The sequence below is a fragment of the Lycorma delicatula genome, chromosome 7 (assembly GCF_047948215.1).
Source record: "Lycorma delicatula isolate Av1 chromosome 7, ASM4794821v1, whole genome shotgun sequence".
Taxonomy (NCBI): Eukaryota; Metazoa; Arthropoda; class Insecta; order Hemiptera; family Fulgoridae; genus Lycorma; species Lycorma delicatula.
Window position 1 is genome coordinate 136,580,032 of NC_134461.1, and position 132,291 is coordinate 136,712,322.

The 132,291-nt window shown below is 32.0% G+C and overlaps 1 protein-coding gene across 2 annotated transcripts; it reads right to left on the reverse strand.

The window, feature by feature from the left end:
* Positions 1–63,535: 63,535 nt before the first annotated feature.
* On the reverse strand, positions 63,536–120,991 carry LOC142327950 (alpha-tocopherol transfer protein-like). Of its 2 annotated transcripts, XR_012757130.1 has the most exons (8): positions 120,858–120,991; positions 96,454–96,595; positions 90,062–90,221; positions 85,259–85,508; positions 76,976–77,086; positions 72,070–72,175; positions 67,641–67,859; positions 63,536–63,742 (listed from the first exon to the last, which is right to left on the reverse strand). XR_012757130.1 is itself a non-coding variant. In XM_075371370.1 (7 exons), the coding sequence occupies exons 1-7, from the start codon at positions 120,876–120,878 to the stop codon at positions 67,717–67,719; spliced, it is 933 nt and encodes a 310-aa protein (XP_075227485.1). In that variant the 5' UTR covers positions 120,879–120,991; the 3' UTR covers positions 67,524–67,716. The 2 variants fall into 2 exon arrangements, 1 of the variants encoding a protein (XP_075227485.1); XM_075371370.1 differs by lacking the exon at positions 63,536–63,742 and having other exon boundaries at positions 67,524–67,859.
* Positions 120,992–132,291: the final 11,300 nt, after the last annotated feature.

Here is a 132,291-nt window from a genome sequence, read left to right on the forward strand (position 1 = left end):
GGACAATAATGGAAGTCGTTTTGACAAAATTTGCGAAGCCGATAACCACAGAAATGTTGGAAAAATTTGACAAAGCTTAGAAGAACGATACAAAATAAACGACTAAGGTTTCTAACGAAGGAGGTCGTTTTCTTTCTTTGCATGATAATGCAATGTCCTACACCGTCATTAGCATTAAATTTGTAGTAAACAAGTTTAAGTAGCAGGTTTTTACCAAACACTTGGTCCATTTTACAGCCCTGTAACCGACACTTGTTGATTAAAACTTCTCAAAACTTCAAAAAGAATGCCAAACTGGATGGGTTTTTTGGCTCCGACGTTCTTTGAATATTGAATAGAAAAGATTGAGTCACGATACGACAAGTACGTGAGGTTTAGCGGGAATATGTCTGGAAGTAATGTTAAGTATATATGAAACTTACCAATGTAGTAAATTTTTATAAATTTATTTTTATTACTCGACCATAAATAATCTATAAATAAGTTAACAGTAATATATTATAAGTCTATATAGAATATATTATAAATATTCTATAAATAAGTCAACAGTAACAATATACTATTTCATTGGAAGAATTACTAATAATAATGATATAATAACATATTATCATGTTTTCCCAATAATTAAAACAATAATTATTGTGAGTCATGTTATGTTATTATCTGTCATGGTTAGACTTCACCTTGGTTGAAGGTAGATAGATATTAAATTTAACGTACAAAATGGGTGAGATAGATTTATTACGAACAAGATGCGTGAAATACAATATGACATGTTGGTTTGTTTTGTAGGTGAGAGAAGTGGTTTAATTGAATATGAGGAATTTAATAACATATTAATTGAATTTCTAATTCTGTTGATACATTTATAACATTAATTAAATTGTCTTGTATTCAGATTTTGAGCAAAATTTACTTAAATGAATCGTTATTGTTTATTAATTTTTTATTTTGAATAATATTCATATTAGTTACGGTGTATGTTTGCAAAATATTTAAAAATGTGATTATATAATTGATCTTAGCAAAAGAATTGTAGGATAATATTATTTATCGTGAAGATTCATTGTTAGAATTTTAATTAAACTTTTAATTTTTGTTTAACGCATAAGAAAAGTTTATTTCATTTTAAACTATAAACAGATGATTTAATTTGATACTTGTTACCATTTCGAACGATACACTTTGAAGTGTATTTACGGTACACCTTAAAGCAGATCGATATTTAGTTCTTTAAATGAAAGGTGCGAGTAATTATAAAAATTGTTTAGAATAAATAAATCTAGATCTATAAATTAGAAAAAAAAAAAACATTTGTGTAGGGCGTGGCGTTATGTGACAGCGAAAAGAAGAAAAATAACGATTAGAAAAATGGAACACAGATTTAATGTATTACAGAGTTCTTGAAACTTAGTAGGATGATAAAGTATATAATAAATAGATTTCAGAAAAAAGAAAGAAGAGAGAAATTTACGACAGAATCTTGTAAAGAGAAACTAGATGGTAAGTAATGTATTAATACGTTCAGGTTTAGTTAAGATGCTGATAAAGAAATATGTAGAAAGTTAAACTGCAGAAAAACAAAGAACGAAATATCGGAACTGATTAGATTTATTTGTTCCTGTGGTTGAAGGTATCGACTTCAAATCCCTTTGACGCCCACACTGGATCAGTTCCCGTTCTTATTGACCTATAGCAATGTATTTAGATTAATATCTGATTATAAACTGTCTATTTATAACTAGCCTACATAACTTATCATCGTTAAGAAAGAAAGATATTTCATAAATAAATTCAACAACCGTTTGGGCCAACAGGCCACAAATAATAGGGGGTGATGACATATGGCGATATGTCACTTAAGTTGGAATTCTACCGCTCGAAGTTTTGGGTAGATTATACAAAGTGCCCCGCTAATAAATGGAGGAACTTTCAGGACATGTTCTACTGATGAAAATAATGATAACAGTTCATATCAACATAAGCCTAGAAACGCTTTTTTTTCGTGTTACGGCTAGCGAAAGATTTCGCCCGGATTTCAGTTCTTCTAATAAATAGAAGTACTGTAATTTTTAGAACCCAAGTTAAGCAGTAAACTTTGTTATTTCTTATGTAAATTTTTCTAGGAAATAGGATAAAAAACATCCTAGAACTGTAACTCCAGTGGTTTTTAATATATCTAACGTAAAACACAAAATTCCGTGTGAAAAATAAGTTTTTTTTTAGGTTTGTAGTACAACACCTTTGTTAAATGACAAATAAATGCGGGAAATTTAATAAGAAAACTTGTAGATAATTTAATCTGATAAATTAATCCAAATATAGCCAATAAAAAGTAAATACTTTGTATTTCTTTTTTTTTTTTTGATAAACCAGTGCGACATGAAATTCGCCTTATAATAGTTCGTGAGCAACGCTGAATATGCTAACTCACATGATTTTCATCATTAACGATGATTTTCCTGGAGTTCAACAGAAAATGAACACGTTAGAAATGATCCTTTCATTGCTAAATGTGCTGATACACCGAAGAATGTTTATTAGGTACAAATAGATTAATATGGTTTTAGAAAAATCTTATTATCGTAAATGTATGATTTATAAAAATCTTATTATTTCGGGTGAAATCTTTCGCTAGCCGAAACTTATAAACAATGCGTTTCCAAACCTATGTTTATATATGAACTTTTTTCATTATTTTTACCAGTAAAACATGTCTTGAAAGTTTCTAAGTGAAACATTCTGTAAAAAAAAAAAAAAACCTTACTAAATATATAATATATAGTGCTGTAATAATGGTAGAGATAAAAAATTACCATAGAAGAGAAAGAAGTTAGAATTGTGTCGAATCTGTTAAAAAAAAAGGGGCTTACAAATAAATTAGAGTAAATATAATAATAATCTTTATTCTACTAAATAAACAGATTTAAAAATGAAAATTAAATAATTTACAGTAATAATTCCTAAAACATAAGCTTAGTTACAACCAAACAATATAAAGCAGAAGTCGTATTTGCCTGTCGGAACTGCACCGCTTGCAATGTGAGTTGATTACTGGGCCATTTACGGTGGAGAGGTATCATGGGCCGTATGTTGGCGAATGAGGTACAGTTGAAAGTTTGTGAAGTTTGGATTGCGTTCCGATCCAATGGAGGGTTTATCGGTAGGGATCCGACGGAACGAAGTGCTAATAAGCTTATCTTTCGTGACGCGCTCCATTTCAGCCTAGAGTGGGCTGAAATCGTTTATTTAAGGGGTCGTCCTCTCTTAAAGAAAGGACGCCGAAGGCGATTTTTGGCCTGCATTTTAACATTTAATTTAATTCAATTTGTTTAAAACTAAAGAAAATGAGTTTGGATGGATTGCTCTGAGACGTTACGCCCCAGAGCTATCTTGGTCGGTAGGAGAGTGGATTCGGGATGGTAGTGATGGAACATGATGTATGTTGTCGTGTCTGTTTCTCAAATCTTCTTATTAACCTTGTTATGAGGTACAATTCTGTTCTATATCTAATTTTATCACACGGGTCCTTCAACAGAAAGATAGGGCAGCTGGAGCAACTAGGAGATGAGGGACAGCTCCCTACTGAGCTGCTATTCGTTTGTGCATGAACAGATGGATAGCAATGAAGAGGTATTGCGGCAAATAGATGAAGAAAGAAGCATTTGGAAAAATATAGTTAAAAGAAGAGACAGACTTATAGGCCACATACTAAGGCATCCTGGAATAGTCGCTTTAATATTGGAAGGACAGGTAGAAGGGAAAAATTGTGTAGGCAGGCCACGTTTGGAATATGTAAAACAAATTGTTAGGGATGTAGGATGTAGAGGGTATACTGAAATGAAACGACTAGCACTAGATAGGGAATCTTGGAGAGCTGCATCAAACCAAACAAATGAGTGAAGACGAAAAAAAAAAAGAAAAAAAGATGGATAGCAGTGATGAGGCCCGGGGACTGTCTCGTCCTCTTGTAGAAAAGACCGTAGTTCCGGCGAGAATGCTCTTTTTTGGGTGTTCTCGTTTGAGGAAAACAAGGCATAAAGACCAAAGACCAAGTCCTGGCTACTAGGGTGGGGGAACAGGAACGAAACAGTAGGACCTGGTAACCCTACTCTGGGAGTTAGAGGCAGGCAGTAACAGTTAAGATCTAGCCGGCTTATAAAAGAACACTCCCCCGGATTGTATTAGGCTTCACTGTGGAATCCGATTCGGGGGAGAGGGGGAAAAGTAGAAGTAAAATAATAAAAGTAAACAATTATTATATAGTCTTGTGGGACTAGGTACCCCCTATAGTAATAACTGTATTGGAGGTTTCCATCCAATTATTTTCAGTGACTAAAATAATAAACTAATCATTTATTGAATAATGGTCAAATGTGGAATTCCAAGTTGGATTTCAAAATTAATTACATTATACAAGTCTTGCAGTATTAAAATTTTAGCTACTGACAAGATTATATATACATACAGATGAAATAACTCGGAATCATAAATACAAGAATACAGTGATTAAATTGAAAATGAAATTAATCCTAGATAAAATTGAAATAAAAGAAAGTACAATAAAACAATACTGCTTCTTATTCAGTAGAAAGAATTATAATAAAAACTCAAAATTTCATTAATCAATATTTCTAAAATGGATAATCTATTTTTTTTTTTAAATGGTTTCATAGAAATTTCACTGATCAATTCTTCAAAAATGAAAACCTATTATTTGAATTTATTTTACTGAAAATGATTTATTTCTCAATAATTTTGTGATAAAAAATTTGGTCCAAAACAAAATACGTATTTTAAAATCAGCCCGGATTTTTTTTTTTAAATACAGTTTTGAAAATTATTATTTATAATAAATAATAATTTTTCAGTACTTTATGAAAACCGGCTTTTTTAAATGCGATCTTTTTATAGTTTTTTAATTTTGGTAATCTAAATATAGAATTTAATTCTATTTAAGTTGTTATTTTTTTATTAAATTGAAGAATTTTAATATCGCTGGCACGTTTAGTCTATAGCGATCGGGTTTGAAATTGCTCACATCTATATATTCTTAAAATAAATTTTTTTAAAAATAAAAATTAATTGTAGTACGAGGGTTGTTCAGAAAGTAAGGAACGTTTCCACCTGACGCCGCCAAGCGTACGCCAATCGAGTATATATTTCTGTGCTCGTGTTCGGCATCTCAGTCAGCATCCAGCCGTGACAACGGGAACATCTCCGCACTGCCCGTTTTTTTTTTTTTATATACAATTTTGAAATGTGTGCTGCAATCGAAAATCCCGCCAGTTGTGAGGTGCGGTCTGTGATTCGTTTTTTGTTGGCAAAAAACTTAAAACCAATAGAAATTCATCGGGAACTGTGTGAAGTGTACGGGAACAATGTAATGAGTGAAAGTTCTGTCAGGAAGTGGTGCATTCAGTTTAAAAATGGCCGAAAAACGTTCACGATAAAGAGAAGAGTGGACGTCCGAGCATTGTGACTGACGATCTGGTCTCCGAAGTTGACGAAAAGATTCGTGAAAACCGGCGTTTCACAATAACTGAGCTTTCCCTATGTTTCCCACACGTTTCACGGACTTTATTGTTTGAAATTGTTTCACAGAAGCTAGGTTACCACAAAGTTTGTGCAAGATGGGAGCGTCACTGAGTGGTTGAGATCAGAGGCGGCAGAATTCAAAGCTTGTCCACCGCTATGATAAGTGCCTGAATTTGTATGGTGATTATGTTGAAAAGTAGTATTTTAGTATCTCTCTTTCACATGCATATAATAAAACGTTTTTTCTTGTACTTGGTTTTTTAAAATTCCAAAACGTTTCTTACTTTCTGAATAGGCTCGTACGTCAAGTAACCGTTTTAAGTAACTGTCAGTAATAAAATCATGAATCTTGGACACCGTCTACGTATAATTATTTTAGCGTAAAACCCATACCGTGTAATTAACATAAAACACTAATTAGATGTTGAAGTTTATACATTCGTGCAATTTTAACATTCGTCCAGCGATTTGTATCTTTAATCGTAAAAACCAGATCATTGAGAAAAAGACGTGAAATAATAACATTAGACTTCCATATCAAGAACAGCCTTCAACTTAATAAAACGTCCTAGAGAGAATCGACTTCATATCACGAAGGATTACTATACATTATTGTAAATATTTTATCACACTTGTCTGTTTCCTCACAACCAGTTTTCCAGCTACTGCCGGGTCTGGGTGTGTGTGTGTATAGGCAAACATAATAACGCTACCGGCATGTCAGACCTGACGTATCTGCAATATAAGTGTAAATGTACCTACCAGTAAACATGTAGTCTTGAAAAGACTCAGATCGACCACTCCTGAGACATGTGTTTAATTGAATCTCAACCACCAAAGAACATCAGTATCCACAGTCTAACATTCAAATCCATATAATTCATACACAAGGACTCAAACCTTAGAATTCTCAATTTCAAAAATCAGCTAATTTTGTCATCACAAAATTAGCTGATTTTGTCCTAGTATTTAGATAAATTTATCGTTTTTTTTTAATATTTAAAAAACTTTTACTGATACATTCAACTCCATTATCTGGGATAATAACCGTGAAGAGGATCGAGGATAGTCCAGAATCGTAGCACAAATAATGGTCGAATCAAAAATAATATTTGTTAGAGTAATACGAGTTAAAATGACCTAATATTCTTCTGCAGTACGGTATTTGCATGTATTATTTTATTAAGGTATAACGGTAAATAATAAAATATAATACAGTACTACATTATTACTACCTGGTAAAAGTAATATCCAGAAATTTATTCAAAATACATATACACATATTACAAATTTTCACTGTCACTAATACTGTATATAAATATATTGTACATACAGCAGCGTATGTCTAAGTAATGCATTAACACTTACTAAAACTACAGCAGTTAGGGAGAAAAAAATACACAAACATTTAAAACAAAAATTAATAACTTGTGTAATTTACTCTTTCAGATTTTTTTTTTAAGTAAGAAGCTATTGATTGTTGATTTAGTGTCTGAAAACACTTTCTTTTAATTGAACTTCGTAGTTTGCGTAGGACAATATTATCGTACATTGAACTATCGTCGTATCATAACCATAATGAATTATATGGTATTGTTATTATAATAAAGGCTCCTGGAATAGACGGAATACCTGTAGAATTACTGCGCAGTGCAGGTGAGGAAGCGATTGATAGATTATACAAACTGGTGTGTAATATTTATGAAAATGGGGAATTTCCATCAGATTTCAAAAAAACTGTTATAGTTATGATACCAAAGAAAGCAGGGGCAGATAAATGTGAAGAATACAGAACAATTAGTTTAACTAGTCATGCATCAAAAATCTTAACTAGAATTCTATACAGAAGAATTGAGAGGAGAGTGGAAGAAGTGTTAGGAGAAGACCAATTTGGTTTCAGGAAAAGTATAGGGACAAGGGATGCAATTTTAGGCCTCACATTAATAGTACAAGGAAGATTAAAGAAAAACTAACCGACATACTTGGCGTTTATAGACCTAGAAAAGGCATTCGATAACGTAGACTGGAATAAAATGTTAAAAAAGTTAAAATTAAATGCATTTAAAAAAAATTAGGGTTCAAATACAGAGATAGAAGAACAATTGCTAACATGTACAGGAACCAAACAGCAACAATAACAATTGAAGAACATAAGAAAGAAGCCCTAATAAGAAAGGGAGTCCGACAAGGATGTTCCCTATCTCCGTTACTTTTTAATCTTTACATGGAACTAGCAGTTAATGATGTTAAAGAACAATTTAGATTCGGAGTAACAGTACAAGGTGAAAAGATAAAGATGCTACGATTTGCTGATGATATAGTAATTCTAGCCGAGAGTAAAAAGGATTTAGAAGAAACAATGAACGGCATAGATGAAGTCCTACGGAAAAACTATCGCGTGAAAATAAACAAGAACAAAACAAAAGTAATGAAATGTAGTAGAAATAACAAAGATGGACCACTGAATGTGAAAATAGGAGGAGAAAATATTATGGAGGTAGAAGAATTTTGTTATTTGGGAAGTAAAATTACTAAAGATGGATGAAGCAGGAGCGATATAAAATGCCGAATAGCACAAGCTAAACGAGCCTTCAGTAAGAAATATAATTTGTTTACATCAAAAATTAATTTAAATGTCAGGAAAAGATTTTTGAAAGTGTACGTTTGGAGTGTCGCTTTATATGGAAGTGAAACTTGGACGATCGGAGTATCTGAGAAGAAAAGATTAGAAGCTTTTGAAATGTGGTGCTATAGGAGAATGTTAAAAATCAGATGGGTGGATAAAGTGACAAATGAAAAAGTATTGCGGCAAATAGATGAAGAAAGAAGCATTTGGAAAAATATAGTTAAAAGAAGAGACAGACTTATAGGCCACATACTAAGGCATCCTGGAATAGTCGCTTTAATATTGGAAGGACAGGTAGAAGGGAAAAATTGTGTAGGCAGGCCACGTTTGGAGTATGTAAAACAAATTGTTGGGGATGTAGGATGTAGAGGGTATACTGAAATGAAACGACTAGCACTAGATAGGGAATCTTGGAGAGCTGCATCAAACCAGTCAAATGACTGAAGACAAAAAAAAAATTATAATTATTATATATAATTATTATGGTATTATTATAATACAACATTATCATATTCAAAACAACCACACATTCAAGTAACAAGTAAATGAAGGAGTAAAACCTATCACAAACGATGAAAAAACTCTACAATTTTCAAAATTGTTAGCTTCTATATAAGTTTTAAAAACTTTATTTTTTACCTACAGGCACCGCGGATAATCGGGGAGTTGACTGCATATCACAATTCTGTTGTTTTTAAATTTGTTTCCGAGACTATTTCAAAACGAATAGTTCATGCATACACTGACTCAGAAAATTAAAGCAGCGTATAATAATTTTACATGAAATTTAACAATTTGTCGTTTATTCAGCAATTATTATTAACTGAAGGCTTACATGAGTGTGTGTGTGTCTGTGTGTGTGATGAAAATATATATATGTATGCTTTATTCAACGAAATATGTTTTGACGTAGCAGTTTTGTATCCCTGTCAGACATGGCACTTTTCATACGCTGCCAGTTCCCACCGGACTAATGACCACAGTTAAAAAAACTTATGTGGATACCACATGACTTCCTTTTACGCATATTAAATTACATATATACATTTTTTTTTTTTTTAATGAATAGTACATAAAATTTTATTTCTTTAATAACTTCTGATATTTTTTTAGATTTTTTTAAAATTGTTATTATTGAGTTATTATTTATCGTAAACCTTTTTTACAATTAGAGGTTAATAATTATTAATAAATCAATATATTTAAATAATAAAAAAAAAACTTAAAAAAAAAGAAATGAAGTCGTATTCGAACCGATGTGCCTTCCTCTTCTAAAAACCAAATATTTCATTATTTAAAATTTTATTTGGCTATAACTCTGGAACCAATGAAAATATATACTACTATATATATATGATACATCGCTAAAAAGCTTTCAATGAGAGCTTATTACTTCAATTAAAAAAAAGACCAAAATCCAATTTTTTTTGGATTTTGGGCTTTTTTTGGATACTTTTGGTTCAGTCGATTACAATCAAAAGGAGAGGTGCACAACTAGATGTTACAACAGTTCTAAATCCACAATTTCAACATCCTGTGCCTAATCGTTTTTGAATTGTGCGAGATACGTACGTACAGACGTCATGTCGAAAATAGTCAAAATAGATTCAGGGATTGTCAAAATAGATACTTTCGTTGAAATCTGAAAACCTAAATTTTTTGTGATCAGGATACTTTACTTCGTACAAGGAAAACCGTTTTATTGTATTCTTCTTTATTCTGAATACACAATCACCAAGGCTGGAGATCGCAGTATGTAGGGAGAGTTATGTTATACCCTAAGAAAAATGAAAAATAAATTTAAAAATACTCATTATTTATATTCCCACATGATACCTTCATAAATAAAATTCTATAATACCAGATAAAAATAGAACTTCATTACTGAAATACTGTAGGACATATGAGTTTCGAATGAAATTAAGGTTATATGTACATGAAACAAAACCAATTTAGAAATTGCATTTGTAAACACAAATATCATAAAACCAATATAAACTTTACTGCAATTTTGTGAACCTACATAATTTTAATAACATATATACAGATATATATAATAGTAAAAGGTCGATTAATCTAAATTAGAAACCAGAATAATTTTATATTCAGATTAATTTAACGGATATCTTGATATAAATTATTTTGAATTGACAACTAGTCGAACGACGCATATTTAATCTTATTTATGTACAAGTGACAAATAGATTACACTTTTGTAAATGCAATATAATAGCTTTTGATATTTTTGTCGGTATTTATCAGGAATTATTAACATGGTTAGATAAAATCGCATTCAGAACTTAATAATATAATTCATTTAATTACCACAAATGTATTTAATGCTACTATAAGGATTTTAACTTAATATGCTTTTAGTTTAATGACGATGCTATTCAATACGTCTTTCAGTAAATTGATAAATTGTTTTAACTGAATACTTGTCTTACTCAAATGTTCTATAGCTTTATAGAAAATACGAGTTCTAAGTAAATTTATACGTACCTCACATTCGACATTACTTCTATTTATATCTAAATTTTATTCAAATCACTTATTCTATATTTAACTTTTATATATAATTTAGTTCTATTTAAAATAGTCAGTAATTTAAATAAATATAAAATTTCCTACTGAGTTCTTATAGAGTAAATATATAATACGATAAAAGAAAAAAAATTTACTTGAACCATAAATTTAAAGTAAATTAAAAAAGATTTGAAAGTTCTACGGCTATATAAATACTACACTGCTGTAAAATAAAGAAGAAACTCGTAGAAATAAAGAAACTCGAGGCTACAATTAGACTACAGTTTTACCAAATGTTGTGTCTCCTCCAATTATGGTATTATATCGAGGCTCTACAACTATAATCGGGTTATATCAATTTTCATGTACACGGTTGACTTTGATAATTCAAAACGGTTGATGGTGTTTGCCATCTTCTCCAAATTAAAAGATATGTTTTCACCCCCTCTGGCCGTGTCGAAGGATGCGATAGAAATACTTGCGGGAATCCTTCCGATAGACTTGGTAATCGAAATACGGATAAGATTACGTGAGCTTGGGGCTCTCTCCTCCGCAGTAGGAAGAAGATGGACACGTACACTGACGGAGGAGATGGAGAACAAATGGCAAGAACGGTGGGACGGCAGCACAAAATGCAGATGGACACACCGCTTAGTGAGATATGTAAGGCGCTGGCGAGGGAGAGCTCATGGCTTGCTGGATTACAGCCTTACCCAGTTCATAGCGGGCCGTGGGGGATACAGAGCATACCTTCATAAGTACGGCCTCGACGATGAACAGAACTGCCCGGTATGCGAGGAGGAGGAAACGCCATATCACGTTTTCTTCCACTGTCCGAGATAAGAAGGACCTAGGACGCAGCTACTTGACGTGCTAGGCAGGGAAGTGATGTTATAGCCTGAGGAGCTGATGGACATAATGATAGAAAAGAAGGAAAACTGAAAGGCGATCACTACGTATGTTAAAATCATGATGAGGGACTTCCAAGCATGGGAGGAGTCACGAAACAATAGGTGGCGTCGGAGGATGCGGGGGCGGACAGGTTCGTGAGTGAGCGACTAGGGGGTCCCTCGTACATGTGGGGGTCGCCTTGACGTGAAGAGGCCACGGACATTCCGATCCCGTATCTGTTGGCGTCCACAGATATTGTGTGACTTTCTTCTTTGTGTGTAGTATGTAGTTTCATAATCTGTTTCTGTATCTTGATGTACGGTAATGTTTCTTGTTTGCTGTTGTTTTGCTGTAACTGATGTGTTTATGTTGATATTGCACTATGACTTATGAATGTGTGACTTCCAGAAGGAATGCTTTATTAGCGGCCCCAGGAAGGGTGTAAGCCAGGGGTGGCGGTTTAGTCAGTAGTGCGCAGGTTTACATACGCATATTAATAACATCTTGCGGCATCTGTTAACGAGCCCGACACTGCTTAAGCGTCCGTAAATGGGATTCCGCACCTCTTTAACAAAAAAAAAGATGTTGATTGTTCATCACCTATGAATACGTACATCCTCGCTCTAAAATCTACCGCAACGCTGTTAACCAGGGCGTCCCGTCGACGTCGCAACAAAAACTAATTTTTATTTTTTTTATTTATCTAGTATTGCATTAAAGTGTCTAAAAACTAGCTTATGAAAATAACTAAAAATATTAATCACTAATAAATAAATTAAACAAAAAAATAATAAAACATAGTTAAAAAAACATGCTAAAAATTAAAATTATCTCTTTATATTTCAACTTTTACGATAAGGTATAAATTAATAAGGAACACCAACAAATTATTTACTATTAATTTATCAAAATACTTAAAAGAAATCGAAAATCAAAATCATAACTCTTTAGATCAGTTTTATTTTGATGAGATAGGGTTTATTTTCTTTAAAAAAAAGTTGAATTCTTTTAAATTTTACACAAAACTAGTTATACCTGGCTTTGCTAGGATCTTCTCTCACCTGTATACAAAATATTCAGAAATACTTATTTGTTAATCTGTACCTATATTATTTCTACGCTATATCACATAGCAATTATGTTAAATTTTGGAATATTTTATTTGAATGTATTTTATACGTGAAATTGAATCGACGAGCACAGAATATTTTTTAAATTTTGAATCATCTTTCCCCAACTTTGTGGTTTAGAAGGTTTCATGGATTCGAAATAACAAAAATCGAGATGTTGTACTTTAAATTTATAAAAAAAAAAAGAAGAAGCATCGATCCAATAGTGCTACAATTTTGAGATTTTAAATGGGCAAAAACTCAACTGAGGGTCAAATTAAAACCATCTTGAGAGTTTCATCAAATAAACATTGAGAGTTTCAACCTTGATGCTCTAATAAACATACAAATTTACATTTTTACAGGATATGAGTAATCTTCAAAAAACACTACTTATATGATAAAAGTAGTACTCAAGAAAAATGAAGACAAGAAACCTACGTTTTGGTAAAAATAAGAAAAATAATGCTAACGAACGAGCGCTTATGATCTCTGGAAAGTTGAAAAGTGGAATAAAGTCATTTTAATATTTAAATGATTAATAAATTTTGTTAATTATTAGGTGAAAGTACTTTTTAAATTAGATTTAAGAAACCCTCATTATAAGTGAAAATACATTCTAATAAAAATAAAGTCAAGAATAAAAGTAAAACAGTAAATTTTTCACATTCTTTTAAAACATTGACTTTAGAAGAAATCACATGCTGTATTCACCTGACTATATATATGTATATATATATATATATATATATACATTTTTTAAATTCTTTTACTTATAGCCTCATCAACAATTTGTCATTAGCGACTTATCAGTGTAATGTAACTGTACCGGTAAATATGTAATCTTCAGCAAACTCAGGCCGACCATTCCTGAGACGTGTGGTTAATTGAAACCCAACAACCAAAGATTTGAGGCAGGCAAATAAAGACCGATACCCGGTTAGGGGACCCCTGATTTGAGGCAGGCGATTGAGAGGACCTAGGTCTCGGCTGACCGGGTGGTACCCCATACCGGGGACGGCATAGCCGACTCTCTCTCATTCTCTCTCTTCCTCTCCCTCTCTCTGTGTGTGTGTGTGTGTGTGTGTGTTTCTGTCTGTCTGTTTTTCTCTTTCTCTGTGTGTGTGCCTGTCATTCTTTCTCTCTCTCTCTCTCCATCTCTCTCTCTCTGTGTGTGTGTGTGTGACTGTCTGTTTCTCTCCCTCTCCCTCTGTGTGTGTGTGTGTCTATCTTTCTGTTTCTCTGTCTCTGTGTGTGTGTGTGTGACTGTCTATGTCTAATTCTATCTATCACTCTCTCTCTTTCTCTCCTCTGTGTGCGTGTCTGTCTTCCTTTCTGTTTCTGTCTCATTCTCTCTCTCTCACTCTATGTGTGAATGTCTGTGTGTGGTGTTGTATGGTGTTGTGTGTCTGTCTGTCTCTTTCTATCTCTTTCTCTCTCTCTCTCTCTCTGTGTGTGTGTGTGTTTCCGTCTGTCAGTTTTTCTTTCTCTGTGTGTGTGCCTGTTTCTCTTCCTCTCCCTCTGTGTGTGTGTGTGACTGCCTGTTTCTCTTCCTCTCCCTCTGTGTGTGTGTGTGTGTGTGTGACTGCCTGTTTCTCTTCCTCTCCCTCTGTGTGTGTGTGACTGTCTGTTTCTAAATCTACCTCTCACTCTCTCTCTTTCGGGCGGCATTACTTATTCGGGCGGCATGGTCGCCCGAAAGGTTAGAGGCAATGGTACCTCTAGGACCCAGTATACTTCCGCGGCGGATCCGGGCCTAGGGGGATTGAAAAAAAACCACCAAAGATCACCGGTATCCACGATCTAATACTCAAATCCGAATAAAAGCGACTACCTTAATTAGGATTTGAATCTGAGAAATTTGTTTCTTCATTTTTAAATTCTCAAGAGAAGTTGAGTAGGTTGAGTTGTAGGATAAAATTGTCGTTATTGCAATCAACATTTGTTTTGTTGGTATGAAAAGAGTATTTTTGGTGTTAAAAAATACAGTCAAATAATGATTTGAGTGCATAGTCTAACTGAAGTTAGATATGAGTAGAATTTTGGTGTGAAATCTTCGTTTCTACGAATCGGTTAATTTGATAGTTGAGGGTTGTAAGTGGTCGAGGTTGGAAAAAGCCATACGAAAGCGACAGTAAGTTGTGTAAATACTCTGAAATAAATCTCTGCAGAGGCATTTGTATCGGTGGCATCCTGTCAGAGTCCAGACTGATGACTGTAATGTGTTATCAGGATTAGAGGGTCTAAAAGACGACCTCCGGCAAAGCCCATCAGGGCTTGGAACAAAAAGGTTGTTGTGAAAAATCGAAAAAAGTGTGAGGTAATGTTCGTACATACGTATTTACGGTATTGGTGTGTCTGAAGCTTAATAATTTTTGACTGGATAAAGTGGATTTCTTAATATTTGGCACAGAAACTCGTTTATATAGGGTTATTTATTGGTAAAAGTTTAGCTTTAATATCTCCAGGAGAAGAGATAGTTTATTTGGGGTCAACATTCACAAAACTTTTGTCGACATAACACCGCCCTATATTAATATCAGTACATGCGTACATACTATCTTGCTATTTAAAAAAAAAACTTGCTCCAAAATTTTCCCCAAAAAATATAAAAAGTTATGGTTTTATTTATTGCTTATTTTTAACCAGATTTTTTATGTCTTCCTAGGTATAGTAATAGTAAGAGTTGAGTAGTGACTCGGTCCGATAAGCAGCTAGATTCGGTGTATCCCGTACGGGTGATAATATCAGTGGTTTTTCATAGTTTTCGGTAGTTATTAGTGTTTAGTGATAAAATATAGGTTTAGACGAGTGGATTAAGGCATAAAACGTTCAAATCGGTTAGAAATTACAGTAGATATAAGGTTTTTTAGTTTAAATATGGACCGCATGGCGGTCGTATTAAGTGAAATTTTAAACAGTGCCAATTAGCGTAGAATAGTTTGTAGTTGTTAGGGTTTGACAAGACGATCATTTTAAGACATCAACCGTGGAAATCGGTTCGTGGGAAGGCGTGATATTAACGTTTTTCCCTCACCAAGTGTCCACGTGGCGACACTTCGGCGCCAGCCCTTTAAGTTAATTTATACATTAGTAGTGACTCTTTTTTAAGTGATAGATTATCAACCTTGTTTGTTTTGTTGATGATAATAGTAGTTTAAGACAGTTAGATATAGTTTTAATTAAATAATAAGTGTTTTTAGGAGGTAACCTAAACGGGATTCTCGCCACGTGCTTTGTGGAGGGAAAAATACTAGCATAGCAGGCGGGATACTGTATAGTGGTATCAGCCGCCATTGTCCGCCATTATTAGGACAAGTTAAAGACAAAGAGGTTGCAGCAGTGTTGCCAACCTACTTAGTGAATCAGTTAAGACTCGTTTAAGTGAACTAGACTAATAATTAGTTTTAGGACCGTAATCTTATTTAATTAGTGTGTTATTTTTGAGTGGTGCGAACTCTAGGGCGTAAGTCCTGCATCATTTAGGTTATTTTGTTAATTATTTTATTAACGAGCTACAGTAAGTGTAGTATACAGTAAGTGGAATCTGTGGGGTTTTCCCGTACCAACCGGTGCTGATGGAGCGAGCAGTCGATATGGAGCAAGAGCTGATGATTGCCGGCGATGCGGGGTGTAGTGCAGCAACGACAGAGGAAGAGAGGGCCTTCCGACGGTCAAGGAAGACGTTGCGCTCACCGCGCCCCCCGCTGACTTCCTCCACCGACCAGTCCGAGGAGGAGGCAACGGACGAGACGGTTTTGGGCAAGCTCAGGGCGCGGAAGCGCAGGAAGGAGGTGAGTGAAGACGCGGAAGAGGCCCACCACCCGACCATGAAGTCGCTTCTGGAAGAAATTCAGGTCCTGCTGCTTCTATGTGAGGCGAGCCCAGAAGTGAGCGACATTTTCAAGGAGACGGCCGGCAGAGTCATGGAAAAGGCGCAAAGGGTTGCGACGACGATGCAGGGCACTCAAGGGACTGCGAACCTGGACAATAAGCATACCCAGACGGCAGGGTCGGATCTCGCCGCGATCCAGGCAGCGCTGAAGAAGGGGGAGGTCCAAGACCTGAAGGAGCTTGCTGAAAAAAGGTGGCCCCAACAGGCCTTCGAGCTAGTCGAGGAGGTGCGGGGCTTACCCAAGGCGGATGACGAGCGTGCATGTGTCTATGTGCTGGACCTTGAGGGCGACAAGAAGTCAAAAATAGCTTGCCGGGTCTGCGACCTGGCACCCGGTATAAAGAGGAAGCTGAACAGTGGCGCTATGCTCCCAGGCACTGTGGTGCGACATGTCGCGGCCACAGACGTTATTGGGGAAAAAGAGGAGATCGACCCGTCGGGAAACCTGTACGTGATACCAGTTAAAGGGGAAGACATAACTGCTGTCGACTGGTTGCTATCTGGTCTGGAAACCGTTTCAACGTACGAGGTACACCCGGTGACTGTTGCGGCGCCAGGGGGTAAACTGGGTAGCATAGTTAAAAACACCCTGGAATTCTGGGCAAGAAAGCATAAAAGGAAGGTTACTATGTTTCACTCAGGGGACCCGACCGAGGAACGGCGTGAGAGGCAGACCGAGACCGTGGTCCTACGGCAGACGGGCAAGTCCTATGCAGAGCTACTACGCCAAGTGAAGGTAACAGTGGGAGAGGAACTGGCTCCTAACATACTCTCAGTTCGTAAAGGCAGGGGCGAGGATGTCGAGGTACGGGTGCGGGCGGGGACCAACTCTGCCCAATCCCTACGAGAGAAATTGGCACAGAAGGCGCCAGAGGTGAAGATTGGTGGGAAAGGGCAGTTGGACAGAAAAGAGGTTGTCCACATTAGAGACCTTGACGCTGAAGTGACTAAGGAGGAGGTGATGGCGGCGGTACAACGCGCGCTGGAGGGAAAGACGTCTGCTAGGATCACGTCGGTCCGCCAAGCATATGGACAAACGCAGAACGCCACTGTGGTGCTGCCGTTGGAAGAGGCGAAGAGGCTTACGTCCACCGGGAGGCTCCTTGTAGGGTGGCAATCGTGTCGAGCGGAGATACGAAGACCAGATGTTAACTGCTTTCGCTGTTGGGAGACGGGTCATGTTGCGGCACACTGCACGGGTCCCGATAGGAGAGCCTGTTGTTACAATTGCGGGGCGACGGGGCACAAGAGGGCAGAGTGCCGGGAACCCACCAAATGCGTGGGTTGTGGAGTGATTGGGCATAGACTGGGTAGCAGGGACTGTAAACACGTTCGGAAATGAAGTGTTTACAGCTCAACGTAAACAGAGCCGTGGCTGCCCATGACTTGGCATGGGCGGCAGCGCTGGTTGGAGGATACGACCTACTGCTGGTCGTGGAACCTAATCAGCGACTGGTTAACTCAGGCCACTGGTATGTTGACCAGGATGGCGATGCTGCTATACGGAATGTCACCGGCAGGTTTGCAGTCACGAAGGTAGTTAGAGGTAGAGGGTTCGTGGCTGTAGACATCCATCAACTCACGGTGATCAATGAGTACATCTCTCCCAACAGCGGAATGGATCGACATGAAGAATTCATCGGAAACCTGGAGGAATGCATACGAAGGGCTGGGTTCCCGGTACTTTTGACCGGGGACTTCAACTCCGAATGCACTGAACTCGGAGGGTGCCGGTCCACGCGGAGAGGCTACACCCTAGCTACAATGCTTGGGGCCGCGGGACTGGTGGTCATGAACACGCCTAGGGTGCCTACATACGACGCAAGGGGTGATGGATCGGTGTTGGATCTGACAGCGGCCTCAGATAGGGTGGCAAGAAGGATAGTGGGCTGGCAGGTAGTAGAAGATGATTTTGCCAGCGACCACAAGGCCATAATTTTTGAAATACAAGGAGGCGGAAGGGGTCTAGAGGAACAGGACCCTATCTGGAGGCCGTCGGAACAGCAGGCTGCGACGGTAGCGGATAGGACGGCGGCAGAGGTGGCCCGTAGGCGTGTTCACACCCCCGAGGAATTCATGGCCATCCTACAAGGGGAATGTGTGAAGCAGCGGCCACAGCCTGGAAGACGCGTAAAGAATGTTTACTGGTGGAACAGGGACATTGCGAGACTACGTGGTGAAACCAAAACAGCAAGGCGGAGGATGCAGCGCGCACGACGGAGGGACTCTGAGCGCCTACAGGAGGAAACGGAGGTGTTCCACGCGGCACGAAGAAGCCTTTGTAGAGCCATTAAGGCTGCCAAACAAGAGGCGTGGCAACACCTCGTGGAAGACCTGGAGCAAGATCCGTGGGGCAGGGCCTACCAGATCGTCACCAAGAAGTTTGGTAGGCGCCTGACCCCATTGACAAGGGAACAGTCTCTCACAGCGATAACGGAGCTCTTCCACGTCGAAGAGGAGGAATGGGAACCGATAGCTGGTGATCAACAAAGGCGCTTCACTGTAGAAGAACTACAGTGGGCGTCCAAGAAGATGAGCCTGCGGAAGAGCCCGGGCCCAGATAACATCCCTGGGTCCATCGTGAAGGTGTTGGTGGATAGGCACCCGTGGACGGTGTTAGACATGTTCAGTGGGGCATTGTCCACGGGGAGTTTTCCCAGCTGTTGGAAGGAGGCCAGGTTGGTCCTCCTCCCGAAACCGGGAGCCGAAGAAACCAGGAAATACCGGCCGATCTGCCTCATCAACACGATGGGAAAGCTGTATGAGAGACTGATCGCTGAAAGACTGCGGTCGGAGATTGAGGCGGGCGGAGGTCTTTCCCCAGACCAGTACGGCTTCGTTCGGGGAAGATCGACCGTCGACGCCGTCCGACGGGTGCTAGAGTGGGCCAGAGTTCAGTCGGCAGGCACGTGGCGACGAAGGAAAATCCCATTGATCATTCTCCTAGACATCAGGAATGCATTTAACAGCGTGCCATGGGGAGTGATCATGGGAATACTCCGGGAGAGAGGGATCAGCGGCTACTTGCTCGCCGTAATAAATGACTATCTGCATGAGAGATCTCTGCGGGTACGCACAGAGGAAGGAGAAGATGACTTCAACATGTTTGGAGGCGTTCCGCAGGGGTCGGTGCTTGGGCCTCTTCTTTGGAACATCGCGTACGACGGCCTTCTGCGGGAAGAACTCCCGGAAGGATGCCAGTCGGTCGCGTACGCAGATGACCTCGCGCTGATGGTGTCGGGACGGACGGAGGAGGAGGTAGAAGATAAGGCAAACTTGGCGGTGGCAGTCGTCAGCAGATGGCTGGGGGAGAGAGGACTACGACTGGCACCGCACAAGACGGCAGCTGTCCCGATCACCGGCAGAAGAAGACTGAGAGGAATGTCCTTCATGGTAGACGACGTACGGGTCCACACGTCCGGTTGCGCTAAGTACCTGGGCGTGTGGATTGACAAGAATGGGCTGTCTAACACCCACCTCAGAGAGGTCACTAAGAGGGCCGAGAAGATACAAGACGCTCTACAAAAACTAATGGGCAACAAGAGCGGACCACGGGCGAGCAAGCGACGGCTGATCCTTTCAGTGGTTTCCTCCGTCTTGCTGTACGCGGTCCCGGCCTGGAAGGACGCACTTTCGAGAAAGAAGAACGTACGGATGCTAGCCTCCCTTACCAGAAGAGCGGCGATTCGCATAACATCGGCGTACCGCACCGTATCTGGATGCGCAGTGGCAGTCATCGCAGGGGTGCCTCCCATCGAGCTGCGGGCCACGCAGCTGGTCTCCACATACGAAGGAACGCCGAAGGCGGAAGCCGGGAGGCAGCTGATGGTCAACTGGCAGGAGATGTGGAGAACGGCTACGGCTGGGGCATGGACCAGGAGACTGATCCCGGACTTGGGACCGTGGGTCAGGCGGAGGCATGGGGAGGTAGATTACTTCCTCACGCAGTTCCTGTCTGGACACGGGGAGTTCGGGGTCTACCTACATTGGTTCAAGAGAAGACGGACACCGAGGTGCTTCTACTGCGGTCAGGATGACACGCCGGAGCACACCTTTTACGAGTGCGAAAGGTGGGCTGTGGTCCGGCGTAGGCATGGCACAGATGGCCTCACTCCAGAAACAACTGTAGCTCACATGCTGAAAGGGAAGAGAGAATGGGATGCGGTACAGAGCATGGTGGCTAGCATCCTGAAGACGAAGGAGGTACATGGAAGAGAGTGGGGAGAAGACTTCTAGGCGCGGGTAAGCACCAATGTCCCTAGCAAGTATACTGTGTGTTTCTTCTACTATATATATTATTTTTGTGTTGTATGGTATTGTGAATTCATTGTCTCCATTGTCACTGTGGTTGGTACTCTATGGCCGGCTCGAGATGACAAGCACGATCGCTTCGACCGTGTGCAGGAGGGCCACGGCTAGAGGTGACATCGCCGAAGAGACAACATGAAGTGGGTTTCATTTATTATGTATTTTCCTTGTATTGTATGATTGTGGTATTATTTTATTTTATTGATTGTGTTCCTTCTAACGGTTACGAGGGCACTCACAGCGAACGTGCCCGCGGATTGCGGAAGGAGGAATAAGTTCAGACGCCAACGTGATGGGCTGCAACTGAAGGGAGGAAAAATAAATAAATAAATAAAATACAGGGGGCGAATCGTGGTCGCCGTGCAGGGCCAGGGAGGCAGCCTGGATGCAGAGGACGCTTTGGCTCCTTCATATGCAAGAATGAAGGTCAGTTGGGGTGCTCCGATGATGCATTTGGGACCCTCAGGTGTGAGAGGGGGACGCGGCGGTTTGCCGGCTTCGCGCAATGCGTAGCCGGCAACCTAGTGTAGGGACGGGAAGGGTAGCCTCTAAGTGGAGGGATGTAGTGGTCGTCCAGAAGGGAGGGCTGCTGCATCCTGATGAAACTGAGAGGACCCCGATGGGACGCCAAAGAAAAGGCAAGACAGGGGGGCAGTCGACTGCCACGACACTCCGACATTCCTGCGCATAGCCTAACGGCGGAGGCCGGGGATGTTGGGGGTGTTTAAGAGAAAAAAAAAAAAAAAAAAAAAAAGGTATAGTAATAGTTCGAATGACCTAGAAAATATTTTGGGGGCAATGTGATGGGAAGGGGAACCAATCAAAGTTTAAATATATAGATTTTTTTAAATTAAAAAAAAATTTTCCATAATTTTTAATAATTATATTACAATAACATTTAATAACTTACTTCCTCCCACAAAAAATAAACCTTAGGTAACTCTTTATTGGTTAAAGATTTTTCAGTGGATTTTTTTTAGTATTTTCCTTTTAATATACTTAACGTAGACAAATCAAAAAAATTTTTGGGATGTCATTTTGGGGATGAGGAAGCAGAAAAAGTGAAAAATATAGAATTTTTTTCACATATTTGAGTTTATTTCTCTACTATTTGAGTAAAAGTAACAAATACTTTTTTTACCCTACCTCCCGGAACCAGACCTCCAATTAAGCATGAACACGGTTCCGGGAAGTGCCTTTGCTTCTAGCCGCAGATGAGGGAAACGCCAGGCCCGGCTATGCCGTTCCCGACCACCATCACCCAGCAACCGGGACTCGTTCCTTTGTGCTTCGCCTCTAACGGGGACACCCCCGAAGGGACAGTCCCGCCGGGACTCAGGGGCTCGAGAGTCCCCGCACGTATCACCACCGCCCACCCGTGTAAGCACGGGTGAACGGCAGCACCGTACGGAGGTGTCCCACACCCCCTCGCTTTTCGATAATTTATTTTCAGTATTCCCGACACTAAACCCGTCACAGTGTCGAAGTCCACCGAACTGCGTAACATGTTCCAACGACGATCCCTACCTCGAGATGCCCGGTTACGGCAGTACAGTCGCGGCGTTCCTTGTCCCACCACGGGCACTGAAATATCACCTGTTCCAGCATGTATAACTCCCGACAGTAGGGGCAGAAGGGATCTTCAGCTCTTCTTCGTTCACACAGGTATGAACGAAAGATTCCATGACCGGTCAGGAATTGTGTCAACCAGAATCCCAGTTCGCAAACTTCCTCCCGGCCCACGGTCCAATGTGCGTGATCAAACGATGCGTCCACTCCCTTTCGTGGACGCATCCCACCTGGCTTGCCAATCCCTGTAGACTGTTGCGCTGCATCGTCCTTAGACACAACCTGATAAACGAGCCGCCACCAGCTGCTGAAGTGGCGGCAACCCAGCTATCACCAGAACTGCCTCAGTAGAGATCGAGGCGTATGCCGACGCCATCTTAAGAGCCATACGGCACTGTACTTCCTCCAACGGTCTTCTGTTACGCCCTATCGCCATGGCTTTCTCCCACACTGGGGCGTCATAAAGGAGAGTCGAGGTCGCCACGTGCGCGTACAGCTTCCTCTTCGACGTACGGGGCCCTCCAACTTTCGATAGTAACTTAACCAAGTTCCAGTAATTGGAAAGTATAATAATAACTTTGTTATCAGTATCTTGTAAACTGTAGCAGAACCTTTATTTGTTTTTATTTATAAATATTTTCATCTAACTTTGGTTGGTTCTTAAAGATTTTTTTTATAGGGCTTCATATTTTGGGCTCATCTCTTGTATCAGTACCCTTTTTCCCTTCCTGGCTCGAGATAGCAGAAATTTATAAAATGAGACTAAAGAAAAAAACATTAAATTGATCAAGTTTCTAATCAAAGTTTCTAATCAATCATCAAATCATTTCATATATTTTATTTTATATTTGTTACAATTTTTATTTGAATGTTAATTGAGATACACAATTATATACAGTCTAGTTTATAAGTTAGATAATAATTTATCCTTCAGAACGGTATTATCTATCAGTACTTCTTAGATTTCCAATTCCGTAAAATGTTGATTAAATTTAATTGTTCTTATAAGTATGAAGTTTAATTCAAATTAATTTAATTATTTCCAATGAGTATTAATTTAATTTTTTCCTTTCGGCTGGTTAGCCTTTAAATTTATTCACACAAATCTAATTACAGAATCAGAGAGTGAAAATAAAACTCTATCAAATTTATCTCGTTTAACAAGTTAATTAAGAATTAACTAAATGTTTGTTTTTCCTGTATGTTTTAAAAATACATGTTTAGAATTTAGTTTTCTGAAGGTGTAATTTTTTTATTTTCATTATCGGTGGGAGAGATTAAATAAAGGTACGTCTGCACATATTTTTTACGTACGTAAAATATGTTTTTGTAAATCTACACATATTTCTGGATCATACACGTATCACGTTATATAATATATCGTTGAACCGACGAAAAGATGTGTAGGTATATTTAACAGGAAATAACTGCATATAAAAATCATACAAAGATTTTTGTTTGATTTAACGAAGTTAAAAAAAATGGATTTTGTGTATTTATTAGTTAAATGTAAAATAAATATGTAATATCTTTCCTATTTCAAAAGAAATTCTTGGAAAATTAAAAAAGTACATTAAATCTATGCATTAACATGTGAACGAAAAATAAATATGGTTTGTCCTAAGTAAATATCTACTAAAGTTGAATACTATACTTGAGCTGAATATTATTATTAATATTTCTTTATTTACCGAGGAATAATTCACAACATAAGCTTACAAAGAAGCTTGTACATAGCATTATGAAAATTGAAATTTGTAGCATACGAAAAATGCCATGCCTGACAGGGATTCGAATACGGGACCTTCGGATGAAAGGCCGAGATCCTACTATTTCATTTTTTATAATAATAAATATTTAATTTTATTATATTTATTTATGTAAATGACCAGAAGATTGAAAATGACATAAATAATGAACGTAATAAAATATCATTGAAAAACTACTTGCGTAAGATATTTCAATGAACGTATCCATAGTTAAATGCCACTTAATATGAATAAAACTGTAAGAATAACTAAAAAAACATTTTGATATTTTAGCAGAGTTGTAAATCGGTGGTGTGATTTTCGATGATCCAGAACGCGTTTCGTTTTCGTCGATTTTCAGGTAAGCGGATTTGACCAATGCTATTTTGCATGATTTAATGAGCTGTAATAAATCGCAACAATATAATGAAATAATCAAGTAACAACGTTGAATTTCACTTTAGATTTATACGGTGGGGACAGAAATAAATTACTTTAAACAAATTATTTATTTAAATTATAATTTAAATCTCATTTAAAATTAACTCAATTCTTAAAAAAAAACAAAAACAAAAAAGTGAAGACTATAAAAATTTAAAATTACTTTTTAATTAAAAAAAAAAAGAAGTTAAACATTTATTATGTTTACACCTGTAATAAATATAGAAGGAGTTTAAAATGGTTAATTTATATTTTTTATAATATTTGATCAAATGTATAGTACTAAAAATAATAAGGTATGATTTATTTCTTATTCTCCTTAACTTCCTATTCCTGTTTCAATAATTTATTACTTCCTTGTATAAAGTGAAGGAAGTTTTGCGATTACGAAAAATTTCAGTTTTCAGGTTTCAACGGAAATATCCATTTTGACCATCCCTGAATCCAATTTGACTAGTTACGACATGACGTCTATACGTACTTATGTATCTCGCATAAGTCAAAAACGATTAGCCGTAGGATGTTGAAACTTTGGATTTAGGACTGTTGTAACATCTAGTTGTGCACCTCCCATTTTGATTGCAATCAACTGAACCAAAAGTGTCCAAAAAATCTAAAAATAGTTTGGATTTTAGACTTTTTCTTAATACAGTAATAAACCCTCATTGAGAGCTTTTCAACGATATATAAGTGGTACTTATCTTCATTGGTTCCAGAGTTATAGCCAAATAAAATGTTAATTAATGAAATATTTGTATCAACGGGGAGGAGGCACATCGGTTCGAATCAGACTTCATCTCCATTTTTTGATTTAACTTTTTTTTTTAAATTTAATTATATTGATTTATTAATAATTAATTATTAACCGCTGATTAAGAAAGTTTTTACGATAAGTAATAATTCAATAATAACAATAAAACAAAAAACTGAAAAATATCAGAAGTTATTAATGAAATAAAATTTTATGTACTTTTCATTAAAAAAAAAGTGTATATGTGATTTAATAGGTGTACAAGAAAGTCATGTGGTGCCCGTATCAGTTTTTATTTTGTTTTGGGGGGAAGGGAAGTATTTAAAAAAAATTTGTTTACTGATTTTTGCATCGTGTTAAGGTAAATATTCGTTTTAGTGTTTGTACATTAAACACATTATTAACTGGTATAAATAAAATAAAAATGTGTACCTTCTTAAAGCCACAATTTCACTTCCTTTGCGTGGAAAGTACAAGTTTTATTAAATTGTATATCTATCCTTTTAATTAAAACAAAATATAATTTTAGCATTTTTATTGATAAAGTGTATGATCACTTAACAATGCAATTAATACAGAACAGTTTATCACATTACGTCAGATTCCTTTGCCTATGCCTAAAAACACGACCGGTTAGCTGTTCAAGTTTATTACTTTACCTGGTGTAAAGTAATAAGAGGGTCGCTCCGACTTGGGTCGGAACGACCTAAGTCCTTTTTCGCTCAGGATACTCCACTAGATTGAGTCACTCCTGCCCAAGCCGTTGTTGACGATGTTCTCTAGTTCCACGACTCCAAGACACCGGTCTGTTCACCAGCGTCGCAGATTCGGCGCTTTCCCTAAGAATCTATTGTTTGGCTTGACATTACAAGTCTCCAGATGCCTTCCAAGGGGACAACTCAAAACTTTACAATAAAAAGTTAGGATTGAGACACATTAGTTTTAAAGGGCAACATGAAAAATTAGGACTACGAAAATGGTGGCCATTTAATATTTTTCACAGTCACGTTGCAATCAGTTTAACTAGAGAACAGTAAGCAACCCTTACCCAGTTGGTTCAACGATATGTATGACATGTAAATGAAGTGTAGTTTTGTACAGACTCAAGCCTGCCAATCCTGAGATGTGTGGTTAATTACATCTCAACCACCAAAGTAACAAAATCCGTATAAAAGCAACCAAAGTTTACTAAGATTTGAACCTGAGAACCGTCAACTTCAACAATCAGCTGTTAAACAAGTGATTTGCAACGACTGGACTAGTCCGGTGGACTAATTTACTGTTTTTTTTTGTTTTCAGTCATTTGACTGGTTTGATGCAGCTCTCCAAGATTCCCTATCTAGTGCTAGTCGTTTCATTTCAGTATACCTTCTACATCCTACATCCCCAACAATTTGTTTTACATATTCCAAACGTGGCCTACCTACATAATTTTTTCCTTCTACCTTCCTTCCAATATTAAAGCGACTATTCCAGGATGCCTTAGTATGTGGCCTAAAAGTCTGTCTCTTCTTTTAACTATATTTTTCCAAATGCTTCTTTCTTCATCCATTTGCCGCAATACCTCTTCATTTGTCACTTTATCCACCCATCTGATTTTTAACATTCTCCTATAGCACCGCATTTCAAAAGCTTCTAATCTTTTCTTCTCAGATACTCCGATCGTCCAAGTTTCACTTCCATATAAAGCGACACTCCAAACATATACTTTCAAAAATTTTTTAATGACATTTACACTAATTTTTGATGTAAACAAATTATATTTCTTACTGAAGGCTCGTTTAGCTTGTGCTATTCGGCATTTTATATCGCTCCTGCTTCGTCTATCTTTAGTAATTCTACTTCCCAAATAACAAAATTCTTCTACCTCCTTAATCTTTTCTCCTCCTATTTTCACATTCAGTGGTCCATCTTTGTTATTTCTACTACATTTCATTACTTTTGTTTTGTTCTTGTTTATTTTCATGCGATAGTTCTTGTGCAGGACTTCATCTATGCCGTTCATTGTTTCTCTAAATCCTTTTTACTTTCGGCTAGAATTACTATATCATCAGCAAATGGTAGCATCTTTATCTTTTCACCTTGTACTGTTACTCCGAATTTAAATTGTTCTTTAACATCATTAACTGCTAGTTCCATGTAAAGATTAAAAAGTAACGGAGATAATTTACTGGTATCATTTTTTTATTGTTTAATTAAAATTTATTTAATTTACTGTTAACCATTAACATTTAACTGCTGAAAAGTTATTAATGAATTTAACTGTTTTTTATAAACACTATATATGTTTGTGTGTAGACGAACTCTAAAAAAAATAAGTGAATTAAGTTTTATTATAAACATTAAAATTATATATATTTTTACTTTTTTTTAGATATATTTTTAATATTTATAATAAAACAAGCGTTTATAAAATAGAGAGTGACATTTTACAAAATTGAATAAAGGAATAATAAAAAAAATATTTTTAATTAATTTTTCAAAACTGAAAATATAATTTTCTGACCATCAGGGAAATAAATATATACATTTTCTACTTTGAATTACAAAAAAAAATTAGAAAAGAATAATGGCTAATTTATAACCCTCACATCGTTTTTTTAAACAAAAAAAAAAAAAAAAGAAACAATAAAATAATAAATCACATTTGAATACCGTGACTGGCTTAAGGAAATAATAAATTTGATTTTAATTATTCAAAATTTCATAATTTACATTTTTTAAATATATTTAAATATGATACCAAACCAAATAAATGATAAATAGATTTTTTATCCTGATTGGTATACATAATAATTATACAGAATATAAATCAGGTCGTAAAATATAAAAACATAAATAGTTATAGCATAAAAAATATATATAATTACAGCCAATATTAAATAATAGAAAAATAAGCACGTGGAATAATGTTAAGATAAATAGATTAAGCATAAAAAATAATACAAAATAATTAATAATTCAAAAGACATTATTAAAGATGATTTTCATTACATAATTTAAGTATATGTTAAACAGGATGCAGAAAAATCATTTTTTTTAAAAATATGTTTTATTATTTAATATTCATCGACAGAATATTATTTCTGTAAAAGAAAATCTTTTAATTGTATTCTTAAAAAAATAACGGAAAAATCTTTTTAATGTTTTGATATACCGGGTGATTAAAAAAAGAACTTCACAAATTTAAAAGTATATAAATATTTATCGAGATAACTTACAGATTCGGTTGAGGTCTCGTTTCATAAAAAATCACTCCATATTTGTCACTCAATATTTACTTTGTTCGATATGGCTTCCATTTTTAATGTGACATAAATCCCATTCTTTTTTCTTAGCCTCCGGCATCACCGTTAGTATTGCTTCAAAAGATGAATATGAGATGACAATTTTGTAGCGTGTTAAATTGCTATACCTGACCGGGATTTGAACCCGTGATCTCCAGATGAAAAGACGAGACGCTATCGCTCGCGTCAAAGAGGCCGGCGTCATACATCCTAAAAAAACTATAACTAAGCCTGATCGGAATTTAAACTAGAACCTTTTAAAAGACAGAGATGCTACCGCTTTTCTAAGGAGGAAGCTGGATGATATAACAAATAAAATAAAAGGAAAAAATCAAATTGAGTGTTTTCAACAAAAGAGGTTTATCGATTATCTAACATACAATACAAGTAGATTTGTCTTCTGGTAGTAGTTAATTAAACCAGTATATTTAAAAGTTCATAAAATATAAAATCATTTTAAACAAATTATATCGTAGTTGATTTATAATTATACTATAATGACGATTATCTTATTTTTTTATCCTTGATTTTTCAAACACCTTACAGTCCTTAGAAGAAACATTGATATTTTAAGTGTCTTTATGGTAATAAATAACAAATAATATCTATTATTTTCTCATTAACATATTATGTTAACGAGTTTTTCTTAAATAAATAGTACATTTGAATTTTATGTTTTATATTATTCTTATTTTCTTTGCACGAGTATCTCATATACTGATTTATAAGTTGATTTATATTTTATTATAAGAACATGCATTATTTTTAATATTACATTTCTGTAAGTACACAGAAACCAAATGCGTTCTAATAACACAATGCAGGATTTCCTAACTCTGACTTTTTACATCACACTTGTAAAAGAAAAAAAACAAGATATATATTATTAAGCCGTTATATTCACTATAACGTTGTGCTTGTAAATTATATATGAAGCCATCATATACTGTAAATAAGTATATGCAACCGGGTAAAAGGAAGCAATAAAGAGTTCATTTCTTAAATTTAATTTTCTTTTGAATCATATTTCTCTTTTTTCTTTTATGGTTCGAATATTTTCTTGAATTTCATTTAATTTTATTTCCTGGAAAATTTTCTTTCAAGTATTTATTGTTCTTTTATAGAAAATTAAAAAAAAATCTGAAGCTATATTATAATATTAAATTTTTGTATTTGATTAATTCCATCTCATAATTAATTTTTCATATTTAAACTAAATTAGTAATTTTAGTTTTCCATTTTTTGGTTTCATCTGGATTTTAGAGTAAGGGTTCAACAATATTGTGTAACAGTTCTAATAACATTTATTCGAATATTACTGATAGTACGAGATATCATCGCCTGGAAGAAACATAATACAATATTACAAAAAAAAAAAAAAAAACATTTAAATAATTATTAAATAGTCGAATAGAAATGCACAGCCTACCAAGGCTGTCCATCTAGCCTGCCTAGGTTGCCTTTAGCTTCTAGATTGAAGACAAAATCCCGAGACGTAATTTGCAGTTACACACGACCTCGATCGTGTGTAACTGCTTGTGTTTAGTTAGAGAGGTGCCTCGATCTGGAGAGGACGGTTCGCCAAGGTGGGCCGTTCTTCATGAGGAATCGGGGACCCCTTATGGTAGTTTTTGAATAATGACAACTGGAAGCTGGACAGCCTTATATACGAACACTACTAAAAAAACTACACAGGAAGTGGGGGTACTCTAATGGGTTGCATACTAATATAATATAAAAAAAAGATCTGACCGGCAGCCCGACCTCTGTCATGTTGGTAGGTGGGAAAGGCTGTTAGAGTAGAAAGGACACCCCCTACGCTGTTCTATGCTTAATTACGGGTCCGACGTAAGGGAGTAAGGAAAAAGGAAGAAAAAAAAGATGCACAGTCTTAAGAAACACAAAGAAAGATATTTGATAGTATCATCATATCGCTATCGAATCGCTTGTCACCTTCCTCGAAGAGTGTGTTTAGTAGAAATAATAAAATCGGTAGTACTAATACGAGTGGTGAAAGACGTTTGGCTACATGCTTAAAGACGCATGACGTAAAGAGCAACGGAATTAACATGTTCATTACTTAGGATTCCACTACTGATTCATGCTTTTGGGTAACGTTTGCTTCCTTTCACACTCCTTGTATAGATAGATCGCTCTTTTTTTACTACTTATTCCTGTATATTATCCTTAATCATTCCTGTACGTATACGTTTTAACTTGACACCCGCTACATCGATACAAAGAGTATTGTACGCTGTTTAAATATACAAACTAGAACTTAGAACTAGTAATGTTTCCTAATACTAACATAATGTTTATTGCAACTGAAAAAAAAGGTAATGAATTTTTAAAAACAAGCTTTTGAGCTTGTCTTAAAAATGTCTATTTCTAATACCGTAATCTTGTAATATGATTTTATTAGATTTACTTCTTCTCTTAATGGTATTCTCTTCATCCTTGAGAAAAACTTTCTTTTGGTCAGATAATTTTTAGTTAAAAATTTATTCATCTCTCCTTATCCCCTTTACAATTAACTTTTTGGTAGCTTCAGCGGTGAATTATATTTATATTTTATCCCTATTTCATCACATTATCCTATTCCTATCCCATTATATTTATCTCTATTTTTTCTATAACCAGTACTTTTAAAAAATTTTTTTTATTAAATTTTTATAAATATATAAATATTAATTCAAGAAACTATTATTAGGCTGTCCTAACCAAGCATAAAATTACTTTAAGTGAACTATTAACTAATCAGTTAGGTTATTTTATGAAAAGATCTTTTCCTATTTATTTTTTTCTTATATATGTAGTTCGTAATAGCATAAAATAGAAGCTATTTTATATTTTAATCCTGATAAATTTATAAATTTCGATTGTTAAACAATTGTCTTCAACAACTGATGACAACTGTTTAACAATCGAAATTCTCGGTTTATTTTTTATCTTACTTTCTTGTAATTTAGGTGAAACTAATCGTCTCCTTTTGATTTTTTCTAAGGGTGAATCTAAATTAGTTTCTGGATTTAATTTTGAGTTGAACAGCCTCATATAACAAGCTAGTTCATTACTTACCATCTGAAGTATCATAAATATTTATTTTATAAAACACACACACACACACACATATATATATATATATATATGCACACCCACACACTCACACGCGTGCACACGCAACGTTTTTTTTTAATATAAATTACCTTTCATCGTAATATATATATATATATATTAAAAGATATACGACTAGGAGCTGGTAAAAACCAAATAAAAGTGGATTGTTTGGCCTTTGCAGATGATATAGCAATAATTACAAAAAATATTGAACAGGCTAGAGAATCCATCGAGTTACTAGAGAAAATAGCCATAAGGACAGGACTACAGATATCTTACGAGAAGACGGAATACATGGAATACCGACATCACAAGGAGAAAGAAATAAAAACAAAAAGAGGGAATATCAGGAGAGTCGATCGTTTCAAATATCTTGGAGAAATTATTCAAGCTTAATGGACTCGATGAGGCAGCTAATACGGAAAGGACCAGGAAATTAGAAAAAGTATACGGGATAACAAAGACTATCTACAACAAAAAGAGTATATCATACGGATAAAATTAAGACACTACACTACCGTGCTCAAACCAGAGGCACTCTACGAATCAGAATGTTTGATACTCAGGAAAAAGAATGAACTGAAGGAGATGGAAATACGTGAAAGAAGAATATTGAGGAAAATATTGGGACAAAGAAAACTAGAAGACGCATCTTACAGACTAAGAAGTAACGAAGAACTTTATAAAGGGAACAACGAACCGCTGACGTCGACGATGAGGAAACGAAGGGTGAAGTTCTACGGTCATATACTCAAGATGACGGATGATAGGTTAACGAAGCGTGTCTTTAGTTTTTTAACAAATATGAAAGCGACTACGGATCGGGTCGAAGAAGCTAAGAAGGATCTCGGCGAACTACACAACTGAACGAAGGCGATGAGTGTAACAGAACTGAGTTTAGAGATAAAATTAATAAACACATTTTCAGGAAACTTACAGATAAGACAAGAACTGGGAGGCAGTAGACTGATGAACAAAAACAAGTTAAACGAGACGAAATGAAATTGTACTGGGAAAACAGACGGAAGGCATCTGTTGTGCAAAAAGTTCAACGCGGTCCAAAGAGACCGTAACGAAAAAAATATATATATATATAAATGGCTATTATGTAATTAATTACTTCACGCACTACTTCAACTAATTTTATTCATTATTGTTTTTTTTAAATTAATTAATTAAATAAATTATATGTAAGTTGTAGCTTATATCTGTATACTTATAATAAAACCTATGCTCAAATGATCATACTCGGCGTTACAGGATTGTCAGAAATATGAAACTGTTAAATTAGAAAACATATTCTATCTGAATTTCGTCTAAAATCTTGTAATAACAAAATATTGGAAAAAGACATGAATATCATATTTTTTTTTTTATTTTTCTTTTTTTCTTACATTTTGTTCCTATATTTTTTCGTGCCATTAACAAATTACATAGACTAGAATACTGTAAAATATGTCCTACAAATAGAAAATTTTTAAAGTGCTTTTTGAAATGACTTTTCTACAATTTTTTTTTTTTAATACATTCTAAAAACCTCATTTCTATAAGAGCACAGAAGTAAAATAAGGTGGGAAATAAACTCGCCTATAAATATTGCTTATAATATCCGTCCATAACCTTAATATTTAACCCGTATTTTTAGTAACTTTTCAATAATTTACCAAACTTCAAATACATTTACATATGATACGATTCTCCTCAAGCTTTTATATGTGACATGAAGATATTCTTCCATAAAAATGAACTATAACTACAACTATTTTCCGGTTTTATTCTTTTACGAAACACATATTCCATTTTCATATACTATTGCAACTACTAATATCTTAAAAAACCTTATATTCATTTTATTCTTTCTCATATTAGTTTTTTTTTATTCAGTGAAATTTTTCAGTACTTTCTACGCATAATTTTATTATTCAACGGGGAAAATCCTCATTAATAAAATTAAAATTAAATTAAAATGTGGATTTATTAAATTTATTTATTAAAAATTAAAAGAACCAAATAGAATTCTTTAATACGTTTAAATACATATTTTTATCTAAAAAAACTCTGATGTAGACACCACATAACTTCCTTGCATGCCTATTAAATTACACATACAAATATTTTGGTGCACTTCATTTAAACTTATTTCATTTGAAAGTGAGATATAATCCTCCAATTTTTTAATAAAGTGGACAGTTACAGAATTGCATTGTGGTGGACACCTCATGCATCAATTTTTTTTTGTGATGTCCGTATCACCATTTTATATTAGTTTATATATTAATTTTGTTTCATGCCACTGAAGTATTATGTAGTGTAAGTGAGAATGTGTCGGATCTGTAACCATGCACAAATCAGTTCAAATCCATTTCATATCCATATATCTTTTTACATTTTTTTTTACTGTTATTATTGAATTATTATTTATTGTAAAATTTTTTTCACAATCAGAGGTTAATAATTATTAATAAATCAATATATTTAAATTAAAAAAAAAAGTTTAAAAAATATATATATATGAAATCGGATTCGAACCGGTGTGCCTTCCCCTTGTAAAAACCAAATATTTCATTAATTAAAATTTTATTTGGCTTTAGCTTTGGAACCAATAATAAGTACCACTTATTGTATATAATTGAAAAGCTCTCGATGAGGGATTGATTATTAGTGCAACTAAGAAAACTTTTTTTGACACCTTTGGTCCAGTCGTTTGCACTCAAAATGGGAGGTGCACAACTACATGTTACAACAGTTCTAAATCCAAAATTTCACCATCCTACAGCTAATTGTTTTTGAGTTATGCGAGATACATACGTACGTACAGACGTCAGCCGAAACTAGTCAAGATGGATTCAGGATTATATTGGTCAAAAGGATTGTTTTATATAAGCTGTACTATAATGAAATTTTAAATAATACAGATATATAGTATTATTTAAAATTTCATTTTTATTATAAACATGTTCTTTTTACTTCCTTGTATGAAGTAAAGGAAGTATTGTGATCGCGAAAAATTTCGGTTTCCAGATTTCAACGGAAATATCCATTTTGACCATCCTTGAATCTAATTTGTTTAGTTTCGGCGTGACGTCTGTATTTACGCATGTATTTCGCATAATTCAAAAACGATTAGCGGTAGGATATAGAAATTTTGGATTTATGACTGTTGAAAAATTTAGTTGTACACCTCCCCCTTTTGATTGCCATCGACTGAACCAAAAGTGTCCAAAAAAGCCCAAAATTAAAAAAAATTGGATTTGGGCTTTTTCTTAACTGCAATAATAAGCCCTCATTGAGAGCTTTTCAACGATATCATAAGTAGTACTTATTTTCATTGGTTTCAGAGTTATAGCCAAATAAAACTTTAATTAATGAAATTCGGATCTTAGGGGAAGGCTTTACGGAATAACTTTTTTTTAATTTAATTTAAATATTTTGATTTATTGATAATTATTAACCTATCATTTTAAAAAAAATTACGATGAATAATAAATCAATAAAAATATGAGAAAATATCAGACGTTTTTAATGAAATAAAATTTTATGTACTTTTCATTTTATAAAAAATGTATATGTGTAATGTAATAGGCGTACAAGGAAGTCATGTGTTGCCCACATCAGATTTTTTTTGATTTTTTATTAACATTTTAGTTGTTCTATATTTTAATATTAATAAAGAAATATACTTTTATTATTTTTTAAATAAATTTTATTTGTTTTAATTGATTAATTACTAATAATTTTAATTATGTTTTTTAAACAGACATTTCTCTATTAGATCAATTGCAAGCAATATATATTTTTGCTGTATATTTAATATCCTTTAAATCTAATACTAATAGCTGCTGTCGATGTACTAAAAGGTACTGTAAAGTCGATGTAGTTTTTATCACCTATACAATGCGAATCACGAAGTTCTACCTGCACTTTCATTACCTAGTCTACTCGTGAAAATAATGGAAAAAGTTCATGTAAACATACGACCTAAAATGCTTCGTTTGCCGGTTACGGCTAATGAAAGATTTCCGTCGAATTTCAGCTACCCAATGAGGTCCACTGACCAGCGACCAATGAGGTCATACTGAAATCTTTAGGACGTTATTAAGGGCAGAATTATTGATTTTTCATGGTTACTGACCTGAAAAATCGAGTAAAATAGGTCCTAGAAGCTTACCTGCAGTAGTTTTTGAGAAATCCGGGGTGAAAACGAATATTGGTGTAAAAGTCCGTGTTTTTTGTTTGACGTTCAATAACTTTGTCAGATGTTAAACTTTGTCAAAAAACACATAAAACATTTTTAAAAAACTTGTAGAGAATTAATCATTTATAGAAAAATGACCTTTACTATTATGTGCTTTTTTACTCCTAAAGTTAACTGTAGTAAGGGAATGTGAATCTTTTTTTTTTTAAGTAATTTTCTTGAAGTTTAGTATGAAATAATATAACAACGAGGTAGAATGTTATTAAATAATTTAATAATAAATATTATTTATAATATTTATAATTATATTCATTTCCTGAGTTAAAAATACTATTGAAGTATTTGTTTGGAAAGGGTATGTGGTTAAATAAATAAAAAAATATATTAAATTTAAAATGTATAGTATAAATATAACGTACTAATGATAAAACACTAAAATATTAAATGTCGCGCATATTGACGATAACGTCTGCAGTACGTTCCGATATGACGTAGTTTCAAATAGATGTAGACTGAAGAATTTCATACAATTTCTCTTAAGTATTCCAACACCATAAAAACCAGTCATTGTATTTTATTTTTTCAAGTAATAAACTTTTATTATATTTTTTCTTAACTTCATTCACATTCAAACTTAGCCGTTCTTTTGTTTAGATTATTTAAATAATATGTTAAATGTATTTGACTTTAAATAAATAGCCCCCGAAGGAAAACAATCGCAACTAGACAAATTTAGGGAACGCTGAGGCTACCGCTTCTACTCATAGTTCATTATTTTGGTAAAAATCGATTGGAAAGTGCTAGTAACTTTATTTCGGCTTTACTGGTCCACCACGCATTTATTATTCATTTAACAAAGCTATTATACTACAAACCTAAAAAAAAAAAATTTTTGACAACGATTTATGAGTTTTACTTCAGATATGTTAAAAACTATTGGCGTTACAGTTCTGAGACCTGTTTTATCCTATTTCCCAACTCAAATTACATAAGAAACCACCAACTTTATTCCTTAATTTGGGTCCCAAAAATTACAGTAGGGCTTCATTTATTAGAAGAGCTGAAATCAAGGCGAAATCTTTCGCTAGCCGTAACTCGTATACGAAGCGTTTCCAAATCTATGTTTATATGAACTTTATTCATTATTTTAACAGTAGAACATGTCCTGAAAGTTTCTTCGTGCAAACGGAGAAATATATATTTCAGCTATTTCCTTATATGATAAATTCTTAACAAAAAATAAAATTACATTTATCTGAAATCGATTTCTTTTTTTAAATTTTTGATAACCAGAAATTTATTTATACTGGTCATTTTATTAAGGTGTATGATGTTATTTTTAGAACAATATGTAACATTTTATTGTTTTCTATAAATTTTTTTCTATTTTCTGCTTCTATATCCAAAGGAAAATACACAATTTGAAAATTTAAAAATAATCTATGCTAATAGCCTTAAATCCCTCGCAATTGTCTGTAAATTGGAAAAAATTTAAGAAATTCATTTAAAAACTATATATATTTTTTTTACCGAGTTTTCAAAGGAAGTAAGTATTACTTTCGGTCGCACAGTGGGTGAAATGGAATTTTCTTAACGTTTTCAGGTATGAGAATGAAAATACCATTAACTTAAATTGCGGTTTCCTTATATATTTATTCAATCATAGGCCAATGAATAAAATTTTGTAACTAAAATATCCAAAACTACTAGATTAATTTTATTGAAATTTAGATATGTTGCAGTGGTGTATCTGAAGTTGTGTAAGTGAAAATATTTTGAAAATTGGTTGAGTTACGTTCAGTTTAAGGTCAAAAAACTTGAAGGGGAAGTTAGAAGCGTGGTTGGTTTTGATGCTACAAGCTGAAACGTAGAAATAAAATAAAGTAATGAGAAGTCTATCTTCTTCCGCAGAACTGCGCAATGTTTTTTAATCTGTTTTGCTGACGTCCTGTTGATTGGAAACTACATTTCCAAAACATTTCTCGCTGTCTATATCTTTTATCCGACGAAAAGGATTAGTTTCATTCTAACGATGTGCGTGGGGATGAGCCATTAATAAAGTAAAAAAAAATCATTATTATTAACATTTTCATTTAAAAATTATACTTGCCAACTGCGTTACCTAAAACTTTTATCTGTGTCCGACTTGCTTATTTTTGTTTTGTAAATAAATAAAAAAGTTGGATTTAAAAAGTTAATACAGTTATATTTAAAAAAAGGAGTTTTCGACAATGAATCACCAGCTGCAAAAAAACAATTAAGATAATATATTTTTTACTGATGAATTAATTTACCACAACAGCTTTCAAACAAGCTTGTACCTAGACAAATAAAAACAATAATTCACTTAGAATGTAATTTCCTTAAATATATATATATAAGGAAATATATAGGCCTATGTATAAAATCTGTGGCTGGAAGATTTTCAAAACTACTTCAATTTCATTGAAATTTAGATGTGCTGTAGTAGTGTAACTGAAGTTGTACATGTGAAAATTTGTTGAAGATTGGTGGTAGGTTGCGTCATTCTTCAATTACACTCACTCAATTTACGGTCGACAACAGACAACATAACCTGCAATCTGGCAATTATATTAACTCTGTATTGGTGTATGTTCCTTATGCGCTTATGCATTGAATCACAGTGGTGAGTACAAACTTGATGCGTGTGTGTAGGGTCTACTCATTATTTTTAATTATTTCGTCAAATTGCTGTTATAATAATTTAATTTTCTTAAAAATAGAAAACATAAATTTTAATATTAAGTTTAAAAAAAATTATAACTTTAGTTTTCTCATTTAATTTATTTTTTATATATTTCTTACGCAAAGATTTATACAAAAAAAAAACGACAAATCAGTCTTCTTGCGTACAAATGCCAATTTTGTTTTATTTCAATACTTTTTAATATTAAAAATATTACATAAGTACATATACAAAATCACAAAATGATAATAACACTACATATAATTGTTGTTGGTTAATTTATTTATATAACTCAAAATTAACGCTTTTATTGAACTAGAAAGAGAGGAAATAATCTTAATCACTTGATGATTTACAGAGAGGAAATAATCAGATTGAGGTTAGTTAGGCACAATTTGAGTTGTAAGTAGATTTACATTGATTAGTATTTACTTTGAACTAAGCTCATGTAAAGTCAAAATAATTGTTTGAACTATTAACGGTTTTAGACCGGAAATTATAACATACGTATATGTTAAAACCACAAAGCCTCCTTTATAATTAAATAATATATATTAAATACAAATAAAAATGAAGAGCTACGCAAAACGATTATTGAAATTATTTTAAAAACAAGTTTACGCTTCAAAGACTATTTTTAAAACATTTTACTTAAAATCTCGAGAAAAAATATTTTTTTCATTTATTGGTAGATTCTTTCGAGTTCTTGTCAAATCCCAAAACTATTTTTTGTCCATTCAGTAAATGAAAGACAGATCAGTCTGGGATGTTATATCAATCTCTCTCTCTTCCTATGTATCTATGTGTGTGTGTATGTGTGTATATATATATATATATATAATATGTATATATGATTATGTAGGGAACACCATAACTATTATAATTCATAGTTATGAAGGGTGTGTTTGACTACAGTAGATAACAACGGTTATAACACTTGTTCCGGTATGTTTTTAACCCAAATCATTAAGTATTGGCATTGATATTTTCAACTGAATCTCAATAAATGTGTTATTGATGTACGTTGATTGTTGGATTCAATTTACGGAAATGTATCAGGTTTATAGCTTTTTTGTCATTATTTCCCCGCTCCCTAGACCCAGATCCGCGACTAAGCATAATTTCACCTCTGAGGGGGGGCGGGGGGGGGGTGCCCTCCCCTTAAACGACCTCGGAAGGACGCAAGGTACCACTCAGATAGTCGGAACTCGGTCTTTTTGCTTGCCATGCCTCAAGTGAGGAGTTCCCAAAACACCGTAACTTCTCACCGGAATTACGGTCTTATTTTTCCCCCAATGGCATCTCAAGGGAGTCCCCACACGATCATCATAGGTGGAAGACTGAGACCTCCCACCTCTTCCGAGTGAGACTGTCACTCAAAGATACTATGGCGTTCCTATGAAGGCACAATTCCATATGCAGATAAGGTCTTATATTGCCGTCCTCCAGGCGCATGACCATGTGATTTTTAGGACGAGTATCTATGTTTCTTCTTGCAATCCATGTGTAACAGCCGGCTTTACCACACGTAAAACACTGGCCACTCCTATCTACTCCGGAACAAAACTTGGCCTTGTGGCCTGAATTCCAACACCGGAAGTAAAGTTCATCGTTGGCACGCTGCATCACTTGACAGTCCATCCACCCAATGCGGACGCGCCTATCTGATAATAATTTGTCCGCTAGGAGGGGCGGCACTGCCAAAGAGACCAACTGTGTGGAGCCGTAAGCCGGCCGTACTGAAAAGACGTCATTAGTGACCGTCTCACCTATTGTTTTGCAAAGCTCTCAAATAAACTCGACCTGGGACTTGAGGGTATTCACGTTCTTTACCAGGACATGGCCCCTCCTACTACCTCTACAAGCTACGGCCGTGGAAGCACGCTTCACCTTTTCAGCGATTTCTTTGCTCATTTGATCGGCCGAACCACTATCCGCCCGAACACGGAAATGAAGATCCTTCCCTTGGCCCTGCTGGACAGAGAGAACCCTGGTTTCCACCAGTGAAACCGCTCCCTTCATCGAACGGAGAAGATCTGCGAAGGTCCGTCTCTCTGCCTTAACCACAACTGTGGTAGTCGGCGGACCCGCGTGTCGCTTCCTGCCTGCAGGCAACGGTGGTGGCCAAGTCTGTATCAACTAGACGAGAAGTTGCTTCCCTGTCCCTCTGCCCACATACTCCACAGACCGTCCCAAAATTTGCCTGATCCGTCGTTGCGGAGCACAAAAGCACACTTGTTAATCCTGTCCATCCCCCAACATCCACGGTTTGGACCTGCAGATAGCAGAGGCTACTCCACGGTCCCCTGCTGAGTCAACGACAAGAGCGTAATCTGTCCGACCGAACGCAACCATGCTACTGCTATCCTCCTTGGAAAGGTTCTGAGTAGTCGACTGCAAAAGGAGAATCTGTCAGGTTCCAATTTACCAGTAGCAGCCAACACCCAAAGCCATGGAGTTTTCGGGCGTACCGTCACATGCTGAGAATCCAATCCGTCAGTACCCTCCACAAGAGTGAAGCTCTGAAAGATGTCTTCAGGCCAGCCACTCAAGGTCAACATCGACGATTCCATCCTTGACGCCCACAGATGCTCTTCCAGCGACCAAGTCGTGGCCCATCCCAATCCGCCTTCCTAAGTCTGAGATGCTACGTCAGAGACAACGTAGTACATATGGGTAATCTTGTCTTCCGTACTTTGCCGATTTTCTGGTTTTCGCCCCTGAGATCCATCTTTTAATCGGTCCAGAATTTCTTCAGAAAACTCCAACACACGAAAACTTCTGTCCATATTCTCGTAGTACCCTTTAATTTTAAGTTTATTACACAAGTGCTGTCGAACCAACAAATTCAGATCCCTCACTCTACGAAAGAGAAGCCTCATGTTGTGTGCAAAACACTTGTTCTGCTTCATAAAATTCTGCTCCATACCCTCTACACACCGCTGTTCTGAAGGTCCTTATTCCTCCACACCGGAAACTTCTGCTAACGACTCGAATTTCTCCAAGTCTGAGGCTTTCTCAACCGAATATAAGGAACTCAAACCGGCCCTGGACGTCTTCTCCCCTCACAGGCCGGAGGAGAACCACGTAGTCGGTCGACGCTATCCTGCATGCTTGGTCTGCCTCTGCCCATCATCCTGGTCGCCACCCGACCCTGTCGGTAGAGAAGGAAAATTTATTTCATAGCCCTGCCGGACGGAACAGACGAGCCGAGAACCTTCTTCTAGAGACGAGCCGAAGTCTCTCCTGTCTTCTTCACCGTACTTCTGAAAAGTAAGCGACTGGTACGTCGTATCTCTTCTAAAACCATCTCTCCAATATTGTCACCACCGCTACTATCAGACATCCTGTATGGGGTCGATGTTTCCCGTCTGCTGGATCTCCAACCGACAACTGGAGAAAAACCCTCCTCATCGATCGGGACCTCGCTCCCAGGTCCACCTGAAACAGCCATATCAGTCACAAGTGAATATAAAGCAAAAACAAAATAAATAACTAAATCAAGAAACAGTAACCGGAAAATGAAGTTATTAAACTCAAAACACTTTTCCCGAAAATCCAGTCACGAAAATTATTCTAAGCGCGGATGTAAACAACACAACCTTTTTCTTCTTTTTTTTTAAGAGGTGGAGGACACCATTTAAGGGTGCCGAAGCAGTGTCGGACTCGCTAACAGGTTCCGCAAGATGATATTAAGTGCGTATGTATTCCTGCGCACTACCGACTAAACCTTCACCCTTGGCTATCCCCTTCCTGGTATAGCTGGTTTGCATTTCAACCGTCAGGGTTGTGTAAACAACCGTAAACAGAGTTGTGTAAAGAACAACTGTGACGGAGGGAAAAATTATTCAAAATCCCTACTATGAACAGCTATATAAAAAATAATTTAAATAAAATTATTTTTATAAAAGTCGACTTAAACTCTGTAAACTGAATGTAAACAGAGATCTAAACGAAATAAACACAGTTGGTTTCCAGTCAAGAAACCTTGACAGCCGTAAGCTAAGAAAGGTTTTTATAAATATAAAACATAAAAAACAATTTAAAACAAACAAAAAATTAATAAGGAATACATTAATTAACGCTAAAGAACTAAGTAAATCACTTATAAAAGTGCAAAAAATACGCAAAACGACGAACAGGAAACGCAACAACGTAAACGAAACAAACTCAAATAAACTCTAAAATAAAAGAAATAAAAAATAAACAAACCATTAACAGAAAAACAACGAAAACGAGTACTAATTCGCGGAGGAGCGAAAATTCAGTCATCATCAAGAGCTTAACAAAGCTTTTTTTTTTTTTTTACCTCCGGGACCACTGTTAGGTATAACTTTAGAAGATGAGACGAATGACAATTTTTGTAGCGTGTGAAAATGCCCATGCCTTACCGGTATTCGAACCCGGATGAAAGGCCGAGTCGCTACCACTCGCGCCACGGAAGCCGGCAGGTTTATATCTTGGATTGCGCAAGAGTACAGTTACAGTTACTTAATTGTACTAATCTTAAGGTATTAACCTAGGAGTTTAATAAAATAGTGTAGTGGATTTTATCGTTGTAATTTAAAAACAAAAATGAAATATAGTTAAAGTTGCTGGAGTTAAAAAACATATTAATAAACGATTTGATTATTCATTTAATTCCTGAACTCTTTAAAAAAAGAATTAAAAAATGAATAGCTATAAATTTTTAATTAATTATTTTTGTACTTCCGATAATTGATCATATTTTAGTCGTTTATTCTTATATGGAGATAATAGAATAATGGTTTGATTTTATTTAATATGAATTTAATATTCAAATCAATTTTGTTTTTTATGAAAGAGCGGCCATCAGTAACTATGGTTATTATATTAGCCCGGTGGGAATCAGTAGCTTATGAAAAGGTGTCATGCCTGACAAGGATTCAAACCCGGGACCTACGTACGATATGCCTAGATGCTACTTTTTTTTTTTTTTTTTTAATTATATATAATTTCTGAGTTTTAATGAAAATGAAAGCAGAGAAAAATTTTTTTAATAACGAATATAAATTGTCGATCTCCGTGACAGAGTGGTAGCGTCTCAGCTTTTCATCCGCAGATCCCGGGTTCGAATCCTAGTCAGGCATGAAATTTTCCATACGCTAACAAATTTCCATTTCATATTCCCACTCCACGAAGTGGTAAATAAATAAACAATAATAAAAGGGAATTAGTAGATCTGTGGCAAACGTTATATGAAAATGAAGTGGCTTGGTTTACAAAAGATAAAATATTAAACGATTCTAAAAAAAAAAAAAGAAAAAAGTTTTGTCCTTAATAATCGAGTTTAAAAAAATATGAAGCAAGGAAATTGAAAAAGAGTTGAAAAAATGAGATGATAAATTTTGTTTATGGAGCTTACATGAAAGAAATTAACATTCTTTACAAAAACAAAAGTTAAAAAATCACCAGCGAAAATGTTTTAGAATGAGTTAACAGTATTATTTTAAACTTCAATCAACTTTAAAATGTTTTTCTATTGTGGATAAAAAATGTAAAATCAGAATTTTAAAAAGAATTAAGAAATGGATTCTGCTCGTAGTAAAACCAATTAACCGATATCACCACTACTATTAAATCAAATAAAACACATATATATTTGTGCGTGTTTTATAGAAGGTTTGAACAGCGTCTGTGTTACTGCATGGAAGGAGGGAAATTTGAACGTTTTATATGATGTTGGAAGGAATAACATTTTTTAACTGAAATAATTTTATTAGCCAGCATTTTTAGTTCATGAGATTATAGGATTTAAAAAATAAAAGATATAATTAATTACAAATGAAAAAGTAATTAAATTTCAAACTGTTGTTTACTTAAATAAAATTCTTCAATACTGTAGTTTAATTAAAAGAGGTATTTGAAAAATTGTAATAATTAATAATTTTAATTTTTAATTAACATAATGTTATTTGTGGTCGCCATTTTGGTTTAAATATCCAGAATTTATTTTTTTTTAATATAATTTTGCTTGTTTAGCAAAAAATTTAAAACAAGGTATCACATGACCATATATCCCATTAAAATTTTTGGACACCCCGCCCTCACGCCAATCTGATGGCCGAATACTCTAAAGTGGGCCTTACTTAGTCTTTGAGTTCTCTCTTATCAGAGAAGATTTCCAAAGAGAAAATCGGGATATTTCAAATAACAAAAAAAAAAATATTAAACCGTAGCTCTAGCTATCTGAAACAAATACATTGTTGGCCGCCATTTTGAATTGGAAGATCAGAATTTAGTTTTAATTATGTCATTTTTCTTGTCTCATCCAGCTATTTAAAATGACATACGAGTATATCAAATGACCATTATTCCCAATTGAGATTTTTGAGTTGCTCCCTGTCCCATCCCCCCCAGTAAAAATTAACAAGAGTGAAATATATATTCACCGAAGTAGTCCTTCAGGACAAAGAAAAATGTTACAAACCCCTTCCAGTTATTTCAATCATAAGATAAGTTAGAGGATGGAGTGTAACTTACTTTTCAGCCACTCGCTATATATAAAAGTGCTTTTTAGATAAGATGTTTTTAGATATTTTTAGATCTTTTAGATAAAAGAAATATTGAATCTGATTTAAAAACAATATTAAAATCTTAAATACTATAAAACCAACAATTAGAAATTTATAGAGTTTAAAAAAAAAATTATTTTCTGAATGTTGCGATAAGTTTGCCCAGTAAATATAATTAGAAATCAAGAAAATGGGCAAAGAGAATAGATTACAAAACGAATCGAAAAAGGTGCTACTCACATCATCTAAAATTTCCGTTAATGTTATGATGTGATTTTAATAATAAACAAGAAATTTTTTGAATTTATCTTCGACTTTGAAAGTTTAAACTGAAATGAATCCATTGTTTCCTTCCATTCGGAAACCTTTGTTTAAATTAAAAGATCATTAGAAATATTTTAATGAAAACTTTAGCGTTTTTCATAATATAACTCTCTCACGGATATACTAACGAATAAATTATTAGGAAATTGATAAAATTAAATCCTGTAATTTCAAAAAATTCCTAAATATGTAATGGATATTATATTTAAAATTTTCATACCTGAAATGACATTTGTTTTCTTTTATAAATTTCCTAAACAGCGGTCATATTAGATATATTCACTTAAATACTTGTGGGTGTACCCCTGATACAGCCTACCTCAATAATTTTGATTTCAAATAAATAAAATGTATTTATATTTGGAATTAAATAAACAGACTCCTGTTACTCCTTAAATTAATTAGATAATTTTATAATTGAATTTTTTAAATTAATTTATATTAGAAAATTTAACTTTTCATCCATAAAATCTAATATAGTTAACATATTATTATAAAGTTTAATTATTAAGTACAAAGTAAAGTTTTAAACAACTAAGAAATATATTATTAAAATTAAGTTCATGCGTAAATTATAACTTATTTTGTTAGTTACTTAGTAGTAACTTGATATTGCTTGCAACTCACGTGTTACTGAATACTAAAACTTTATAGTTTAAAGTGCATAGTAACTATTATTGTTGTGAAATATTGTATTTGTTATTTAACTTATGTATTTATTCCTCCGTAAATTTATAATCTTAATAATTTATTTTTTTATTTTTATTTTATATCGCACTTTTTTTTTATTTACATTTCTCTACAATTATATAAAAGATAAAAATATCTGTTATGAAGTACTTGAAATTTTCTTGTTTTGAATGATAAATTAATTAAGGTTTTTATTTCAATAAAGACCCTTTTTATTAATTTGCAATTGCCTTAAAAAAAAGAGAAAAAGAAATTGAAAAACCTTGCGAGAGTTTCAATTAAATATACGATTAATATGTTAATAAATGAAACATTGTAAATAAGTAAAGCATAATTTAGATACGAAAATAAAACAGAATTAATTAAATTTGAAGTTCATAAAACATCTGTTCTACGGAATGTCATTTCTTTCGGATAAAAGAATAAGAAATAAGAGAAAAGAAAAAGAAGACATAGGATGAAGAAGAGAAGGTGGAAGTAGACTGAAGAAGAAGAATGGAAAAGAAAAGGAGAAGAATGAGGTGATAGAAAGGACGTAAAGAAGAAGGAAGTAGAACGGGGAAAAGACTGGAAGAAGGTGATAAGTAGGAGGAGGTAAAGGAAAATTAAGTAACGTCAAATGGAAAAAGATAAATTCGGAGTATTTCAGTAACGAATTACAAATCAAAGTAAAACAGGGTTGCAAGGATAATAACTAAGTCAACTGAATGGATGTAAAAACATAAAATCAATAAAAATTAGTGTGCGGCGAACAAAAGATTGAGATTATTCCAAACTAGTGTTATAAAATGATTTTATAGATGATGTAGATGTAATAGATGTTATAACAGTAGCAGATTTTATAGAACATACAGTCAGAAAAATCTTAATTAAGGACCAAAGGCATAAATTCTACCTTTAAACCCAGTTATTATTAAGCTATAAGGACAACTGGATACTAATTGTTGTTTTACCTAAGATGTTTAAAACCAGTTTATATTACGTATAATTTCTATATCAGGAGGGAACGAATTCTTAACCCAAAGTAACACATAGTAAGAACATTTTTCAAGTAAACTTGCCTTATGAGAGTTATACACTAAATATATATTTTTTTGTCTTCCCCCAGTTCCCTTGTAGTATCCCTTATTTACAGTAAGTAAAAGGAATTCAGCAAGAAGGGAGCGGGATTTAATAGAATAGCCTTATAGATCCCATAGATCATGAGGACGTTTTAAAAAAAAGGAATTTCCATGGGACTTTAAAAATTTTGAATTAAAAATGTTTAAATATTAATAATTTTGATGATAATAATTTGACTAAAGGGCTCAAATTGGGCCTAAATCGTTTTGTTGAACATTTTGATCTTCTCCCCAATTTTACGCTAAATATTGCATGATTAAGTTTTTAAATTTTAAACCTCAGAAAAGTTATGAAATCCTCTGCTTATTTAAAAAAAAAATATGTGTTTCTTTTAACAGAAAATAAGTCAGATTATAAGAAAAATAAAGTTAATACTGTTTGTTAATTAACTTACTGACCTGCACCTCAATTTCACTTCGATAAAAAATAAATTTTAAATTTTCTGAAAATAAAAAAAAAAATTAGGTAAAAGTGAAAAAAAGTAAAAAAAATTGATATTTTACAATTAATTAAAGTGTGTGCAAAATTAAATGAGTTGGACAAAACACAACTGAAATTAAATTGAATTATATTATCAATTTTTTATAGCATAATTTATTGTCATTATTTAAAAATTTTTCTTTGATGTTACAAAATGTTTTGGAACAAAATAAATTAGTAAAATTAATACAATGGATTGATAACATCTATATTAATATGTGTCGAGTAGTTATTCTAAAATACTTGAAAAATAATATTTATATCCGTATGAAATAAATTAATGAATAATGTAAGATGTAGAAAGATAAAAAGAGATAGCCCAACTCCTTTAAGAACAATTAATTAATAGGTAAGGTTAGAAGCTTTATTAAAATTCATTCCTTATACGGTACTATTTGTAAAAATGATGGGTTGAGGACACCGACAAGGAACCACTTGATCTTAAGCAATTAAAAGGGAAAAAATTAATTAAGAAAATAATTTAATAAGTCCTGGAAAGCTTTAAAAAAAAGGATCATTATTTTTCCCGTTTATTTTAATCGATTCTTTACAAATTTGTATAATGACCTTGATTATTAAGAGATTAAACCAGATCATTATTAATTCATAATCTATACGTTATAAATATGGTTTTAATTAACTGAAATTGGATTAACTAATAAGCAATAATGTTAATATTTATAGTTGTATACACTTTTTTTACCATACACGACTGTACGGCCGCAGATGGATGATTTTCAGTTCTTTATGTAGTTATAAGTGAAGAAAATAATTGACTATTTAAATTTTAATCAGCTTAATTTGTTTTTTGGTAATATCTTAAAAACTTAAACGTTTTATTTAATAAAATATCTATATATTTAAATTACACCTTCCGGATGTTTATTTATTTGTACCAATTTTTACTTAAAACACCCAAACTGCTTAATCGATTGGAATGATTTTTATTATCAACCAACTGCGTACTCGACTTCTCCCGTTTGGTCCCTCATCTTTGTCTTAAATATTGCGATGAATTCATAAATATTTTATTAAACTTGGGTGAAGTTGATACTTGTCATAGTAACCTGTTTAGGATTGCTAATCATATTGTAATGGAAAAAAATACTTATTTTATTAAATATCTTATGATGTCCCAAATTAAACCCCACCAATATCTACAAATATTTAAGTTATCGTATTCTAATAACAATGATCGAACAATGTTTACTACAATGAATTTTTATTAACAAAAGATTTTCAATATGTCCTCCAGGAATGTCTGAACACATTTTAACATGTTTAAAAATACACGCTGAAGCACTAAGGAAGTGATTGCATTTACAAATTCAGGTATTTTATTTTTCAGGAAATCCAGGGTGTAAGGACGATAATTACTTACTGCTCTTTTAAACAGATCCATTTCCCCATAAATGAAAAAAAAAGGTGCAAGATCTGGGATATCGGTGGCGAAATATATTTTGAAATGATTCTTTTAAAATGTTGAATCAGTGGCCTGTGCATAATATGCTTTGAGATTTCTACTAGTCGTACCGATTTTCTGATAGATTTTTTCAGACTTTTAGGTATGGGATGAGAAATATCATTCAACTTTTTTTATCAGAATAGATGGTCTTCTGGACATGGATTATTTCTTTTAACAGGTGTGGTATTATTGATGATTACAATTACAACATTTTATATTTTTCGCTTTGATTATCATAATTGATCTGTATGTAAGAACTGCACTTCTATTTCAAACATCAAGGCGATCGCTGCTGCCAAACCGCGACCGCGAAATTAAACCTCATTGTAAGTTCCTTACATCTTTTTACCTTTCAAGAAAGAAGAAGAAGAAACGAGTCAAGCAGCCACCAGCCTAGACCGAAGAAAGAAGAAACCTGTACTTTCCCTCGTTCCGTCCTTCCGGGTCACGGGACTTCCTAAGGTTAGTGGCGTGTAATTCGATCATTGCCAACTCACGGAAAGTTCAGGCCAAACAAGAACGAAGTCAACAAAAGAAGAAAAATAAGAAAGAAGACCCACAACGCGACTCACCGCCACGAACGAGAGTCCGCTAGAAGAACCCAGCAGATAAACAGCGCGAAGGGCAGCCACAAAAGAAAATTAAGATCTATAATCCTCTACCATCCTCAAAACTTACAGTTTAATTCAGTCAGCACATGCGACTCCCTCTGGAGATGGAAGCGCATCCCGCCTTCCAAATAACTAGGGTCCGGATAGGCGTATTCCTGCTAGCCCATAAGGTGCTAGTACCGAAAGGACTTCAGTAGATGGACTGAAGGGGAATCACGCCGAAAGTACAAATATCAAAACTTAGTCTCCCACGGTCAGACCCAGTAAATAAATTTCACGTTGGTCCATACGAATAGAAACACAAATTACCAAATCCGTTCATAAATAAAACTTAAAATGTATGCCAAAATAACCCATGAAACCCGCCCGATAATAGAAAGATACAATAGCAAGGGATATTTTCCAAGCTCTGCGATCTGTACGGAGAAATATTAAAACTTCCGCCATTCTTGCATTCCGTTCCGTTCCTAATTGATTTGTGTTATTTGAGTGTAACTACTTTTAGTTTTGAGAATGGAGGTACTCCGAAACGCATCAACTACGAATGTTAAGAGTGACACTGCTAGAAAGAGCACAAAGTAACACTCAAATCAATTATTAATGATTATTATACATGAAATTATTATGTATTATTTAAATATATATATATATATATACTACCTAATCCGTCTAGCCAGAACGTGGACCCTTGGGCTAAGGGCAACCCTGGCGAATACCGCAGCAAACTCAAGGGCTCCTCGGGGCTTTCTGAAGCCATGGGGCCTACCCAATGGCCACAGAGCTCGCTTAGCTCGTCATTTCCAATTTACCAGGAGGACCGGCTCCCTGGACACCCGCAGAGTTTGCTTTGGTTGCCATTCCCATCTATCCAGAGGGTTCCAGCACCTGGCCCCTCGCACTTTACATTATCCTCATGGTTGTAAGAATAATATTGATAAATAATAAATATAGTATTCAGGCTTTATAGAAACATGCAAAAGAGAATAAATTACAAAAGACAGAATAATAAATGCGCGTTTACTAGGACTTAAACGCTGGAACACTCGACTTCCAAATCAGCTGATTTGGGAAGACGCGTTCACCACTAGACCAACACGGTGGGTCAGAATAATTGTTTCAATGGTAACTGAAGTACGGAACCTTTAACAAGGAAAAATTCATTACTTATTTCTTTGCTATGCTGGCAGAAATATAACAAATGAAGTAAGAGAATTAATCTATTTTTTCCTTTATGAATGAATATCTTTGATTCAAAAATTCACCTTCCTTAGGGGCGAAGAAATAATGAATATTTTTAATATCTTAACCTTCAAAGAAGCTAGGGGCCCGGTCGACGGCTTAAAACCTTTCTTGGGATACCACGAATATATCCTGGAAATTTGAAAGTAATCGGTCGGTTGGTTTTCTCGTGACGCGATAACAAGCAAACAGGCAAACTTTATATACGTATATACATTTCAGAATAACTATGATCTGATAGATCGAGAGTGTACTTTATGCATGCAAAAGTTAGCCTTCAACTTACTAACAAATACTCCATCTGAAATTTGAAAATCGGAAGATTGTTTGCTGAGATAATACAAGAGCACCGCATTTCACCTCTCAAAATAGCGCCCAAGGGGGACCCCGTTTGTTACCGGTTGATGGTGACGATCGGTAGGGCCTCCCACGAGGTGTTCGCATACCTCACCTCTCCAGCCACACACGTATTCCCCACGGGAAGCCCATTATTGCTAATCAGAAATTTCTTAAATTTATTTAATATTATTTTATTTAACGTAAATTTAATTCTATTATTTTTATAATATTATTCATTTGAATCATTCAGTTCAAACCCAGCTCACACATTGATACAGACTCACAGTTCTCAGTTCATTAATTCAATTCATTAAAGTTTATGCTTCAGTATATATATATATAGAAGCGTATATATATATATATATATACTGAAGCTAATATAAATATACATATATATATATATATATATATATATATATATATATATATATATATATATATATATATTAGAGATTTTTCGAGATGAAATATAACTAAAATCCTTCTCAGTTACGCCAAGAAACGTGGGTAAAAATTTGGTTGCGATTGATCAAATAGTTCTTTTGTTTACCCGAAACAAACAAAAACAATCTTCTTCTTTATATAATAGAATAAATGTATTGCGTTTTAAGTGCCGAATTATTGTGTTTTATAATAAAAGAACACAGTTATATTTTGTTTTTTTTTCTTTATGAATTTAAAATATGACGTGTAGTCTTCTACAGTCTCAGGGCGACCATTCTTGAGATGTGTGGTTAATTGAAACCCAACCACCATAGAACCTGCCGGCCTCCTTGGCTCGAGAGGTACCGTCTCGGCCTTTCATCCGGAAGTCCCTGGGTTCGAATCCCGGTAGGGCATGATATTTTCACGCGCTAAAAAAATTGTCATTCATCTCATCCTCTGAAGTAATACCTAACGGTGGATCCGGTGGTTAAAAAAATAAAGAATCACCGGAATCAACGATCTAGTATTTAAATACGTATAAAAGTAACTGCCTTTACTAGGATTTGAACCTTAGAACTCTCGGCTTCAAAGTTAGCTGATGTACGATGACGAGTTCACCACTAGACCAATCCGGTGGGTTCTTTTTAAACAATGTCTTTGATTTCCGTTTATATATATATATATATGTAAATAATAAATGTGGTTGTATTTGTAAAGGTTAAAATACTTATTAACCCTCCTCAATTTGTATTCGTCCCGCTATTTTTATTGATCGTAAAAGTTTTCGTGCAGATTTTCCTTTCTTTTTCTGTATTGCATTTATTTCATCTGATTTAAAATTGAAGATGCATTCTAATGCGGCTACGCTTTCTGGTTTGATTACCGTTTTATAATACCTGATTTTGGCTTTCACTGAGGAGATATTGTAAGAATCTTTCGTTAGTTGCTACGCCAATTTCATTTTTTCGTCCTTGTTTGATTTTCTTTTTTTTTAATCATTGATCTAAATTATTACTCCCACATATTTATATATACTGACTGTTGATTAATCAATTTTTCAATTTAGGGACATGAAGGAATTTTAATGTTGATCATGAATTCTGTGTTTTGAATTAAATTTTTAGCCCTATTATCTCTGCGACTTTTTTTAATAGTTTACTTCTTCTGCTGCTGTTTTGAGATTCTCCGAAAAAAATTTGAATATCATCGGCAAAGGCTATACAGTTAATTCCAATTCCTTTGAGTTTCGGAAATTATTATTTTTGTTACGAAGTTATATTATCTTTGTCTTGAATTTATTATAAATTAATTTAATATAATTAATGAAGTATAATCTAGGTCTATAAACGCCTAGTATGTTGGCGTTTATAGACCTAGAAAAGGCATTCGATAACGGAGTCCGACAAGGATGTTCCCTATCTTCGTTACTTTTTAATCTTTACATGGAACTAGCAGTTAATGATGTTAAAGAACAATTTAGATTCGGAGTAACAGTACAAGGTGAAAAGATAAAGATGCTACGATTTGCTGATGATATAGTAATTCTAGCCGAGAGTAAAAAGGATTTACAAGAAACAATGAACGGCATAGATGAAGTCCTACGCAAGAACTATCGCGTGAAAATAAACAAGAACAAAACAAAAGTAATGAAATGTAGTAGAAATAACAAAGATGGACCACTGAATGTGAAAATAGGAGGAGAAAATATTATGGAGGTAGAAGAATTTTGTTATTTGGGAAGTAGAATTACTAAAGATGGACGAAGCAGGAGCGATATAAAATGCCGAATAGCACAAGCTAAACGAGCCTTCAGTAAGAAATATAATTTGTTTACATCAAAAATTAATTTAAATGTCAGGAAAAGATTTTTGAAAGTGTATGTTTGGAGTGTCGCTTTATATGGAAGTGAAACTTGGACGATCGGAGTATCTGAGAAGAAAAGATTAGAAGCTTTTGAAATGCGGTGCTATAGGAGAATGTTAAAAATCAGATGGTTGGATAAAGTGACAAATGAAGAGGTATTGCGGCAAATAGATGAAGAAAGAAGCATTTGGAAAAATATAGTTAAAAGAAGAGACAGACTTATAGGCCACATACTAAGGCATCCTGGAATAGTCGCTTTAATATTGGAAGGACAGGTAGAAGGGAAAAATTGTGTAGGCAGGCCACGTTTGGAATATGTAAAACAAATTGTTGGGGATGTAGGATGTAGAGGGTATACTCTACTAAATGAAACGACTGGCACTAGATAGGGAATCTTGGAGAGCTGCATCAAACCAGTCAAATGACTGAAGACAAAAAAAGAAAAAAAAATGAAGTAATATAAAATAATACTTCAACAACGTTGAAGGTAATGTAAATTGTTTTATTTACTTTTATTTTTCCGGCGGATATAGCTACAATCATGTCAAAATTGTGGTATCGGGTTTTTTGCAAATCTTTATGTTTTAGGGTCCAACTAATTCTTCTAGACAAAAAAAATATATGTATATATGTTCGTGCGTACTTAGAGTGTCGCACTGCCATATTAAGAAATATTTGAGCCGATTAAAATTTGACTCAAATATTTCTATATGTGGGACAATAATTAATTATATTATTTTTTCAAGATTCGTTCAGGAACTGGTGTATATCGCGAAAAACCCAATTTCGATATTCTTCGGAGACATTCTAGGGAAAACTTCTTTAAAGAAAATTTATCGCTTACTATGCGTATATCAATAATACAACAAAAAAAATGTCCCATAAAATCAATCCCACCTCTTAATATGGAAATATATGTTATTGCTCTATTTTCCTTGACTTTTATTATTTTTCAAAGATTTTTGAAAGTATATACTTTATATATAGAGGTATCAGTAATGTCTGTTGTTTTAAAATTATAAACTCCGTACCTAAAATGCTGAAACGTTTTTTGAAAATTTTGTTTTCTTATTTTATCCATTATTGAAGCCGGAATTAAATTTAGAGAAAGGTTTATTTAAGAAAATTTGTTAAGCTTAACCTATATATAAATATTTTTTGAAAATCTACCCACTTATAAAATTAATTTCCCACTTTTAAGATTTTTATATTCTGTTTTTTGGATCTCTTTTCACTTATATTATTAGTAGTCGAGAAAGTTGTACAATACTTGGGCAGCTTTTTTTATTTCAAGTAGCAGGAAAATATTTTAAAAATAAAAGGAAGCTGACAATTATCAATATGTGTAGATTTAATCACATGTAATAAATAATTTATATTCTGCAAGCAGACTAGCTCTAAAAAGGTTATTTATTAGTTCTAATAAACGTAAATGAGCACGGAATAACTGACTTATAATTATGTAATCTTAATTGTTAATGATCTATTCAAACGTTGTTCGAGAAACGTTTTGGCACGTTTTTATATGCCGTTATGTGTCTATAATTTTTAATTTATGTACGTAGCCATTTTAACATTTATTTTCTGTGGTTAATATAACTTAAGAACATATGTAAAAAATAAATAAAAAGTAATGGAAGGAGGGAAGAGGAAAAACAAAGCAGAAAGAAAAATATTATATTTTTTCTGATTTAGTTCATCTACTTTTTTAGACATAATAAAATGGTTAATTTGCTAAGCGGTTTTATCTTTTATTGTTTTTCTTAGAAACAGCTGTTTCAAAGAATAAGAGGTTATATTTATCTTTTGCTCATGATTTTTTTTTTTTAATATGATATTTAAATATTATGTGACAATTCAAAAGGGAAAATATGATGTGACAATATTACAAAACAGCTTTTTTTATATTTTTTTTACTGCCTATTTTTACCATCTTTAATAGAATTTTCGGGTTAATCTATAACTAGTAGTGGAGAGGTTAGTTACGGATCAGTTACCGGCTGTTCCAAATATTGAGATCGAAATAAATGGCTATTGTTTGTGTCTTCCAGAAAATGGGGACCCTCGGCGCTGTTAAACAGGGATCCCAGGAAACAAACTCATCGTAACTAATCATCTGGATAAGCCTGTTAAAGCGAAACGGGTGGTGACAACGCACATTCATAGACAACTCCTAAACTACGGCATACTGTATCACTCTTGCGTACACCTAAAGAGTTGCTATCTCCCATTGATATCACTATGGAATTACCTCTACCAAATCCGTTACCAGGACCTCTCGTTATCATCTTCCCAAGGATGATAACGTTGACGCTTCTCAATAGAGCACCATTAAGCGCCGACAGTTCTATCTGGCGTTACCGATATTATACGGCTGTATGAGCTGTTAGAAATGTGTTTAATAAATGTTAGTACAGTAAAAATTAATCCTAAGTAAATTTGTGTGATCTCGAAGAATGATAATGTGTTAAGAAACAGTGAGATCTACGAATATCTGGTAAAACCAAGGTTTTTACCATATGTTTGAGAAGAAATACAGCGATTCGGAACAAAGTATAAATTTCAACTAAACAACCAAGTGAATTATTTAGCTGTTAACTTTCTAGAGAATAGTGAAGATGGTAGAAAGCTAAAACGACTCCACGTGTTGGAACTTGCTGAATTTGTGATTTGAGGTGAAGCTCTATTAACTTAGTGTTACCTATTAAACCCACCGGGTTGGTATAGTGGTGAACGCGTCTTCCCAAATCAGCTTATTTGGAAATAGAGAGTTCCAGCGTTCAAATCCTAGTAAACGTACTTTTATGCGGATTTGAATGCTAGATCGTGGATACCGGTGTTCTTTGATGGTTGGGTTTCAATTAACCACACATCTCAGGAATGGTCGAACTGAGACTGTACAAGAATATACTCATACCTATCATCCTCATTCATCCTTCATCCTCTGAATAGTACCTGAACGATAATTCCCGGAGGCTAAACAGGAAAAAGAAAAGTGTTACCCATTAATTCATTATTTCACTTCATTCAATTTTAGTTGTAACCTTTCGTTCTTTATTTAGCTTTATTTGCTGTTTTTACTCTCAGTGTTTCATTGTTTCTCTTGTTTTTTTTGATAGTTTTTATTTTGCGTTGAGACACCAATGGTACTGTTCTCTGATAATGTTTGCACATACATTGAATGTTTTGTATAGGATGTAATTTTGTAATTATTTACTTCACTGGAAGCCTCTCTGCATGTGGTTGCATGTGATCAAATTTACTTATGGCTTCTTTTATATTTTAACAGAATGTAAATTTTATTTTGAAAAAAAAACTGCTTTTTACGTGAAATGTATTTTTGTTATTGTAAATTATTTTTTCTTATCGCATTTATTTTTGTTTTTTGGCAATGTAAATTTATTTAATAAAACACATTGTCTTTCCTCGCGTAAAGGAATTCTGTTATCTATGTGTAATATAGCAATAAATAGAATATTTAATAAAAGTAATAGAAATTAAGAGATAATATTTATTATTCATCAACAGACACTATTTTCTAAGAAAAAATCGAATGCGGGAAGCTGTTATGTATTTTTCCCTGATCATTATCTTTCTATAATGAAAAAATAAAATAAATAAATGCTTAAGTAAAACCAGAAAAATATTTAACTAACAGAACAGAACGTAGCTGAGAACGTATTAAAACGATTTGGACAGTTGAAAAGATATGGATTAGTCATCTGTAAATGTTGACTTCTCTGGGCGATTATTTTGTAAACATTTCCATAACAGCATAACAGTGTTGCATTATACGGTTGTGTGTGCGCGTGCGCGTATGTGTCTGCTTCTGTTGAAAATCAGCACAAACCTTGATGTTAGTTCGAGGGGTTTCTCGCTGTTACATGAACATATTATTTTACGTAATTAATTACATTATAGAATGTTTATATTAGTCAATTGAGAAGTTATTACCTTTTGAAAATTAATTAATTAAAGATCAATAAATGAAGTATTATTACCTTGTGTGATGAAATACTTATGTATCGATATTTTTGATTAATAATTAATTATGTCTATGGTTTATCTAAAGATCTTAAATAAACAGCTAAGATTTTTATAGGAAGATGCTTAAATCTAGTCGATTTTTGTAATTTTCCTTACTCTATTTTTTAAAAATATATTTTCCAAAATTCTTAAACTGCCGTTTTTTTTTTGGTAAATCAGATAAACTTATCTAATTCCTTAACCGTTGAATATACCGAACTGGGACCTTTTTAATCACTTAGAAAACCCTAAGAAATAGGGACTTTTTGTGCCAAAATGTAAAATCTATAATGTTGGTCGAGGTCTTTGTTAAAAAGTGTCTTGAATTTACATCATTGGCACATACTTTTATGTTTTTTTACATAGAAAATTTAACACCTTTCATAAATATCTATCTAGTTTGTTCTACAGCAATCAATTCTAACCATTTCAGCCGAGGTTCACAATTCAGTCAAGCTAATGAGCACTCGTTCAAAGGAGAGGTGTTCAATTATTATTTATTCATTTACTTTCGGTACTGAATTAACATTTTTCATTGTCATATTTAATGACATTTTTTAATGTATATGACTGATTTTTAAGTATCTGTATAACAAATGATTCATGTTAGAGACAAAAAAAAAAATTAATAAAATTCATTCTAATAAAGAAATTGAAAAACCTTAAAAAACACGCGAAAAGTGATCAGCTCTCACTCACTCTCTCTCTCTCTCTCTTTGGCAGAATTATGATTGATCATGGAATACTTTCTCATTTTTTATTTTAATGAAATAAATTTCCAGTACAGATTTATAGAACCTGTATTATTATTTTGTTTTAAATATTTATTATTAATAAAACAAAAAAAAAAAAACATTTATTATTCAAATATTTATATATTTTGTTTTAAATTTCACGTATGTGTTTTATTTTTTTATACTATTTTTTATATAAATAATTTTTTTTAAAAATAAAGTAATTAATTTTTGAAATACCTTTAAAAATTATGTTTCGAAATTGTAATATCTAAAGGGTGGAGAAAATAATTTTTACCCAGGGTGGCGAAAAAGCTGGATCGGGACCTTCTGCTAGAGTATAACTAATTTTTTCCTGTTTATCCTCCGGGAATCACCGTTAGGTATTACTTCAGACGATGAATTAAGATTATATATATCAGTGTAAATGAAGTGTAGTTTTGTACAGTCTCAGGTTGACCATATCCGAGATGTGTGGTTATTTGAAACCCAACCACCAAAGAACACCGGTATCCACGATCTACTATTCAAATCCGTATAAAAGTAACTGCCTTTACTAGGACTTGAATGTTGGAACTCTCGACTTCGAAACAGCTGATTTGGGATGACGCGTTCACCACGAGTCTTCGCAAAAAAAAAAAAGCTGTGTATCCAGCTGTATCCAGATAACTGGATACACAGCAACATAATTATCCATTAAATTAAGTGTAATATTATAAAATTACAGTTATTGATGTTGATTGATCGGTAATAACAGTACATTATTTTTTAACGATTAGCGATGCATAATTGATAAAACGAATAGTGCTAGTCTCTGTCGGATATTTAGTGAAACTGGTTTACATTGTTGTGATTATAGACCTGACATCTAGCGGAGTAATAGTTAAACGAAAAGAATGTTTTCTCATCACGCAAGACCAGTAGTAGCTGTTGCAGGCTAGTTACCCAGTGACGAACGTAAATAAATACTTGAAAAAAAGCAAGATTATTTGACATTTTTTATATTCTCTTTTTTATTATTCATGAATACATAAATATTTTATGAATCCCTAATCGTGACTTTCTTGTAAATAATTTGGGAAATTTATTCTAGATATTTGAAACGACCGTTATAACTTTTGTAAAAAAACAAGGTCAAAAATAAAAAGATGTGGAAAATAAAGTTTTTCATTCATTTATTTATTAATTGTATCATGGTTCCATACACTGTATTTATTTACAAATAAAAGAGCACTACCCAGATTTTCAAACAATTTTTTTTATTATTATCATTATTTTCATTTTTGGTGGTCATCAATCATTTGATTAGTTAAATTCTGTTCTCCAGTTCCTTTTCCTTCGTTTTAAGCTTTTAACCTTAACGTATTTAAAACGAACATACCTGGGTTGCCCTCTATCCTCCTTCCCAATTATGTTGTGGATATTTCTGGCAGAAAATTGCACTAATATTTCGGAAAAAAAATTTGAAAATTCTTAGATTAATATAGTTTGATAGTTTGTCCGTGGATGAAGATGAAATTTTGTAGTGTATGAAAAATGCCATATCTGATCGGGATTCCAACTCGGGATCTCTGGAAGAAAGGTCGAGACAATACCTACCTCTCCGCCTTAGTTTTATCAACGCTTAGTTTACAAATCTTACACCTATGTATCTGGCCGCATTTGCACATCTACTCGGTACTGCCTTTTCTTGGACCGCCACCGTTCTCGGTCATTCGAAATATTTATTGCCATGTCGTGTCCATAATTAGTCAGATTATGTTCTAATAAAAACTAAAACGATCAAAATTAATTTTATTTCCTGTTATAATTCAAACACCGTCGCAGGAATATCCATAACGATGCCGAATTGTAATAATTATTGCAACGGTAACAATAACAGTACAACATTGCTCGAAAAACGACGATGTATTGATGTAATTTTAAAAATAAATATCAAAAATTCCAAATAACGTACCCACATTATGATGATGTAATCAGATGAGTAATATATGCGTGCTAACATAATAATCATAATTGCATCAACTTCTGGTGAAGATTTCCTTAAGCTTAGACAGGAAAGTATATGAACTTGAGTTATAAATTTCATTAATAGTCTTTTATAGTTGTAGCAAAAAATTTAATATGAATCGTGGGGTAAATTCCCAGTCTTACTTTTGACAGACTGATGGTGCATAGCGGAGAACTTACTTGCTCAATTGTTTTATATATTTCAAAACATAAAGCTTTTTCTTCTTTCTTTTTCTGGGAATTACCCGTTCAGTTATTATTTCAGAGGGTGATATGTATGAGAGTAAATGAAGTGTAGTATGTACAGTCTCAGTTCGACCATCTCTGAGATGTGTTTATAGACGTACAAGGAAGTCATCTGGTGTCCACATTAAATTTTTTTATAATCTATTTTTCCAGTTTTCTTGCAGTAATCATAAGTTAAAAGGAAAAGTTATATACCTTGTCAAACACTATCGTCAACACCAAAAGTAAGTTATTTTCTAATAACACTAATAACGATCTTAGAAACGATAATTCATATTAGAAAAAGGTGTTTTCATAAACTACATAAGCATAAAATTATGGTTTTTCACCATCTCCTCCCAAATGAGAATGAATAATTTTTCAAGAATCCTCCCTTCCACCACTTCTTATGTTACATCGAGTTGAAAAATTAAAATTAAAAAGTAAAAAGCAAAAATTTTTTTTTATAGGATATTTGTAAAAAAATTTATAAATTTGTATTTGTTATTTTATGATATCCAGTTATTAATTGTTTTTTTGTTATATGAGTACTTTTATTTTTACTATTTATAGAAAAATAAAGTCTTTTTTAATATGAAAATAATATGTGTTAGACAAATGCAATATTTTACTTGTTTTAAAACTATTAATATGAGGAATGTTTAATAATCAGATATATTTTAAAATAAAAATGCATAAACGTTCTATCCATTATTTTTTTTTTAAAGAGGTAGAGGAACCCCATTTACGAGGCCTAAGCAGTGTCGGCTCGCTAACAAATTCCACCAGTTATAACCAAGGGCGTATGTATACCTGCCCACTACTGACTAAACCTCCACCCCTGGCTTCTCCTTCATGGTACTGCTTATAAAAGCATTTCATCATTAGAAGGGGGAATCGCCCACACACACACACACACACACACACACACACACACACACACACACACACACACACACACACACACACACACACACACACACACACACACACACACACACACACACACACACACACACACACACACACACACACACACACACACACACACACACACACACACAGTCATAACAAACCAACAGGATGAAACACGTCACATAAGCAACACCACTGGAAACAACACATACAGCATGTCAAACACAAACACAGACAACAACATTGCACAAGAACCAATTATTATTATAACGCACAAGAACAAGAACCATTATTTAATATAACGATGATTTTATAGTAGAAAATATAATTCTTTTATGAAAGAGGAACAGGTATGGTCATTATCATGATGGAAATTGGTAGAGCATGAAAATATACCATGCCTGGACTATGATTCAAACCTGGGACCTCCACATGTATTATACAAGGTTATAAATTCTTGTTAGAGATAAACTATAATAATCACTTTTTCTGAGTGAAGTAGAATTAAATAATTAAACAAACTTGTTGCTATTTTAAAATTTTACCTACATTTTTAATATTTTTTAATTTTAAAATTAAATATATTTTTTACAAATTATTTTATTTTTCTTACATTTTAGTTCAAAAAACTCACTGGATTAGCCTAGCTATTAAATTCGTCATCACAAATCAGCTGATTTTCAAAGTTGAAAGTTCTATGGTTCTGAGTTTCCTGGTAAAAGCAACTGCTTTTACAAGAGAATCAGAACTCATGGAAATCCATATAAAAGCAACTGCTTTTATATGGATTTGAATGATAGATTATGGATACCGGTGTTCTCTGGTAGTTGGATTTCAATTAACCACACCTCAGGAGTGGTCGACCTGAATCTGTTCAAGACAACATGTTTCTGGTATATTTACACTTACACTGCACTACAACTGCAGCTACATCAGGCCTGGCAAGCCGGTAAAGATGGTGATTGCAGTTACTAATTTATACAGACATACACCCAGACCTGGCAGTAGGTAGAAAACTGGTAGGTAGAAACCAGAGTATTTAAGAATTTTTCAGATCACTTTATCAATGCGGGTAAGGTGAAGTAAGATCTTTATAAACCATTCACTCCAACACACCGGGTTGGTCTAGTAGTGAACATGTCTTCCCAAATCAGCTGATTTGGAAGGAAGTCGAGAGTTCCAATGTTCAAGCCCTACTAAAGGCAATTACTTTTAAACGGATTTGAATACTAGATTGAGGATACCAGTGTTTTTTGGTGGTTGGGTTTCAATTAGCCACACATCTCAGAAATGGTCAAACTGAGACTGTACAAGACACTTCATTTACACTCATACATATATATCATCCTCTTAAGTAATACCTGAATGGTAATTCCTGGAGGCTAAACAGGAAAAAACCATTCACTCCATGCTTAACTCTTGATTAGATAGCTTGGAAGTTAAACTGAAATGCTTATTAATTTTAGCAAATTTTTATTTTGGTTTACCAATGAAGACCTTTATTGTGAGATATTTCAATCCTTGGAATTTTTTAATTAATTAACGATTAAAAATTAAATTACGCTTTAGGAAATTTTAAATGGAATAATTGGTGAAATAAATCTGTTACAAACTGCGTTGATTTTAAATAATACAGACAATATTAATGTAATAACCTACTAAAATATTTTTTATTTAGACTGTTTTATGATAGCATATCTTGGTTTCGTTTAATTTCATAATTTATATTAACTGACGAAATTAATTTTTTTTTTATTGCTTTTATAATTTAAAAATACTTACTAATTTTTCTTAAAACAAAACAGATGATTATTTATCAGGTATACTACAAATCATTGGTCCAACTGCAATTGTAACTAATGTCATTTATGACCAGGGAAGAGTCATAATTACACAGGTCAACAAAAAAATATATGTATATTTAGAACTGAGATAAAAGTTGGTGAATTAGAATATGTTTTCTTCATCACCATCGGACTTTTAGTTACGACCATTTAAAATACTGAGAAACTTCTTGAATAACAGAATACTAAAACAGAAATAATAATTGCAATTAAAATCCCTTCCTTCATTTTGCAGACATTTCTTACTTAAAAATGAAGTTTTAAATGAAAACAGAAATACTTACTTAATTAGAAAAATAATTAAGTTTTAATTTAAAAATACTTAATTACTTAAAATACTTAATAAAATTGTTTCACCATGGAGTGCAATAAAACACAATGTTAAACACACACACACAAAATAATACAAAAAGTTGTTCTGTCATAAAAATCTTTCTCTAAATTTATGAAAACAATGTTTATAATATGTGTATAATAAAACCACTATTGCAACTAAGAACACAGCAAGTCATACCAAGACCTGAAATCATACTGAAGAAAATTTCAACTCGTTCAATTACTCATTACTTGACTCATTGACATGTCTGGCATGACATGAAATGATATCATTTAGCTGCTATGTATCAAATATAGATCTATCGCATGTGTCACAATATAAATCAGATGTGAATAAGCAAACATACAGACGTACTAACTTATTTTTATTTGTATTGTTTGTTCTACGAATGATGGAACAAATTAATTTAAGAAGTTATAACTTAAAAATGTTATGTGATGGGATGTTTTGGAATACATATTCAGATTCAACACATTAAATACTATATAGCACATCTACTCCCTTTTCAGTTCCAAATTTTATGTTGACCAGTGTTATTAATAATTTAAATTAAAGAAAGAAATAAATTATGTATAATTGTGAGGTAAAATAATATTTAGGTATACAATATATAGAAAATGTAATGAGTATAAAGTTACTTTTATAAAGTAAAAAGAAGTTTTTAAAATTGAAGTGATCCAAAAAAAAAAATAAATGTTAAAAAGCACAATGTCAAAGTGGATGAACAGTGTTGCAGTAAAAATAAATACTTCTGAGAATACAAGCATCCAACCTGAAAGAGTGACCCTTCCCTATAATTTTTTTAAAATCATAGTTATGTGAGAAAAAGAAATAAAGAAATGTTAATTAATTCGTGTTGGAAGAAGTATATCAAATTATGTTCTATATGTACTGTATGAAGTAGTAAAACATTTTACAGTTCTGTATATTAAACTGATTAAGGAGACGATTTTGTTTTCCTACACAGAGCAAAATTTTAATTTTTAGATGTGAATTTAACTAAAATATTTTGGCAATATGTTTTTTGCCAATTTTTCATTTACGGATCACTTAAGTTTTTACTCAGCTTTTACATCTCATAGTAAGTAAATAACATTTACGTGTTTTTTAACTCCAAAGAAAACTAACCAGTTGTAAACAAGAGATAAATATTAAAAATTAAAAAAATGACAACCAAAAAAAAAAACTTCCAACAAACATTGCTCTTTAATACAGTATAATTACAAATACAGGATAATTAAAGAGCATGCAGGTGAAGTTCTGTATATAGTATTTGGGCTGCTACAATGTACAAACACATTAAATACATACATATACCCTAAATACATTACACTCTTTCTGAGCAAAAAATATTTTAATAGCATGTGCAGTTTTATTAATATCATTAACATGAATGAAATCATACAGATCACATTAATAAATAAAAATCAGTGCATAAATGAAAATGAAGATTGGTTGCAAAGATATAAAAACATTTCCAAATAACCATGATTTGTTAGATCGAGAGTGTATCTGATGTAGGCAAAAGTTAGCCTTCAAACTATATTAGTAGGTTGAAGGGTATTTGTTAAAATACCCAGTTTGAATTTTGAAAATCAGACGATTGTTTGCACAGATGTAATAAGAGAACCTCATTGCATCTCCCTAAACAGTGCCACAGTGGCACCACGTTTGTTACCAGCTGTTGTTGGTCTCGCCTTGCATGAGCTGGTTGCATCACCTCACCACTCTAGCCTCACGTGGAGTACCCGTGGGAAGTCTATTATTAATTAAACAGATATTTTTTTTAATTTAATATAAATTTAATTATATTATTTTTGTAATGTTATTCAATCAATTGAATAATACTAACACTGTGTGAACTGGGTTGAACTGAATGATTCAAATCATTCAGTTCAACCCAGTTCACACAGTGTAGAGTCTCACAGTTCATTAATTCCACTCATTAAAGCAGCCTATGTTACTCCCGGTAACGTAAGGATTCCAACATGGGATCATACATCTAAATCGGTTCAGCCATTGAGCTGCTATAGTGGAGCAAACATACATACATACATTCATAGATACATACATACATACATGTAAATACATTATACCCCTTTTTTTGGCTGTCTTATAAAACGAGCAATATATTATTTCTCAAAACTGAAAAGCTAAATAATGAAATCTTAGTCCAATTTTAGAAATGGCAATCTTAAAGAAATCTTGACAATTTTAGAAAGGGCAATTTTAAGCAGTAGGATCTGGGTGACAAAATATTAAAATTACTTTACATAGGATTTATTTAACTAATGTCCAGTATTCTTAATTAATCTGTAATGGGTTCAGTAACTCTGGCCTGTATTAATGTGGGTTTAATAAATGATATATAACAAATGTTAATTATAGAAAATCTTTTTAACGAATTATTTTTATTATATTTTTTCTAATTTAGTTTTGGGCAATACAACCAATGAAATCATTTGTAAACAACAAACATCACTTGATATACATTATGCTGATAACTATTAATTAAATAATTTATTATTTGCTGATCACATGGCCATCTTATATGGAAGCAAAGATGAATTACAGTATAGTACTTTTAAATTATCCAATTTTACTTGTGATTATTATGTAAAATCTCAATTGCGAAGAAAAAAATAATGACATTCAAAAGAGCAGAACCAATGAGATAAGAAAATATATCTATGAGCAACAACAGATAAAATCTTTTAACTATTTACGTTGTATTTCTCTTTTGTTACGGATGAAGATACTCTCAATTTTAAACTGATAAATTTAGAAGTATTTTTGGGATTATAAACTAAAATTTAAAAATTCTACGAAAGAAACTATGTTACAGTTGTACAAGAGCATCGTTGTACCTATTCTGTTATATGCCTGTAGGCTTAGGTTTTAAGGAGAAATGAGTAGCTCTATAAAAGGCCACCGAAATGAATTTCTTAAGGGGATTTAAAGCGGTAACAAGAAGGAATGGGATAAGAAATAAGGATAGAGAGTGATGGAGGAACATGGAGATTACAAGAATTCCCAAACTAACTCTTAGCTATGCTCCTTTAGGAAGAAGGAAAGAGGACAACTTTGGAAGTGCTGAATGCGAGAACAAGTGTGTTACCTCTACTATGTTAAGGAAATGAGACTGATGATGAGAATGACACTATGAAAAATGTGTGAATGACAAATATTATTTCTTCATTTCATTTGTATATTCGTATTTTCATTTTGTTGCAATTTACTAGTGCCTTCACCTGCCACAAATTATTGACCATTGTCGTTGGATGTTGAATGTTTTTAGCTCCTCTCTTACAATCTGAAGAGAGATTATTTTATAATCTGAAGTAAGTAATGTTAATTATCTTTTACTATATTATTATACAACATATTTTTATTATAAGATTAGGTTTTTCCAAGATAAGATGAGCTTTTTTTTCAAGATAAGCTAATTATTATCTTACTTACCATGAAAGATTCCTATAATTATGTAACCTTACTCCACAAAATAAAAATAAAAATATATTAGTTTAAAACACAAATGAAAGTTTATTAATATAATTTAAATTTATAATCATTTATATTAAAAATCTATAGTAATAGGAATGCTACTAAAAGCTAGTTATTTGTATTTACTAAGTTTTTGTGTTTTTAATTATTTTATATTTTATTTAATTTTTATAAAGGTTTATTACCTTGGGTAAAATTAAATTTATCTTGGATGTGTAATTTTCATTCAAATGTTTACCCACCCATAAATATTAACAGGTAGAGTACTCTTCCTAAGTAATAACTGAAATAAAACTGTATAACTTTTTATTAAAAAGATCAGTCGATTTCAATTCTTCTAAAAGTTCCTTTGCAACCAAATTCTTCATTAAATGAATCCTTACAAGTCTTAATATCAGCACATATTGTTCTTTGTTTTGCAAACCAATCTCTTTTCATTACCATCTTTTCATATGTTAGATCTGAAAAAAGAAGAAAAATAAATATTATTATAAATAAAGTATAATAAATTTAGAATATAAATTTATTTATAAAATATAATTAATTATATTTTTACTTTTTATTGATTATTTTATATTTAAAATTACAAAACATTACTTGGTTAGCAAATGTATTTAAACCAGTAAAATAGCTAAATTTATATATAAAACAATAATTTCAGTAATAATAATGTTATATTACTTTAAGAATAATGTGGGCTTTGAAATATGAGTGCAGTTGATTCAACTCTGGAAAAATAATTGAAGAATGGAAAAGAAAAAAACAAATACTTAAAATAAAAGAAAATATAAAAATGTAGTCAAAATCTGAATCTGTAAATTGTTTAGCATTTACTGACGAATATTTGGTATTTTGGTTATAGACATTAGAAAAGAAAAAATCAAAATTAAAGAATTAGTTAAACGTGCTAACAAAATTTATAAGTTGAAAAAGGACCTTCCTCAAATTTATTACCTTGTTCTTTATAGCTACTTGGATGGGAATTTCTCCTTGGTAAAATGTAATCAAGAATTATCTGCGTTCTTCGAAAGTAAGTCGCGGGTTCCACAAGGTTCAGTTTTGGGACCTGTCTTGTACCGTATTTTCACTGCTGACCTTCAGGTTGAGAATGGAGGCACTGTCGCTTCTTTAGCCATTGACGCGGCTGACTATTCTGGCTGTTTATGACAACCCAATTGTGGCTTCAACTAATCTACAATTAGAATGAAATCTAATCAGCAGGAAGCTGGGTACATGGAAGATAAAGGTTTATAAGTCGAGCCATGTGACATTCGCAATAAGGAAATGAGAATGCCCTCGGGATTCTTGATAGCATTTTAATCCTGCGCACTGAAATTTCTGCTCACAGAAGTTCTATATGGTACTAGTATATAATTTGTGAAGAATTTCACTGGGAATTCCTTTTTAATGTGAATATATGTTATATTTCTTAAAATTTTACTAAAATGTAACGGATTGTAAATAAAAATTTGAAATAAAAAACAACATTTTCATCTTTTCGTATAAATGTTTTAAGATGAAAATGGTTTTCCATTAATAAAAACAGATCCAAACATAAACATCTGAGAAGAAGAATATACAATAAATTTTACTTTATAGCAATTGTTGAAAAAAAAAGAAAATTATGCCATCTAAAAGAAAGCATACAGCAAATGTAGCTAAAAGTTTTCTATAAAAAGACATTTCATGACCGACATTAAAGATTCTGTCAAATCTCTAAATACGAAATATGGAAAAAGCAACAAACAACAAAGGTAATAAATTTAATAATCTGGAAGAGGTAATCCAAATTAATGGTTCAGAAAAAGAAGTCGATCACATAAGAACGAAAAAATGAAATCGGTCTAGTAACTAATAAAAAGGTATTTACAACCAAAAGAATATCTCAATAAAGGGTAAAATCAAACATTACAATACGATAATCAAATCAGAAGGCCGATAGGCATCAGAATCAATTGGTTTCAGTTTGAAACCAGGTAAAATAAATGCAATAGAAAAAAGAAAGAAAATCTTGATTAAAATTTTAATACCAATAGAAATAAAAATCAGTACAAATTAAAAAAAATAATAAAAATATTTTCAAATACAATGAAAATAAGAAAATGTAAGATTCCATAAAAAAACTTTTAAAGAAAAATTTTTTAAATTAAAAAAAAAAATTTAGTATTTTTTTTTTAAATTCTCAATTTTATTTAATTCTTTTTTTTTTTACTTTTTAGAGCGTTTTTCTAATTTGTTTCCTTTTCTTATTAATGTTAATATTAATATTAGTTAAATAAAAGCTTTTTTAAAAAATAATTTTTTGTATGTAATCAAATGTATTTTTGTAATTTTTGGTATTTTTTGTTATTTATTATAAAAAAAAACAAAAATTGAAATATTTAAAAAAATTTATAAGTAATTATTTTTTTAATAATGATCTGTCACATAGGTTTTCTTCAGTTATAAGGCATTTGTAGTTTCTCTCTCTCTCTTATTTGTTTAGCCTCCGGAACCACCGTAAGGTATTATTACTTCAGAGGATGATATGTGGCACACCTAAAATGGTTATTCGAAGATTGATAACCGCGGCTATCACTTCGACGGTACTGTATGCGGCTCCCATATGGGGGGCGGCAATGAACATACAGCGAAATAAAAAGAAGTTGAGAAGTGTCCATAGACTGGCATTGCTGCGTGTAGCTGCTAGTTACTGTACGGTATCGTATTACGCGCTGTGCGTACTGACCGGGGTCCTACCCATAGACCTTCAGATAAAAGCCAGAACCCTCAGACACAGCGGTATGTCGAAAGAAGAGATGGAAGGGATTATAGAACAAGAATGGCAAGAAGAGTGGAGAGGGTCCAGAGTGGGAGAATGGACCAGACGCCTAATCCCTAATATTAAAACCTGGAATAACAATAGACTCGGAGATGTCAATTTTTACATGACACAATTACTGACGGGGCACGGCTCTTTCGGTCAGTATCTGTATAGGATCGGGAAGAGAGCCACCCCGCAGTGCATCTATTGTCCAGAGAACGACGATGCTGAACATACGTTGTTCATATGTCCAAGATGGGCCGTTAACAGAGGTCAAATAGTAATTAATGGTCTTACACCAGAAAATCTCATAAACCGGTTGGGGTACAACAATGAGAACTGGGAATGGTTCCGCAGGTTCGCCGGGGTGGTCCTGCGGGCCAAACAGGATGAAGACAGAAGAATGGGAGTATAAACAGTAGGGTAGGGCGGACAGTCACTCCATGGAGGGCCTGTACGCCTTGGTGTGCGGGTACCTGAGAAGGGGGTGAACTCCAGGGGAGTTTGAGTTTGGGTTAAAATAAAAGACCAAGTCCCGGTCGGCGGGGTCGTCCCTGCGGGAGCCTAGGCTCTTTGTGGGGTCGGCGCTGTCGATTAGAGGCCAAAGGCGTAAAGACCGAGTCCCGGTTCCCTGCTGAGGCGCTGGGGGACGGCATAGCCGGACCTTGGCTCTAAAGCGGGGGATTAGAGGCAGGCAATGTAAAACAAAAGATCCGAGACCAGGGAGGCCAACCTGCCGTGCCGGACGTATAGCCGGCGGGTGGGGGACGCCTCCTTTGAGAGTAAAAGGACACTCTCCCCGACTGAGTATACTTAATTGGATATCCGGTCGGGGAGAGTAGGGAAGAAAAAAAAAAGAAAAAAAAGAGGATGATATGTATGAATGTAAATGAAGTATAGTCTTCTACAGTCTCAGTTCGACCATTCCTGATGTATGGGTTTCAATTAAACACACATCTGAGATGTGTGTTTAATTGAAACCCAGCCACCAAAGAACACCGGTATCCACGATGTAGTATCCAAATCAATATAAAAGTAACTGTCTTTACTAGGACTTGAACCTTAGAACTCTCGACTTCGAAATCAGCTGATTTGCGATGACGAGTTCACCACTAGACGAACCCTTATTGCAAACCTCAACTACCTCTTAATCTTAGATATTGCTGTTGGGGTATATTTTGAAAAAATATTTTACAAATCGTTTCAGAACTTTGTTTAAATCACTCTTTGTTCAATAATTGAACAAATATTCTATATATAAATTTTTAATCTATTTATTAACATGAAATATTGCCTTTTGTAATATTATGATGAGAAAAGTAATTAATACTGAACTTTTTCCTAATATTCCTCTTCTAAGCGCAAGCTTTGCCTTCTTTAGGAAAAAAAATTAACTTTGAGTATTTTTTTCCTCTTTTGAATATGAAGTATTAGTTATTTTAGACGTATGGTTTTAAGATTGAAAATATATCATAAAATAAATATATCTTGTATATATAAGAATAAAAAATAATTGATAAGGTTATACATGACTAAGTCTGTTCAACATTCAATATTTTGATATAAGTGGTAATTGTATACATATATACATACATAAATAATTAGGGTAAACCAGTTCTACGATAAACCAGACCGGTTATTTATTAGCCACTGATAATAATCAGAGTTCATTTAGTTAGTAGGCTGATTTAATGAATTAACTAAATTCGTCAAATAAACATTATCATAATAATTTTATTACATTATAAACGTATTTGTATGTTAAGTGCCATAACAAAAAATGGTTTTAAGCGAACTGACATGAAACTGGTATAGCCAATCGTAAGATTAAAAAACATAACCTATAAAACTAAAAAATAATATTTTACCTCTAATTTCTTCAAGACTATGCGGATAGGTCCCACCAAATTCTTTTGGAAGAATGTTTTTTGGTACGTAATCATGAAGTGTTTCATAATTTAAATGTGTAATTAACTGCAATAAAAATTAATTATTAATAACAAAATTTAATTAGCTAAAATTATAATTAAATCTGAAATAAATTTATAAATTTATTTCAGATTAGTGTTTTACAGTAATTTTAAGTGTGATAGACAATAACGGGTTTCAACTTAAATTGCTAAAGTAAAAGGGTAAAACTAGTTATAATTAATTTTGGTTTTGTTAAATGAACAAATTATTTCATAAATGTATAAAAGAGAATTTTCCTTTTTTTATTTTAATCTCGTTTTTTTTTTAAGTAAATGTTACAATAAATATTTACTTTTCCAGTGAATATAGTTAGAATAACTATAATCATAAATATCCGGGATGTCAGGTATTTTGCAAATCTTTATAGTTTTATGGTCCATTTAATCCAAAAAAATATACGTAAGTATGAATGTGGTTACGCATGTGTGTCACACTGCTTTTCGCATTATATTTCAGGATTGGTCACGCTGATTTTTTTTCAAATATGTTTAAAAATGGGATTTTTATCATGTTATTTTTTCAAATTCTTTTAAAGGCATGGGGGATATCGAGAAAAAAATCAATTTCGATTTTCTTCACAAGCATTTTAAAGAAAATTTTATTAAAATAATTTTCTTAGATTAGTAAGAGTTTATGTTAATAATATATTCTGTTAGACAGTACTGTTTGTTCTAAGCGATAAATTTATTAAACTCTGGCTGTATTATAACATAGCAAAATGAGATACAAAGAATATTGAGGAAAAGAAATTAAAGTGTTAGGATAATACATCAAAATTTGCAAAATGTTGATATTTGGATAATAAAATGATCAATGATAGGTACATATCAAAAGAAGACAAGCACGATCGAAGACAGTTTTCATATTTTTGTACTGCCTTACACTTTAAAGTAAGGAAATATAAACAATAAAATAAATAATAAAGATCAAAAGTGTAGTTTTAGAAAATGTCGTTGAATATTAGATACTTTGAAATAAAGAAATCATAAGTCGCATAAGAAATGGGAGAAATTTATGGCAAAATCATTTAAAGGAATGAACTGGATCGGTAATGTATTGAGATATCCAGATCTAGTTAATTTGAAAGTAAAGAAACGTGTGTAGGTTACAAACTGTAAAGTAATAGCGACGATTTGAATACATAAAATATGAAATCGAAAATGCAATATCACAGTATTTATGTAGTGCAGTTTTACTGAGGTTAAAAGATTAGAAAAAAATCACAAAGGATAAAAAACAGATTTTAGTTTAAGGAAAATATTTTCTTACAGATTTAAAATCTATAAAAAAATTAAAATACATAATTTACGTATAAAAAAATATATTTACTGAAGTAATCCGATTTTAAGATACATCGCACTCTAAAAGAAAATCTCCTATCAATTTCAACATTCCATTACATTTATTGCTAGTTCTCTAACCGTCTCTTTAAAAATATAAGGTCTTTTTATATCGTTTACTTTTAACTAGAAATTTTGTTATAGTATATATCTTGAAAAATGTTACTTCGACGAGTTAATAAAAATAAGAATCCATCTTATATTATCTTTATTTTCACTGTATTATTGCTTTTTTTTTCTTGATTATTGATAGTTTAATTAAAGAAACTCTACAGGATTAAATTATTTTAGATTTAATAAACAAAAGTTTTATCTATCGTACAATATGTTTTGAATTTTTTTCCATATTTGGTTTTAGTACGAGATTAATAATTTTATCTAATAAAATAAGATAATTCAAATCGTAGTAAAATTACGAAATATTTTCACATTGAGGTACATGTTTTTAAAACACAATTAACGTAGTTCATTTCAACTAAATCTTTAATGGAAAAGGTTTGGAAAGGAACATTTTTTTTTATAATCTCTGGCTACTTCTCTACTAGCGAAGAATATACACTCGCTTCAAAACAATCCGCAGCAATATGGCTACATAAAGATTAAATTCTTTCTTATTATTTATATTTAAATGACTAGACGATTTTTTTTTTAAATAAGCAAAAAATAAGTACCGGGTAAAAGAACAAAGTTTAAAGTGTTACAAGCTTAATTTTTCAATCGGTTGATTCGTAAGATATAACTCTTCAAGTACAAGTAGCTTCTTCATTTGTCTATTATTATTATTATTATTATTATTACTATTTTTTACTTTATTCATTCCAAATAAAACTTTACGGGAGCAACTAACGGTTTCTCTTTCAAAAACTTTTCATAGTCGAATTGAGAAGTTTGAAGCTTTCTTAAAGGTTAGAAACCGTCGCTTCCGCGTATCGGACGGTTTCTGAGCCTATCATACTGGTGGTTGCCGGCATCATATCCACTGATATTTTGGCAAGGGAACACCAGGCGACCTACAGGAGGTGACGGGCAGGCGAAGACCGGGAGACCATCGCCAAGGAGGAACGGACTCGAACCTTTCTCGCATGGCAAGAGACCTGGGACCACGAGACAAGAGGATGATCAAGGCTTATCCCTCTGGTCAGACCGTGAACGGAGCGGCGGCACAGAGAGGTGGAGTACTGCGTGGCCCAGTTTTTAACGTGTCACGGGTACTTCCGCGCTTATCTCCATGTTATTGGGAAAACGCCGTCCCCCGACTGCCTCTACTGCCCCGGTGTACGGGACGACGTTGAGCATACCTGTTTCAAATGTGCTCGGTGGGCGGCAGGTGGAGGGACACTAGAGGCGGATCTCGGAGCACTGAGCCCCCACAAGGTGGTTGCGATGAAGCTCCGTAATCTGAGCAGGTGGGGACTGTGGCCTGATTCGACGGCAGCATTCTCAGAACCTGGATAGTCGTGAAAATTAGGTAGCGGCCTTCTCAAGCTAGTATATGAGGACTTGGCTTGAAGAAATTTGCTAAGCGGTTACGGGTTGAGTCCTGGTGGAAAAGCCCTGGTGTAAGAGTCCTGGTTTTAGTCGGTAGTCTACTGATAACTGTTGAATTCCACCAGTGGAAGCCCGGCACTCCGTGCAAAATACATTTCCACCTCCTTCCCTACCACCCAAAAATTTTTATTATTATGTTTATAAACTGGATTAAATCTAAGAGATTTGTTAGCTTTTACCACTGAAGAGAAAAACCGAAAGAGAATTTAACCAAAATTGCAGTCAGTGTAAAAAAAATAACAACTAAAACAATAAAATTACACAACGCGACTTATAAATTATTTACATTGGCTTTAAATAACACTCCACAACAATTAATTTTTTTATTAATAAAATAAAATGTTATTTTAATCAGAATTTAGAAAAAGAATTTGAATGTAATTGCCGATAAAGATGGTATACAAATCTCCTTTTCTAAAACAGAAATAACGACAAAATCTAAAGAAAACAAGAAATATAATAAAAAGTAAATTTGGAAAAATTAAATATACAAATAAATTTAATTTTATATCTAATAATTTTATTATATCTAGGCGAAATAATAATCTCAAATGGTTCGGATAAGAAGGCGTTTTAAAGCAAAAAAAAAAAAAATTGTTTTTGAGAGATTGAAATTTTTAACTAAAAATATGTACTGGAAAAATTTATCCGTAACTCCGAGACACTATAATACACTACTGAAACCGGAAATCCTCTACGGGACAGAAACCTTCGCTATAAAAAATTCTAGAATCACTTTTAAAAACTGTAAGGAAAATTTTAAGAACGATTCATAGCCCAAGAAAAACGAAAGATGAATCAGAATAAAGTCAAATAAGAGATTTACAAAATTAAATAAAATTAAAAAATAAAGATTAAATTTTATGTCCCACAAAATCTAATTGTATAAAAACCTTTTGATAAATTTTGGAAATATAGATTTCCGCCGTTGTATATATATATATATATATATATATATATATAACAAGTAAAGGAAGACCTAAGAAAAACAAATTTAAAAATAAAAGATTGTCAAGGTAGAAAAAAATCCCGCAGAGTAGAGGCTCTTATGAATGCAAAAAAAGAGAGAGCGCATTGACAAACGAGCGAAGAACACAGAATAGTGAAAAAAAGAAAGAATTCTTTAGGAGAAAGAGGGAAAATCAGGACGGAAGGAAATGAAATGATATTTGCGTGGTCCTCTGTTCTCTGTAGGCCTACTTGGAAAAAAAAATTATTTTGCTAGTCCAGGAAATTAACGGTTAACTGGAATGATAATTTTTTGTGTGTGACAAAACCACATAACATTACGTTTAGACTGCGTTCACTACTTTTTAACTCCAGCTATTTTGTAATCAGTGCTGATAAGAAGTTAGTACAGTGATTATCCTCTCACCACCACTAAGTATTTACCTACCTTAAAGTACAGGCCTATTTTTACTACTGAATTAATTAAAATACTGAAAATTTCATACAGAATATATCAATTTCCTTAAACATGAGTATTTTGTTTTCAGTATTTAAAATTCATTTAGTTTCAAAATAAAACATTACTTGTGTAATAATATGACTTGCTTTGTAACTGAAGTTCATGACAGTTTTGGATAGAATATTTATCCTAATTCTTTTTTTTTTTATTTTTAAAGCTGTCTATTTACTTAACCGAGAATACTATTCAGTAAGTTATTACTTATTATTACTATTATTATGATTATTACAAGAACTTTTCAACAAGAGAAAACTTTTAAACTAAAGCAATGTTAGGTTTCAATGCCGTAGCTATGTTCATCTTTTTAAGTCAAATTTACTAGTAGTACCATTTAAATTTAATCTGGCCATATACACATACAAGTACAAACATTTATGAAAAAATAAAAGTAATAAATAACCCTTAATTATAATTATTTTCTATACTATTAATGATAAAATTAATTACCCTAGATCCCAATTTATTTCCCAAAATCATTTTAAATATACTTAATGTAGTGTGCATATAATTCATGACATTAACTACGTGTATATTGGCGTATCGATGCGGGTATGCTTTCTGAAATAAAAACAAAATAAAAAGATTAAATTAATTAATAAGTCTTAAATTGTTAAAAAAAAAAAAATATTAACTATTATTAACTACATTAATACTTCACTATTAAAATATTAATTATTTTAACTGAATTCTTATAACAAATTATTATTATTATTATTATTATAATTCAAATACTGCACTTTAAAACATAAATATTTTGTACTAGCTCCCAGGCACAACTTCGCTCGCGCTATATGATTACTAGCGTTTCCCGTGTGGTCAATCTTTTTATTTTATATTTATTAGTCAAGTAACCGGAGGCAGGTGCAGTCAGTCGTCACACATACAGTAACGCTGGCATATCGCATTTCCCGTTGCTCAGTTGTTTCAGTCGAGCGGGATTGATCTGTGCGTATTCGGTCGCTTTCTAAACGTATTTCCCGTCGTTCAGTTGTTTCAGTCGAACGGGATCGGGCTGTGTGTATTCGGTCGCTTTCCAATCTTGACTGTCTTTCGTCATCAGTCTCTGCCGCACGAACAGTTTTCATCATACGTGCTTTTTTTGTATTTCTCCCGATTGAAGAATGTCTTTTAGGCACGGTATGATGTTTTGAAAAAAGATTACAGAATTTAAAAGATTGCAGTTAAATAATTTACACACTTTAAATTAGTAACACACACATGATAAACAAAAGCAGCTATTTATTTATGTTTTTAAACAGCTGTAAAAAATTATAAATTAATAAATCGTAAAAATTACATATGCATGTGCGCTAAATCAATTGAAACTTAGGAATAACTGTACGTTAAAACTTCAGCCCTTTTCAAAATTAATCAATTCAATGTTGAAAAAAATGTTAGCTAAAAATTAAATTTTTCTTGAAAATCAGTCATTTTGAAAATTAAATAAGCTTTATGGAAGAAATAAAGTGTTTTAAATTTCGTTATGTCGGAGGTCCAAAAAAATTAGCCTATGTTCACCGCAAGGATTCAAAGTGTAGGTGTGCAAAATTTTAGAAAATCTGTCCGGTAGATCTCGAGTTAAGTTGGAACAGACAGACAAACAAACATTGATTTTTATATATATATAGATTAATAATTAAAAAGTTTTGCAAACAAATTAAAAAAAAAATAATTAAGACTTCCTCAAATAATTTTTCCTTGTGCAGTCAATTGATAGACATAAAAAAACGTTATTTCACCTTTTTATATTAGATTTTTTACATGAAAAGTAGTTAAAAATCAAAACATTCTAATTATAAAAATATTAGCATATAAAAAGATTGAATAAAGATTAACAGTTAAAAAATTACAAAAAAAAATAAAAAATAAAAAACATTGCGTTAAAGATAACGGTACGAATTTTTATGAATTAATTTTTTTAATCTAGTATATTGGGTAATTAACCTGTGTTTTGGAGGTTACTGTGTTACCTTCATTAGTGATTATACGTATATAAAATTATTAATTCGTCAAATGACCTTAAAACTTTATTGTGGAAATGAAATTTTTAGCTTTAAAACCGTTTATTCTCAAACTGAAAATTACTCTATAAAATAAAGTTCAAATTCTGATTATTATTTTTTTTTAATTCAGAAGGTACGCATAAAACTAGATTAAGATAAAATCCAAGTACGTGGTAATAACAGCTCAAAACAGGTAAATAATTCTACTTAGGTGAATAGATCATATCTATGAATAAATATAAAATTAAAATGTATTATAACATATTGCCGATCATCTCGAAGTAAAAAGTTGACAACACAGTTGAAGGATCTTCCCATCACGCGGCTAAAGCCGCGTTCCTACAACTGTGGGTTGTTTCTGATACACGGTTTACACACAGCTTAATTAAAAATATTTATCATATTATTTAAAAATAATATTTTTTCGTTTATTTAATTCAATGATTCTAAATAAAGGGCGCGCGCATATCGTATTTAATTTGTGCGGTGTGGCGGTACTAGCCATTAGCGCCTACCGTCGCTAATTAAACTAATGTAATTTCACAACTTAGATACAAAAAATTTCGCTTGCACTGTCGGCGGACTGGTGAGCTGCGAGGCTTAGCGCACCAGGTACCGAATTACCGGGCGATCGAGTTCGAGACCCAGCCAGAGTTAATTTTACACTATAAACATTATTAATTTATTTAATGTTACCGCTCACCTGTGACATTACAACACAGCAGACGCCTACAATAGCTGTACGTCGGTGCTAACAACCTATGAAATATTAACTATATTAAATAATTAATATTTAAATTGTATAAAATAATTTGATCGGCAACCCTGTGGAATTTCAAAATTCCCGGTCCGAAAGGACGAGGGAAAAGGGAATTCCAAGATGGGACGGTGACACAAACGCTCCTTGTGATGACAGGGGGTACTATTCACGCATTATGCCTACTCAGCCACTAGTTTACAACTTTTTTTGGGGTTGGGGTGCTTTTTTGCAAAATTTTTTTTTCAAATATTGTTATTTTTTAATTAAAAAATGTGCCTTAGAAAAATATGACCTTAATTAGGCAAAATCTCGAGATACTGAAGATGACCTTCCTCTACACCCTCACCACGACCTTTTAAGTTGAAAATTTAATGACATCAATGGAAAAAAATCGGTCCAGTAGTTCTGGAGGTATAAGGTGATTTAGAGGTCAACACCGTACACACGGTGAATACGAACATTAACATCCGGAAAATTTTCATCCGGTTTTTTGGGTTTCTTAGGTACAAAATCCGGTGAAAACCATATATTCCCAAATTGGACCGATTACAGTACTTTCCCTTCCAGAAGCTCTGTTATAGCGCTATTTAGACAGGAATGTAAAAATAATAATTATGAAAGATTACAAAATTGGTATTTATATGTGTTTGAAAAGTAAATTTTAATCAAATTTAAAAAAAAATTGATTAAAAAAATTAATTATATAATATCATTGTAGGAATCTTAAGCTGAAAATATAAATTTATCTTTAAAACCATTTAACCATTTTAACTCCCCGCTCGGACTAACAAATCCGAGTCGGTTCTTCAGCTAAATGTTCCTTAGCCAATTCGTACTCTGATTTGTATAAAATGTGAAGCATTTAAGAGCTTTGAAATGTCAATCATCAAAATGTTTTTTTGCAAATTTTGTTATTTTTTAATTGTTAACAAATATGCCTAAGAAAAATATGACCTTAATTAGGTGAAATTTCAAGGTACTGAGAGTAACCTTGCTTTATAACCTCATTCCTTTGACCTTTTAAGTTGAAATTTAATGACATCAATGTCCCGCGTATAGAAGTAATCTAATCAATTTTGATCAAATCGATCCAGTAGACCGATGTTGACCGAAGATATTTTGTAAGGTGATTTAGAAGCCAACACACGTACGTTAAAACAACAAAATCTGAGAAAATATCAAGATCCGGTGAAAATCATATATCCAAATTGGACCTATTATATAATACTTTTCCTTCTAGAGCTATAATTCTACTGTAGCTATAATTCTTCTAGATCTATAATTCTGTATAGTATAACACACTTTCCCGTATGTTTATGGGAAAGTAAACATATTATGAACATAGTTTTCATCACCTCATTTGTTAAAGTTGTTTTTCGACATTTTACAAGTGAACTTCCTCTATTTTTCTTGGTCCTGATAATATTTTTCCATTTCTTTATAAATTCTTCTCTCCTAATTTCTATGTGCATCTTTTCCAGTCAATCTTTTACTGTTTCTTTTCTTCCATTCACTATTTCATCTACGAAGGTAAAATTTTCTTAGGATATTCCTCAACCAAGATGTTTTCTCCTTTACTATAATCTTTATTAAATTCTGTTCTATTCTTTCAATAATTCCTCATTTCTCTATTTATCAGTCAATTTCATTTTATACATAACCAAATTCTAAAATTACCGATGCATTTCTCCTTTATTTTCTAAATATGAACTATTAAAATTTATGTAATACAACACTGGAGAAAATGGTTTTTTACAAATATCTTTTTCAATTCGATCAGAATTCTTCCTTCTTGTCAGCAAATCCTTGACCTTTATAAAACTCTTTCAGTATAGTTATTTTGATTCAGGCTTTCTCAAGAGAGATTCCGTTACAAATAACAAAATTGTCCCGGTACTCATTTTCTTTACTAATTTTATAATTTTTCTTTCCAAAGGCGTAGCCTTTTTTTTTACAAAAACTAATAAATTTTGTTTTTTCAACGTTTTCTTCAATTTGTAATCTTTATTATCTAGCTAAATCCCTCTATTATATAAAGAGGTAAATTTTGTTTGTATGTTAGCAAAAATTGCATGAACCACTTAACTAATCGCCACCAAATTTTTACAATAGCTTTATAATGTAATCCGGAGTGTCATAGATCATATTAAAATGAAAATTTAATTATCAAAACTTGAAAATAATAAATAATCCTTACGGTGCTGCACTTCTCATTCGAGCTGCTAAATTTTCATCCTCCTTTCGTATGGCGAACTTCTCCCAAGATATTTTTCATTAGACATATGGATATACATATGTATTTATATATATATATGTAAAGTTTGTTTGATTGTTAGAAAAAATGTAATGCATGAATAATATAAAATACTCTGTGTTGCATATTTTATAATTCTCTGTAAATTTTATTACACTTAACCTTTACAGTCGTGAAATATTCAATTATATTAGCTTGAATAAAAAAAAATATATACGATTTCTGTTAAATTTTACTGGTAATATTCAAATCACAGTAAATACATTATAAAGTTTTTCTTTTGTGATGTATATCATATTCTCTGATCAAGCCCGGTCAGACAGGAACAATGTGTTGTAAGGGACTATGTGAAGGCTCATTAAAAAACCATTATAATATTTATTTTATTATTTAGCGCACCGATTTGAAAACTGAAACAAACGTTCATATACATAGAGATACAAATGATGTAAAATAAAATATTTTCATTTTATAAATTGATTAGCTATTGCCGATGGCTTCGTTCGTGTGGATTTTAGATTGGTATAGAATAATTTTTCAAAAGAAACATTAGAATTTTGTTAAAAATCTAACATAATTTAAAAATATTGATATTTTTTCAGGGCATATTGGTAAAATTGGTTTATTTAATTTGGAAAGGATTTTGATCTTATCACATTGTTATCTTGGGAATGTTGATACACTACAGACTTTATTTACCAGCAATGTTAAGAGTTTTCGGACGACGTGTTTTACAAAAAACCTATTTGTAAAGTACATTAGCGGTTTTTCTTTCAGGTGTGAGAATGACCACACAAATATTTTAATCATATTTACAAAATTAAGTTTATTACAAATTATTTTTTATGGTACTATTTTATAGAAATTCGTCAATTTATGGCACAACACGTAATATATCGAATATAACTTGTATTCTTAAGCATGTATAAATTACGAATTTGAATTCCTACCGTGGGATTAAACGTATATTAAAATATTACCAAACGGAAAAACATAGAGCAAGTAATAACCAAAGTTAAGTCAAAAATAAATTGAGCAACAAAATAACTATATTTCTCATAGAATTTAAACGATTAAATGATGAAAAATGTACAGGAGTTATCTTCTAGAATAGAAAAAGAAATTTAGCGTTTTCCTGTAAAGTTTTGGCCCATTCTCTAACCCCCTAAATTGAATTTTTGAAAAACGGTGGAACATATATAAATTATTTTTTTAAAGAAGTCTAAGGTTTCACGACTATAATACCTTAGATTCCTGAGATATAAATGTTTCTTTAAAAGATTTGTCCCCGTTTCACTTATATATAGACTGATTTATGAGAAATCCTTCTTAGTGGTTGTCAACTTTAGAAATTCAATATACCTTCCAAAATTCACCTGTCTTAACTCAATTTTTTGAAAAAACTTTTTTAAAAAAAAACCAAATTGTTTTTTACTTTTTTAAGCAAATAAGAATATTTTATTTGATAAGCAAAACTCAGAGAATTATTAAAGATTGTGTGTAAGTATGGGTGTTGAGTGTAATGCAGATATTTGTGGTAACAAATAATTTTTATTTCATTTGTTTACGGTATTCTTTTAAAAATTTTAGCTTGCCTTGTAATTATTACATTTTATGAAACAGGATTTTGGATTTCATTAGTAAAATTTTCAAAATTCAATACTAAGAAAAGAAGTTATGTGAAGTTATGTTAAAAGAAGTACTGATGTGAAGGATAATATTCATAAATGTTGACTGAATGAAATAACCTTTCATGGAATTTTATTGCGATATTATTAATTGTTATTTTTTTATATAGTAAAATTAATGTAATCCAATAATTTATGTGCGTAAAAAACCCCCTAGAATTTCCATATTTTTCTAAGAATTTTTGTTGAAATTTACTGGAAAATAGATTATTGAAAATTTGTAACAATAACTTGTAAATTTGTAACAAAGGTTTTATTTGTAAAAAAAGAATACCTTTCGGCACGCCGAAAGACGAAGGTAGATTTCACCGGTGCTAAGTAGGGGATAAAAAAGATTTCCACCTTAAAGTAAAGAAAAATTTCAAATTTACTCAATACGACAATGATTGCATGTGAAAAAGGTTTCTCATGTTTAGCATACGACAAGCCCCCAACTTATAATTCCAGCAAAGTTTTGGTCATCCCTTGGCGTAAAGGTTAGTAATATCAAAAATTGTTTCAGACAATGTTTAGAAGACTAACGACCACTGTAAACAGATTCGACGCTCTCCCTGTTAAGGGTATGATTATTTTTGTCTTCGAAACCCCATTTTCTCAACCTTCTGGGCCAATGGTTGGTGATATTAAAAAAATTTACTTAGATAAGTTTTTAGGCCCTTATCCAAAAAACAGTAGGAACTTTAGACAAATTCGTTATTTTACTTAATAAGAAAGTTATAGCAATATTTTGTTTTTTCGAAAAAGCCCCCCCCCCCCAATTACCACTCCCATGGTCCGATTTTAGCCGTTAACAAACTCGACGAGATTTTAAGACGAGTTATTTTTAAGGAACCATATGAAAATTATTGGCGAAAAATTACGGCAGTTATCTTGTTCACAAGAAAGTGAAATATATATATATATAAATGTAAATATAAACTTTTCAGCTGATCGTGGTTTTGCGGTCTGGGAGATGTGAAACGCGAAGGTATGTCAAAATGTTCCAGTCGAATCATGGTACCCATTAGAATAAGGTTGCTTTTTTATGAAATCTACCTAAAACAAATGACCTTCAATTTTTTATCACTGGCCAATTTTTCGTCAAGAAATATATTTAGTTTAAGCAATTATGTGTCATCAATAAACAAATTAAACGTTTTTCCAAAATTAAACATTTTTTTCCAAAATTCATTTGCGTCATTGCTCCTAGTATGGATTAATGACGCAATGAAGTATTGGTTCATATCCTGCAATTTTTTTTGTTTCAAATTACCAAGACTTTTTTTGTAAAGAGTATAATTAGACATTTTTTAAAATATCAGCATTGAATATTTTAAAAATTTAGTTAAGTTACTAATAAATAAAAAGACTAATAGCATTACTTTTACGTAAATACGTAAAAAATAAGTTGAATAACAATTTTTAAATCTAAGAAATTTTTTATTTCACGAGTTTCTCGTAATGTATCTTTTTAAAACGTAGAAAATATTTAATAATTAGAATACATATTTAAAAGTACAATAAGGAGAATGAAAATTAAATAAATCTCCGCGTCTCTTGTTCGTGACGCATAAGAAAGTGTGGTCTTGTACAGACTCAGATATATCAGAACATATCTGAGACGTGTGGTTAATTGAAATCCAACCATCAAAGACCGGTATCCAGGATCTACAAATTCGAATAAAAGCAACTAGTTTCTATTATGATTCGAACCTGAGAACTCTCGATTCCGCTGATTTACGAAGACAAGTTTTACCACTAAACCAATTAAAATCAGTGTGACAAATTTATTCTTTAGAAAAACAAATTACAACCATTATATAATTAATAATCATAATTTAATGAAATATAAGACTGATAATTTTACTCTTTTGGTTATAATTGTTAGCTTACTATACAGGAACTAATAACAATCTCTATAGAAAAATAAATCTGCATAAAAATTAATAATCTACTTTAATAAAGTATTACACACACTTTTTACAAACTCATAAAAGAATCTAATTGTAGGCATAAAGTTAAAATTTTGTATTCATAAGTACTTACAGTGCTGCATGTGTCTGCTTTTTTAAGAAAAGTCGGTGTAAATTTGAAAAAGTGTTGAGGTGTGGTACCTTTTGAATCTAATATTAATATTCGTCCCTCACTTAAATCTTCATTTATATTTGCATCTAATGTCATTAATGCTGATTTTAACATCAATTCTGGATTAAATAATTCAGGATCTGTGTTGAATAATTTTATAATTGTTACTCTGTAGCCTTCTGGAGTCAGTAATGGTAATGTTATATGTGGCCTGTATTTACAAGTAAAAAATTATATTCTACGTACAAAATTAAAATTAATATTACATTTTATAAGATATTAATAATAATAATAAAAGAGATAAAGCATTGCTAATATTCAGATTATACAGATCGTCGGCTAAAATAGTGCACCAGTTTGTATCTCTTAAGCCAAAAAATACTTAAAGAATCCGTCTGATACCATCAAATCCTCTTTCTATGATTTAAATCTATACTAATCAAATTTATTATGAACAAGCCTTTTTCACAGGAAGTGAAACACAATCGACCTGATTTAGTAGTAACAGACAAGTAGAAAAAGATCACCTCATTTAAAACATGTCACTTTTAACTTGGCAAACAACTCATAGATGATGTATAGAAAAAATTAATGAAGTGATTGAAATTGGTGAATTAAGTAAAGAACGTCTGGAACATGAGAGATTGTTCTCCTTTTGTTTCTTATAAATTTTATTCCTGTTAATGCGTAATGGCTATACTCTTGGCTTTTTGTGTATTGGTGAGGAAATATATATAATTAATTGTATCAGCTCGCCAATAGAGAATGTGAAACGGGAAGTCATGAAGTCATTAAAAGTGTAAGTCTTACCTTTGGTTTTGCATACAAGTAAGGTATATCCTCATATTTACCATTATACCATTAAGAATTCAGCAGAATCGTTTCAAACCTTACCGATGAAAAAAAAAAACACTGTAACTGGTGAAAAACCCTGTAATAATAATTTATTTACTCATTTTTATAACTACATGGTGACTCTATAATAGTTACTGTGGATGACATTATCATCCACGGTAATTTTTATAATGTATAATAATTTCTCTACCTGACTCAGAAATTTCTCAGAAGTCTGAACCTCTGGATGAAAGCCAGAGGTTTCAACATCCCCATGGATGTTGGCGTTATAATAATAAATGGGTGTTTATCAAATCCATGCTGGATACTGGAGTGAATTGTGATGTTTCCTTGGCGTGACGCAAGAACACCGGGCTCTTTACCGAAACTGAGGGATTTTCTTTTGTAATTCTGGACTCAGTTATTGACATTCTAAGTTATCGGAAGCATATAGTCAAGTTCTTTCTAACCGCTACGTCTGTGTGATGCCATGAATGAATCTATTGATCACATGATTGGGGGATGGCTCCGATAGAGTACACATTCTGTCGCAACAATACTGTGAGAATCCTCTTACCAGAAGATTGCTCTAGACCTGGGACTCCTTGTTGAGACTGGAGTCCCAGGAGTCAGGAGACAGGAGTCCCTTGTTGATCTGGGGTCAGAGTAAAGTGAAAGTTGTGTTCATAATTATTGATGCACTAGGTGAAATATCCAACAATCTGCATGGGTCACTGAAAACCCTAGGCGTTTTACCTAACCTCTACCTTATCATCCAGAAATCCGTAATTTTGGACATGTGCACATTGGTAAGGAAGTATATCACTTCTAACCTGGGCCGTTGAAAAATTTATAAATTCAGATGCTTCCGACATCTGTCAATTTGATCATATGATATTTGAATTAATACACTGTAATTAACATTCAGTTACAAAATAAAAGTCCAAACCCTATACCTTAAGCCAGCTGGAGCCTTTTTCTAGCATAAAGATTGAGTTGCGTAAAAATAATAATAAAAATAATGAATTTCTCTCTCTCTCTCACTCACTCACACACACTCTCTCTCTCTCTCTGTTGTTATTAAGAACAGAGTTTTGCATGAGTTTCCTGAGCCTTCTCTTTTGAACTGTTCTCTTTAGTTGCTCACAGCTTAGGCAATTCATATCATCCAGAATATGTCTTATGTTCTCCAGCATACCCTTTTCTCTGTTGTATTTTCTTTCAATCATCCAATCAATAATCATCTTAGGACCCTCTAATCTTTCCCAGTGTATGTACAATTAATGTTCCTCTTCTTTTTCTTGTAGTCTTCCAGAGATTCCTATTCTCATTCATTCATCTGAGTACATTTCATCGTGATTTGGTCTAAAAATCTACTATCCTCATTTTTAAAATTTGCGTATGGCCCCACATCTGAATGCTTCTAAATTCCTTTTCTTAGGAGTTCCAATAGTCCTAATCTTGCTTCCATATAGTGCTACACACCAAATGTAAGTTTTAAGAAACTAATATATACATCCTTAAACATACATGTGTATATTTATCTAAACTAATTTTATTGGTGCTTAGTTAATGCATTTATTGATATAGAAAATAAGAGTAAGATTATTTTTACACACACATATATATATATATATATACATATTTTCTTTTATGTATAATCTTATATTTTATATGTATTTCTGTAAAAAGTAAGCATGGTTGATCAAAAGACTTTTCCAAGGTCATCATCAGCTGTGTTAACAAAATTGAAATGGCAATAAATAAACACTTATCTATATTATTAATTATAAATTAATCTGTAATGTCTCAAACAACAATTAAAAATCTACCTTGCACTATTCAATAATAGAACCCATCTAAACAAACTGTCAAGATAAAATTCTATTAAACATAATAACTGTTTACCATACTAATGTCAACATACTCATTAATTCAGCTCAATAGAAGGACACAAATATATAACGACAAATGTCAGTGACATTGATATTAAATAAAAAATAAATACAATTATAATTAGAATTATAATACCAGTTATAATGATTTCTATATTTGTACAAAAAAGTTATCTGTGTGTGTGTGTGTGTGTGTGTGTGTGTGTGTCTGTTGTTGTTGTTATTGTTGTCGATGACACTCATATCACCCATTCCACTCATAATTTTTATGCCGAGTCTATTTTAGCACATCTCAGTCAACTAAGAGGTCATTATTTTGCCGGTCGATGCTCTAATATTCTAAATTACACAATATTATTATTAAATGAAATATTTTACTTTTTTTTTCTTTTTTTTTATAAAAGTATTTTATTTTATTTTTTACTCATATTTTTTTTAGGTGCTGTAATAAATCTTGTTTATTTTTCATGAGAAATATTTTGATTTTATTACAAAATGAGAAAAATTAAGAGAATATTTGATCTATTGTATAATACGAGGTTTAATAATCTAAAGATTTGTTGTTCCTTATATTTCTGTGATGTGTAGCAAAAAAAAAATCGAGTTATCCTATAGAATTTCGATTATCGAGTGTCACAAGGAAGATGCAGCTATACTTAAATCCGCTCTTACTTTTTCGACAAAACGCGATCGCCACTCCCAAACCGCGATCGTGAATCATTTTTTACCCCAATTGTAAGTTCCTCTTTTTCCTTTCCTTTCAAGAACGAAGAAGAGGGAACGAGCCCAGCATCCACCGACAGCATAGAAGAACGAAGAAAGAAGAAACCTGCACTTTCCCCCGTTCAGCCCTTCAGAGCCACGGAAACAGTAAGGTTAATGGCATGTAATTTCGATTACTGCCGAGTCTCAGAAAGTGTAAATGACCTACGAAGAGGTCATCTGAAGAAGAAAAAGAAGAAAGAAGACCCACTACGCGACCCGCCGTCCGTGACGTGGAATCCGGAAAAAGAGCCCAGCAGAGAAGGGCAGCCACCCAAGAAGTAGATGAAGATCTTCTCCTTTATCCATATCTTAAATATTTTTTACTTACAATTAATTAAATGAGCAATTGTGACTCCCTCCGGAGAAGGGCGCGCATTGCTCCCTCCAAACAACTAGGGCCCCGTTGTGGCGTATTCCTGCTAGCCTATGAAGCGCTAGCACCGAAAGAACTTCAGCGGACGGTTTGAAGGGGAAATACGTCGGGAGCACAAGTTTTAAAAACCTAGTCTCCCGCGGTCGGACCCAGAAGTGGGTTTGAGAACGCTGGTACAAACGGATACGGAATACTAATAAATCCGTCCATAAAATATAATGAAACATTAAAACTTAGACCCGTCATTAAAATAAACCCTTAAACACGCCCGATTACAGAATCATACAGTAGCAAACGACACTGTCCAGGCTCTGCGATTCGTAGGAAGAATTTGTGATACTCCCCTCACCTTTGCGTTCCGTTCCAGCTAAACTAACGACACTGTAACTTTAGTACACATCAATTTGATAATCCAGAGACACTAGAGTTTATACTCTTGATCTAAAAAGATAGAACATTATGTGTTATATAACATTATATATCATTTGGACATAGCTTAATACTAGAATTGATTTGAGTATTGTCTTAATAGGCGTAGAATCTTGTTAAATTACATCATATTTAAAACATAATTATTGTAAAGGAAATAATGCTACAAGATTTAAAATTTAAAGGAGAAAGATATTTTAATCTACCACAGTGTTTTAATAATCTTATACTTTTCGGGTCATCTCTGTACTAAACTAATAACACTGCTGATAAGATACTCTAGGAGCAAACATGCCTATTATCCCTCCTCTCTTTTTCTTTCTCATACACACGCACACGCGCTTGAACAGATGCACACAATAACAAAAATTTTATTTTACAAATAGAATTTATCATTATTTTAAAATATACCGGTCGTATGGAAATTTAAAAATTGTCATTAAATTTATCTTAAGAAAATTTACTTACACAACATTCTTTGTCTGTATTATATCAGCATCAATAGGATCTCTTATCAACATTATTTCAGGTTCAAGTGCTCTTGTTTTAAAATAATTTTCCAATTTTTTTCTTGTTTTTTCCATATCAAATTTACAATGGCTATGAAATCGCTCAAGAAAAACTTCATCTGAAATAGAATAAATTGAAGAAAGATTTTCAGAAAAAAATATTCTTGAACATTAAAAATTACCTTTAAACTAAACATAAGTAAAATTTTTATTTGAATTCTGTTAATTATATATTAATTTACTAGTAACAATGGACTATTGTAAACAGTTTATTGCAAGTTTTTAATTTTAGTTATAAAATACATTTAGAAAAATATATTTCATTTAGTAAAAGTATGTTTCAAAGTTATCTAAACTAATTATGTTGGTGCTTGGTTAATGCATTTATTGATATAGAAAATAGGAATAAGATTATTTTTACATGTATAAAATAATACATGTAGCATCTCGGCTTTTCATCTGGGTTTGAATTCCTATCTTTCTTTTTCCTCTTTAACCTCCAGGAAATACCGTTCAGATATTACTTCAGAGGATGAATGAGGATGATAAGTATGAGTGTAAATGAAGTGTAGTCTTGTACAATCTCAGTTCGACTATCCCTGAGATGTGTGGTCAATTGAAACCCCTACACCAAAGAACACCGGTATCCACGATCTAGTATTCAAATCCGTATAAAAATAACTGCCTGTCCTATTGAACGCTGGAACTCTCGACTTAAAAATCAGCTGTTTTGGGAAGACGCGTTCACTACTAGATCCACCCGGTGGGTTTGAATCCCAACCTTTTTTTTTAATTTATCCCCCCATTCCTCCGGGCCGGATATACAGTTAAGTAAAACTCAGCCCAGGGGAGTGTCCTCCTTTACTCTAAGGGGCCTCCCCACCTACTGGCAGTAAGACTGGCATGGTAGATCCGCCCCCCGGTTGGATCTTTTAATTCTTTATTGCCCACTCTAATGGGGGTACTCCATTACTGGATCCCCCCACTAATTATTAAAAAAAAAGGAACAATAAAAATAACTTATTCAATTACTATTTGATAATCTAATTTTAACTACAATCAAAGGTAACACAGTTTTTATTTTGATTAGAAATGATTAGATGTTGATCAGTCCAGTCGCATGGCATTTTTCATAAGGTGTAACATTTCATTTCCATATTACTACTATCATTCTCTGTGAAGACCTTGCTGATGGTGAGGGGGTTTGATGCTCAGTGCTACAGAAAAGCTGAACCAAAATTGCAACCATATCGCAGAAGTATCTGTTCAGAGCCAGATTAAGGAATGATTCTTGAAACAAGGCAGCAGCTCTTTAAGTAGTTGTTAAGGATATAGGCCAGGAGGACTTAAACGGCCATATCATCACTCAATCTTCTGAGTACTGCGCAGCTGCAAGTAATGGAAAACTACAGCTATTTTTTCCAAGAAAATGTAGCTCTCTTTTCATATAAGAAATATAGAGGCGCCTCCTTGGTAAAATATTCCGGAGGTAAACTAGTCCCCTCTTCGGATGTCCGGGTGGGGACTACTAAAGAAGGGGTCACCAGAAAATTAAAAATAACATTCTACTAGTTGGAGCATGGATTGTTAGAAGTCTAAAATAGGTTAGTAGGTTAGAAAATTTAAAGAGGGAAATGGATAGGTTAAATGTAGATGTAACAGGAATTAGCGAGGTTCGGTGGTAAGAGAAAAACGACTTTTGATCAGGTGATTTTAGAATAATTAACTCAGCATCAAATAAAGGGCAGGCAGGAGTAGGTTTTATAATGAACAAGAAGATAGGGAGAAAGTAGAATATTTCAAAAAGCTTAGCGATAAGATCATTGTAATAGGGATAAAATCAAAACCTAAGCCGACAACGATTTTTAGCATCTATATATGCATACAACTACCCATGATGATGATGATGAGCTAGAGTGTGTATACGAAGAAATTGACGAAGCAATTAACAGTATAAAAGAGGATGAAAATTTAATAATAGTTGGAGATTGGAATGCAAGCATCGGAAAAGGCAAGGAAGGAAATATTGTGGTTGAATACGGACTGGGCAAAAGGAATGAAAGAGGGGACCGACTTATTGAGTTTTGAACAAAATGTAATTTAGTAGTTACCAACACTTAGTTTATAGATCATAATAGCAGAATATACAAATGAAAAATGCCGGGCGATACTACAAAGTATCAAATAGATTATATCATGGTAAAGCAAAGATTTGGAAATCAAATCATCGACTGCAAAGCATATCCAGGAGCAGACATCGAGAGCTACCATAATTTAGTGATAATGAAGTGTAGATTGGGGTTTAAAAACCTAAAGAAAGGTGTCAGATGAATCGGTGGAATTTAGAGAAGCTTGAGGAAGAGGAGGTAAAGAAGATTTTTGAGGAGGATATCGCTAGAGGTCTGTGTAAAAAAATAAGGTAGAAAATATAGAAGAAAATACAGAATGGGAGAATGTTAAAAAGAAAATTCTTAAATCAGCAGAAGCGAGCTTAAATCCATCAGTTCTTAAAAGAGAACTGGTGGAAAATCTTGGACATCAGAGGATATATTGCAACTGATGGATGAACGTAGAAAGTACAAGAATGCTAGTGAAGAGCTTAATAAAAGGAACTATCGACAGTTAAAAAATACTGTAAACAGGAAGTACAAACTAGCGAAAGGAAAGTGGATTAAAGAAAAGTGTTCAGAAGTGAAAGGAAAAATGATCATTGGTAAAATAGACGGAGCATACAGGAAGATTAAGGAAAATTTTGTGGTACATCGTTAAAATCTAATAATGTGTTAAATAAAGATGGTACATCGATTTATAAGATGAAAGAAAAGGTCGATACATGGGTGGAATATACTGAAGAGTTATACGGAGGAAATTAATTAGAAAATGGTGTTATAGAGGAAGTCGAAGAGGATGAAAAGGGAGATACAATAATGAGATTTAAATTTAATAGAGTATTAAAGGATTTTAATAGCGGAGAAGCTCCTGGGATGGACGGGATACCTGTAGAATTACTGCGCAGTGCAGGTGAGGAAGCGATAGATAGATTATACAAACTGGTGAGAAATATTTGTGAAAAAGAGGAAGTTCCGCCAGACTTCAAAAAGAGTGTTAGTGTCATGATACCAAAGAAAGTAGGATGTTCCTCATTCCCAAAATTCCCCCAAAGTATTTATTTTTTTAGGCTGCTTGCTCTACTATTATACTTAGGATGGCATAAAAAAAGTTCAAATAAAGAATATGCAATAAATAAAAAAAAAAAACATTTTTAAATCTTTGGGGAAGGGGGAATTTGGAGGAAAGTCTTTTTTTTTAATTGCAAAATAACATGTACGTATGTACTGAGCTTAATAAAAAGTGATGTTATGATTGCAAATTTTTGAAAAAATTGACTCAAAAGAAACTATCTACCTCACCCCCGGGGGTTATTGAACCCAAACTTTTACCAACAAATTGATTTTAGCACATTAGTCTTCATGTGACTGGTAATATACAATAGACCCATAATCACTGGTCACTAGTCGATTTATCCAGTCAAAGGAAATAAAGTTTCAAAAACGCCAACAGACGTAAAATACTTAGGAACAAACATTACCCCTATCTTTGTTTTGTTTTTCGGGTTCCCTGGGTCATGAAAAGTCAAGAAATGAAAAAAAAATCTTACCTCATTTTTTAATCGATTACTATAGTTTTCTTCTTGCAGCTTAGCTCTAGAGATATGAAACCAGAAAAATAAAAATAAAAATTTATCTCATTCTGTACATTATGTAACTCAAGAATGTAATCATGTTAGTGCATACATAACGACTAACTTATGTTACTGCGTGTTAATTAAATTTACATTTACCAAGATTTTTAGAATTATAAAACGATTATATATATATATATATATATATATATATATATATATAAGAATTATACACACACATATATATATATATAAGAATTATACACACACACACACACACATATATATATATATATATATATATATATATATTCTTCTCATTACTGAATTCTTTTCACTAATGTAACAGGAAATAAATAGTATTAATTAACCTTGTTAAGAACACGGTAAACGTGATTTTGCCATCACGTTGATTAGCAACGTTTTTAACATAATTGAATACTGTTATAGATTACAATCTAAAGATTGAGATCTCTTCAAATAAGTTGGTATTGGGAAATAAAAATAGTTACACCTTTTTGCCTATCTATTAACATTTACAATCGATACCTCATAGGAGAACATAAGTAAATTTGATTCATGTTAATCTCGAAGAAACCCATCATTAAAACATACAAAAGTTCAACACCCCCACAAATAGGAAAAGCACTTGTATAACTGTTTCGAGTAAAATTCAATACTTAACATAGTACTAGAAACAAATCACAGAAAGAAAAAAAAAACAATGTTATCAATAAGAATATATGAAAATAACGCTACAATAAAACAAATATTCATCGGTAAATAGAAACAGCTGTAATTCGTAGACTATCCAACTGAAATTTACTACACACTCCTAGGTTCCTTCTCCAGTACAGTCCTCTAGTTAAATCCTCCAGGTCCAGCACGTGAAAAAAAGGTTTAGTCGTCTGATGTCATCGCTATTGTCCAGTAAATATACAGTCAGATAATTTACATGTTTGTCTAATCTTTGTGCGAGCTAATTTTTTTGGATCTTTTCATAAACAGAAGGTAATCCTAGACAGACACCAATTGATAGTCACTGGTAATTAGAAAATAAACATTTTGTAATAAATTTTTGTCTTATTAATAAATACAGTACTTTTTCTGTTTTACAAAAATTTTAATCGGCGTATGAACTTTAATTTACATATCTGAAGTAGTTTCGAGAAAAAAAATCGATGATTTTACAGAAGTTTCAAGATATAAAAGTATAAAGATTTTAAGAAGATAAGATAAGAAGTATAAAGATTTTTCCTTAAAATGTATAAATAACGAAGAAATATACTGGAACATTTTTTTTAGTTTAATCTTTGACTCTTCTAAAAGTTTTAATATGTTTCCTCAACAGTGGTAAAACGAAGGGGGAATACTGTGTTTGGCAGTCTATTTATGTTTGTTTGTTCTCACTTAGTACCCTAATGGAAAATCCAATTTTTGATAAAAGTGTTGTCAAAGATGTCAGATACATTCAATTCTGCTTCTTATTATAGGGTTGGCTCTCTTAAATAACAATAAAATAAAAATTGATTTGACACACTACAAAATAAAAAGGTATGTATTTAAGAAATTTTTCATTTAAATATCATACTTATAAAATTATTTAGGTGTTAATTACAAATTAGTTAATTTTTATAATTTAAGCCAAAACAAAACTGAAAGTATCACGTGCTTTAATGTTAATTTTCTTGTGAGATTTTTTGGAATGGGTAACTTGAGTTACAAAACTGGATAAAAACAAACTATTTTGCGATTTAAAAAATTAATTAATATATAGTTAATACAATTAAAAAAAATGTTTTATAAGTTCATTACCCATTTAAAAAAGTTATTGTACGTCAAATATAAAAAATAGAGTTTCCCCCCCCCCCCAATTTATAGAATTTCACTCCAGATTTCTCAAAAACGACTGGAGATAGAGTTATGAGACCTATAAGTTTTATTACAGTTCTTTTCTTTTTACCAACAAATTTTTTAAATTCAAAATTAGTTGAGGGTAAAGGTATTCAGATCGTAAGTCTTATCAGATTGTATATGTTTGTATACATTAGAAAGAATTTAGAAGTCGGCTTTCACTCATTATTCGGAAGATTTAATGTCCTTTTCAAGGGTCCTTTTGCCTTAAAAAGAAAGTTTTCGATCAATGAGCCAGTCTTTTCTTATTTAAGAAATATTTGGATATTAACTGTTCAATCATTACAGAAGCTGCGGGTTCCACAAATAAATAGGAAAGATATATGCTTGAAGTTACCAGACGAGACAGGAAGAACTATATATAAATGGATTAAAGAACAGACAAAAGTAGATAATATTATCGTGAAACTTTAAGAATTAAAATGACGGTGGCAGTCCAAGTAGCAAGAACATTTAATGGCAGATGGACTAAATATCACTTTAATGGATACTATTGGATGTTAAACACCCACGAAAAAGAACAAAAAAGACCAAGGCTCGTTAGATCGATATTGTTATAAAGTACACTGGACCGAATTGTCAGAAAATCGCACAAGTCTGTATTAGTTGGAAACGTACTGAAGAGGCTTCATCCTGCAGTGGATCGATAACCGCTGAATTGATGATTTATGTATATACATAGAATAATAAAAATATATGAATATTAATTTGTTCCTTTTTGGTAATTTAAGCATCGTATCTATTTTTTATTTTACCTTCAACAGTTGGCAGAAATGGGTCAGATGCAAGCCAAGATTTTAATACTGCAACATTTTTTTTTATGGATTCTCTGTCTGTGCCCATTCTTCTAATGAATTCTTCAATCTTTTCTTGTGTTGGCTGCTCAAACTGTATTTTCTGTAAAAAAAAATAAAAGTAGTACTTAATGCTGAATTTTGTTGTAAAGTTATTTCAATGCAACTTTTTTTTAGTTAAGTATTGTTATAAAGGGAACAGTTTGAGTCGCACAGAAAACCGATTTAATGATTGGGGGAATTCAGATTTAATTTAAGTATAAATCTTTTTCATCCTAAATATTAAATATATTTATTTTTACTTGCACTATAATATTATCAGGATAATTTATGATATATTAAAAAAAAAAGAAGTTTTTCTTATTCCTAGAACTTTGCCACGTTATCAAACTATGAACAATAAATATACGAGGTGTGTGAGAAAAGTAATGAGACTTACCTTTTACTTTCCAAAGTTATTATTTTTTTCAAACAATATTATCCCCTTCAAAAAAGTTCCCTTGGGCACCTATATACCGGCGGAGTCGTTGTTCCCACTCCTGGTAGCAGCGCTGGAAGGCTTCAACTGGTAAGGCATTTAACTGGTCGGTCACACTCTTTTAAATTTTCTCCAGAGTTCCAAAATGACGTCTCTTTAAGACATGTTTCAATTTCGGGAAAAGTAAAAAGTCAGAAGGACTCAAGTCGGGGGAATAGGGGGGGTTGAGGAACCGTAGGAATGCGTTTTGAGGTCAAAAATTCCGTGATGGAAATGGCCGTGTGACACGGTGCATTGTCATGAAACCTTTCGCATGTCCAGATCGTCTGTCAAAATTTCATGTACGATGAAAATGTTTGAAATTTAACTGTTCACTCATCATCCTTATTGTTAAATGACGGTCTGATCTCACAAGAACCCTCACACGCTCGACGTTTTCATCAGATTTTGAAGTTGAAGGTCTCCCTGAGCGAGGTTGATGTTCAACGTGTTGTCGGCCTTCCAAAAATGATTTCTGCTGGTGGAAAACTTGTGCTCTTGATAAGCAATGTTCCCCATAGGCCTTTTTAAATTTTTCAAAGGTCACACACACGGATTCTTCAAGTTTAACGCAAAACTTGATCACACAACGTCGCTCTAAATTCCGAAGCTCCATTTTCGTAACACACAACAAAAACACAAGTTCACTGATGGCGCTGTAAAAAATAATGTGTTAGTTGAACGGAATTGAATCTCGTACTGATCATGTGGAAGGGATGAAGAAACCGATTTAGCACAGACCGGTAGACACAGCGTTGCCAGATCGTTCGCAGTGTTACCAATCTCATTACTTTTCTCACACACCTCGTATGTAGAACCACAAATATTATTCAGTAAAATTAATGGAAGTTTAATATTATACATGAAAAATTCATAATTATATTTTTACAAACTTATTTTACTTTTGAATATATATATATATATATATAATAACATAAACTTTAGATTTTAGATTGTAATCGTCTTCTTTAGTTAAAGAAAAAAGAGAACTACAGTATTTGGCTTCTCATAAATTATTCATATATATATATATATATATATATATATATATATATATATATTCAGAATGACTCAGTAGAAAAGGGGAATAATTTGGCAACTAATTCTAGAACTTGAAATAAGGAAAAAATGTCATACAAACATAGAACCAAAACGCTTTTTTACTTAGTTATGGCTAGCGAGAAATCATGCCAGGATTTTAGTTTGCCTAGTGAAATGAGTTGATACTGAAATTTTTAAGTCTTATATAAAGAACAAACTTGATTGTTTCTTTTGTTTTTGACCAAAAAAATCGAGTAAAACAGGTCCCAGAAGTGTACCTACCGTAGTTTTCATGATAACCAACGTAAAACAGAAAAATTCGGTGACGAAAAAATTTAGTAATAAGTTTAATGAAAATTAAATATGTATATACACACACACACACACACACACACACACACACACACACACACACACACAAAATCGGTAGATTTTAATTGTTGGTTATTAATAATTTAAAATGTGAGAGTAAACTGCTAGTCTAAATTTGTTCTGGTGGTGGTTACGAGTTTAAATCCTGAGAAAGATGTGGTGTTTTATCTACTTTACTATCATTTTATCAATTTCACTTCCTTTAAAATTTGAGTGAAATCATATCCAAGAATGTTTGAAGTAAAACGCACTAATTAAAAATTATTTGCTAAATAATTCTATGGGTTCTTTCATAAATATGTGAAATTTTATACTCTAAGTTATTAATATCAAAAGAAATGAGAAGCCTTCTCGCATTCATTGCTGGTTGGAATTTCCAAAATTTTATACTGACTCCTGAGATAGGTGTGAATGTGTATTAACATGTAAATTCACGAATGGCTGGTTTTCACCTTCAAGATTTCTTTTAAAATATTTTTTTTTTTTTAATCAGCTATATAGCAACAAGTATTGGTAACAATGCATCCCACCATTTTTTTTTCTCTATCTTGCACAGTTATAAAATACAAGGTATAACTTGTAGTATGGTAATTAATACACGCGAATTCCATGACATCCTTGAAAAAATGTTTTTGTAATATAAAAAAACTTGTTTATATTTATTTTTAATTGTTAACTTTTCTAATGAAAAAAAACAAAAAAAAACGTGTAGTTACCTTAGTCTCAATTTTTAATAATCTAAAAGCTGGTATTTATGATTAAATCTTAACCATATATGAGGATATTATTCAGCAGAGTGAAAGTTCCAGATAAAATAAATATAGTTTCAAAGAAACTAATATTAAATGCAAATTATTACTTTTATTAATGCTCTGATTAATTTAATAAAAAAACGTAAAGCTAGATGTTATTAAAATTTTCGTGTTATGAAAACTCTTAAAATTGAACAAATAAAAGATGTAAATGATTGAAATATACCACAATCTGAACGGAGCAAATTTTTGATGTAGCAAAAGCATAATTTAGTTAAAATTCATTACAAATATTGATAATTGTAAAATAAAATTTTACTAATATTAAGGAAGAATATTATAACATTTTTATATTCTCTGAAATGAAATTGGACAGATCCCATCATCCAAATGAAAAATATTTAATCGGTAAGATAAAATAATAATGGAATTGGAAGAAAAATTTAACGTCAACGAAGAGAATGGGAAGACGACATTAAAACTATTTCAGGACCTTATTACAGAAACTGAAAAAAAGATTGGATGTATTAAGGGTGAGTCCTATACACACCTTTACACCTTTGTAAATTGAACGATTTTATAATTCATTAAAAAAGAGTATTCCAATAATTATTATTATTAAGGAAATACAATGTCAGTATCGCAATACATTTTGTGTTGCACAGAGTGATGTTAAGTATGTAAACGGTTTCAGAGGTGCTAAGAGGTGATAGAAACAATAGGATTAATAAAATTATAAATGAGTTATTTTTTTACTTTTAACATTAAAATGAAGTAAAACAATTCTGTAATACAAAAATTAGAAAATTTTTATAAATGATATATTTATCTTAAAAATAAAAAATTTAGGAAAGTACGTTACCGCTACATTAAAATTTCATCTAATAAAACAAAAATACATAACAGCTCGTGTGTACTTATGTACGCACGTAAGAAATTATACTTCTTTGGCGTAAATAAAAAAATAATTTTTTACGCATTCAAATAAATTGTAACCGAGTCAAACGATTGATAGACAACATTAAATACCATGAATAAAAGTTTGAATAAATAACACTTAAGTTAAATAATATTTATTTTATACAGTTTTATACAAAAAGTATTGAGGTATTCTTTGTCATATAAAACAAAGTTCATCGAATATATTTCGATTAGTTTTGTTCCATTAATTCTTCGGATGACGATTAAATAGGCACGAGGGTTATGATATGAAAAATATGATACAAATGGTTATTTTATAATAGTGTATTTTATCAAAAATTTTGTTTTGGTAAATTTAAAATTATTTACGCAAAATCAAGAATTGATCTGATGTGTGCTATTTTCTGTGTCATTAAAAAGTATAATTTTACTCATAAATATACCCTCAAATCTTGATACACAATTTTCACAAAAAAAAAAAAATAAAAATGCCCTGCAATATAAATAAAGTTTTATGAATATGAACAACAATATTCACAATTTTAAATATCCGTGTATATAAATATATACTTATTACGACTCAATATCTTTTATGTTTACAATACGTGCTAATCACTTAATTGTATTGAACGACTGACTGAATTAAACACTACACGCCTGTGCGTGCAAACTGATCCACTTGGGTCTGCGCAAATCTTCACGGTGTGTTACATCGGCGCGCGCAACTTCCGTAACTTTCTGAAAATACACTCTGATCAGTTTTTCCTAACGCGAAGAAGAAGTATAACTTCAAAAATAATTTGTTACTGGTAGAATTTAGAGCTAGTGTGAACTGTATTTTTTGTTTGAGAGGTAGATGATGAAATGAAGCAACGCTATGTTCTTCTTGAATTTGTTGTCACCCTTGACATTTTAATTGAATTACAATAATTACATTAAACTGAAGAATGTATAACACTTCAGTCATAATTGAACTTGAACATTATCAAGAAACTATGAGTCCTCTTAGACTGAAATGAAAAATGCGGCCGCACTGGATAGGATTGTAACGAAGAATATAACTAACACTAATTGTCCATTCGGACGAAATAAATAATGCGACCGCACTGGGCGGATTCTAACGTAGAATACAAGTACGAGCTTCACATTCCGTTGAGCGCTAGCACCCACTGGACAGCTTCTAATTTTTGTATTACAAAATTGTTTTACTTCATTTTAATGTTAAAAGTAAAAAAAAAAATTGTTTTTATTTTCGCGGATGTATTGCGCTAAATTAAATTATAATAGAATCATCATAGTTTTATGTTTTGGTTTGCTGCACGCTTTCATGAAATAAAATTTAGTTAATAATTTGTTTATTTACAAGAGTATGAAAATTGAAAGACAAGACGCTAGCTTCTCTTAGTTGATAAAAAAAATCAGTGATTCATTATAGTCTATAAAAGTATTACATAGGAAAAAAATAAAAATATAATAAAAATACTATTAATTAAAAAAAATAGAAAAAATAAAAAACAAACTACATATTCTGAATGAAAGTAGTTATAAACAAAGTTTAATTTTTACATATTCATTAATCTATGCGTATCTGTTTAAGATCAAGTTTTAAACTGTTTATACGTGTGAAAAATGGCATTCTCACTTTTTGTATTAAATAACCTGGAAATCCTATTATATGGAAAGAAATAATGGCCGATTATGCATGATCGTTTAACAAAATTATTTAAGAGTGTAAATCTAGATACCGTGGTACGAGTAATGTAACATCATTTCAATTATTAAACAATCATTTAAGAGGTTATCTGAAGGTAATATATCAAGCAAACAAATATGAATTTAAAAAAAAAAAACATAATTATAAATATAAAAAGTATTTTAACAAAATAACAAGTAATTTAACAATTACGAATAATTTTTTTCTGTATTAATGAAATAATTATTAAGGAAATTCAGATATTAAAAGGTAATAAGAATATGTTTACAATGAATATGAATTTTAATATCTCTCCACCTAAATTGGCCACTGTTCAAAAGAAAAAAAAAATTAATTTTAATTATTAAGGAAATTAAGATATAATAAAGTAATACAATCGTTTTATAATTTGTATAATTTTTAATATTTCTTCATCTAAATTGGCCACAGTTCAAAAAAAGATTGAAATTTAAATATTTTGGTAAAGTTAAGTGGAATTAATATTTCTTTTAAATAGATTTTTTATACATTTTTTTTTTTTTATCTTAAGGACATCAAAGGACCTATCTTAGGGCATATCTTACCTAATTTTGATTGAGATATATAGATAATATAAAAAAATCTTTGTACAGTTTAGTATAGTGAATGTTAATTTACAATGGCTTACATAATTTTACCACTGTTAAATTTAGAAATATGAAATTTAACAGATACGTCTATCTCACAATTTAACAATTTATTTTGCGATATGAGATGACCATATGGTTCAATGATTTTCCACTAGAAATAACTCTTTAAATAGAAAATGTAGGATTGTGATATATCATTTTAAAGGTCATTATAAAAACAACAAAAAATTTGATATGAACACCACATGACTTCCTTGTACGCCTATTAAATTACATATATTGTTTATTATATTTTTTCATATTTTTTGTTGTTTTTTATTGAATTATTATTTATTGTAAAACTTTTTATAATCAAGGTTAATAATTACTAATAAATCAATATATTTAAATAAAAAAAAAGTTAAAAATAAAAAAGAAGGGAATGAAGTTTGATTCGTACCGATGTGCCTTCCCCTTGTAAAATCCAAATATTTCATTATTTAAAATTTTATTTGGCTGTAACTCTAGAACCAATGAAAAAAATACCACTTATGATATATTGTTGAAAAGCTCTCAATGAGATCTTATTATTGCAGTTAAGAAAAAGTCTAAAATCCGATTTTTTTGTCAAAAAATGAAATTTTTCGCGATTACAATACTTCCTTGTACTACGAAGTAAAAGTGATGTAAAAACTTCCTACAACTGTAACTAAAACGAAGCCAATTTAATATTTTTCACCTGTTTTCAAAATAAGTTAATATTACATCAAAAAGTAGAAATCTCATACGGTAAAATAAATCATTTCTAGGAAGGAACTTTTGATAAATTTCACTTTTCTATATTTAATTCTTAAGAAAAAAAAAACTATTAAATAGTTTCCACATTTCATTAACACTTACTACATTGCCACTATTTTCTATAATTTCGAAGTGAGGTACATTAATGGCACAATTCTGCAGTTAAAAACACAGTATTCTAATGTATTGTAAATTCACCGTAAAGACCTTTCCAGTTAATACATCATCTAAGCAATACCTTAACTCATTACAATATTTAATCCAGCCCTTTATATTTACTTTCCCGTCTAGACAACAGAGCTATAGCTCTAGAAGGAAAAGTTTTGTAAACGGTTCAATTTGGGCATACGTGATTTTTACCAGATCTTGACGTTTTGACACCTAAGGAACCCAAAAAACGGGATGGAAATTTTCCGGATGTTAATATTCGTATGCAATGTACGTGTATATGTAATGTTCGGTGTTGGCCTCTAAATCGCCTTTCTTTTCCAGAACTACTGAACCAATTTTGACCATACTTGATCAGATTACTTCTAAATATGGAACATTGATATCATTAAATTTTTAAGGGGATGAGGCTGTAGAGCAAGGTCACCTTCAGCATCTCGGGATTTTATCTAATTAAGGTGATATTTTCCGTAGGCACAACTGTTTGCAAAAAAAATATTTGCAAAATAGCACTCCTCCCCCAAAAATGTTCTAAACTAGTGGTTAAGTGGGCATACTGCGTGAATAGTACCCCCTGTTACCACAAGGAGCGCTTGTGTCTCCGTACGCCATCTTGTAATTCCCTTTTCCATCGTCCTTTCGGACCGGGAAATTTGAAATTCCTTAGGGTTGCCAATAAAATTTTTTTTTTACACTTTAAATATAAATTATTAATTTTATTTAATTTCGTTTATATTTTAAAGGTTGTTAGCACTGCAATACAGCTGTTGTAGGCGACTTTATGTTTGACGTCACAAGTGAGCGGGAGAATTAAATAAATGAATAATATTTAAAATGTAAAAACGTAACTCGGTCTGGCTGGGTCTCAAACTGATCCCCCGGACAAATCGGTACCTGGTACGTTACGCCTCGCGGCTACTCTAGCCTGCTGACTGTATAAACGAAATTTGTTGTATGTAAATTGTGAAATTACATTAGTTTAGTTAGTGCCGATCATCGCCGCTAGTACCGCCATATCCGCTCGAGTTAATCCGGTATGCGCGGGCGCTTTAGTTAGAATAATTGAATTAAATAAACGGAAAAATATTATATTTAAAAAAAAGATAAATATTTTAAATTAAGTGGCGTGTGTATGTGCATCAGAAATAATCGACAGTTTTAGGACTTTTCCGCGTTCTTTCTCGGAACGCGGTTTTACAAGTTTGTTGTCAGCTTTTCTTATCTCATAACTTACATATGCAATTAAAGCATTGTTTAATAAAATGAAAATTAATTTTTTCAACAACTAATATTAAAAAGAGACACCATTCGCTGGTTTACTACTTAATGTCAAATTTTTATATCCATTTCATGACAGTAATCACATTCATGTACGTATTATTAACACAAGAATAAAAATAATAAATTATGTAAAAAGTGGGGGAAAATAAACAAATTATATTATGACGTTTCTTTTATCTGTCATTCTTGGGTAAAACTATGTTTTACTACTTATACCTGGTGATTCAAAAAGGACTTTACAACTTTAAAAGTATATAAAAATTTATTGAGATAACTTACAGATTCGGTTTACGTCTCATTTCATAGAAAAACACATCATGTTTGTCACTCAACATTCACTTTGATTTGATATGGCTTCGATTTGTAATGCAACATACATTCCACTTGAAGTCGATTTCATTCCAAACTACGGCCAGCAATCGGGTATTACCACTGCATCTGCGGCGTTAATACAAAATCTTAGCTCAACAAGATCAGCAGGCAAAGGTGGTACATAAACCTGATCTTTAATGAAACTCCACAAGAAAAAATCTAGCGTGATCAAATCTGGAAATGAACGAGATGGGCATGCAATTTGGATCTTCACGACCGATTCACCGACCTGAGAATCGAATATCAAGAAAATCCCGGACTTCTAGGCGGTAGTAAGGTGTCCGTCTTACTGATAGTAATGACGTTTACCTTGGTCATCATCATCATCTAACTGGGGAATTAGAAACTTTTGAAGCATGTCTATATAAACGATACGATTTACGATTGCCTCTGGAAGAAGAACGGGCCGTACAGTCTTTGGTTGCTTAGGACACAAAAACCATTTACCGTAGGACTATCACGTATGTGCTGAAACGTGGGGTTTTCCAACCCTATATTCGGCAGTTATGGATGTTCACCTTGCTACTGATGTGAAACGTTGATTCATCACTAATTACATTGTCTAAAATGTATCGTTGTCTGCAATTCTATCCATTATTTTTGCACAAAACTACAGCCGAGTCACTTTGTCTTTATCTGTAATGTTTTGAACCACGGTAAGTTCGTATGGCTTCAAGTTCAGTAGTTTACGTAATAAGCGCCAAACACACGTTTGTGGAATGCCAGTTTCCCCTGATAAACGTCCAGTTGATTTCTTTGGATTACGTGCAAAGTTTTCTCTTTACGTGCAAAGATTTCTTTGCACGTAGTCCAGCAGAAAGCTTTGCACGTAGCTTCAAGAACGCGTGGGCATCCTGGTGATTTTTTATGTTCAACAGAACAACCTGTACACAACGAATGTTTGGTGCCAAGAGTAAATTATACGCCTACTAGTAGGCTCCCTACCGTACTCTACGAAAATTTCGTTGAACTGTAGTTGCTGACTGCAAATCGTGAAACCAAACCACACAGCGAGCATGTTGCGCACCAGTAAATATATCCATTTTTAATAACAATGGTGATAGCACTGGTGGCCAAATTCGGTACTAATCATCTACGTATGTTAAAAGTTGATGGATTTTGGTGTTAAATGAGACCTCAACCAAATCTGTAAGTTATTGAAGTAATTTTTATACACTTTTAAAGTTGTGATGTCCTCTTTGAATCACCGATATAACAGGAGTTAAGTTTTTTTATTAATTTAAACGCAAAACTATTCATAGCGTGTTTCTATTTTTTTTATTAGTTTTAGTTTTTTTTTTATTTTATGTAAATAAAGGTAGACATTTTTCGTTATTAATTACTTTTTAAACGGTTCTTTAATGTTCTATTACATTTTATTTAATTCAATAGTATTTTTAATTTATTTTAAAATGAAATTATTTTAAGTTTCACAAAATGTTTTAATTTTATTCATTAATGTTAAATAAATACATGAAGATTCCATCAAATCGATTTATTTTTTTAAAATAAATATTTATTTTTTTTAAAATAAGTAACAGTGTAACCATTCATCCAAGTGCAGTCGTTGATGAAATAGAAATTTTGTAGCGAGTGAAAAAAATGTTAAGCGTGATTGGAATTTGAACCCAGGTCCTACCGAATGAAATTAGAAATGCTATCATTTCGCTTCTGTGGTCGGCATTATAGAAAGTGAATCAGTTTATCTAATTTCTCACTCTTTTAAAATTAAAAAAAAACATATAAAAATTTTCAGTATGTCCACGTAAAGTAAGTTAAATTGCATTGTTCTGCTTTTTATTTTGATGTATTTATTCCATTCCTTTTGATTGATTATTGTAAATGAAATTAACAATATGTTATAAATTATAGATTCAATTAAAAGTTATAATTCAAATTTAGTTTTTCGAACATGGCACCGTTTGGTATAATAACTATGTTATATGAGGATACTTATAACTGACATATATAAAACTATAATCTTACATAATTAAAATGTTTTATATATATATATATAAAACAATTGATCGTCATTTTGTTAAAATTCGTCAAAAGTTAAAGTTTCAAGTCTAAGTAACTACGTCCGTATTGAAATACTTTCTCAATTGTTAATGACGATCAATTAATATATAATAATTAATCAATAATTAATTAATTATATCATATTAATTATATGATATATATATATATATATATATATATATATATATATATATATATAATTTAATTATGTAAGATTCTAGTTTTATATATGTTAGTCATAATTACTTACCCTCTTGAAGATGATAGAGTAGCCGGAAGCGCTCGAGGAAATCAGATTCGAAATTGATAAGCTGTTTTAAAATTATATATAAAAGTTATGAATATTATTACAACCTATTAAGTAATAAATTCAGGTTTTTACACGAGGAATTGAATAAGTAGACTTTTAATTTAAAAATATTTGAGATTTATATGTTGATTATTAATAAAAACACGTAAATTATTTTAAAAGGATCAATTTTTATTAACTTATTTTGAGTAATTTTTCAGTACTGTATAAAATAATTTTACTTTTTTAATTATTTTTCCCTTCATCCCCCGATTATTGTGCGGGGGTTTGAAGGGAAAGATTTAGTAGTATTGAATACAGAGTGAATGTAATTGAGTTGTCAGTCATCCGTTTATCAATCACATTTTATGTTAATTTTTGTGTTCTTAGAACCGGTATATAAACAAGTGAAAGGCTATTGGCATTAAGTTATGTAAACTGGTTTTGAACTTTTGATAGCAACATAACATTATAAAAAATTTAATATTTATTATTAATTCTATTAATTTTTGTAAGTAATGTGATTATAAAATGTATAATAATATTAATTATAGAATTATAAAGTTTTTTCTTATATTTTTTAGGTTAATTGTTTATTAAGCTTTTTATTATGAAAATGTTAATTATATATAATTTTTTTTTATAATAAAAAATAGAAGAGTAGTTGAATAATATTAATTACAAAGTTTATTAGGCATTAATATGATAGATAACAGGAAAATACATTGCCAAAATTATTACTTCTCAGGGGTAATACGTAACATTTACGGACAAGCCCCTAATTAATTTTTTCTACATCAAACAAGTTTATTTGAAACATTGTTTCAACATAGTGTTGTAATAATAATAATAATAAATATATAATATATACACACATGAGATCTGTCAAAAAATACGTATTAAAAAATAACGTATAAAACAAAATGTACTTTATTTAGAAGTTACTTGTCTGGGTCCCCTCCAAAGTACTCTCCTCCCCGACGCATACTCATCCCAACGGTGTTTCCACTTTTGCAAACAGTCCTGACTGGAGCGTCGTCGTGATGAAAAAACCGGTCACCACTCTTCCATATTTTGGCCTTTTCCGCCGGATAGCGTCCCGCAGATGTTTGATAACTTCAGTGAACTTCTGTGATGGTCAGATGTCGATTTGCTCGAACCAGAGTGTTGATTATGTCTACGTGTGAGTCGTCAGTTGATGTGGAAGGAAGGCCGTCCAGAACGCTCATCGTCTTCAAACGACTGATGACCATCTTTAAAACGTCCATGCCACTTAAAATATGTCGCACGCTTCATAGCAACGTCGGCGTAAGCCGTCTTGAACATATCAAAAGTTTCACTCACAGATTTTTCGAGTTTAATATAAAATTTCACAGAAACTCTTTGCTCGTTCAAGTCACTCATTCTAAAATCTACCAAACGAAAACACACTTCACAAATAACTGCGTAGCTAAGCAACCGATAATCAATCATATTTGCAATAAAAAAACTGCGTTGTAATCAGCTGATCTGTACGAACATGGCGACGCCAAGCGGATTTGACTGGAACCAACTGGACTCGAGCAATTCAAACAGTCTATGTATATCTTGAACAGACCTCGTATATATATATATATATATATATATATTTAATTTTTACAAATAATAATATTGAGACAAATTTAAATTACAGTACGTTCGGAAAGTCGCTGTGCAGTATGCTTTAAAATTATGTGGTACATTTTGTTCTTATGTGGGCTCTTTGGCGCTATTCAGTAATAAACGAAGACGTAAGGGTGTTGATTTGTGATTGAACCTGCTTCATTTCGTTAATCAGGATCAGTAGTTACGAGAAACGTAATGATGTCTTTCGATAGAGGAACGCAATTTTCTCGTTGAACGCATTTTTCTCGTTGAACACGTCTTTCATGAAGGTGATAAGTATAAAGATTTAGTGAGGCACAAGTTCTCTGAAGATTCCAAATACTCCTGTTCCTCACCGCCTTGCAGTTTGAACTCTTATCCAAAGATTCTTTCAGGCAGCAGGCTTTATTGAAGACTGTGATCGAAGTGGAAGATCTCTAGACTAAACGAACAGAAGCTGCTTGATATTTGGGATGTTATGGCCGTAATTCATCTAACGTTCAATGATTAATTTAGCATAGCATGATTAAGTTATCAATAGACCATGAACAATTGACGAACTTAAAACAGAAATAATGACATACGTACGAGATATTCTATTACCTTACCTGGTCAAACTGATAAAAAACAAATTGAAACTGTGCATTGTTGTATTGATGTTGGAGGAGGTCATTTTCAACAACTTTTATAAACTATTTCGGTTACTGTAATATCCGTTTCTATAAAATAATGAAATAAAAATATAAAATAATAATGAAGACAGTCTTGTTATTACATTTCTATAACTTCACTGCACAGTAACTCTTCGAACATGCTGTATTTAAATCCATTAGGTTAAAAAGCTATGAAAATAATAAATATTCTTAACTGTAAATTGAGATAAACTAAAAAATAAAAAAAATACATTTTCTTTTAACCTCGTTTCCTTTTTTAATTTTAACATTTAATTAATTTTTATTTTTTTAATTTAAGACTACACATTTAGTAATGAATTAAAAAAATGAATAATATTTTACTTTGTAGTTTATTTATTATTTTTTTTCTAATGGGTATTTTATTAATTTTTTAAAATTTCTATTCTATGCGTAAGTTTATTATAATTTAATGTTAAAGAAAAAGACTGATACTTATGTCATTTTGCTATAAATATAACTAAGAAACTTGTACTTTCATTAATATAAGTGAGGATGAATAATCGATCAGTTCTGTTATCAATCGTGAGCTGAAATTTATTCTAGAACGGCTGTATGTAAATTTCAAGTTAGCTAGAAGGAAAAAAAGAAAATAAAGATAAGCTGAATTTGATTAAAGTTTATAAAATAAAACTAATTAGTAATAATATCACATCCTCTCAGTTTATTTACGAACGTCTATCACATCTGATATTATCAAGACTGGCTCTAATTGACGTGATTTTCCGTAAAAGATAATTAATTTTTAATTGATAATCAGTATGCTCGCTAATGTATTTTTGTATAACGTGTAAACGACGCTTTACATGGTCTGTAAATATGTCGAAATCAAATAAATGATATTTTCTAATATCTAGAAGGATCAAACATTTCTTTTTTTAACTATTTATTTAAATGAAAATTTATTATTATTTTGATTAGGTTATATGAAATAAATTTAGTATGGAATCACCTGAGCTATTTTTTTTTTTTAATAATAAAAAAAGAAACCAAAATCTGTCCATCTTGAAAAATTGGAATAAAGATACGATATAAAAAAGTAAAAATATTTTACTTTAATTGAAACTCATGTATGTTTCCAAAAATTTAGCATTATTTTCCCAGTATTTTTTTAAATATTTTTATTTATAGTCGTATCAGCAAAGATGCAGTGGTAAACATGTAGTCTTGAACAGAGTCAGGCCGACAATTCCTGAAACGTATTGTTATTTGAACCCCGACCATCAAACAACACCGGTAACCACGATCTATTATTTAAATCCGAATAAAGGCAACTAACTACCTTTACTAGGGTTTGAACCTAAGAACCATCGACGTCAAAATCAACTGATTCACCGATAAGGAATTTTACAACTAGACCAACCCAGTGGGTTATCTCAGTATTTTGACTTCATGTGTTCATCCTTTTTATTAATAACTAGCAGACTGGGCAATGCTTCGCTATTGCTAGGTTTGAGTATATATAAATGTATTAAATTAACACAATTGAAAGTTAGATAAAACATAAACAAAATGAACATTACGGAACTTCACAAAATTGAACCTTTTCTTTTTACCCGTCTCCATTTCCCTATCTCCTTTTTTTTCTTCCCCATTTTCTTTTTCAAATTTTTCATTTCCCCATTTTTATTTTAACATATTCCCTTTGCCTTTTCCCCACCCCCTTCCATTACCATTTCCCTTTCCTTCCACCATTTCTCTTTCCCTTATTGCCTTTTCTCCTCTATCTTTTCCCACTTTTCCTTTTTCCCCTTTTTTAGATGTTTCCTTTTTTCGATTTTCCCTTTTTCCCTTTTCCGATTTTCCCTCCTACCTTTTTCCCGCGTGTAAATCGGTCCAGTAGTTTTTTAGTCTGTAGCGAACACACATATCGGAAACATTAAATGGAATTGTGAAATATCTAGTATAGCGTTGTTTTTCTAAAAAAAACATGTTTTTACCTGTCATAGATGTGATATTTTAGGTATATAAAAACACGCGCGTATTCGAATGAAACGTTGTGTCAACATTTCAAAGCAATCGGTGAAGAACTTTCGGAGATTTAAGATTTTGAACAAACGAACATTTACAGTTTTATTTATATAGATTGTTAAAATGGTTTTGGAGGTTCTGGAGAAAAATTCTTTAACGACCCAAAACTTTCTACACGTTATGCTTTTGTTTAAATACAACAACAAAAGAACTTTCGATTTTAAATTATCTTCAGTTATTTAAATATACACTACAAAAACTCTACATATAAATATTCCATAAAAATAATCTTTTTCCTTATAATACACAAAACAAAAATAGTTATAATGAGGATAATGAAATTATCTAATAATAATTATTTTAGTTTCTATTTATTTACAAGGTAAATTTTATAAAATTTTGTATATGCCAGTTAAGGTGTGTGTGTTTTTTGAATGAATAATAGTTTTTTTCTTTTATGATTATTTATTTATATTTATTCTATATGTGTAACAAACTCCTTTTTATATCCTTTTAGTAATAAAATAAATACGTTAGTTTAATAAAAGAGAAAATGACAAGAAATCTTTCTTAAAATATGCCTGTTTAAATAAAATAAAGTTTATAATATAAAGAGGTCTCAACTGGTACAATACAAAACGGCGCATATAGAATTTATCACTTGAAAATTTTTAAATCGTGTTATATTAATCGAAAAAATCACTTAAAATTTCCGTTCCTTCTTTTTAAAGCGACTACGACCATAGAAATGTAATTTCCTCTAGAACTCTATTTGTATTTAAACAAGTACTTTTTTAGATCCTAAGAAGGACATTCGTTCTACAATTAGGTGGAAGAATATAATGCTACAAACTGAATCCCTTTTCTTATAAACTATCCAATTTTAAGTTACGTTTTGGGTAAAATCTATTAATGAAGTATTTACAACTAAGATTGATTTGAAAAATTGTTAAGGTTATTATAACTGAATTACAGTGAGCAGGTAATTAATTGTTTTTTGGAAATATAGATAAAAGTTTTGTGCAATTATTGAAATAAAGAATAAGGATGTAACTGACTTTCAAATATTTCTGTTATATTTTAGTAAAATACTACCATTTTTTTTTTTTTAGTTTATAATATTCTCAAATATCAACCATTCAGATGAAAAAATGTCTGTGTATATAAGATTATTTCCTGTTGTATCTTAATGTTCGGTAATATTTTTAAATTTTATTAATTTTTTTATTCTAATAGAATCAGCCGAGAGCTACTGATAATATTAAACTTCGTTTAACATCACAAACATTGATATTAAATGAAGATCATTTAACATCAATTTTAAATTAAATTAATATGTTAAATTATTTAATTGATGTTAAGTGATCAATTTAAAACTGAGACGATTTGGTAAGAGAAGACTGAGAACAAGTTTAAAATGTTCAAATTTTAGATTAGAATATTTTTTATCTCTAATTTTTGTAACTTGTCGATAATCAGTGATGAAGAATCTTAATACAAAGTAAAAATCTTGAGTAAATATAAATTTACTTAAAAATAATATTTCTGAACTCTTATAAACAATAAAAAGCTATCATGAATATTATAGAATTTTTTTCGGTAAAAAAATCAAGCTTAAAATGTATTCTTTACTCAGAAAACAAAAATTAATAAATAATTTCTTATTTTAGTTCTAACTGTTGTCATATTTATTTTTTATCAAAAGATAAACAATAGTAAAAACATTTTACTTTGAATTGTTTAACTATAATAATATCAGTACAAACTTGTGCTGTATTAAGGTATTTATGTTAATGTTACTACTACTGGTAAAACCTGTTTTTAATCATTATTATAATTATTTCGTTTAGTTATTATTAAATTTAACCTACATTATTATTGTATTAGTATTATATCAAATTTTACTATTATTTATTTATTATGAGTTAAGTATAACAGAATATTTCATTCATAAAAAAGAACGTTTAATGAACGTTCTTTTTTATGAATGAAATATTCTTCTGAAATATTCTAGTTCTATTACACAACTTAAAAGTTCTGTAATAATATTAAAATATATTGTTAAATATACGAATTTTTAAATAAGTTTTTAGCGTTTAATCGTAGAAAAATTAAATTAGAAAATGCTCTTACTTCATTAATATTTATTTTTTATACGTGAGAACAAAACACCTCAAGCAACCAGGTGGCCCCATCGGAGAGTAACTAAAAACTTTTAAATGGAAAAGGTAGACTGTTTTACACATCACGTTAGTAAAGGCCATTAAAAAATTAAATATAAAAACTTCGCGCTTTGATAATTCTAAGTGTAATGGTAGCCATTTAATATTTTTCTTCCACAGTTCAAATGAGACCTTTTGTTTATACTACTTAGTTGTCTCATACTAAAAATATATAGTTTGTAAGTGGAGCTTTGCTAAAGTAAATTTTGAGTGTTTCATTACTGAGAAGTACTTTAAGGGCAACTGTAGACCAATTTTGAAACTAGCCGTGAAATATATTAAGTTATAATGTTTTTTGTTAACGTTAGCGAGTTTTGTTAACGTTTTTTGTTAACTAAGATTTTTACATCAATTTTTTTTTCTCTTAAATATCTTATAAAACTATATCTCATAAACTATCTTTTCCATTAAAAAACGTTTTCATTGCTCCCCATAGTAGCCTCATGGCCGAAAAATATATCGTTTCGGGGTACAAGATTTGCTAAATTTAATTTTTCTGTTGAAACGTTATTTAAGGGTTTTCAAACTTTATTATTAGAGTATAAATAAAGTTTTAGACGTAAATAGTTAGACAATTTTTTCTATTAAAAAAGAATGATATTTACAAAAATCTATTTCTAATCCAATTTTTTAACGATATATATTCAATTTTATATTTAAATAATAAAAAAATTACTGTAGGTAATACCCAATACTGTAGGTAAATTTAAAAATACGAGAATATTTTGAAATACTTATACTCAGAATATATACTTATACTTGAATAAATTATTTTTAAACATTTTTTCAAATATTCGGCAAAGATATTTGCGTCTTGACCTTTCTTCCGGAGGTCCCCGGTTCAAATCCCTGTCAAGTATGACTTTTTTATATACTAAAAATGTTTATTTTTATATTCCCACGTACATGCTTTTTGGTAAGCGTCCGTGGTGAATTAATTCAACAAACAAGCAAAATTATATAAAAGACTTAGACCCGGCTGCTGGGTTGAGGTGCCGGAGGCGACTTGGTCAAGCCCGGTTCTCCCTGCTCAGTGGTTAGAGGCGTAAGGCATTAAAGAGTATAGAACGAGACCCGGTCTCCGGTAAGGGAACCGGGAACGATATAGTTGGGTCTGGTACACCACTTCTCGGAGATTAGAGGCAGGCAATGAATAAGATCCACCTGGGGAAGCTGAATTGGTGGGAGGGGGCTGAACTGCCATGCCGGACGTACTGCCGGTAAGTGGGGAGGCCTCTTACAGTTGAAGGATGCTCTCTTGGCCTGAGGCCTGAGCTTTAATTGATTGTATGTCCGGCCCAGAGGAGTAAGAGATAATGAAAAAAAATAAAATAACCAAGCAAAATTAGTTATTTGTTGCAACTGATGATGAATTTGTCAAAAAAACTTTTTTAAATATAATTGTATCAACTTTATTAAACTGAAGATTATCTTTTTTTTTTAAAAAACAAAAACAAGAAAGACAGACCAAATTATATGTAAAACAGATAACAGGTATATTATTTAAAGGAAAATTGTTTTCATAATATTAAAAATGATTTTTTTTTATTGCTTTATTAATGGTTCATCTCTACGCACAATCCTACAATGAAAGCAAGCAATACACTTCACTGGATAAAAGAGGTAGACAGCAAGAAAAGTTTAGAAATGACATTTACAAAACAGCAGAACAGTTTAAAAAACTCTTGCGGGAAACTGCGCAAGATGACCGAATTTTATTTTATTTTTTTGCACGTTCCAACTTGTAGCATCATAACGAACTACGTTTCTAACTTGTTCCGAACAAATTTTTTCGACCTTAAATTGAGAATAACTGAAGAACAACTCAACCAATCTTCATCAAATTTTCACACGGACAACTTCTGATATACTACTACAGAAGATCTAAATTTCAATGAGATTGATCTAGTAGTTATAGAGATTTTTGAGCCAAGAAGTTTTATACATTGACCTATAATTAAATAAGAAAACCACAATTTAAATTAATAGTATTTTTTCGTACTCCTCATACCTCAAAACGTAATGAAAATTCATTTTCATCCCCTATTCACACGATGCGAGCGAAAGTAACACCATAATTTTTCGAAAAAAAGTTTTGTTTTATTTAAAACCAAAAGTAAAAAAGATTTTGTATGCTGACTATTGTATACGTATATTTAAGAAAAATATAATTTACGAAAGAGCCAGTAAAATAAAAAAGTGGACAGAAGATCTATCTATCTTAACTGTAATAATTTTTTCCATCACCACTTTGTCCAATAACAGTATTGACTAAGTCAAAAATTTACTTGTTTATTTACATTGTAACAGCAGATTAAGCCCTCTTACAGTTACTAGATAGATGATATATGGATTTGTAGCGTGTAAAAAAATACCGGGCCTGACGGGATTCGAATCCGAGACCTGCAGATGAAAGGCCGAGACGCTACCATTTCGCCTCGGATATCGCTTATTATTAAAATAATAATATTACTGCTAGAAAATGCGTAAAAAGAGTCCATATGTAAACGAAATTTACAAAAAAATTCAGCTATATTAATTTAATATTTGTTTTAAAAGCCCTTTATAAGTAAATGTATTATACCTATAATATAATATCATATTCTTGATACCTGATAGCGAACGATTTGAATTTTAAAATAGCATTCGTGATATTTCTTTACGATTGTAAAATAGAATGAAATTTTTTTATTGACAATTTGGAATCCGTGGTTTAATTAACATCTTCCATTTATTTATGCCATGGAATACTAGATATTTTCGTGCACATCTACTTTTATAAGTTGTGTACAAGTACTGATGTTATCCTTAGATGTATCACTGAACGAATATCATTGAAGAATTTTCTTTTCAGAAAACGTAAAAATTTATTCTATACAACCTCAATAATCATGTCACAAGTTTACGCTTTATATCAATACTATACCCAAAATACACTATTATATTCAACAATACTCTAATTAAGATGGCTGTGGACTTCGGGTATATAAAGTTATATTTTAAAAATATCTTTCAACCTGTTTGAAAGCTTTACATTTCACTTTTGCAGTGATGGATTTTCTTACATAGTAACAACAGGCTTCAGACCTCTGTAGTTACTAGATAGATGATATTTGAATTTGTAGCGTGTAAAAACCACCATGCCTGACCGGGATTCGAATCTGGGACCTCCGGGTGAAAGGCCGAGACACCGTAGTGATTTCAAATAATTATCGATGTAAAATTCTGGATCAAGAAGGTCTCTTAGACAATAATTATCTATTTTAGCAATTACTAACCGTCCGATTACAATTAACGATGAAAGATATCAATTTTGAAGCTTACAATAAATCTTAGTCTGCCTCGGTATTTGAACTTAAAATCTTTTGGAAGAAAGAAAGAGATTATCATTCCAAAACAGGGATTGACATAATATAGAAATAATAATAATAATAAAATTAAAATCTTAATAGTTTTTTAATAGTCTTACGTATTATTCTTAATAGCTTCTAAATAATGAGATAATAAATTTTTCAAAATACTGATTAATACTAGTCAAAATACTAATCCATCTATTGTTTTTTCTTATGGCCGCTTCATATTCTACTAGTACTGATACTTCAAAATTAATTTCCATGAGAGATCATAAACAAATAATAAAAAAATAAACAAGATCTCTTAGTCAAATACGATTAAAAATAGATCATTTTAAATTGTAATATTATTTTTAATAAGGTATATTAAACTGTTCCCAAACTGATGAAAGATACAGTATGAATATGCTGAAGACCAAAAATAAAGCACGAATGTGTAATTAATATTTTTAAATATTAAATTACTTTGCACAAGATTGTTGCACAAGATCTGCCAAAAATAATAACTTGATTATTCAATAAAAATAAAAAAAAATTAAAATAATTCAAATGATAATATTTTCATGTAATATACGCAAAGAAATTAATCGATAAAATTATTTTAAACATATACCATCAACCGTTCAGTGGAAATAAAATATTTTAATTCACTATTAACAGAACACAATATAAAGTATTTAAATTAGGTTGAAACAGTAAAACCTCCTATTTTTGGTACGATTTATTAATATTAATATTATTATACGATTTATTAACTATGAACAATCTGATAAGAGTTAAATATGTCCTTACCCTGATAAGGACTTTATTTTTTTTTGAAAAAAAAAATGTAAATATCAAATTGGTTAAATTACGGTTCCTGATCAAACATATCTACAACAAAATATTTCTTAAAAAAGGACATAGATATTACGCCAATGATACTACACGGAAGTGAAACGTTGCATTTTATCGACTTAAAAATGTTAAAGAAAATAGAAAGAAAAACACTGAGAACAATCCTAAGCCTCAAGAAAATAACAGAAGGATACACACTGAAATCCAACTAAGAACTACATGAAGAAATAGAAGAAAATAGACAATAGAAGACATCGAAGAAGTGATGAAAAGAAAAAGACTGTAATTCCTGGGAAATGTGTCAGGAATGGACAAACAGAAACTGAATAAAGCAAATATTCATTACATTCTGGAAAAGAAAGAATAATGGTGAAAAACTTCACAATGAAGAAAGAATTATAGAACCTAGCGATCAAAGAACAAACCTACTGGGTTGGTATAGTGGTGAACGCGCCTTCTCAAACAGTTGATTTGGAAGTCGAGAGTCCAGCGTTCAAATCCTAGTAAAGACCAGTTACTTTTTTACGGATTTGAATACTAGATCGTGGATATCGGTGTTCTTTGGTGGTTCGGTTTCAACCGTACATCTCAGGAATGTTCAAACTGAAACTTTACAAGATTACATTTCATTTACACTCATACATATCATCTTCGTTCATCCTCTGAAATAATACCTGAACGGTAATTCCCGGAGGCTAAACAGAAAAAGAAAGAAAGGGATCCAAGAGCAGAAAGTAAATGATGGAAATATATTTAGACAAAAACATTAAATTATACTTGAAATGGTTATAAAGAAAAAGGATCACATCAAAGTGAAACGTTCCAAAGACACAAAACACGTGGAAAGAATGAAAAAAAATATTAGGAGAAATGAAAAAAAGACCAGAAGAAATGATATTTGCGTATTCAAATATTTGAATATTTAAAAAAAAGTTGTAAATTTTTCGAAATTCAACCTTGGAAGAGATGAAGGAAAATAAAAATAAAAAACTGAACAATGATTGAAAATTTTTCCCATTATACTAAATGAGATATTCACTAGATGTGGGATTGCAAATACTGTTCAGATAAATATATAAAAATCATTTTCAGCGGTTTTTGAATTTCGATTTTTTAAGGGGTACGACGTTGTACTCAAACAAACCCACTGCCCCTATTACTCACACCTAACAGCCACTGGTAGATCACTTAAAATTTTGGGTTAAGCTCTTGCTCTGAAGAAATTAATACACTGATATATTTTTATAGATTGAACAGACTTTAATGTTTATTTATCATTATTCTCACAAGCATGAGTTTAATGAAAACAAAAGGTCCAGACTACAGAGGAGGGCTCGCTTCGTTCGCCCTGACCTACTTAAAAATCAAAAATGATAATATAAGTTTTGATGTTACTACAGCCGGAACAGCCTCTCACCGCGAAGTGACATGCAAATAACCATATAACGTGTACGAAGCCACGATGTGAAAGCTAGATGTTAATAAATAAAAATTTTTATAGAAAATAACATTTTAATATGTAAAATAATATGAATGCCCTCTTGAGTTTTTTTGAGGTACGGTCGTCTTATTTAAAGTTAAAATATTTCAAAGTTTCAAGGTAAGATCTCTTTGGTATTATTTACCCGTATTATTTCACGAATGAAACACACTAGACTATAATATTGAATTTCAACGATAAAATTGTTTCAAAATTGATAACATACTTCCAACATACTAGACAACAGGTGTCTGATCAACTCAGTTATTAAAATGAATAAATACTTATAAAAACTTATTTTAAAACTAGCTACTCGTTATCCGTTTAATTACATTAATTTTGTTAAAAAAAAAACATCAAATTTAATTAATTAAAAAGAGAGTTTCTTTTTCTGTTCAGCCTCCGGAACCACCGTTAGGTATTACTTCAGAGGATGAATAAGGATATGTGTGAATGAAGTGTAATCTTGTACAGTCTCAGGTCGATCAATCCTGAGGTATGTGTTTAGTAAAGAACGCCGGTATCCACGATCTAGTATTCAAATCCGTATATAACTGCCTTTACTACGATTTGAACTTTAGAAATCAACTGATTTGCTATGAGGAGTTCGGCACTAGATCTACCGAGTAGATAATAAAAAAGAGAGTAGAATGTCAAATTTTTATATCTAACTTTAATTATGATGTAGCAACCCCTTAATATATCCAAATCATAATATGATTAAGGAAAATATAAATAAAAATTAATTTCAATAAATATATAATCTACCACGAAAAACTTCGAGACTGTAGGTTAAACAATTTCTGAGATATTCCGATGAATATTACACATAGATAAATGTTTACATCATATAGAATTTTATAAAGTAAGATTTATTTTTATAATTATTTTTTTTTTATTTAACTCGGGAATCTCAAATGGATAAATAAAAAAAAGCATGTGTATAAAGGGATGATCACTCTTTTATAGTATTACAGTAATATAACAAATCGTAAATTATATTAACGTATTAATATTTACAATTAATATAGTAATACATGTGATTAAAAATATATTTTTAATCTTAAGATAAAAAATTATAATTATTATGTTTATTAATTTTTAATTATAATTTATAATAATAACTTTTAATTTATTATAAATATTTTTAATATTTGTGATTTATTTCTTAAAAAAAAAAAAATAGTAAATGAATAAATATTTTCTGATATTGAACCCGAAGAAAATAATTAAAACAAAAGTAAATTAATTCATCTATAATACGAAGCTTTAGAGTACAACTACAAGGTAAAAATAATATTGTAATTGAAGATTAAAGAATAAATAAATAAAATAAAAAATAAAAATACTTACATTAATTACATCGTTTGACATATTGATTATTTAAAACAGCTCCTTTATTTTAATGTGTATGCAGTATCAATTCTGTTATACTAAATTAGCGATGAACGTTAAGTGTGTAGTAATTGATTGGTGTTTAGTCTTTAATAAGTTCCCAAGATATCAGCCTGTTTTGTAGATTGCACTAATATATATAGAGTTACGTGTATCAATGATCTGTGTTTAGTATCCCTCTAAGCAACAATAAACAGAAAAACTTGCCAAACTTGTTTTGCGTAACTATTTTTTTTTTCTTTTAACATGGCTTAATCAATGAACTCGGATTAATAATAACTGTACTTATTTTTTATCTGTATTCCTTGATATTAAAAATTACATTACAATAAAAATAAATGTTAATTAAAAGTTATAATTACTGTAAGGTGTAAAGAAACACTCTTACATTTCTTTTTTGAACGTGAGAAAAACATTACAAGATGTAATGATAATTTCCTACTTGTTAAATAACGATTTAAAAATCTTCTATTTTTTAAATATATTTAAAGGCCACTAACAAAAACAAAAAACAAAAAAAAAAACGGGCCATTATTAATATTTAACAAAAACTAATTAACACATAATTAAAACATACCTATTTATTTATTCACATATTTAATTTCATATTTGCCTTCTGTACACATCTTTATTTTATATAAATAAATTGGAATCTACATGTGTGTTTGTTTTCCTCGATATTCCCTTAAAATTAAATAACCATTAATAGGAACCTTTCAACAAGGTATTAAATGAATATTAGCCAGGATTTATTTTTTAATCGCTTCATGTTATACTATTAGGAAACTAATGAGGGTTAAATGAGAAAAAGTCATTTTTCGGTTTATATTGTTTTGAATCTGATGTAATCATGTACAAATATTACACCAACATTTTCATTATTAAATATTGATTTATTCTGGTAGCAAAGGTATTTATAATTTATAAATAATTATTATTTTTCTGTTTTGGAGTATTTGATTTATACTCGTTGAATTTCTAATCGCCTAAGCTAAAGCCAGTGTCGGCCTCCGTGGCGCGAGTGGTAGGGTTTCGGCCTTTCATCAAGAGGTCCCTGGTTCAAATTCCGGTCAGGCCTGGCATTTTCACGCACGCTAAAAATCATTCATCTCATCCTCTGAAGCAATATCTAACGGTGGACCCGGAGGTTAAACGAAAAAAAGCTAAAGCCAATGAGTGGCTCTTGAGAAATCTTTCCAGTGTCCTTGGTCATTTTGCTTAACACCTCCGCTCTGTTTCTCTTTGGCAACGGGCGTCTGCTTGCCAGTTTTTTTGATAAATGTAACTTTTATTAAGTAGAATTCTGTACAGAAGAATTGAGAGGAGAGTGGAAGAAGTGTTAGGAGAAGACCGATTTGGTTTCAGGAAAAGTATATCGACAAGGGAAGCAATTTTAGGCCTCAGATTAATATTACAAGGAAGATTAAAGAAAAACAAACCAACATACTTGGCATTTATAGACCTAGAAAAGGTATTCGATAACGTACACTGGACGTACACTGGAATAAAGTGTTTAGCATTTTAAAAAAAATTAGGGTTCAAATACAGAGTTAGAAGAACGATTGCTAACATTTACAGGAACCAAACAGCAACAGTAATAATTAAAGAACACAAGAAGAAGCAGTAATAAGAAAGGGAGTCCGACAAGGATGTTCCCTATCACCGTTACTTTTTTAATCATTACATAGAACTATCAGTTAATGATGTAAAGAACAATTTAGATCCGGAGTAACAGTACAAGGTGAAAAGATAAAGATGCTACGATTTGCTGAAGTTACAGTAATTCTAGCTGAGAGTAAAAAGGATTTAAAAGAAAAAAATGAACGGCATGGATGAAGTCCTACGCAAGAACTACCCCATGAAAATAAACAAGAACAAAACGAAAGTACTGAACTGAAAGTAAGAACTGTAGTAGAAATAACGAAGATGGACCACTGAATGTAAAAATAGGAAGAGAAAATATTATGGAGGTAGAAGAATTTTGTTATTTGGGAAGTAGAATTATTAAAGATGGACGAAGCAGGAGCGATATAAAATGCCGAATAGCACAAGCGAAACGAGCTGTCAGTCAGAAATATAACTTGTTTACATCAAAAATTAATTTAAATATCAGGAAAAGATTTTTAAAAGTATATGTTTGGAGCGTCGCTTTATATGGAAGTTAAACTTGGACGACCGGTGCCTGAGAAGAAAAAATTATAAACTTTTGAAATGCGGTGCTGTAGGAGAATGATAAAAACCAGGTGGGTGGATAAAGTGACAAATGAAGAGGTATTGCGGCAAATAGATGAAGAAAAAAGCATTTGGAAAAATATAGTTAAAAGAAGAGACAGACTTATAGGCCACATACTAAGGCATTCTGGAATAGTCGTTTTAATATTGGAGGGTCAGGTAGAAGGAAGTAATTGTGTAGGCAGGCAACGTTTGGAATATGTAAAACAAATTGTTAGGGATGTAGGATGTAGGGGGTATACCGAAATAAAACGACTAGCACTAGATAGGGAATCTTGGAGAGCTGCAGCAAACCAGTCAAATGACTGAATACAAAAAAAAATGCACTATGTTTTGTAAATAATACTTAAAGTGTAATAGATTTAGCAGTTTTCTTTAAAATTTATTATACAGAGGGATTAATAAACAATGTAATAAATTTTCAGAATATCTTCTACTAGTGAAAATAAAAAATAAAATTCATATAAACGTAGGTTCGGAAACGTTTCGTTAACAAGTGTCGGCTGGCAAAAGATTTCGCCTGATTTCTGGGCCTTCGGTAAAATTAATCCAGAATGTTATTCTTGGAACCCAAATTTGGGGTGAATTTAGTGGTTTCATATGAAACTGGTCTAAAAAAAGTTCTAAAAAATACAATATGAAAAATTTAAATAATACGTTTCAGAATATTATTTTTAGTAGTTTCGAGAAATTTAGGTTAAAGACATTATTTTATGTTTGGCTTTAACCTTGTTAAATGGATAATAAACGTATAAAAATCTGATGTGAACAACGCATGACTTCCTTGTACGCCTATTAAATTACATTTTTTTAAAATGAAAAATACATAAAGTTTTATTTCATAATAACTTCTCATATTTTTTCATATTGTTTTTTTTTTTATTGCTGTTATTGAATTATTATTTATTGTAAATTTTTTTTACAATCGGAGGTTAATTATTAATAAACCAATATAATTAAATAAAAAAAGTTAAAAAAAGGAAATGAAGTCTGATCCAAATCGATGTGCCTTCACCTCCAAATAATTTTATTAATTAACGTTTTATTTGGCTATAACTCTGGAACCAATGAAAATAAGTACCACTTATGATATATCGTTGAAAAGCTCCCAATGAGGGCTTATTACTACAGTAAAGGACAAGTCCAAAACCCAATTTCCTTTTTGATTTTGGGCTTTATTGGACACTTTTGGTTCTGTCGATTGCAATTAAAAGGGGAAGTGCACAACTAGATGTTACAACAGTCCTAAATCCAAAATTTCCATATCCTACGGTTAATCGTCTTTGAGTTATACGAGGTAGATTCGGACGTCACGCCGAAACTAGTAAAAGTGGATTCAGGGATGATCAGATATTTCCGTTGAAATCTGAAAGCCACAAATACTTCCTTTACTTCGTACAAAGAAGTAAAAATTAAAAAAAAAAAATTCTTAGATAGTTTAATTCAAAGTATCGCATAGTAAATTTAAATAATTAGGCTGTAAATTTTAAAACTGTATTTTGTTTTAATATTATAAACTAAATTACCACTTATTACAAAATCGTGTCTTTCAAATTATTTCTTTAAAATAAATTTGGTATAATTTGTTTTTTGTATAAATTATAATGTTTTTCAAGAGAACATGGCAAGTAAATTATGCGACTATAATATCTAGGAAACACGACCGTAGGGCATCGAAATCCTGAAAATTCACTATAATAATAGGGTCAATCCATTTGAAGTGACCCAGGGTGGTTTCTTGATTAATTAAAAAAAAATTGAAACGTACCTACTTGTTTCCGACGTGTTTCAGGACCTTAAAATTATTTTTTTTTTAATTTTTTACTTAAGCAGTTTACCTGTAATAGTCATTTTTGTTACGGTGCGCACACCGCGCACCGTAACAAAAATAGGTGTTATTTTTGTAATTGTAAGAGTTTACGGAAAAAATCGTAACTAAAACACTTTTGGTTTTGGAAGGATGAAACAAAAACCAATTTAATAATATTTTTCAAGGTAAAATATTGGTTTATTTACCTCTCTCTCTTTTTTCTATGATAAAATTACCAATAAAGTTAACATGAAAAACGTTGAAATTTCAGATTTGGCAATTTTTTTCAAGAGACAGGGATTGCAAACACATTGTATATTGTTATATGTTGGTATATGTTAGTAGTTTTACTATAATTGATATTAAAGGTGATATACTTACCTGACTTCTTGGCTGGAAATGACTTCAAGGGCTGTTATAACATAAACACTGCAATTGAATGGTTCAAACAAGTCTATTTCAGCTATAGTAATAAGCATAAAAATATAAAAGTATTAAAGTGCCAAGAAGTTAAGAAACCCCCTTTGAGCACTTATTTATTGTATCAAAGTGGTATTGCTATTAACAGGTTTTTCATGTTTTTGAGAGGTTATAACTCTTTTATTAGTAGAATACACAAGAAACTTTTGTATTTGCCATGAACATCTACAAAAACACTGCAAGTTGTTCAAATTTGAGATTTTTATCACCAGCCTCATCAAAGTTATTTGAAGCCAAAATTTACTTTTAATTAAAACTCATAAAAATTTAGGGGTAAGTATAACAACATTAATATTATTGATGGTAAAACTACTAATGTATACATTAGTACATATACAAATATATATATAAAGATATAATTAAAACTATGTATGCCATCCCTGGCTCTTGAAAGAAATTGCCAAATCTGAAATTGCATCATTTTTCATGTTCAACTTCTACTTGGTAATTACTTGGTAATTTTTTCATAGAAAGAAGAAAGATAGGTAAATAAACCACTGGCCAATCTTTTACCTTGAGAAAATATGATTAAACTGCTTTTTATTTCATCCTTCCAGGACCAATAGGATTTTATTTATGATTTTTTCCGTAAACCCTTAAAATCACAAAATTAAGTGGGTGCACTGTAACAAAAATGGCTGCCACAGGTAAACTGATTAATAAAAATTAAAAAAAAATAGTTTTAAGGTCCTGAAAAATATTGCAAACAAGTGAGTAATATTCAATTTTTTTTTTTGAATTTGTCAAGCGACCAGCTTATATATTTTTGGGACACTTCAAATGGATCGACCCAATATTGAAATAAAGGGTTATCATAAAAGAATGGTGCGGTTTCAGTAATTCATAGGAAGATTGTAGGGAAATTTCTAGGTGTTTTATTGGTATACCTGAAAGCCTCCAACCCAAAAGTTTGTTTATCAGCAGTTGTAACCACAACGTCAGTTCTTGTGTTGTTGTTGCGGTGAGTTTAGTGAGTTACTATGTTCTCGGATAAAGACAAAGCAAAGTGTGTTTTATTGGTACCTGAATTAAAATCCGTAATTTTAGTTCAACGTGCGTTTCGACGTGAATTCGGAAAGATCCACCACACAAAAATAACACAACACGTTGGTAAAACAATTCGAAGAAACTGGATCGGTTAAGAAACAGAAATCAACCGGCAGACCCAGTGTACCAGACGAAACGGTTGAACTAATTAGACGATCGGCAATTAGAATTCCTGGAAAGTCCATCTCCCGTCGAAGCGTCGAATTAGGTTTTCCAAAATCAACAGTTCACAAAGTTTTACATAAAAAACTGAAATTACACGCTTATAAAATCCAGTTACTGCAGGAATTGAAACCCGATGGTGGTGAAAACCTTACAATTTCGCTGTTGAAATGTTGTACAGAATAAGTGAAAACGAATCATTTTTAGATGATATAATTTTTACAGACGAAACTACATTCCATGTGAATGGATGTGTTAACAGACACAATTCACGAATATGGGGGTCTGAAATCCCACACGGAATTATTGATAAACAACGCGATTCGCCTAAAGTTAATGTTTGGTGTGGCGTGATGAAAAATCGTGTAATAGGCCCTTTCTTCTATGCTGAAAAAACAATTAATGGAGCTGTGTATCTTGACATGTTAACCAATTATTGCTTTCCTCAGCTGGATGAACTCGAAAACATTCATCAACTTCATTCCCAACAAGATGGTGCTCCCCCGCACTTCAATGCATCGGTCACGGACGCTTTGAACGAAAAATTTGGAAACCGATGGATAGGGCGGCAAGGACCCATACTTTCGCCTCCAAGGAGTCCAGATCTGGGGGTACATCAAAAGCGTTGTTTATACACAAAAAATTCGCAACCTAAAACACTTAAAAAACAGGATTAATGAAGCAATGACAACCATTAACGAAGTAATGTTAACCAGTGTTAACAGTGTTTGGAGAGAAGTTGAGTATCGTTTGGACATTTGTCGAGCAACTAAGGGCGCACATATTGAAATTTATTAATTATCTAAAAAAATGTTTGAGACGACAAATTTGAAAAAAAAAAAACTGTAAGTAATTCTGTTTTAATTAAAACCATGTTCAAAACCGCACCATTCTTTTATGATAACTCTGTATTTACCAAACCAAAAGAAGTGAAAACTTAACATCAAGCAAGAGATAAGTCTACATATGGTGTAATACTTACTTTAAGGAGAGTAATATTTTTAAGTTTAATTGTAAAAAGAATTAAAAATAGAGGAAGAGAGATATTTGAGTATACAGTTAGATTAATTCTGGCAAATAAAGATAAAGATAAGACAAGTTCAACTTAGAATGAAAGATACTGTATCTGTTCTTCTGGTAAGTTGGCAGTAAATCGCAACTTTCTTTAAAAACATAAAGCAAATCTTACAAAACACAGTTTTAACCTTTGATACAATGTCATTCTAATTAAACATTTAAGAAAATTTTATAAGGTATCTGGAAGCACAGGTTACAAATTTATGGAACACCCACCACATAAAAAACCCCTGAAATACTTCAACAGTCTTCAATCAAAATGTTTAAGCATCATGAATGATACATTGTGGCATAAATATCATACAATGTCATAAAATTTCAATTATAAATGGAGAATTTATTCTGAGTGAAAGGTACCTTCAAGATTAAGATATGAAACAAAATTCTTAAGTAGTTAAGTTCCTAAAAGACAGTCAAGACATTCACAGGCACAATATATCAAAATTATTAATTTACAATACAGATTTAATTAAAATACCAAATCACTAACTGATTAATTAGATGTAAATATTATCTGGCATAAGTTATTAAACACTTGTTGTTATTGAAGCACCTTAATAGGTAAAACATTTAGGTAATGACCGTTCTAAATAATACAGATGTTGACTGGAAGGAAAGAAAGCTAATAAGTAATTTGTACCGGAGAAGAAGTGAAAGTTTGAGTTGGAAGTGACTTAATGGAGAAAGGTAAGATTAAAAGAGATGGTACACAGGGATGCTATCTTACACCTGCCCTGCTTAACATTTACCTTAAGGAGATCATAGGAAAATGCATGAAAGCAAAGGGATATGTGTGTTTTGGTGGGAAGAGAATGCATTAGATTTGCTGAATATGTAGTACTGCTAGAAAACAGTATCAAGACGCTTACATGAATGCTGGAGAACTTAGAGTGTGTAAGGACTTTGGTATGAAAATCAATAGTAAGAAAATTAAGAGCAAGGATAGAAGATAAAAATGTTAGTTAACTTAGAAAGAGAAGAAATTGAACAGGTGAAATCCTTTATATATCTTGGGAGCATTATCTCTAATGACATAAGTTGAATAAAGGAAATAAAAAACCTAGAATTGTAATGGCAAAAGAACTTTCAGTTGAAAGAAAAACTTGTATAGTAAGCTTGATAAACATCTGAGGAAAAGACTTGCCAAATGTTATGTATGGAGTATTGGAGTATAACATTATATGGAACGGAGATGTGGACTTTGTGCAAGGAAAATGAGAAGAAATAGAAGCTTTCAAAATGGGGATTTGAAGGAGGATGGGAAAGAGAAAGTGGGCAGAAATAATTAGTAATATTGAGGTGTCAGAGAGAGTAGAAGAGGGTAGATCCCTACTGGAGATTTTAAGAGATAGAAAAAGAAACTCGATTGGACATGTGTTACAAAAGGACTCTTTTTTTGTTAAAGGTTGTCTTAGAGAACATAGTGAATGGTAAGAAAGGGTAGATTGGGAGAGGAAGAGGAAGAGGAAGATGGAAACTGCTTGATGATATTAAGGTAGAAAGAAGTTATTTTCATACAAAAAAATTAGCTGAAATTAGAAAAGAATGGAAAGCTAATACTGTGTAATGACCTGCTAAATAGTAGAACTCTGATGATGCTGATGATGATACATTATATGTTATATAAACAGAGTAATTTACAGAAAATTAAGTTAATTTACGAATTCTGTGGGTCAGGTGATTGTATAGAACGAAGATTGACTTATTTGTTAGTGCCTCTTACATATAAAATTGTGTATAAAACTGTGTAATTAGTGTGTGCCTAGTGTTAACTATGATTTAGGATTGGGATTGGTATTGTATTAGAAGTAATACAACTGGAATTTTACTTTTAAGAAATACTGCCTGACCGCTTGTAGTACTTAATCGAAACGCATGTTGCCTATTATAATGAAACAACTGTTGGCAGCTCATAATGGCAAAAACAAAACAACACCTATGAACACCACCACTCTGAACTACAGGAAACGAAGAAAACTTACTAACTCTAGTAGACATCTTTGTAGAGCTGCACGTTGCAGATTAATCAGAGATAAAACTGTAGATACTGTTAGTGATTCAACAAATAATGATGTAGAGAATGATGTTGTTATAGACTCCTAAACGAATGACATACCATGGAAAACTGTATCGACCCAGTGTAAATATAGAATATCACAAACTATTTCTGATGGCGAATTAACACAAATCAATTCGAGCACCTTCCTATGCAAGAAATTAGAGAACAAAACAACCAAGAAGGAGGAGATTAAACCACCAGGAATATTATTATATGGCATCACTGACTAGCTTAAACCTTATGAATTATTGGAAATGCTTGTTACCAAATAAGATTACAGGGTAAGCATTAATAGCAAACACCTAAGAGTAATGTCAAAGGACATGGACGCTAACCAGAAGATAATTCAACTGATCCAAGAACTCACTCTTGTCAGCTACTCATTTATTGGGAATGATGAGAGGGGTAGTAGAAGGTATGAGGCGTTCTGGGTAGTATTATGTAACTTACACTACTCAGTCTCAACAGATGTTATAAGGAAAGAAATGGAAAACAAGGGTCACAATATTTGTAACATAATAAAAGTCCGACATGCTGTTACAAAAGAACCAATACCGATATTTTTTATAAATATACAACTGCAAGCTAATAACAGGGAAATGTTACAACTATGATACATTGCCGACTTTAGCGTTAGATTTGAGGAACCTAGGAGGTCTAGACGAACCCACCGGGTTGGTCTAGTGGTGAACGCGTCTTCCCAAATCAGATGATTTGGAAGCTGCGAGTTCCAGCGTTCAACTCCTAGTAAAGCCAGTTATTTTTACACGGATTTGAATACTAGATCATGGATACCGGTGTTCTTTGGTGGTTGGGTTTCAATTAACCACACATCTCAGGAATAGTCCTGAATTTGCACGGAATAGACCCTTTGATCTCAATATTAACGAGCTCCTCTCAAGGAGTCAGGAGATAACCCACCGAGTTGGTCTAGTGGTGAACACGTCTTCCCAAATCAGCTGATTTGGAAGTCGAGAGTTCCAGCGTTCAAAACCTAGTAAAGTCAGGTATTTTTACACGGATTTGAATACTAGATCGTGGATAGCGGTGTTCTTTGGTGGTTGGGTTTCATTTAACCACACATCTCAGGAATGGGCGACCTGAGACTGTACAAGACTACACTTCATTTACACTCATACATATCATCCTCATTCAACCTCTGAAGTATTATCTGAAAGGCAATTACCGGAGGCTAAACAGGAAAAAGAAAGGTGTCAGGAGAAAACCCATCCAATAATAACAATCTACGTGATTTTCCTCGGTCGTTTGCTGAAGCAATAAAACGTAACACTCTACTGGTTGTTCTTCTGAGGACAAGTTACGTAAGTTTTCAATGAAAATGGAGTTTCTAATGCAACAGATCAGGGCCATTGGTTTGCTGATGAAAGTTTTCCCTAGGCACTGCTAATGTCGAGGTATTTAGGGATTGCTACTACGTGGAACATAAATGAGATCTTGGACCGGGGAGAGAAATTTGAGACAATAATCCTAACGGAATTATTGCAATTCCTGGGATCGAAATTAAGCGATTTCATACTTTGCGGCTTTATATGAAATATTATCTAAAAAAAGTAACAAAAATAGGTTTCTGAACTTAATTTTTGTAGTTTTTAGGAAATCTAGAGTAAAAGACAAAATATTAGGGATGATAAACACACTATTTCATGTTTAGTTTAAAATAACTTTGTTAAACGGGTAATAAACAGATAAAAGTTGTAAATAAAACTTGTAAAAAATTTTATTGTGAGTATAATGGTATGAATAAGTCCACAATAAGTAATTACAATCGTAAGAATTTTGAACGTTCATTAAAAACAAAAAGTTTTGTAAAGTTAATAGTCGTAAACATCTTTCGGACATGACGTTTCTGTCTTATTGACGTACAAATTAATTTTATTTTTTGACGACCGACTGTTCTGAACGTAACAATTTTTCATTTAAATATGATTATACGTTTGAAAATTTGATTTAGCATCTTACGAGAAATCCCTGATGATGGAGTAACCGCTCCAAAAGTACTCGGATATACATTTTAAAAATTGTTGGTAAGTGGAACTCCAATTTATACAAAAAAGTTTTCTTTAAAAGTTCATATGTTCCTGACGTGAACACGATCAAACTTATTCTTCTGATACAGAAGGTCTTCTTTTTTTTCCTGTTTAGCCTCCGGTAACTACCGTTTTAGATAATACTTCAGAGGATGAATGAGGTTGACGTGTATGAGTATAAATGAAGTGTAGTCTTGTACATTCTCAGTTCGACCATTCCTGAGATGTGTGGTTAATTGAAGCCCAACCACCAAAAAACACCGGTATCCACGATCTAGTATTCAAATCCGTGTAAAAATAACTGGTTTTACTAGAACTTGAACGCTGGAACTCTCGATTCCCAAATCAGCTGATTTGGGAAGACGCGCTGATACAGGAGGTCTACTAGAACATTTCTTTTTAAGACACTCTATATTTTCAAATAAATATTTAGTGATCGTTTACATACTTTGTTCTGGACCTTCACTGCACGATAGT

What these genes read in the sequence shown, in the direction of transcription:
- LOC142327950 (XM_075371370.1), bottom strand. Translation starts at nt 120,878, where the DNA reads ATGTCAAACGATGTAATTAAT. An exon ending in TGTCAAACGATGTAATTAAT is followed by an intron (nt 96,596 to 120,857) that starts GTAAGTATTTTT and finishes TTTTTTTTACAG; the next exon opens with AAAATACAGTTTGAGCAGCC. An exon ending in ATTTCTGCCAACTGTTGAAG is followed by an intron (nt 90,222 to 96,453) that starts GTAAAATAAAAA and finishes ATTCTATTTCAG; the next exon opens with ATGAAGTTTTTCTTGAGCGA.